Below are 144,179 nucleotides of genomic sequence, written 5' to 3'. Positions count from 1 at the left end.
GAGCCCTGCACATCTCTCTCACCCACAGGCGTCCCCGGGGTGTCCCCAGGGTGTCCCCATCGTGTCCCCAGGTCCCAGGTGCCTCAGAGGCTCTATCTCCTTCTTCTTGTTCAGTCGCTCAGTTGTGTCCAACTCTTTGCAATCCCATGGACTACAGCACGCCAGGCTTCCCTGTCCTTCACCATCTCCCAGAGTTTGCTCAAACTAATGCCCACTGAGTCAGTCATGCCATCTAAACACCTCATCCTCTGCTGCCCTCTTCTCCTTTTACCCTCAGACTTTCCCAGCATCAGGGTCTTTCCCAGTGAGTCAGCTCTTCACAGCATGTGTCCAAAGTACTGGAGTTTCAGCTTCAGCATCAGTCCTTCCAATGAACATTCAGGACTGATTTCCTTTAGGATAGACTGGCTGGATCGCCGTGCAGTCCAAGGGACTCTCAAGAGTCTGTTCCAATACCACAATTCAAAAGCATCAATTCTTCAGGACTCGGCTTTCCTTATGGGCCAACTCTCACATCCATACACGATGACTGGAAAGACCATAGCTTTGACTGTATGGACCTTTGTCAGCAAAGCGGTGTCTCCGCTTTTTAATATGCTGTCTAGGCCTGTCATAGCACTCTGACTATTTACCAGTTAGGAAAACAGCGTCCTGGGAGTTTCTTGGGACAAACTGGTTACAGAGGTGTTGGAAGAGCTGAAATGTGAATCCTGCACAGAAGTCACAGCTAGCATCCCCACACACCGGGGTTGGAAAGGGAACACTGTCAGAACCCGAACCCTGGGCGGTCTGGACGAGGGGAGACCAGGGAGGGGCCGTCCAGCAGGAGGACCGCTGTCAGATCCCAACCAGCTCAGAGCCAGGCGGATGGGACATCCTGGCCTTTCCCTCCCTGCAGTCCTCTGACTGCTCCTGCTGGGCTCCTCCTGGCTGAACCCCACTGGATGGCATGTGGCAAGGGAGCCTGGGACATGTGCTTTGCAAAAGACAGACCACAGCCATCCAGGGCAGGAAGGGAAATCGGACAAATGACCAGCAAGTCCAGCCAGGGCTATAACAGTCGTCCTAACCTTCAGGGGGATATTTCTGGTTTTTGTTTTTGTTTTTTTTTACTTTTGGTTGCTGTTTTGTCCTGACTTTTCTGCTTTAGATGAAGGCATTAGTCGCTCAGTCATACCCGACTTTTTGCAACCCCATTGGATACTGGAGTGGGTTGGCAATCTCAGGCAATCTTCTTGACCCAGGGATCGAACCAGGATCTCCCGCATTGCAGCAGATTTGTTTACAGCCTGAGCCATCAGGGAGCCCTGTTTTGGATGCCCCATGTGCAAAGGAATTGAAGTAAAGCTGGAAAGAATGGATACATTTCCCAGCGCACAGCATTTAGGATCTTAGTTCCCCGACCAGGGACTGAACCTGTGCCCGCTGCGGCGGAAGCACAGAGTCTTACCCAGTGGACCACCAGGGAAGTCCCTGGATACACTGTAAGTAGACTGTGAAGCTCACACTTGGCAGGCCAGTTCACCACTTCTGAATCCCCAAAATGGGTGGGTGTCCTGTAGGTCTCCGCTTCCCTGACTGAGCAACCCCCCAGCCCAGCCCCTCTGGCCAGTGCCCTCTGTCAGCAAGGAGCCAGCGGGGCCAGGCAGGTGTGAGACGTGGGCCAGACACAGACAGGGCCGGGCTGGAGCTGGCAGTGGGGTGGGGAAGGAGGCCTTGTCACCGTCTTCCAAGGCACCGGGAGGCCACTGCTCCCTGTGGGGCTGGGCTTCCAGGAGCAGGAGCAGAGGGCACTGCGGTCTGCCAGGCTGAGCACAGATTAGGAGCTCAATGGCTCTTTGTTTAGGTTCAGCAAAGGCACCCAACTCCATGTGACCTTGACCCAAACCCCGTTCTTAGGACACAACCTGCTTTACGAGACCAGGGAGTCAGGACTGAGAAGGTCAGCGCGAGGCTCTGAGAGGCAAGGGCACCGGGGCAGCCTTGGCCAGCATCCACAGTCTGCCCCTCCTCTCGGGCGTGCTCTCGGCGTCAATGGTTTCATTCGGCCTTGAGCCCAGCCTTGGAAGGAACGGGCGGGACTTTCGGCCCACCTGACAGACAGAGAACCCCCCGGCGCTGCAGAAACACAGGCTCCGGCACAGCGGGTCGGGCTGGACTCGAGGCCAGCGAGCAGCAGCCTCATCTGGTTCTGTGGGATCAAGGAGGACCCGTTACCCCTGGGCCCAGGGCCGCGGTGCAGTTAAGGAACGGCTGTAGGGGGCACTCCTTACATTTGGCCTGGAAAGGGGAGAAGGCACACGTGGGAAGAAGGCGAGGGAGAAACGAAATGGGAAGGGGAAAGAGAACACAGAGGGGAAGAAAGCACCACGGGGCGCAAGGGAGACGGACACACGGACGAGGGGGTCCGCTCCCGCCCCTCACCCCCCGCGCGACAGAGCCCTGCGCGGCTCTGCAGCGCCCGATGCCTCCAGCCTGCCCCCCACAGCAGCGGAAGTTCCGCCTGGGGGGTGTGTTAGTCACTCAGTCGTATCTGACTCTTTGCGATCCCCTGGACAGCAGTCCGCCAGGCTCCTCCGTCCATGGGATTTCCCAGGCAAGGCTACTGGAGTGGGTTGCCATACCCTTTGCCAGGGGATCTTCCCGACCCAGGGATCGAACCTGGATCTCCCGTTTTGCAGGCGGATTCTTTACCGTCTGAGCCACCAGGGAAGCCAACCCCCAGGGAAGCCCCTCCCCCGGGTTTACTCATCCCAAAGAAGACAGAGGCACTGCCCCTGGTTTTTTAATCTGGGGTAGCCCCACCATCATCGGGGGACCTTCTCCCTCCCGCAGGGACCCAGTTTCCCACACTAGGAGTGCTGTTCCTCGCTGTAAAGTGACGTCATGTAAGGTGGGAGCACAGATACGCAGTCACTGTGTATCTGATAGGCAGATACGCAGACGTCGCAGATACGCAGTCGTCGCAGATACAGGCATTGTGTAAGGCGGGAGTCAGAGACGCAGCTGAACTACGTTGCAGCTCCAACACAGTTAAATGCACCTGAACAGCAGACGCCCTCACCTGGGTGGACAGAGGGGCCCGTCACCTTGCTTCCCGGTGGCCAGGGTCCTCTCCTTCCCACCCACAGCCCCGTAGCCAGGATGCTATCGAGAAGTCAAGCCCCCACGGAGGCTGCGCAGGCGTCGCTCACCAGGCACGTCCAGGGCCGGAAGACGAGACCGAGGCCTCTGTCTCTGACCCGGGACAGTCATGCTCCCAGCCACACCGGAGCCCAGCCGTGTCTTTCGCTAAAAGGAGGACGATCGTCTCCTCTAGTCTGAACATCCAGACACACTCACCACACCTAGAAACACAAATCCCATTTTTGCTAATTTTCAACTCCAGGAGTTTTCCAGAAAAGTAGAGCTTTATAACAGAAAAGCTTCCTGGATTTCAGGCAGAGCTATGCCAGCGAATCCAGGCCATCATTCTGATGGCCTTCTGTCCATCTGTCCATCCTAAGGAGCTTCAGTCATGAACCATTCTTTGCGACCCCATGGACTGCAGCCCGCCAGGCTCCTCTGGCCATGGGATTCTCAAAGCAAGAACACTGGAGTGGTTGCCATTTCCTCCTCCAGGGGATCTTCCTGACCCAGGGATTGAATCCCCATCTCTAATGTCTCCTGCACTGACAGGCGGGTTCTTTACCACTAGCACCACCTGGGAAGCCTCGCACCCTGTAAACCAGTAGAACTCGATCCTCGGTCTGCCCACCTCCCCGTCTGCCAACACGGAAATCTGCTCAGGCGCTGCTGCAGCAGCACTCTGCTCGGGGCGTGTAAGAAAATGACGTGTGTTCTTGTATTAAGGTTATCTCTCTGCCCCAGAGGCAGTGCACAAACAAGCTGTCTTTGGAGCAGGGGCCTCCCCTGCGGGGTCTCCCCGTTTCTGAGTGCAGCTCCCCCGGGCCGTGTGCAAAACAGCCACCCCCCTGCGCATCCCACGCTGGCACTTCAGGGACGCCGAGTTATTGATGGGGACAGGTGCTCCTAATTCAACGTAACCCACCCAGCCTTAGTTCCCTTTCCCTGGAAACCTCTTGATTTAGGACTGAAAAGTCCTGGCTCCGCTCAGACGGGCCTGGCGTTGCCGAGGTGGGTTGCTAAATTTAATCGCCAGTTTCCATGCCATGTGATGGTGTGTGACAGGCCAGCTCACCCTCTGCGTTAGCCAAGGGGTTTTAAATAAATGCTTTCTGACGGAAAGGATGATAAAGATCCCTGTTATTCAGCAGGGCGCCTGGGGGGTGAGCTGGTCTGGGTCTCACGACGGAGCAGCTGCGGGGTACAGCACCCAAGCTCTGCCACCGGCTCCGAGAGAGAGGCTGGAGGGCCGGTGGAGAGGGCCCCGCCAGACCAGGGGGCCTCTCCCAGCCCAGTCGGTCCCCGGTCTCTGTGACCTTGGGACGCAAATAGCGCCGCGGCCAGCCTCAGCTTCCCCGTCTGAGAGGAGGAGCGGTTGGCGAAGGATTAGAAGTAGCAGCGGGTGCGTGGGGCTTGGGGGAGGCTGGCTGTAGCAGCAGACACAGCCCTGCTGGAGAGCCCCCTGCCTTTGAGACCAGCAGGAATCAAATGCTGGCGATCAAATGCTATTCCCGCTGATTATCCCCCTGTGAAGCCCTCCCACCACTGGTACCCGCTCAGCCGTCCTTCGAAAGTTGCCCAGTGCGGTCTGAGGGACAATAGCGTCGGCCGCACCCGGGAGCTTAGGAGAAGAGCAGAGTCTCGAGCCCTCTTTCCTGGGGGAGCAGAATGAGAGCCTGATTAATACCCTCCCCAGGGGATGCACATGGATTTTAAGTGTCAAGACGCAGGGGTCTAAAAACAGTAGCTGTCAGGCTTCAGTGAATGTCAGAAGTCTCTGGAAAGCTCACTTAAATTTTGCTCCCCACCCCCACCCCTTGCCTCCAGAATTTCTGATTCACTACATGTGGGGTACAGTTAGATAATCCGGGGTGGGGTGAGATGAGTTTCATTTCTACCAGGCTCCCTGGTGACGATAAGGCTACTGGTCCGAGGACCACAATTTGAGGACCGTGGGCACTGCTTATGGCAGCTGTTCTGTGAGTCCTGACTTCCCAGGTCACTGAGGGCCCATGACATCTCTTTATGCCCTCTGGCCCCTGAAATCTCTGACATTACTGCATTCTTCCCTTAATATGTTTTAATTCCTAACTCTAATCATGTTGGATCTCACGTTTCTTTTAAGAAGTTCCACTCTAGACACATAAAACCAGAGAGCTGTGCTGTGCAAAAGTGGGGGGCTTTCATGAAAAGCCTACTTTTTTCCCCTTACAGTTGATCTAAAACCACATTTTTTCGACTAGAGATACGCCGCTGGTACAGAAGGAGCTTGTTATGACGTGAGTGCCACGAGAGACCATGTGGGTCTACTACAGTACAATTTTTGTTAATTTTTTTTTCACATTGAAAACTTACAGTTTAATTTTTAAACAATCTAATTTGAACCAGAACACTATTTCTGACTCTTCTTCATTTTTTAATCACATGAGCAGTATAATAATATGCACAATTAAAACAATCAAGACTGAAGAATAATAAATTAAAAGCTAAAGTCAGTTATTATGTCTCCGTCATCCACACCTGCTCTTCCACTGTCCTCCCGGATCTAATGAAAGCTGGCAGTTGTGTGTGTGTTCTAGGCCTTTACTTGTGCACACATACATACAGATACATACGTGCATAATCGTGCCATAAATATAGCTCTACAGCTTCCTCTTCTTAGTGTTTCTTGGTGCTGCGCTGTGCTCAGTCGCTCAGTCGTGTCTGACTCTTTGCCACCCCATGAACTCTGGCCCGCCAGGCTCCTCTGTCCATGGAATCCTCCAGGCAAGAATACTGCAGTGGGTTGCATGCTCTTCTCCAGGGGATCTTCCCAACCCAGGAATCAAACCAGGGTCTCCTGCATTGCAGGCAGATTCTTTAAGGATCCTTTCAAATCAATAAATAGAATGTAGCTCATTCTTTCTAAATCTGCAAGACTATGTTCCATGAAATAAATATATCCTCATTTATTTAACCATTCTATTGATGATCAATTATGTCTATTTCCAATGTTTTGCTATTTCCAATAATACTGGGTTCACATTCTCATCGAGACGTGGCCTCCAAAAAGGTGACATCAATTTCACATCACCTAAGCCACTTGGAAAGTATTGATTTCAAAGCTTCTCATCAATGTTGGCTATGATCAGTATTTTACATTTTTACCAATATATTAGGAATATCTCATTATCTAAACTTGCATTTACCTGACTACTATTTGAGATTAAACATCTTAACATAAAATTATTGGCTGTTTTATTTCTTTTTCTGTGGCTTATTTATTCTTATTTTCTCTCCCTATTCTATTGGGTTCAGGAGTTTTTTTGTTTGTTTTTTTTTAGGGGAAGCTGGAGGGAGTGAGTAGGAGCAGTAATCTGTATATTTGTCTTTGTTCCACTGAAAATGCTGAAATAGTCACATCAGAGGAAACCATAAACAAAACGAAGAGACACACTACAGAATAGGAGCAAATATTTGCAAGAAATACAACTGACAAGAGGTTAGTTTACAAAATATACAAAGCTCATACAACTCAATATTCGGGAAAAAATCAAAAAATGGGCAGAAGACCTAAATAGACATCTCTCCAAAAAAGACACAAAAAGTGAACAGGGAAGTGAAAAAATGTTCAATATCACTAATTATTAGAGAAATGCAAATCAGAACTACACTGAAGAATACCCTCACTCTAGTCAGAATGGCCACCATCAGATCATAACACGCTGAAGAGGGTGTGGAGGAAAGGAGCTCTGCCACACTTGGTGGGAAGGTAAAATGCTGCACACATTCTGAGGATCAGTATGGAGGCTCCTGAAAAAGCTAAAAGTAGAGTTACCATATGACCCTGCAATCCCACTCCTGGGCATGTATCCAGAGAAACCTACGATTTGAAACATTACATGCACCCCAGTGTCCACTGCAGTGCTATTTCCAAGAGCCAGGACGCGGAGACAAACTAAGAACTGAGTGTCCACCAACAGACGAATGGGTAAAGAAGGTAAGAAGATGTGGCATGTGTGCATATGCATATGCCGCGGAATATTACTTGGCCATAAAAAAGAATGAAATCACGTCATTTGCAGCAACGGGGATGGACCTAGAGACGATCACCCTAAGTGAAAACAGAGAAGGACAAATACCATATGACGTCACTTATATGTGGAATCTAAAAAAATTAAAAGTACAAATGAACTTATTTACCAAACAGAGACTCACAGAAATAGAAAACAAACTTATGGTTACCAAAGGGGAAAGGGAGGGGAGGGAAAATTTAGGAATTTGGGAATAACAGATACACACTATCATATATAAAACAGATAACCAACAAGGACCTACTGTATAGCACGGGGAACTATACTCAATGTTTTGTAATAACTTGGAAGGGCATCTGAAAAAGAATAGTATATACACATGTTTTTCCCACCTATACACTTGAAACTAACACAGCATTGTAAATCAACTATACTGCAATAAAAAAAAGAAGTTGCAGTGTTTCATCCAAGTCTCTCCCTTGACTTTTCATAACTTTATCTTTTGTCATATGTAAGTTCTAGTTGCCATATAAACTGTAATACCATTCCTGCTGAATGCATGCATTGCTAGACATCCGATTCTTCTAATCTGCCTTCTTCTGAGGGAAACCGTCCAAATTTCTGGACATGAATAAAAGGAAGGTGGGAAAAAAAGCTGTAAATGAAACAGCACCAAAAAAGGGGGCTCTGCACCTCCCATCTTCCTGCCCTCCCCTTGTATCTTTCGGCCTGGTTTTGGTCTGGTGAGAGGTTTGGGAAAATTTGGAGGTCTGTGTGGAAGAGCTGACGTCGGAGGAAGCCGCTGCCAGAAGGCGATTCCACAGGGTCTGTCCTGTTTGTTCAAGCAGAGGCAGTGACAGGCTTTGCTCCAGCTTATCTTTTCAAGGATGTTTGCACTGAGAACAGCCTTGGAAGACAGAGGTGGTGTCTCCCTCCAGAGCTCAGGGTTGGTTTGTCTGCTGTCCAGAGCGAAAAAGATGAAGGCTTCCCCCAGGCAAAGGTTGCAGGTTTGTGTACAGCCCACTATAAAAGCTTGGGGTTTCCCTAAGCCTGGCTCCTCTCCTGTGATGTGCCCTACAGAGGGTGGAGGTGTCATCTGGCCCCGTTTGACCACTCTGTGGAACTGGGACTTGGGGGACAAGCACAGGACAATGATGATACTCCGGCTACTGCTATTACTAAGATGTGTGTGTGGCGGGGGGGCACGCATGAGCTCTTGAGCTCTGTTGCTCAGTCATGTCCAAATCTTTGCAGCCCCATGGACTGTAGCCCACCAGGCTCCTCTGTCTGTGGGATTTTCCAGGCAAGAATACTGGAGTGGGTTGCCATTTCCTACTCCAGAGGATCTTCCCAATCAAGGGATAGAACTCTCGTCCCTTGCGTCTCCTTCATTGGCAGGGGGATTCTTTACCACTGAGCCATCTGGGAATCTCCTTTGTCTCTAATCCAGGCATCTCCTAGGTCTTGTTGGCATCTCTGAAGCTGTCGTAGGCTAACTTGCTACCTTTGCAAGGAGGTAAATCTACAGACCTTCACAGCTCTTGACCGTCGCCATGTAACGAATGATTAAACCACTTCATAATTGTATTCCAGACAAGCTGGTCTGCCTACAATCCTGGTCACCCAATCACGTTCTTTTCTCAAATTAAACAGTCCTCGAATGGTTGAAGAGAGGAGACATGTGTTGTTACAAACATTTGTGTTCTGTATATAATTGCTGCCATTCTAATATTCAAAAAGTTTTCACATAGATGAAGTAGATTTATTCTGTGCAACTCTAGAGAAATGAACATAGGGTACAGAAGAATGCCAGCTTAATTTAGAAAGGGAAAAACAAATTCCAACCACAAGAGCTATCCAAAAACGAGTACAGTTTGAGGAACTCAACTCACTGAGGCCTCAGATGACCACTTATGGGACCTCTACATGGAGAGGAGATTGGACCGGATGATGAAGGAGCTGGAGAAGAGTGTAGTTCCAGGGAACCACCTAAGCAGACTTTCATGCCAAGTGATGGAGAAAGTGAACCGGCAGACCCAGCGGGGACCCAGCTGCACTGGGTGTGAACGTCGTGGGCTTTGTCGCCCAGAAGCGCAGTCGAGTCTAGTTCACCCAGAAGTGAGTTGGTGCCGGAGAACAGGCTCATGCTAGCCACAGTCACCAAGAGCCTGATCCATAAGAGCAGGGAGCCAGCGCCTTCATCTCAAGGCAAAAGACAAATTTCCCAACGACTATGATCGTCTCCCCAGCGCCTAGGTCCCAATGAAACAGAATTAATAGCCAGCCCACCTAACCCGGCGAAAGGGAGTGAATGGCCCTGGGCCTTGCTTCACTTGAGGGGATATGTTAGGTCATCGCATCAGGGCTCAGGGAAATACCTCCTCCTCAGTGAAGAACACACTGTGTTGTGGCCAGAATGTTCTCGCTCACTCAACGCAGTGCCTTTTACCTTGACAGAGCTGGAGGCACTCAACAATGATTCCTCCCTTTCTAGACCCGGAGAGGCTCATCAGCACACCGCCTGTGTTTTTAGCAAGTTTGTGCACTGTAACAAGTTTGCAGAGCATTTGTTGTTAATACCCTTTTAAACTGGCTGCTTTCTAAAGATGCCTAAGGACATACCTTCACTTCAGCAGCAGTAAAAGTACGTGAGACACCTGTAGGTTTAGTTTCCCAGTCTCAGCTCTGCCAGCTACTAGCTATATAACTTGTGCAAAATCACTTAACTCCTACAAGCGTCAGTTTCCTCATTTGTAAAAGATGGCAATACCTACTTATGGTTTAAAATCAACGTCAGGTACTTGAATACTTCGTAAGAGCTAAATATCTAAAAAACTGTAAAGTCATCATCGCAATGGCCTTAGATGATAAGAGCCTACAGGTCATGTTGCAATTGGTGGCTTTCTTGCATCCAGCTCATCCTATCCATGGTGTGAAGGTTTCTTAGCTTCCATGCCAGGGGGTAGGAGGGTCTCCTTAGCCTTTATCTTTCCATCTCAATTAGCACTTTATCTTGCCCTACAGTCAGGTTCCTGTCTTATTTTTGAGACTTAGAGCCGGCTCTGTAACGGTCTTGTCTAGAGGCTTCTTTTTCCTGCACTGCCAAGGGCGAGTGTAGGAAAACCTGGGCTCAGATATTTATTCTCAGCAGAAGCGCTGCCGTGGGAGGGGCCTGGTGCAGCCAACAGTTTCGGTGAGTCCATCCCGGACCTCTCACCCTGAACAGGATGTTTTGTCCAGATGGGCAGCGAGCATGGTGAGGAGACAATGGGACGCGAAGGTTGGCAGCACAGCCCCGTGGGCAGCGGAGTTGGTGGCCGGGCAGCCAAGGCGCCATTGAACTCCATGGACGAGAGAACGGTGAGATCAGCCTTTCAGGTCCCAGATGACAAAAACACCTTCAACCACGCCAGGAAAGCCTCTCAGCCTGCTCACCCTCCCTTGGACCCCCATGTCCTGGCTGGGAGCGGAGACACTCAGGAGTAGGTCAGGAGTGAAAAATGACCTCAGTTAAAACGAGAAGATTTTTAACCCCGAGGAAGACAAAGGGCGTGCCTCTCAGCTTTCCCACATTAGCTCCTTCATTTTCGTTTCTTTCCTTTTTTAATAATTTATTTATTTGGGGCCACGCTGGGTCTTTGTGGCTGCAATGGGCTTTTCTCTAGTTGCGGTGAGGGGGGGCTTCTTCTTGCAGCGGTTTCTCGTGTTGTGCAAGACACTACAGCTTGTGGGCTCAGTAGGTGAGGTTCCCGGGCTCCAGAGCACTGCCTCAACAGTTGTGGTGCAATCGGGCTGAACTGCTCTGCAGCACGTGGGATCTTCCCAGATCAGGGATCGAACCCGTGTCTCCTGCCCTGGGAGGCGGATTCTTCACCACTGAGCCGCCAGGGAGGCCCAGCTCATCCATTCTCAGTGCTGAAAACCGACACCGGCCTGACACAGAAATCTGCTCACTGGGTTGAAATCCGAGGTGTGAAAAGCTCTCGTTGACAAAGGTTTTGCCTCAGCTGCTGCTGCTGAAGAACATGTAAAAACACGTCGTTTAATTTTAGCTTTATAATAAATAAGTTCTCTCCCAAAGTCGCTCGGGAGCACAGGCTGTCACCAGGCCTCCAGGTGTGCTCTGAAATCAGACCCGACCGACAGATCCATCCTGCTGGGACGTGCAGCCAGGCCATCCATCATCTGCTGCAGGCCAGTGGACCAGCGCCACAAGTGCGAGCGTCCCTGCTAAGCCTTTTCCTCGGCCTCTGCTGTGCTACGCGAAGTCAGTGTGTGTGTGTGCCTGCATGTTTGTGTGTGTGTGTGTGTGTGTGTGTGTGTGGCAGGGGGTGCATGTTCACGTGTGTATATTAAACTCTACTGAAAGGTGTCAGGAAAGAGTGATAAATGAAGTGAAGAGATAAAGCAATAAAGATCATAATTCAAAGAGCTGGAGACCCCATTCGATCCCTGGGTTGGGAAGATCCCCTGGAGGAGGGAAAGGCTACCCACTCCAGTATTCTGGCCTGGAGAATCCCACGGACTATACAGTGTCCAAAGAGTGGGACACGACTGAGCGACTTCCACTTTCACTTTGGGGGCAGTGAGCTGGCACTGCTCATTCGTTCAACCAGCCCACCTCAGTGTGCTGCTCCTCGGTACCAGGTGCCACGCTGGGTCCTGGGGTGGGGGTTGCGGGGGGGGGACACAGAGGTGGGACAGGTAGGAAGCCGCTCTGGGGAATTTCTCAGTCTAATGAATACATGAACGGGGCTTCCCTGGTGGTCCAGTGGTTAAGAACCTGCCTGCCAATGCAGGGGACGCGGGACAATCCCACACGCCATAGGGCAGCTAAGCCCGTGTGCCAGAACTACCGACGCCCTCGAGCCAAGAGCCCGCACTCCACGACAAGAGAAGCCACCGCGATGAGGCCCGCGCATCCCAATTAGGGCGGCCCTGCTCGCCACAGCTGGAGAAAATACGAGCACAGCAATGAAACGCCACCACAGCCACAAGTAAATAACACGCAGGCAGTGGTGGCATCGAGTCATGACTCGGGGCAGGCGAAGCCGCTTATTGATAGGGGTCTCTCTGGATGCGAGTTATTGACATGCGTCATCCTCCAGGGGTCTCGGAATCCCCTGAGAAGGGGCTTCTTGAACGAGTCTTTCTTTCCAGGGCTGTTAAATCTCTTACAGCAAAGCAACATGATGCCCACAGAGAAAAAAAGGATGAATTTCTGAAACGTAAGGAGAGGAGAAATATTACTGATATGTCGACTTAAGAAAGGCACCAGGACTTCTCGTTTCTAGCTGTGAAATTTAGAATGCAAACGGAAGCACTGTCCTTGGGAATAAGAACACGCATGAGGCAGGCATGGCCCTGCCCTGTGTTTCTCTTTTCCACCAGTGTATGTTCTGCCATCCTAAGAGGGGGCTCTCTTGCAAACACCGTTTTGCCTGAGTCTCTCTTGGCAACCTCGATCACAGCCTCGCCATGGTAGTCTGGTGAACTGGGCGATCGAAGCCTCCGCTGCCCATGTACTGACTCTCGGGTCGAAGCCTCCGCCGCCCATGTTCTGACTCTCGGGTCGAAGCCTCCGCCGCCCATGTTCTGACTCTCGGGTCGAAGCCTCCGCAGGCCATGTTCTGACTCTCGGGTCGAAGCCTCCGCCGCCCATGTTCTGACTCTCGGGTCGAAGCCTCCGCCGCCCATGTTCTGACTCTCGGGTCGAAGCCTCCGCCGCCCATGTTCTGACTCTCGGGTCGAAGCCTCCGCCGCCCATGTTCTGACTCTCGGGTCGAAGCCTCCGCCGCCCATGTACTGACTCTCGGTTAAGAAAGCAACCCTGAGTCAGATTCATTCCTGCAGTGTTGGAGTCCCGCTGTCCAGAGGGCAGCTGGTGGCCTGGGTGGAAGGAGACCCCCCTCGGGGCTCACGGCTGCCCCCTTGGCTCCAGACTCCCACGCAGCTGGAGGCTCAGCTGCCCCCATCCGCTTCTCTGATTCTCGGGCTGTCGTCTGAACCCCTGCTCCTGTGTGAAGTCCTCAGGCGGGGACGCTGACTTCTATCTGTATTCCCAAAGCTTGGCGCCTTCTAACCAGGAAGAGAAGCGGCTCACCTTACAGACATTTTTTTTCTTGCTTCTCCCAGCGTTTTATTCTACGTGCTTGCACACATACACACCTCACCCTTGGCCCGCTGCATAATATTTTCTTAGTGCATTCCTCTATTTTTTATTCTTGAGTTCTTTTTACTGGTGAATGTATTTAAATCTCCCCATTCACCGTAATATTGTGCAAAGACCATTTTCGCTGAAAATAACAGCACAGAAGGAAAGGAGAACACAGGGTAAAGACCATTTCAACGCCAAGACAAGGGCATTCAACTCAGAATCAGCGAAATTATACAATTGCTATTTCATAGTTCATAGACGCATACATATTTTATTCTTATCTAAACAGTGGAAACACTAAATAAAACTAACCAAATTCTGTTTATTTCACCTCTTGACATGTGCACATTTGATCAAGGTTTTCTAGCTTCCGCTTACTGATAGGAAAGGAAGAATCCAAGGAAAAGGAATTGTGGGTTACCCTGTCTTCTCTTTTTCCTCTATGTTGTCATTTTCAGAATAAGTGGTTGACTAATTCAGAGAAATAACACAAGTGAAGAAGGCTGTGACAGCCTCCTTGGCAGTCGGTATCTATTAGAAATCCTCTGGCGTGGTCCTCCCTGGCAGCTCAGACAGTAAAGAATCTGCCTGCGATGTGGGAGACCTGGGTTTGATCCCTGGGTCACAGAGATCCCCTGGAGAAGGGAATGGCTACCCACTCCAGTATTCCTGCCTGGAGAATTACAGGGACAGAGGAGCCTGGTGGGGCTACTGTCCACGAGGTCGCAGAAAGTCTTGACAGGGACTGAGTGACCCACACTCAAAACGCCACTCTCTGCACTGGAAGCCCGTTCTGGTTCTGCTGGGAAGCATGGTCCCCTTCCCCACTCCCCTCCTCCAGTTTGCTCACTCATGAATGTAACACACTTTCCTGGGCTCACTTTGACTCTTCCTGGGGCTCCCACCTATTGTGAATCCACTGGGATCCTTGCTCATGGGCGTGATGAGGCTACACATGAGTGGAGTGGTCGGGAAGGCCGGATACCACCACCCCAACCCTGCTCACGCATCTGCTCCACTGCCTGACTTCACTCCCAGACCCAGCTTCACGGATAAAATTATTAAGAATTTCAGAATAGCAACGGCCCAGCGTGAAACCTTTAAAGTTTAAATAACTTTAACCTTCTGAACACAGAGCCCTGGGCCCCTTCAGGGTGCATGCCCATCAAGCCAGCCCTAGGCGTACTGAATGGTCACAACCAATTGCATCATACTTCAAGCACCAACTGGATTGAGAACAGGTAAAAGAGAGAGCCTCATTGCTTCAAGACCATAACTTCAAAGAATGCAATACTCTAAAGTCAGGTGTGCTAAGAATATTACGATGTGATTTTAAAAACCATCAGTCAGGACTCAGATGTGCTCTTCAATTCTACAGACATTCACTGTGCTCAGCATGATCTAGAAGCCTCCAGGACAGGGGTGGACGGGTTGGGGGAGTGTTCCTTAAATGAGAAGACACTGTCCCTGACCTCGGGAACACTAGTCCAGCGGGGAGATAGAGAGCTACAGGACCACATTGCCAGACACGTATGACCGCTGCTGTGAATGTAAGAAAAATAAGTACACGGAAGCACAAGTGACGGGGCAGTCGATTCTAATTGAGAGACAGAGGCTTAGAGTCAAAAGTGAAAAAGGTGAAAGCGTGAGTCAGTCAGCCATGTCCGCGTCTTTGCAACCCTACGACTCTTTGCAACCACATGGACTGTAGCCCACCAGGCTGCTCTGTCCATGGGATTCTCCAGGCAAGAACACTGGAGTGGGTAGCCCTTCTCCCGACCCAGGGATTGAACTCCGGTCTCCTGCCTTGCAGGCAGATTCTTTACCATCTAAGCCACCAGGGAAGCCATGGTGAGCTAAAGGTGACATGCAAACTGATCCTTAAAGGTCAAACTGGTCCTTAAAGGTGAGTAGAATATTGACAAAGGAGAGGGGATGGACATTATCTTTGCTTGGATTCCCACACAGAACCTCAGACAAGGGTCAGTGTGCAGGGTGTTTCTTTCGGAAAGTGATCCTAGGAAACAAAAATGAAGAGAATGGCAAGAGGGAGAATCAAGCCAAAGGTGTGTCACTGAGTGGACAAGAGCTTCGGACAGGGGGCGCTCAGTGCCACTGGAAGCCACCGAGGAGCCGCCAAAACACACCTCCACTCCAAGATCATGGGTGAGGGGTTGCTCTCCTGGCTCCCAACCTCCCCTGGTCCAAGGCTGCCCCCGGACTACGCACGAACTCCCCAGCAACTCTAGGTCTGCACATGCCCAAGGGCAGCCAGGCAGGCTCCTCCAGTCATCCCACACTGTGATGGAAGAGAAGCCCGAGGCAGGGAAGATGCCCGTGGAGCAGCTGGCATGAGGTGTGGTCAGGCTACACCTGTGCACTGCTGGTTGCCACAGCAACGCCTGGAACAAGAAGGTGTGGTGTGAGAAGACCATCAGGGAGCGTTCGCACAGCATCCCGCCCGAGCTCCTCAGACCCGAGCCTGCGTCAGGCTGCCCGGAGGGCTTGTGGATGCTGATCGGCGGGCTCCACCCCAGAGTTTCTGGCTCAGTGGATGGAGAGTCGGGGCTGGGAGCTAACATTTCTAGCACGTTCTCTATATGGGCATTAAGGCTCTTAAAGACAGCTGTCCACTCTGTTGAGGGACAAGAGAAGGATGAAGTAGGAGAAAGAGAAGTTGCTAAAAAGAAAAGAAAAGAAAAAAAATATATATATATACACACACACACATATACTCATCTCCAGGAAGAGCAGAAACTGATTTCATCACAAGAATAACACTGGCATGCGTTCTCCGACAATCTACGGAGAACTGCTCATCTATTGATAATCTAATGAGAATTTCAACAGCCAAATGTGAAGAGGGGCTGGTTTTGGTTATCCTGTCTGTGCCTCACCCCCACCTCCATCCAGATGTATCATTCTCTGCCCTTCACTGTGCCTGGGAAGCTCACCTCTCCAGACCAGGTCTCCCAGATCAGAGGGTCACAGGCACCCTTAAGAAGTGAAAAGGTGGGAGCAAAGAGGGTTTTCACCTCCGAGCTTCTCCGGGGCTGCCTCTTGTACATTCCTCATCAGGCTCACGGCCCCTCGCTTGGGCCTCAGGGTGGTCACAGTTCCTCGCTGTTCTTGGTCCCGGGGCTGTACCATCCCCAGTTGATCCCTTAACTCAGCCCAAAGTGCTTAATTAATATTCTTTTCAGTTCAGTCATCTTCTTTCTACCAGGATCCTGATTAATAATGGTGTCTCAGAGCAAAAATAAAAATTAGAGCCCGGTAAAGCTGCAGATACAGATCGGTATTTCTGAGTCTTCTGCCATGAAGAATAACCCTGGTAACACTCAAGGGATACTGAAACTTTAAGACTTAAATGAATAAATGAAATGCAAAATGCAAAAAAAAAAAAAAAAAAAAAGATAAATAGCATGTAAAAATAAACCAAGGTCTTCAAATGTTTGCCCTGATTAAAGACACACCAAAAAAACCCAAGAGAACTTGATAAAGATAGATTTTTCTTTCAAACCTTAAGGAATTTGCCGAAGGCAAGGGAGAGGTCCCAAAAGTGCTAAGTTGTACTGTGTAAAACGTGTCCCCATCTACGCACGCTCTGGGAACATGGACCCCTGGCAGGAGAAAAAATAAGGCGTGATTTAGGCTGTGGACATGAAAGCCTTCTGAAGCATCTTGGGAAACAGGAGATAAGATCAGACCAGAAATTAAATAATCTAAGAACACACTGATAACGCGACGTGTCGCAATCAATTCAAAGTTCACATCTCGCTTGATTTATGCATCCATAATAAAATCAATCAAAAGTTGGTGCCTCTTCAGTGTAACTTTAACTCTATTCCGTGGCCTCTCCAGCCCCAGGCAGGGGTGTTCCTGCTTCTATCTTCAGGGAGCCCGAGCAGGTCGGGGTGGTCTCGGGGAGTCACCATGTAGCTCGGATGTCAAGGGGACTTTCTAAGTGAGGTGCTTAAGCGAGACAGTGCGTATCACAGTGAGGGAGGGTTGGGTTTGAGCCTTAGAGCTCCTCTAAATGGCCCTCTGTTCTTTTTTTCCACTCTGTTTACACTGTGCCCTCTTGTTTCCCAGATTTCCAAGGTTAAAACTGGCTCCCCCATTAAGGTTGTTTGAGTCCTTCAGGCTTTCCCAAGCTTCTCTGCTAATCCGATGTGTGTAGCGCTTTTCTTATAGCTGGTCGTGAATATGGTGGTCGGGGGGCGGGGGGTAGGCGTGGCTTTTCTTCACTACTGCAGAATCATTCCCCGTGTGACCATCTAAGATGTGTTCTGTGTCTTTAATCCTCTTGTTGGTGAGTCATCCCCGTTTATGGGTTACAGTATTTCACTCCAGGTGAGAGGTTGTCACTATCATCCCAAACATAGTTAATGTTTATTGAACACTTACTATGTGCCAGATGGGGTACACTTTCCCCCTTAATCTTACAGTGACCCTGTGAGGTATCCCCCTTTTTACAGATGAAGCAGTTGAGCTCAGGGGATACCTGGAGATTTAAATCCAAGATTTGGGGCAAGCAGCTGGCAGAACGGGGCTGTGAATCCAGCGAGCCCATTAGTTACTCTCAGCCAGCTGTTCTTGGCCCAAGGTGATGGTACCTCCCAGAGGGTGGTGTGGCAATGACTGGAGACACTTCACGTTAGCACAACTGAGCCTGGCATCTAAAGGAGAGCCCAGAGAAGCTTCTAAACGGCCTAGGGTGAACAGGAGTTCACTGACCAAGAGCTGTGCCAAGCTGTGCTGTGCTTAGTTGCTCAGTCGTGTCCAAGTCTTTACAACGCCATGGACAGCAGCCCGCCAGGCTTCCAGCCCCAAACGTCTAGTGCTGCTCTTGAGAGACCTGGCTTTAACCTCTGTGTCCATCGCATTCTAGTCCCTTCTCGTTCGTGTTCAGGTCTTTGCATTCGGCGGGATCTCTTTGTTGGAATAGGTCCTAACGGTGACTCTTTCAGATGCACCCTTGACAAACTAGGGTAAGAAAGCGCTCCTCTCCCCGACCAGGTTCCTTGGTTCACGTTCTCTCCCCTTTCCTGGAACGAAGGTCCGATTAACTGCTCAGCGGAGGGTTCACTCTGTGGGAACAGTGTCAAAGTCACATGTTCTGAGACGGGTTATCTGGTTCCGGGGTTGACTTGGTAAGACGCACCCAGACAGCTCTGCTGCTAAGTCACTTCAGTCGTGTCCGACTCTGTGCGACCCCATAGATGGCAGCCCATCAGGCTCCCCGGTCCCTGGGATTCTCCAGGCAAGGACACTGGAGTGGGTTGCCATTTCCTTCTCCAATGCATGAAAGTGAAAAGTGAAAGGGAAGTTGCTCAGTCATGTCCGACTCCTAGCGACCCCATGGACTGCAGCCCACCAGGCTCCTCCGTCCACGGGATTTTCCAGGCAAGAGTACTGGAGTGGGTTGTGGGCTGCCATTTCCTTCTCCAGGAGATCTTCCCAACCCAGGGATCGAGCCTACATCTCTTGCGTCTCCTGCATTGGCAGCTGGATTATTTACTACTGAGCCATCTGGAAAGCCCCCATAGGAAGGTGAAAGGAGAAAAGAATTATCTTCCCATTTCCCTATATTTTCCCATACTTTGAAATATCATCAATTCTGCAGTAGCTTGAAAAACTGCAGGGGCAGAGCTGAAAAGTTATGCTTTCAAACTTTTTTATTAAAAAAAAAACACCCACCTCTCTGGTGCCTAGAGTAGTTTATTCTGGGCTCATATGCATGTGCCTTTGGGTGCGAGTCCCTGAAATCAGCACCCAGGTCTCGGGATGTGGTTCTTCCTTCCTCCCAGAGCATGGTCCCATTTCTTTGAAGTCAATACATCCTGAAAAAGGAGAAAGTCTTCCTTCCCATTCTGCTTATGAACACAGGGGATGCTGGTAGGTTGTTAAGGAATTATTTGAAAAGACGCCGCCACTGCCCTCCAAAAAACGAGACCCAGAAACAAGTTTGGAAACTTCTAGACGCGAAAAGTGGAAGAAGGTTTGAATAATAAAGGTCACAAACAGGGCTGTTGATGTGATGTAGGAGAAAGCCTGACACAGAAGTATGGGAACAGCCTATAACTTCCAATGTGGCATTAGGCTGCATGTGAAAATCTGATAGCAATGAGTTTTAAGCACTTCGTGTGGGCTTTCCTGGTGGCTCAGATGGTAAAGAATCCGCCTGCAATGCAGGCGACCCAGGTTCGACCCCTGGGTCAGGACTATTTCTTCTTCTCCTGGAGAAGAGAAACGCAACCCACTCCAATATTCTTGCTTGGGAAACCCCATGGGCAGAGCAGCCTGGTGGGCTACAGTCCATGGGGCTGCAAGGAATCGGACACAACTCAGAGACTAACCCTTTTTCCTTTTAAGCGTTTCAGGGGCAGAAACGTCTAGAAAACTGTTTGTGTTCTGGCTGCTAAGTACAAACACCCTGAGTGAGAGAAGCCCGAGGGGACACAGACGACCAGCCCTGACATTCCTCGTTGAACTCCACTTCACTGCAACAGAACGAGGGCACAGACAGCGTTTGCAGGGTGGACACTCCGAGCCTACGTCCCAGTGTGGTCCAAACCTTGATGGTCTCCAGGTTTGCTCTGCAAACCAATCACCTGGGGGCCCAGCCGAAAGGCTGGTTTCAGTGGCTTCGGGGTGCAGCCTGAGACCTACATTTCTGACGAGCTCCCAGGCCACGCCAGGCCTGCTGCTCCTCAGACTTCACCTCCATCTTGCCTCCCACAGAGCCTTCTGCATACACTCAGTTCAATTCAGTCGCTCAGTCATGTCCCACTCTTTGCATCACCATGCACTGCAGCACGCCAGGCCTCCCTGTCCAACACCAACTCCCAGAGTTTACTCAAACTCATGTCCATCAAGTCAGTGATGCCATCCATTCATCTCATCCTCTGTCATCCCCTTCTCCTCCTCTCGCCTTCAATCTTTCCCAGCATCAGGATCCTTTCCAATAAGTCATTTCTTCACATCAGGTGGCTAAAGGATTGGAGTTTCAGCTTCAGCATCAGTCCTTCCAATGAACATTCAGGACTGATTTCCTTTAGGATGGACTGGTTGGATCTCCTTGCAGTCCAAGGGACTGTCAGGAGTCTTTTCCAACACCACAGTTCAAAAGCATCAATTCTTTGGTGCTCAGCTTTCTTTATAGTCCAATTCTCACATCCGTACATGATTACTGGAAAAACCATAGCTTTGACTAGACGGACCTTTGTTGGCAAAGTAATGTCTCTGCTTTTTAACATGATGTCTAGGTTGGTCACAGCTTTTCTTCCAAGGAGCAAGCGTCTTAATTTCACGGCTGCAGTCACCATCTGCAGTGATTTCGGATCCCAAAACAGTAAAGCTTCTCACTGTTTCTGCATACACTACTGTAGCATTAATTACATGCTTCTGGTCTCACGGAGCTGTGAGACAGTTGAGAGCAGATTCCATTCCGTGTTCGTCCTTCCAGCTCTAGGTCTTGGGACACAGGCGGAGCACAGTGTTCATTCGACTGAATACGTTTGGATTTGTGACACTAGATGGACTTCCTTATATGAATGGCTGGTTCACTCAGAGCCCTCCTGACTCCCACTCCCATTGCAGGGGTCCACAACAGCACAGCTCGGTGTGACCACACACAGACGGCCAGCTCAGCCTCTAGAGACAGCTCGAGTCTGCTCTCGCTCAGCACGCACACACGAGGCACACGAGGGTGTACCCACACCCTGCGACCAAGCTTGAGTCAGGAACCAGAGGCTCGGCTCTGTGCGCCGATGACGCCACTCTTCCTCGCCCATTCCTGATGGTGACCGGGGGCCATCCTCTCTCCTCTGCCTTAGGTCACTTCTTCCTTTTCCACATCACGGCGTGGCCATGGGCTACTCCCACGCCCGTATCTTCCTCTGGGACTTTGTGGGGGGAGCGCTGGCTGGACCAGAGAGAATGTCCATGTTCCCTGAGCAAACATCATCATGAGCTCCCCAAGTTCATGACCACCCCTGTCAAGTCACGCGCAAACAAGGCCAGAAGGCCTCAGGACAGACTTGGGAACCCTAGAGCAGATGACCTCGAAAGGCAGGAGGAGTTGCTTCTGGAATGTGGGTGTAGCGGGGGCAGTAGGGGAAAGGGGAGGGCAGGGAAAGGCTGAAAGAGACTTACAGTAATTGGCTTGTTCCCTGAAAAGGAGATTTAGAGGATGTTTATAGTTAGATGTATCCATTTGAAGATTCATGAGGTACATACCCTCAACCAGGGTGGTGATGACTCATTCAACCAGTCCTTCTTAGGTGCCCCATGCTTACTGATACAAGTGCCTGACACTGTCAAGCAGTCTTCTAGGGGACAAGCCACGAGCTGGTGGCCCTATCTTGGTCCAGTTAAACACTAGCTCAGTGTCCAAAAATATACTGAGTTCTGTTCTGCTGATTCTCATACGAACACCAGAGAGGGAGGGTCCATTCACCACACACGAAACAATCAAGCCCTCCTTCCTGGTGTCCCTGCTCCACACCCTCACACGTGGCAACCCCGAAGCCCTGTCCTCCCCATTCCAAGTTCCCAAGTCCCTCAAACCCAGCTCACCCCTCCTTCAGTGCAGAAGCAAGAGGCTGAGGGGACGATTCAAGAAAAAATATCAAACTGCTACCCACACTTGTGCTGCAAACCGGAAAGGGGACCCTTAGAATCCAGCCAGGTCCAAAGACAGGGAGCCCCTTCAGTTACCTTTAAAAAAAGTTTTAAGAGGGCAAAGATAAATCTTCAGGAGGCCATGATATCACCCTGCATCACAGCCGTGATCTGCCTCCCAGGCGAGAGCCAGGTCCAGATGGTGCTCATCAAGGAAGCTGGCGAGAAGGAGCGGCCGTGTTTATTGTGAGAACAGACAAGAGCCTTTGTCATTGTTTATTGACCGTTCCTGACACATCAAATGACCAACGTGTACTTCATCATCTTGTTGGATGGATATTAGTGTAAAAACTCACTCATCAAGTCCTAAAGAACTGCCTCTGCCTGAGGCATTCTGCAAAGACTTAAAGTTGATCATAAATTCAAGCCGACATCTTCATCCCTTCCAGCCCCATGAGCTGGATGCTCTACGTTTGCCAACTGACCCAAGTCTTGCAGGAAGTGGAAAGGCCTTTGTTCAAACCCCCCCACCAACAAATGGCTGCTTTTTCTCACTTGGAGCCACCTCACCACCCAGGATACTAAGAATGGCTAACGTCTGTTGAAAGAGGGCTGCATACTAGGCACCGTTTGTTAGCTCTTTTCCGTGGATTTTTCCGCTCAGTATTCGCAGATGCACGAAGTACGGACGACAGTCATCCCCCTTTGGAGACGAGGAAGTTGAGAGGCAGCAGGATTAAGGGGTTGCCCAAGGTTCCGCTGTTAATACCGGGAGGAGCCAGGCCACCAGCCCTGGAACTGGTACCCACGCCCCCTGGAAGCTCATGGCCCGGGTCACTCAGGAAACGGGGGGCGGGGGGGGGCGCTTCCTGTGTGAAGCTGGTTCACGGCTCTGAGTGAGCCTGCATCCACAGAGCAAACGCCACCAGTTCAGGCAAACAGTTGGTCACCTTCTCAGGGAAAGAACAGCCCTAGGAACATACCAAATACACAGATACTGCGTGGATCTAGAAGCTTCCTGGAGAGTGACTATTAGAAAATAGGAAAGGTCTTAAAACCCAAGACCTGCCATTTCTAAGTTACCCTGCCCTCGGAACCTCTCATGAAAAACTTTAACTCTTAAAGTTGAAAACTTCAACCAGATCTGAAGTTGATTCAACCCCATTTCAAACGTTCATTTTTCTCCCCAACTTTCTGAATGAGTCAAATTTTAAACAAGTAGAGTAACTTGTACTCTAGTAAATGAGTAGAACTTAGCTTTCTTGTTGAACACTGAAGCAAAAGATGAATTATCTAATGGGTGAGAGGTTATCCTAATATTATTGTGACAAAACCCATAAGTCATGGCTATTTTAATTTTTCTAAAATTATATTTTGTTCCTAATACGTAACTCTTCTTTTTCGTTATTTGGGACAGCTTTGCCTGAGACAACTTCGTATATTCAGACAACTAGGTCTCATCCATGAGAGGTCAACATGCACTTTGGAAAAAAAAAAAAACTTTTGAAACACTGAAATAAGGACTTCCTTGGTGGTCCAAGGAGTCTGTCTTCCAACGTGGGGAATGCCACTTCCATCCCCGGTCGGGGAACTGAGACCCCACATGCCACGGGGCAATCAAGCCTGCTCACCGCGACTGGGGAAGCCCGCATGACAGGGTGAAGCAGCCGCCCAGCCAAATAAACAAACAAGATAAAAACACTGAAATGAAGTTGGGTGGGTACTTACCCTCTTATCTATTTTAAAACAGGATTATAATGGGGTGGGAGGTGGGAGGGAGGTTCGAGAAGAAGGGGATATACATACACCTCCGGCTGATTCATGTTGATGTATGGCAGAAACCAGCACAATATCATTAAGCAATTATCTTTCAATCCAAAATAAATTGATTTTTAAAAACAGAATTGTAACAGTAGCTTAAATAATTGAGGCATAAGAACTCACCTAGAATTTACACCAGCCTATCAAGTGAGCTCTTACTTTCCCTCCCAGATTCACACATAACCTTACACATCTACAAACCTGTTCAAACCCCGCTCAACCATGCTGATTGGAACCAGAGTTGTCTTTGTAGAAACTGTCGATCAGGGTCTGTCCCTCTTCCGTCCAGCCACCCTCTGAGCTGGGTTTTTACACACTCGATGTCCTTTATCAGCATCGTTGTATGCACAGTCGCTCAGTCGTGTCCGGCTGTGTGTGACCCCCTGGACTATAGCCCACCAGCCTCCTCTGCCCATGGGATTTCCCAGGCAGGAATACTGGAGTGGGTTGCCATTTCCTTCTCCAGGGAATCTTTCCGACCCAGGGATCGAACCCACATCTCCTGTACTGGCAGGTGGATTCTTTACCACTGAGCCATCAGGGAAGTCCTCTTTATCAACACTAATGGAATCATGAATATTTACATATGTTTTTGACTTCCTCAAAATGCCTTGGCACCCATCATCTCTTTTAATCCTTATAGCTCCATTTTTTCTTTTCTTTTTTGGACAGTTGCTGTACAGTATGTGGGATCTTAGTTCCCCGACCAGGGATCGAATTCACGCTTCCTTCAGTGAAAGCACCAAGTCTTAGCCACTGGACCACCAGGGAATCCTTGCAGTAACTCGTGAGGCATCATTGCTTTCCTAAATGCAAGAAGCAGATTACATGTTGTGCTGTGGCAAACAGGTAGGGCCACAGCAAACCATCTGCAGAGGGCCAGGTAGCAGGCATGTTAGGTTTTGTGGGCACACGGTCTGTCTCAGCTGCAGCCCCTCAGCTCTGCCCCCGCTGTGCCAAGGCAGCTGCGGGCACCACGCACATGAATGGGTGTCTGCATGTTCCCATGAGAATTTACTGATGGATGCTGGAAGGCCTGTCATTGTCACAGGTCACAAAATATGCTTCTTCTTTCGACTCAAGCATTAAAAATGTAAAAGCCACTCTCAGCTCGTAGACACCCAGGTGGTGGGCCAAAATGACGTGCCTGTGGACCATGGTTTGCCAACCCCGGGTCTAGCACAGAGGCTCTTGGAATCAAGAAGGACCTTGAGAGAGCTCTGAGATGTTTAATTGCTTCTCCTCTCGAGAGAGAGTAAAGAATCAAATCCCTCCCAAAGGTCCACCATGCCCTGCTGAGACGAGACCCCAGATACTCTGACTCCTAGTTCAGTGGGCTTCCTACCAGAAGCCACTGCTTCGAATAAAGGCAAATGGGAGACCAATTAAAGAGAGAACTGCAACAAGTGCTCAGCACAGCGCCCGGAGACGAGAACGCCCAGTGCCGGCCACGCGGCCACCGCGGCCCCTGCAGACGGCGCCTGGCATGCGTTCAGAGAGCTTGAGAGACATAACTGGTTGAGCAGAAATCGTTCCAAGAAATAGCACCGTGACTTTTGCTCCGCTGCTGCCTTGCTCTGCTGCAAGTTAACTCTTCCTCTGCCTGAGTTGTGAAACCTGTTCAAGCAAATCGACGGTTGCCATTTTAACTGTTAAGACAGTTTCACTTTTTATGCCCGCTTCACCGGTCCCCAGACAGAATGCCACCCCAGTCAAGGCGGACTGTTCTGCAGGTAACCGCTGACAAAGCGCTCGGCTGCGTACCTGCCAGGACAAAGCAGTTTAGCTCTCTCCCTTCTTCTGTTGCTTGAAACCCATGTTGTGTCGCCTCCGTTCATTAATTTTCTGCTGCTCCAATAAGAACATACCCTCACTCGCTGGGGCGCAGGGCAGCCGCCCCAGAAGCAGCAGCTGAGACAGAATCAGCCGTCCTGAGAGCTGGAGCAGAGACTACCGTGGGAGTTCCGTGTGTGTGTGTGTGTTGGGGAGGTCTGTGCATGTGAGTGTGTATGTGTGTGTATGTGTGTGTATGTGTGTGTGTTGGGGAGGTCTGTGTATATGAGTGTGTGGGGGTGGGTCTGTGTTTGTGTGTAGTCTGTGTCTGTGTCTGAGGGTCTGTGTTTCTCTTTCTGTGTGTCTGTGTGTGTTTGTCTGTGAATGTGTGGCTGTGTTTGTGTTTCTGTGTGTGGGGGGGTCTGTGTGTGTCTGTGTGTATGTGCGTCTGTGTGTGTGTGCATGCGCAGAAACTGGAGACAGGGTTAAACTCTCCAGGGAAAGGGAGCAGAATGACCCGAGAACAATGGAATAGAAAGCTACCTGAGCGCCCGTGGGCAGAGAAAAGGACATTGCGCTTATTTCCTCTTCTCTGAAGCGTTTCCTCCCCCCGCTCCTCCTGGCTTCCTCCTGTCTCTGGGGCCTGGAGGCTCTGAGTCATCCCGTCTGGACAAAGGGCCCTGATGGCCAAGCCTCTCCAGCCCAGCCACCCCCCCCGCCCACACTGGGGACCCGAGCACTTTGTGCCCCTCCACTGTGCACAATCCTCAAGTGCGGCGGTCAAGTGTGGGGGTCTGCCAGCCCCACCGCTGGCCTGGGAGCCCCCAAGACAGGGCTGGGTTCACCTCACCTGTCACTGGGTGCCAGCACCTCACAGAACGTCTGACACACAGGGGCAGAAAGTCTGTTCAGTATCCCTGAGTGAGTGAATGACCCTGATTCCAAACGTGAAAAAGAAAAAAAAAAAATCCACAGAAATATGATGCTTTTAAGTGAAGCTTCACTGCTGGTCACATAAATACCTATTGCCCTGATGGGAGAGCTGGACTGAACCCGGAGACCACTTTGATTTCCAAAGGAGCTGTGGACCCCAAAGAGCCGCTGACCTCCTAAGGGGAGGGGCTGCGGGTTCTTTACACAGCGATGTGCTCAGCTGGCGAGAGTCCTTGGCTCTTCCAGGTCCTAAGACTTCCGGAAGAAGGATCAGCAGGGAATGCTGTGATGTGAACCCAGTTCTTCGGCATCACTTCAACTGAGACTTCCAGAAGTGTCCAAAGAAGCAAAGCAGTAATAAACTGGAATGTCAACAAGCTGTGCCCGCACTTCCCTGGAGGCTCAGTGGTAAAGAATCCGCCTGCCAATGCAGGAGACACGGGTTCGATCCCTGGTCCGGGAAGACTCCAAGTGCCGCGGAGCAACTAAGCCCGTGTGCCCCCAACTACTGAGTCCGTGCTCAGCGACAAGAGAAGCCACTGCAAGAAGAAGCCCAGGCTCCATGCTAAGAGCAGCTCCCAGTCTCTGCAACTGGAGAAAAGGCCACACAGCAATAAAGACCCAGCACAGCCATAAATACAGGTATTAAATAAATAAAGAGAGCTGCCCCCACAATACACCCTCTCTGTTCTACAGCTTCTTCATCCAAAAGAATGAGCAGCGTTAACCGCATTACTGCCACCTTACTCCTAACTGAAATATTACCAGGCAATTTGGCAATTTGCATGTTGCTTTATTTGGCCTTCTTTTTAATACATGTTACACTTTCAACATCTACTTAGCATCTACTATGTGACAGGCACTGAGCTGAGTTCCGTGGGGAAACAGAACAGAACGGTGCTTCTGAGAAGCTCATGGTCCACTGGGAGAAATAGGGAAGTTGAGCTATCCATTTATATTCAACAGACTTTTATTTAAGCATCTATCAAATGCCAGGTGTTAAAAAAGACAGTAGGTTAAATGAATTAATTAGACCAATAATTCAATGGAAAAGGTCAGCAAAGATGTAAATCACTGTCACACATGGTAAGTGGTATAGCAGGTTGGAATACATGGCATTAAGCACGAAAACCTGGCTTTGCGAGGCAGTCAGAGATGCTGCGACAGTCTAAGTTTCTAACTGGACCTTGAATGAATAGGAATCCACAGGAGCAGTGCAAAGGAGGAGGGGCAGGCAAAGGAGAAAACTTATGGACCGAGCGTAGAGGTTAGGTGCAGACCAGGCCCCAAGCATCATGATCTAGAGAACAGCCAAGTATGCAGGCAGTTGGAGGGAAGCCAGCTGGAAAGGGAAGGGGGTACCATGCTAAAAATAAAACGGGTGACATGCCCCTTGGAGCAATGGTGGACCATGGAAGCCAACGAGCCAAGGAAGGGAGCCCACGATCGGATTTAAGCAAAGCTACAGGGGACTGAAAGGAGCAGGAAGGGAAACACCCGAGCCGGCAGTCCCAGGCTGGTGCTTTGACTCCCATGCAAGCGCACGTCTGTCCACACGTCCAGCAGGACCATGCCCCCCAGGAGGCCACTGCAGGGTGGCAGAATCTGCTGAGGATGGAGAAGCCAGTCTTCGTGATGTAGGAACAGCAGACGCGGGACCCAGACGGCGTGTTCTCACTGAGCAGGACGTGGCTCACTGACCCATGCGTCATCAGGGTCTCGCAGAGGAGGGCGGCGGGCTCATGGGAAGGCTCACACTGCAGCTTTCAGAAGGTGAGCCAGCAGGGGCCTGAGAAGGAGCACGTGCGGCGGGCGTGAGTGCAGGGTCTGCCTCAGCTCGGGTCCTCTCCGCGGGGTGGCCGAGACCTCCCCCACGTAGCAACCCTTCGCAACTTTCAAAGCACCGTCCCCCTTCCTCGAACACACAGCTGGCTTCTGGAGTAGATACTGAGAGGGACGGCCTGCCGAAATGACTCACGGCTCGAGAGTGTGCTGGAAAGAGGGGTCACGCTAGAAGAAGACAAAGGGACATCACAGCCGCTCAAGAAAGAAAGGGCCATTCAAGGCCGACAGGTGTGTGACATCTGCAACTCAGCGGTTTATTCACAACCACTTAGTCCCAAAGCATTCCCACTTGCCCATCAAATAAAATCTAAAAACAAATGAATTCCACAAGCCTTATCAGAGCCACACAGAGACGCAAACCGATCGTGGTGGTTTAGAAAGTCAGGATTTGTATTTTATATTCAGTCCTATTTCTAAATTGGGAAAGGTTTCCATATCATTATTGTACTCACTATAGGCTCCACTGTTTTTCGAAACTACTGTACCATAAAACACAGGTTATGAGTGTTAAAATAATAAAAGCAATAATGCAAACACCAGGTCACCAGGCATTCATCCAAAAGTCAAGCATGGTAAAGCACTTTGGTCAAAAGATTACAATGTAACTGAAGCCGTGTAATATATTATACTGAATATAAATTATTAATGTAATTTAATTTAAAGTGTTAGCTAAATGCTTACTAGAGTATTTTAAAAGAAAAACAATCTTGAGACATGCAAAAGCAAGTTGGTAAAATATTATAAAATATGATAGGGAATAATTTGGTCTTAGCTCTGGGTACACTAATACTTAACTGACAATTGGTCTTCTGGGATTTTTTTGGTTGTTTCATTCTACATCAAAGAAAAGCAAAGCCCACAATTCTTGCCATATGGTAAGGAACATTTTCTAGATTATTCATTTCTACTTGCCTTAACACCTCGCTGTTTCTACAACCAATACCTTCTCCTCAATGCCCACTGTGGCTTCGTCTCAAATACCCAGCTCTAGTGGGGAAATTCAGTATCTTGGACTGGACTCGGTCCGAGATTGAGCCATATAGTTATAATCGGAATCTTACTGAGTCAACAAATATGAATACTTCTACAATTTTCTATACACATTGACAGGTGGCTTTTAGCAAGAATTACACCTAATCATGGGGCCTTCCCTGGTGGCTCAGTGGTCAAGAATCTGCCTGCCAACGCAGGAGACATGGGTTTGCTTCCTGGGTTGGGACGATCCCCTGGAGGAGGAAATGGCAACCCACGCCAGTGTTCTTGCCTGGAGAATCCCATGGACAGAAGAGCCTGGTGGGCTGGTGTCACAAAGAGTTGGACACGACTGAGCACACACACACACACCCATGACTCACTGCAAAGATGGGTGTGATTGGCCTTCTCTTTAAATCCCAGCACTGCTTCTAGGCCAATAAATGACCCTCTCCCCCACACGCCATCCATGTTCGTCGGCTCAGGCTGCCATAACAAAGGAGCCCAGACCCGGGTAAACAACAGAAGTGTACCCGCCCAGTTCTGGAGGCTGGAAGGCCAAGATCAAGGTGCCAGCAGAGCTGGCTCCTTTGGAGGCCTCTCTCCTCCGCTTACAGATGCCGCCTCCTCCCCAAGCCCTCACAGGGCCGTCCTTCTGTGTGTGTCTGGGTCCTGAGTCCCACTTTTTATAAGGACACCAGTCCCATTGGACTAGGGCCCAGCTTCATGACCTCCTTTTACCTAAACAACCTCCTTAAAGACCCCACCTCCTCCAAGTACAGACACATTCTGAGATCCTGAGGGCTAGGGCTTCCCCGCATGAATTTCAGCCCCTCACACCACCCACAAATGTAACACTTATGAAGGCATCTCCAGCACACCCAGTGTGGCCACCACCCAGACGTCACCCACACCTGCCCAGCGCCCACGCTTTGCCCCTGCCTGTAGCCTCTCTGCGGGCCATCTCCCCCAACTCCTGGTCTCGGTTCTCACCAGGACCTTCAGGGACCCAGTTCTTCTATCCACTTGGCAGCCCTCCAGCCCCTCCTGATTCACTGCCTCCTCGTCCGTTCTAGAACCCATAGGACAGCCTGTGCCCCCATCACAGCGTCGGTGCCCAGGCAGGAAGGTCGGGCCCAGCGACACTGTTGATGACGTGCAGCGTCCATTCCGACCCGTCCGGGTTTGCCAGGGCCCGGGACAAGCCTTCATTCTGCAAGTGTCTGTCACTTCCTCCACCTCCTGTTTCTCCCCCCAGGTCTACCTCTTTCTCCGAGAACCTTCCCCCACCCACTCGGCCAGAGAAGAGAAACCTGGCTCTGAACTCTCCCTCTGGCCACAGATGATGATGAGACCAGTGGCAGATGCTGCCTGCAGACCCTCTTGAGGCAGATCTGTTGCGGAATGTCGGGGCTCTGCCGGAGGGGCCACACTGAGTCAGGGGCCCCCACCCCGGGCACCACGGCGGCCCCCAGCCCGCATCAGGCCCCGTGACAGCAGCGAGGCCTTGCAAAGGCTCGGCCTACGGGGAGAGGAATGAAGCAGGCATGCCCGGGAGACGAGAGGGCGGAGGCCGGGGTGTGAAGCGGCGAGGAGGACTTCCCGGCTCCCATGACGTCAGCCTGCCGTCCTCGCCGGCTTCCGGACCCTGACACGGTCCAACAGGCCCTTCTTCACCCGGGCTGAGTCGCTTCTTGTTTCTTGCCACCGAACCATCCTTGACTAAGACACCTTACGACACAGCTGCTGGCCCGCCCCCCGCCGCCCACTCCCTCACTCTTTCCTTCTCCCGGAGTCTGTTTTCCCGTTTCTATTGAGACAGCCACGCTGCACACACAGGGCCTGAATTTTCACTTGAACAAACGCTGGCCTGGCCTGGTCCCAAAGAGGACAAGCAGCAACCCCGTGACTTAGCCACACAACAGGTGAGCTGGGCCGTGCCAGCATTCACACCGACTTGCCTCGGACCTGCTGGGCTGACTGTGAGAGCCTCCTGACAACAAGCCGGACTGCCTGGGCCGGAATTCCTGGACGTTTGCAGCAGCCGTGGCCTGAGAGCCGCGGGAGGTGCTGGGCAGCCAGGGCGGAGCTGTGTGGGGGGAGACGGGCCGGGGGTAGGCTGTGTTCAAGGGAACATTCTTCATCCCAAATCACTCAGAACTTCAGCGGAGAGATTAATGGTTGCCGTGGCAACTGATCAGCCCGGGAGGCTTCTCATAGCTCCTCAGAACGAGTGTGTTAGTCGCTCGGTCGTGCCTGACTCTCGATGACCCCCATGGACTGTGGCCCGCCAGGTTCCCCTGTCCATGGGGATCCTCCAGGCAGGAATACTGGAGTGAGTTGCCATTTCCATCTCCAGGCCACCTTCCCGACCCAGGGCTCAAACCCGTGTCTTCTGTGTCTCCTGCAGTGGCAGGCAGGTGCTTTACCACTTGCGCCGCCTGGAAAGCGCCCTCAGGATGAGGGGACCCTCTCCAACATGTCAAGATCTGCCATGGGCCAAAGTTGTCTGTTGCGCTTTGGCCAAAAATAAACTTTCTTTTGCACATTTTATGGGACTTTCTGGAAAATCTTCTCTCCCGAGGAAACTCCACTTTTCTCTCTTGGTGCTTATCTGACACTACACTACTCTGCTATTCCCTCAAATAAGAAGTTCCTACCGCTTTGGGGACATTTCTCTCGCTAGCGCTGTAGTTCGGGGGGCACGGATCTGTTTCAGTTACTTCTCTTCACTCAGCCTTCCTCCCCTGGTGCCCCTCCCTCTCCTCCAGCCCTCACTCACTCCCAGATGAGACCCTGGGCGTCACAGGGTTCGAAGATCCGAACGCATCCTTTTAGGAGCACCTCCCAACGAAAGGATGCCCTCTGGCAAGCATTCCGCTCTAACAAGTGGCAGGTCCCCCTCCTCTGTGGACAACACCCAGCTGTGGGAACCACGGGTCACGAGACCTGGTGAACGCGGGGCACGGCCTTCCCTGCAGCCTGCTCTTCGAGGGACCCCCTCTGCAACAGAGACTGCCCCTCCACATGAGAAAGGGCACAGACGTCTGCGTTCTTTTTGTTCATTTGCTGCTTCTGCTTGGTTTTCCGGTTGATTTGCCGAAGCGGTAGTGACTGTATTACACAGACCCAACTCCTACAAGCACGTGTTTCCATCAGTGTGAGTAAGAGATAAAGCGAAGGACTTCCCGATGGTCCAGTGGTTAAGAACCCACCTTCCAGGACAGGGGAGGCAGGTTCAGTCCTGCTCCAAGAACTGAGAGCCCACATGCAGCCAGGAAGCTCAGCCTGCACTCCGTGACTGGAGAAGCCCAAGCACCGTGGCTGAGACCCAACACAGCCAGATACACAAAGACTTCCTAAAAGAAGTAAATCAGTAATTATGGGCACATGATCAGAACTGCACCTATCATGCTTGTTTTCGACTTGATGACTACAGAGACTGGCACCACGGGAGGAGGAGAAAAGGCTGAGGGGCGGGGGTCACAGACACCCTTGGCTTAAGGGGCCCCAGACCGGCACCACCGTGGCCCTGTCCTTACCGCTGGTGGCCGTGAACTCGGCTGTGATTTATTTTGCTGATGTATGAATGCATGGATTTTTTGTTCCATCTTGTATGCCATATAGGCATTCCTCCGTGATATGCAGAATTGCTTTTGTCAGCTTTGATTAAATAGCCCATGGTTTTATGTTTCCAATAAGAAAATATATCTGTGAAATACCTTTATTATTGAAAATCCTGCAATAAAAAACAATCATGGTGCCTATAGAAGTTTCTAGCTATATTTTCAACTATAAAGCAATTATTTTTTAATTTGGTTTTTTGATAAGCGAAAGCTTCTTAGAAATGCCAAGTATGATCTTAATAGAAAATAGAGTGTACGGTGAAATATCAGTTAACCAGAACACCTTTTCTGGTTAAGCAAGCATTAGATACAGCAGAAGCACAGGGGACTCGGCATGGGGAGGGCACCTGCCATCCATCAGGGCGCCACTGCCTGAGGGAAGTGTTCCTTGCAGAGATTCTGGTCCTTCTGTTCTAACTCTCTGTGAACCAAGTCACCACCAGGAACAGCCCACCAGGAGGAAAGGCCCTGGATTCAGATGCTCAAGCCACGTTCCTTCAGTGTGAAATCACTACTAATTTCACCAACATAGAAAGATGACTCCCATATATTGTTAACTAAAGCATCCGTTTAGGAAACAGTAAGAATTCCATTTTGTAAACGGTACACCCCAGGATTGGGTTGGGGAAAGGGGCTGGGTGGCAGGGGCAGACTTAGGAGAAAGCACAGGCAGATGGTTGCAATGATACAAAAACGAAAGTGGTCTGGACCAGCACATGGAAGAGAGGGCTAAGTGCAAAAACTAGTTGCATTTTGATTCGCTGGATTGCAGGTCACTGAGGTTTTCATGGAGGTTACCTTAAAAGCATTATTCGGGCTCAAGCGCAGCCCTCATTCACTGGAACTGGATTCTAGCCATTGCTGTATAACAGGAACTGGCCAGTCCGTTTTATCAGTCAGGAGAGGCTGGGCTATATACATACCAAGCATCGCCGCCACCTCTGTTGGTAAACAGCAAGCTTATTTCCCTCTCCCTCTACTGCCCAGGGACTTCCCCGGTGGCTCAGGCGGTAAAGTGTCTGCCTACAACGCGGGAGACCTGGGTTCGATCCCTGGGTTGGGAAGATCTCCTGGATAAGGAAATTGCACCCACTCCAGTATTCTTGCCTGGAAAATCCCATGGACGGAGGAACCTAGTAGGCTACAGTCCATGGGGTCGCAAAGAGTCAGACACAACTGAGCAACATTTACGTTTTATTTACTACTTCCCAGAGCAGCAGAGAAGGCGATGGCACCCCACTCCAGTACTCTTGCCTGGAAAATCCCATGGACGGAGGAGCCTGGTAGGCTGCAGTCTGTGGTGTCGCGAAGAGTCGGACACGACTGAGTGACATTTACTTTTTATGTACTACTGCCTAGCGCAGGTGGGCTCAGTATAGTCTCTGGAACAGACTGACAGAGGCTTCACGCAACACATGCTTCCACAGCCACCACCAAGGCCAGGAGGAAATGTGGTGAGTTAGATCACTTCTGCTCACATGTAATTGGCAAAGCAATACTTGTTTCCTTAGTCGGTTTGGTTAGCAGGAGTCACTGCCCCAGATAACATTTAACTGACAAAATCCAGTTTCGGAACCGAAGAATTTGACATCTCCATTAAGAAAATGCCCCTAGAAAGACTCAGACAGATCTACTCTGATAGATAGAAAGCATATATATGTGAATACACACGCATAGGTGTGCTTGTAGAAAATACAGACGATGGAGTTAAATGTTTATGGAGCCTGGAGGGAGCCTGCAGGAGAATTTTCTGAGTAAATACTTCACAGAGGCAGAGCTGAGCACAAGAAACGTGGCTTTGAAACCAGATCGTCTTGCCTGTTACTCTCTCTGAGACTTGCCAAGGTAAGTTCTCAGCCACTCAGCCTCAGGGTCCTCATATGTGAAGTAGATACAAAATCTACCACGCGGCTCTCGTAAAATAAAGTACCCAGGGACATAATAGGGAGTCAGCGAATGTTAGTTGCTGTTTATTTTGCTTTGTTCAGTAAAAAACAAACAAACAAAAAACTTTGTGATTATTTGTTTTGTCTTTTTTTTCCTCTAGGTCACACCCTATGGCACGTGGGATCTTAGTTCCCTGACCGAAGATCGAAACCCCTGCCCCCTACAGCGGAAGCACAGAGTCTTAACCACTGGACCACCAGCGAAGTCCCTGCCACAGATGAACATCCCTACTGATCGACATTTCTGATTGAAAGGGTACGGATCACTAAGCATTTCATTTAAAATGTACATTAGCATTAAAGGCCACTTCTCTCGTTTTCTTTTACTAGATGATTCTGGCTGTGCTCTCCCAGAGGAAATGACTCGATTGAAATGTTGGGAGAGCAAGTCTGCCTTCATCCACGAAGCCTTGGAATCGTGAGTGACTATTTGTTTATACTCTGAAGCCTTTCACTTTGGAATGTGAGTGCTGAACCTGAAGATCAGCCAGCAACCTGCTGATTTTCTGCTCTAAGTGTCCAAGGTGCTACAAGATGTTGTACTGTCTTATACCTGCAGGTAATATCTTCATTCCATTTCAATCCGTCCTTTTGTGCCTGTTAACACCCATTCGTTCTTTCACACAAGCTGGTCCTACAGGCCCTGATCGCCCCCTCCCCTACGATTTTTTTAAACAAAATGTTTCAATTGCCCATTGCAGTTTCAACCCGCTCCCTGCCTTGTGGGTGGTTAAGGATGTGATATTCACCTGTAGGAAGATGGATTCCTCGATTCTTGAGATGATACAGGAGAAGCAGATCCGAATGAAAATCCCTTCTGCTCTGGGTCTCTCACAGTCTTGGAGATGCTCGCTTCAGGTCCTGGAGATGCGCACCTGAATCCAGAAGGAGCATCTGTCTCAGTCAAGACTCACAGGGATCCGCCTGGAGCCACGGTCGACAGGCCAGCCCCTTCCTCCTGCCAGCTTACAGGACAGCCCAGACTTTCTCTGCAAGTGGTACATGGCTAATCTTAGTCTCCGATGTTTTTGTTGAGAAGCAGAACATGTCTTACGTGCATATTTAGTTTATGAGAGAGATAGCAGCAAACATCTCTTTTCTGCCCTCAAGTAGTAGAATTATGACTATGTTTTTATTTCCGTCCAAAAATTCACATAACATTAAAAGGGAAATGCAACATAGTAATTGAAACAAATTGGAAATTTCTATGGCCATAACAGTTATGAGTTCAAATTTCATGTGAGCACATGGAAATAGTTAGTGAGCATACGTTGGCAGCATCCAAATCACACCTAATAAAATGGCCACAGCGAGAAAAGCAACATAAGATCATTTACTTATCCTACCCAATTCGCTGCTTTACTTCAATCCGTTACTATTCCCAGTCAACCAGACGCAGCCAGCCTGCTCACCCTGAATTGCTGACAATGGCTGCTGGGGCTGTCTGTTTGCTTGTTGGTACTGTTTCCTTTGGCTGGTCAGAAACTTAGCAGGTGTGAAACAGAGCCCTGTTCCCTTTGCAAAGCTTGTTGATCATCTGGGCCGAGCTAAGAAAGATTCGAAGGATAGAGAGCAGTTGCACTCAGCTAAGCAGTGCTCCTGTCTGCACCCCGGATTAAGTCTGCGGGGTTGCAGGGGTGGGAGGAGGCATGGGCCAGCTGCTCCCTTAAGGAATCAGAGAAATGCCCTGGCTCTCTGTGCTGTGCGATGACCCCCTGGAGCAAGGGTAAGGCTCACGACCTCTCAGCGGGGCCTAGGCTCCTCTCGCTCCTCGGTCCTCAGGCTGCATCCATGACAACCTGGGCTTGTCACCGTTCTCTGTAAAAACCAGATGTTCCATCTGCATGTGGGCACATACACGGAAGTGCCCACTGACGATGCCCTCACTTCACAGACACCATGCGATGGAAAAGAGTGAACGGTCTGGGGGACCAGTGACATCGTACAGTTCTATCACGACAAGAGACCCGAGCCTCTAATCTGTCATCTCTAAACCAGGGGGAGTAATACCCATCCTGCCCACCACGCGCGGGAGGCGTGAGGATCCAATCCAAGGAGAACGAGAGGAAATGAGCACAGGTTCGGGGAACGGCCCTATCTCACCCAGATGTTATCCAGGAATACTGTGGCCTGGCACGTGCAGTGAGCTTCAGATGACTGTTTAGCTGAATCCACTACAAACACAGAAAAGATCTCCTTGGTTGGGGGGCGGGGGGCGGTGCGGTGACGATGCTTTGATGAAGCAAAGTAACTGGACGACAGGATACCGGCCTCAGGGCCCCGCTTCTTGGGATCATCCTGACCAAGAGCCAGAAACTCCATCTGTGCAAGCTCACAGCGGGGTGTCCCTGGCGGTCCAGTGGTTAGGACTCTACTCTTCCCCTGCAGGGGGCATGCGTTCCACCCCAGGTCAGGGAACTAAGATCTCCCATGAAGCACAAAAGTGACCACGAAAAAAAATAAGAAAAGAAAACAAGCTTACTAGGCAGGGTGGCTGGGCACCCCGCCCGCTGCCCCCCCGCCCCCCGCCGACTGCTCCGCCCCCTCCCATTCTTTTCCCCACTCCCACTCTCCCCCCACTCGCTGCCCCTCCCAACACTTGCACAGAAGCCGTCAGGACCACAGCCCCTCCCCACCCTCTGCTTAGAGCTAAGCGGGGAACCTGGATCTCCTCAACAGACTCTGACAAGGGGCCCACAACTGAGGGGGATGGCCAGCAGGAGAGAGGAAAGGGCTCAGAAGCTCCCCCAAGTCGCCAAAGCCGAGCTGGGGAAGATTCTCCTCAACAGACTCTGACAAGGGGCCCACAACTGAGGGGGATGGCCAGCAGGAGAGAGGAAAGGGCTCAGAAGCTCCCCCAAGTCACCGAAGCCGAGCTGGGGAAGATTCTCCTCAACAGACTCTGACAAGGGGCCCACAACTGAGGGGGATGGCCAGCAGGAGAGAGGAAAGGGCTCAGAAGCTCCCCCAAGTCGCCAAAGCCGAGCTGGGGAAGACTCCCCGTGTCTCCTTCCAGCCACATGTCCCAGATGGCCTTATGGGCACGTCCCTGCACGTAGGGCAGTCTGGATTCCTCATGAGCCGACCACCCATGCGTCAAGCCCAACAGATAGGTGGGCAGGCGCGGGGGGCACATGGCCTGGACAGCCTCCTCGCCCACCTGTCCTTTGTTAAACCTCCAGCACCCAGAAGAATCTGAAGCCTCGGCCTCTGGGCTGTGGGGACAGTAAGCTCATTTCAACCCTGCTGTTCCTCGGCCAAGAGTGCTTGGCCCTCGGTAATAGACGACCTTTTGTTTCCTTGAGGGTCGGTTAGTGGCATCGCAAGAGTCCAAGGGTTGGACACAACTTAGCGACTAAACCACCACCAGGCTTCCCTGGTGGCTCAGATGGTAAAGAATCTGCCTGCAATGCAGGAGACCCGGATTCGATCTCTGTGTCAGGAAGATCCCCTGGGGAAGGGAACGGCTACCCACTCTGCTATTCTTGCCTGGAGAATCCCATGGCTGAGGAGCCTGGAGGGCTGTAGCCCATGGGGTCGTACAGAGAGTCGGACATGACTGAATGACTAATAAGATAGGATTCAGGTCCCTGTGCCCCACTGTAAAATGCAGGCAGCTCACCACCAGCCAAGAGCTGGTGCGAATTAACGCTGACCCCGGGTGAAACGATGGACCCAAATCTCTGAAACCTCGGCCCTCAGAGGGAAGGAAGCTTCACCCGGAGAAGATGACACACAAAATGGGTCCCTGCCCAGAAGAGCTTACACAGTAACACGTCCACGGGCAGGAGAAAAACATGTTTTCCCCATGCGGCATGTTGCTGAGATCTTGCTCTTAATGGCATAAATCTTTGTAAATCCTCCAGATTGAAAGATGAAGCAAGGGAAGCAAGCGGGTGAGGCAGGAGGCATTTCAGGCTGCCTGTGGGTAACGCGACAAGCCTCAGGGCGGGAGGGACCATGGAGGAGGGCCCATGAGGGGCAGCTGCTGCTGGTGCTGCTGCAGAACCCCCGCTTCTGCCAGCCCCTCTGAGAGCCACCAGGCTGTCCAGCCTGGCCTGGCCCACCTCCGGGCACCTCCCTTTCTCAAGAAGAGCTGCCAGCCCTCTGATGAGCCGGGGGCTTGGGTCAGCATTCTTCCTGGCACCTAACCCCAAACCAGGCACACGGAATCCGTGCACGATAAATACAGATTGTGAGAACAGATCAATTCATTAACACACCTGCAGCATACAGCCCTCCCCGGGGAACTTTCATTCCAGGACAGACATGAGATGCATCCCTTGATCACTTCTAGATGTGAGTGTCTTAATTATGTCACATGCCCAGCATGTGATCACAGAGTTATGGTTCCATTCAAGCTGAAAGGAATCTTAGATATCAGCTAGTCTGACCATTTCCTCTTCCACATGAGACATCTGATTGATTCTATCAAGCGGGGGAATATCTTAATTACTTGGGAAAACAAAACCTTAGTAACCTGAAGGCAGATCATTTCCCCCGGGGCTAGCATAAGGACCACAAACATCTGGCCAGACCTGTTGATGGTTTTCATTAGGAGGGTTTCTCTGGGTGTTTACACTGGAAATCCTACAAGGTCAGGGAGTATATTCTGGGTGAGAAAGAAATCAGCTTTTTTTTTTTTTTTTTTTAAGGTTATAAGGATATACCTAGCAGTAGTAGTGAAGGTCACTCAGTTGTGTCTGGCTCTTTGCAACCCCATGGACTATACAGTCCGTGGACCTCTCTAGGCCAGAATACTGGAGTGGGTAGCCTTTCCCTTCTCCAGGGGATCTACCCAGCTCAGGGATTGAACCCAGGTCTCCCGCACTGCAGGCGGATTCTTTACCAGCTGAGCCACCAGGGACGCCCAAGGATACACCTACCAGCGAGCACATCTTTAAAAATTCTTCTAGGACTTTCCTTGATGGTCCAGTGGTTGAGACTCCACACTTCCAACACAGAGGGCGAGGGCTCAATCCCTGGTAGAGGAACTAAGATCCCACATGCCCCCACGGCACAGCCAAAAGGAAAATTTTTAAAAATTCTTCTAAATTTAACATTTACTGAATAACCATTACCTGTAAGGTGCTCCAATATGTACCCTGTGTGTGTGCAACATCACTCCAGTCGTGTCCGACTCTTCACAACCCCAGTGACTGTGCAGCCCGCCAGGCTCCTCCGTCCATGGGATTCTCTAGGCAAGGACGCTGGAGCAGGTTCAGGAGATATGCTCCCTGGCATCGAACCCACCTCTCTTACATCTCCTGTGTTGGCAGGCACCAACTAGCGCCACCTGGGAAGCCCCTAGCAGGAGCCAAAGGTAAATTCAGTATCCCTGCCCGCAGAGGCTCCTGATTTTGTGAGACCCGACAAACACATACAAATGGTCCCGACAAAGCCGGATGCGGGGGAGACTGAAGCGCCCACTCCAGCAGGGAAACGAGGTTCAGAGAGAAAGCAGCCTGGAGGCCTTGGGCCCGGCAGACGGACAGGCAGGACGCGACCAGGCCGTGAAGGGGGACGGAGGGGCTCCGGGCAGACGGACAGAGCAAGCACCGGCCACAGGAAGGACTCGGCGTGGGCTACACCAGGGATGCACGGGAATAGTTTTTATTTTGTACCAAGGGTGTGTCAGGCACTTTTAAAAAATAGAATCATTCAAGAATCACAGCGCCCAGTGAATCAGGCGCCTTCATTTTCCAAAGACGGAAGCGGAACCTTGGAAAGATTAATAACGAGTTGAGTGAGGGTCAAGATGCCATAACGCACACGGGGCAAAGCCGGACAGAAAGCCCCGAGGGGCTGGCTCCAGGGTCCCACTTTACCCAGTCCACGAGGCCGCCTCTCGGGGCAGAGGGAGACCGCAAACCACGTCTCAGGGCTGGTCCCGGGGACCGGGGAGGAAGCAGGGCCACTAGAGAAAGAGGAAGAGGAGAGAGGAGGGAGCGAGGGAGCACAGAGCGAGGGCTGTGGCCCCGCTTGCTTCTAAGGTGGAGATGATAGTGAGCGTCAGGGTCGGAACAAGCAGGCGACGGCCAGGAGCAGCAGCAACTGAGCAAGATCACAGGACGGGGACCGAGGGGGAGGCCTGGGCTAGGAAAGAGTAAGGGCCATCCCTTCCCCAAGACAGGAGGAGAGGGAAGGAGGAGGCGGAAGGGAGGGCGGAAGCGAGAAAGAGAGGGTCCGAGCAGCGCCGGGAGCTGCCCTTCTCAGCCAGCCCCGGGGGCACGTCCACTCCCAGCCAGGAGGCGAGCAGGGTCAGCGCGGGCCTGAGCAGAGTGGAAACGATGTGGAGCAGCTGTCGTGGGAATCTGATAGGGAGCTAAAAATGGGGCTCAGGAAGACGGCCACGGGCGCGGCAGAGCCCGACGGCAGGACTGCAGGGCGTCCGATTACTGCGGGCGCCCCTATCCCTTCAACAGAACCAAGCAGAGGGGGGTCGGGAGGGGACGAGAGGGCAGAAAGACGTGGCAGAAGGTCACGAGGGAAAGGGAATCCAAAACTTTTGAGGACTTTGCCAAAACAGCTAACATGGGCTCCAAAACACCACGGGGAGGGAGGCAACATGCGGCCAGGAGGGTCCAAGACGCACAAAGCTGGGAGGGCTCAGGGGCCACTGGGAGGACGCAGAACAGGCTTGGTGGGCAGGCGGGAACAGGGCGATGGAAGGACAGCTCTAGAGGGCATTTCAGAGATGACGAGCTCACAGGAGGCAAGATAAGGCCCGGGTGTGGCCGTGTGCGAGGACAGAGCCCTGATGGAGGAGGGGAGGAGAGGAGGGTGGCGTGGGCAGGACTGGAGCTTGTGCAGACAGCACCTGCTGAATGCACAGCAAGGGAGGCCAGGCTAAACACAGAGCCAGAAAGAGCTGACATTACTAGGGATGCACAGTTCCATTTCTCCTGAAACAGGGTCACAAGCAGAGCTGTTCCCCACCCAGCCCACGCCTAGAATGAAAAGGCAAGTAAAACAGGCTTCCTAGAGTTCTCCCCAAGAGGCTGGGACCTGGGAGGAGAGAAGGGAAGCCAGGCTGAGTGAACGGTATAAATGGAGGAACGGTCCACGGGCGTCGGGGGTGGGAGAGCCTCAGATGTAGGGATCGTCTACTTCTCTGACCTTCTGCCTTAAACAAAGCCGACCCACTCCTCTCTCCTGTGTCCAGAGCTCAAGATAAAAGGGGCTCTGATCATCCCACCCACTAACCACAGCACAAGCTCCAGACACACTCCGCGGCTGGCTTCTTCGTCAGCTGCTCCAGGCCTGTGGGGAGCATCTCCCACTCAGCCTAAGTTCACCCTTTAGAATTGTTGTTGTTCAGCCACAAGGTCATGTCTGACCCTTTGCAACCCCATGGACTGCAGCAGGCCAGGCTGCCCTGTCCTCTATCTCCTGGAGTTTACTCAAGCTCATGTCCATTGAGTCGGTGATGCCATCCAACCATCTCATCCTCTGTTGTCCCCTTCTCTTCCTGCCTTCAGTCTTTCCCAGCATCAGGGTCTTTTCTAATGAGGTCGGCTCTTCAAATCAGGTGCCCAAAATACTGACGCTTCAGCTTCAACATCAGTCCTTCCGATGAATATTCAGGGTTGATTTCCTTTAGGATGGATGGGTTGGATCTCCTTGCAGTCCAAGGGACTCTCAAGAGTCTTCTCCAACACCACAGTTCAAAAGCATCAATTGTTTGGCGCTCAGCCTTCTTTACAGTCCAACTCTCACATCCATACCTGACTACAGGAAAAACCATAGCTTTGACTAGATGGACCTTTGTCAGCAAAGTCCTCTGCTTTTGACCTGGAAACCGGTTGTGCTCACCTGATTTGACCCTGGTCCTCTCTTGAGCACAGCTTTAGACTCACTATGGCAAGAACCTTTAGCCGCACCACCCTTGCCTGCTTCAAGAGAACATTTACTAAACGTTTGGCAGTGCTTAGCGCCTGCAGGGCGCGGGCTGAAGAAGCCTGTGGGAGCCATTCAGTTCCTGCGTGACTCCTCTTATAACACTTCCACCCAACAATGTCCCGCTGCTGCTTGAGCACATGGAGCCAGGAAGCCCACTCCGCGTGACACCGTCTGTCTCGCCACTGGGTGGCTCTATTGAAAAGTTTCCATTCCCGAATCTTTCTTTCCTTCATAGCCAAGTACCTGGATTTTTGTTTTTTAATATTTATTGATTTTGCATTTATTTATTCGGCTGCACCAGGTCTTGGTCGCCGTTTAGTTGCAGCATGTGAACTCTTAGTTGTGGCATGTGAGACATAGTTCCCTGACCAGGGCTCAAACCCCAGGCCCCCTGTGTTGGGAGTGTGGGGTCTTAGCCGCTGGACCACCTGAGAAGTCCTGTTCCTTCACAGTCATGTAAAACAAGCCACATTCCTTTTCCATCTGATAACAACCTGAAGACAAGGAGCACATCTCAGCGGAGCCTCCTGCTTCCAGGAGAAATAGCAGCAATTCCGGACACCTCTTCTCCTAAGACTCGGCTCCGGCCAGCTTCCTGCCTGTGTGCCCCGCGGGACCAACAACAACACTGCGAGGGGTCTGCCGGGGGCAGCCAGCTCTCCAGCGCCAGCCGCGCGGTGACCTGCTGAGACACCTCTGCAGACTTGTGTGCAGTGTTGGGACCCTTATCCCCACCGCACACCTGGAAACTGACACAGAGGAGCAGTAAGCAACGGAGCCAAGAGTCAAGTCCAGGCAACTGGATGCACCCACACCCCTGTGCCAGCCGCTCTCAAACTTGGCAGCCACTGGAACCACCCTGGGAAGTTCTAAAAACTACTGAGACGGGGATCCACCCCAGAAGCTGACCTTACTGGACACCCCAACGTTCCAAAGGTGTCCGGGTGACGGCAACGCGCAGGCGAGGTGGATGCCGACTCTGGCGTGAGAGCACAGCACCCCCGGGGCAGTCTGGCTGGTGCTGGCAGGGCTGGACTAGAGAGAGGGGAGCAGTGGAAATTTCCAAGCTTCCCCGGTGGAGGACAACTCAGGGACAGGCCCAGACGTGGGTGACGAGAGCCAGCCTTGCAGGGAGGCTAAGTGAACACTCAGCTGGGGCGAGTTCAGAGGCACTGCAAGGCCCTCATTCTCAACAACGACAGCAAAAAACAAGAGCAACAAGACGGAGACCCACTCCTGATGGGACTCGCAGCCTCGAGGGCTTCCTCCGGGAAGGACTCCTGCGGGTGACGAGGCCCACGTTGGGCCCAGAGCCACCGTCTCCTCAAAGGAGCCGCTCCCTGTCAGCTGCCAACTTCCTGACTTCCCTCAAAGCCAAGGATGGATGGAGATCTTAGCCTCTTCACCGGTTTGTGAATCCCTCAGGAAAGCGGCCGGCTGCCAGCTCCACAGGCCGAGGAAAGACTGGACACTTTCTCTAACCGCTTCCGAGGGTCCCTGACACTTCCATCCATCAGACGTCCGTCTGCAATGGGCTCTCCGACTGCACCCCTTTCCCTGCCCTGGCATTGTCTGTGGCCCCTAAACTCAGGTTGCGTATGTGCGTGCCAAGTTGCTTCCATCGTGTCCGACTCTTTGCGACCCCACAGACTGCAGCCCGCCAGGCTTCTCTATCCATGGGGACTCTCCAGGCAAGAGTACTGGAGTGGCTTGCCGCGTCCTCCTCCAGGGAGTCTTCCCGACCCAGGGATCGAACCCACTCTCTTAAGTCTCCTGCTTTGGCAGGCAGGCTCTTTACCACTAGCACCACCTGGATGTTTCGTTCAAGCAGGAGGGTGCCTCGTCGGTTAGAGACTGCCCATCGGGTGTTGGTTCCCTGGCTGTTGCTGGAAGCTCCCACATCCGTCTGTTCCTTGGACTTGCTCTTCCCTGGACCACAGCACAGCGCCAGGACACAGGACGGTGGTGACCCTGAGATGCCCACCGGGAATGGGGGCCCTTTCCCTCCACCACCTCCCCTCCTCCCAGAGCCCGCCCCACGCGCCCGGGGCGGGGACTCCCCCACCCCCAAGGCCATTCATATTTAATGCAAACATCTGGATGCAAATTGACTCACTTTTGTTTTACTCCCTTTCCTCTCAGACCCTCTCTAACGTAAACTGCCTTTCCTCCTAGACAGACAGGCGCTTCCCTCAGCTAGAAATGCACAAAGCAAAGACGGCACCATGCGCAGCTTGGAGCAGATCCTACAGCTCCAAACTCCGAATTTTTAGAATCTTTCCAAACGGGAGTGCGCCTCGGGGGCATTTACCCTCTGTGGAGGTCACAGTGACTCGTAGGAGTCTCAACCCAGGAGACGAATTTTGTAAACGGGGATAGGATATTAGTAGCCTGTAAGCCCCTAAATATAATCTGTTCCCAAACCTGTAAATCCTCTTTTTCTAAAGATGAGAAAAAGTGGATGGTTTGGCAGACAACTTTGTTCCCGTCCCTCCACAGTCTATGAACCTGGCCATTTCTTGGTCTGTGTCGCCAAGACTGAGGCTCTGAGGATTTAAAGAAAAGGGGAGTGGGAGAAAAGAGACCAAGAAAGGCAAATGCTGATATATTTATATATCTATTTGTTTGGGATGGCAAAAGAATTGGTAGGTGCCTGAGGAATAAAAAAAATTGAACAGATATGGGATATTTATTCATGAGCTACTCACATTTCAGGTAAGGACCGTGAGGCTAATGTAGAGTTCATTCACTATAAAAGGTATAGAAAATAGAGGGGCTAACTAGGGCTGCATTTTTGCAAAGAAAAGAGTAATGACCAAGAAGCCGTCCCAGGCAAATGTCTGTTTACTGCTGACTGCATTTCTTGCCTCTTTGTAAGTGTGTGTACATACACATGCACACGCAAATTCAGGAGCTATGAGCATAGATCCTCTCTTGTGTGAATGCTGTGTGTGTGTGTGTGTGTGTGTGTGTGTAAACAATGTCAGTAACTGGGGCCAGAGAACAATTCTGTTGACCTGTTTCTTCCTAAATCCTCACAAAACATCTGCAAGGACAAAGACACCATAAATCTTTAAGAATTGCTTGTGCAATAACAACACTAGTTCAGAAAGACACGTACACACCTACGTATACGCCTATGTACACACCTATGTTCACTGTCCTGCAGCATTTACAATAGCCAAGATATGGAGATACGTAAATACCCGTCAAAGGCTGAATGGATAAAGAAGATGTGCTAAGTATCTTACAATGGACTCCTACTCAGCCATAAAAAAGATGTAATCTTGCCACAGGCAGCCACATGGAGGGACCTTCAGCGTACTATGCCAAGTGGAATAAGTCAGATGGAGAAAGATACATACCATACAATGTTACTATATGTGGAATCTAAAAAACTAATCAACAAAAAAAAAGCTCAAAACAAATAAACAAAAAAACCCGCAACATGTATTATGCCTGAAAGGAGGATGTATACTGGTATCAATAGTTACAGAAGGCAGGCAGTGGCTACCAGAGAAGGAGAGAGAGAAAGGACAGAATGGATGGAGGGGGTCAACTGTACATGACAGATAAGGGCAGTGCAGGGGAAATGAAATGATGCCCGAAGGAAGGATGCATAATGACATCAACGAGCATGGATGACACTTCCCTCCACAGGAGGTGCCTTCTACAGCAAGACTTGGCTCGAGTGGTACCCAGCTCGTGCTGCGGGACTCACAGAAACCAAGAGCAAACGCTAACCTTGCATAAGGGTCTCTTTTTGCTACAGTTTAGTGGAATCACAGTAGATCACTATGTTATTTGAAAACTACACAAGCAAAGCCTTGTATCACCTCCATAGAGTTGTTAAGAAGAATCCATGATGCTGAAAAGACTCATGGAGAATTTTAACTCTCTCACATGGAAGCTAGTGTGAGAAATACAAGATGATGATCACAGACGGAGAAGCTCTATACAGTCAACAAAAACAAGACCAGGAGCTGACTGTGGCTCAGATCATGAACTCCTTATTATCAAATTCAGACTTAAATTGAAGAAAGGGAAAATCGCTAGACCATTCAGGTATGACCTAAATCAAATCCCTTATGATTATACAGTGGAAGTGAGAAATAGATTTAAGGGCCTAGATCTGATAGACAGAGTGCCTGATGAACTATGGAATGAGGTTCGTGACATTGTACAGGAGACAGGGATCAAGACCATCCCCATGGAAAAGAAATACAAAAAAGCAAAATGGCTGTCTGGGGAGGCCTTACAAATAGCTGTGAAAAGAAGAGAAGCGAAAAGCAAAGGAGAAAAGGAAGGATAGAAGCATCTGAATGCAGAGTTCCAAAGAATAGCAAGAAGAGATAAGAAAGCCTTCTTCAGTGATCAATGTAAAGAAATAGAGGAAAACAACAGAATGGGAAAGACTAGAGATCTCTTCAAGAAAATCAGAGATACCAAGGGAACATTTCATGCAAAGATGGGCTCGATAAAGGACAGAAATGGTATGGACCTAACAGAAGCAGAAGATATTAAGAAGAGGTGGCAAGAATACACAGAAGAACTGTACAAAAAAGATCTTCATGACCCAGATAGTCATGATGATGTGATCACTAATCTAGAGCCAGACATCCTGGAATGTGAAGTCAAGTGGGCCTTGGAAAGCATCACTACGAACAAAGCTAGTGGAGGTGATGGAATTCCAGTGGAGCTCTTTCAAATCCTGAAAGATGATGCTGTGAAAGTGCTGCACTCAATATGCCAGCAAGTTTGGAAAACTCAGCAGTGGCCACAGGACTGGAAAAGGTCAGTTTTCATTCCAATTCCAAAGAAAGGAAATGCAAAAGGACACTCAAACTACCGCACAATTGCACTCATCTCACACGCTAGTAAAGTAATGCTCAAAATTCTCCAAGCCAGGCTTCAGCAATACGTGAACCACGAACTCCCTGACGTTCAAGCTGGTTTTAGAAAAGGCAGAGGAACCAGAGATCAAATTGCCAACATCCGCTGGATCATCGAAAAAGCAAGAGAGTTCCAGAAAAACATCTATTTCTGCTTTATTGACTATGCCAAAGCCTTTGACTGTGTGGATTACAATAAACTGTGGAAAATTCTGAAAGAGATGGGAATACCAGACCACCTAACCTGCCTCTTGAGAAATCTGTAAGCAGGTCAGGAAGCAACAGTTAGAACTAGACATGGAACAACAGACTGGTTCCAAATAGGAAAAGGAGGACATCAAGGCTGTATATTGTCACCCTGATTATTTAACTTCTATGCAGAGCACATCGTGAGAAACGCTGGACTGGAAGAAACACAAGCTGCAATCAAGATTGCCGGGAGAAATATCAATAACCTCAGATATGCAGATGACACCACCCTTATGGCAGAAAGTGAAGAAGAACTAAAAAGCCTCTTGATGAAAGTGAAAGAGGAGAGGGAAAAAGTTGGCTTAAAGCTCAACATTCAGAAAACGAAGGTCATGGCATCCGGTCCCATCACTTCATGGGAAATAGATGGGGAAACAGTAGAAACAGTGTCAGACTTTATTTTGGGGGGCTCCAAAATCACTGCAGATGGTGACTGCAGCCATGAAATTAAAAGACGCTTACTCCTTGGAAGAAAAGTGATGACCAACCTAGATAGCATATTCAAAAGCAGTGACATTACTCTGCCGACTAAGGTACGTCTAGTCAAGGCTATGGTTTTTCCTGTGGTCATGTATGGATGTGAGAGTGGGACTGTGAAGAAAGCTGAGCGCTGAAGAATTGATGCGTTTGAACTGTGGTGTTGGAGAAGACTCTTGAGAGTCCCTTGGACTGCAAGGAGATCCAACCAGTCCATTCTGAAGGAGATCAGCCCTGGGATTTCTTTGGAAGGAATGATGCTAAAGCTGAAGCTCCAGTACTTTGGCCACCTCATGTGAAGAGTTGACTCATTGGAAAAGACTCTGATGCTGGGAGAGATTGGGAGTAGGAGGAGAAGGGGACGACCAAGGATGAGATGGCTGGATGGCATCACGGACTCGATGGACGTGAGTCTGAGTGAACTCCAGGAGATGGTGATGAACAGGGAGGCCTGGCGTGCTGCGATTCATGGGGTCGAAAAGAGTCAGACACGACTGAGCAACTGAACTGAACTGAGGAAAAGAAAGGATGGCCATCACACGCAGTTTGAAAAATCCTTCTAAATGTGATGTATCAGAAACATTAAAGCTATCATTTTGGGCATATTTACTCTAAGAGGTAAAATTCAGCCAGTTCTTTTGGGCTGATGGAGAGGCCCAGAGGATACTGGATTCTCAGCTGCAGGTATATCTGAATCTAGATGTGTAATTTGTATATTTATCAACAGAAAATACAAGTTTTAGAACAGCGGTCCCCAACTATTTGGGCACCAGGGACAAGTTTCATGGAAGAAAATTTTTCCATCGACCTGGTTGGGGTGGGGGAGGGTGAATGGTTTCAAGATGATTCACTTGCATTACATGTATCGTGTGCTTTATTTCTGTTATTATTACATCAGCTCCACCTCAGATCATCAGGCGTTAGATCTCGGAGGTTGGGGGCCCCTGCTTCAGCAGGTTAAAGCAAACACTGTTTTAAAGCCTGACTACCCAGTCGGTGGTGAGCACCAGCAACAGCAGCATCTCCTGGGACTCTGTTCAAAATGAGGAATCTCGGATCCCACCCAGACCTAAAGACTCAGAATCTGCATTTTTTTTTTTTTCAAGATCCCCAGGGGATTCATACAGAAAGTTTGAAGATTTTTTTGCAGTGTATCGGCCAAAAATTCACCCCAGGGGACTTCCCTGGCAGTCCAGTGGCTAAGACTCCATGCTCCCAAAGCAGGAAGTCCAGATTTGAACTCTGGTCAAGGAACTAGGATCCTACATCCCACAACTATGACCCCATGTGTCACAATTAAGACCTGGAGCCGCCAAAATTAATGAATATTGGAAGAAAAAAAAAAAAAAACCTCACCCCAAACCCATCACGGGGTATTGGAAAAAAGCCTCAGAGTCAACGAGGGTATTAGAGGTTGGATGAGCAGTTGACAAAAGCCAAGTGGCTTTTCCAGCTAACCTCCTAAAAGAAGTCGTGAGTCCCGTTTCTCGTACGGTGTTCCATCCTAACACTTCCAGCTACTCTGCACTAGCTTCTGTGATAAGTTCTTTCAGAAGCTTGCTTTTTCTCCCAAATTAGGCGATGTGACACTTGGCCACTGTTTCTTGCTTCCCTGGTGACTCAGATGGTAAAGAATCTGCCTGCAGTACGGGCAACCCAGGTTAGATTCCTGGGTCAGAAGATCCCCTGGAGGAGGCCATGGCAACCCACTCCAGTACTCTTGCCTGGGAAAATCCCATGGACAGAGGAGCCTGGTGGACTGCAGTCCATGGGGTTGGAAACAGACACAAGTGAGCAACTAACATTTATGAACATATACTGAACATACATGCCTCTAAGTTCGTTCTGTACAGACACATCTACACTTTTTGAGAACCGTGTACTTGGCAGGCTTCCCTTTTGCCATTTGTTATCTGTACCTCACTGGCGTGTGTTAACACGGCCACTGACACTCCTTTTCAGGGCTGGATACCAACACATCCCAGCTGCTGGGCTGGACCCCTTCCCTGTTCAGGGCATTTCTAATCCTCACTGTTATCAACAGAGGTGTTGCGGATCTTTCTGTGCACATCACTGATTTCCCCCTTTCAAGGTCATGTCTGACTCTTTTGTGACCCTGTGGACTGTAGCCTGCCAAGCTCCTCTGTCTGTGGGATTTCCCAGCAAGAACACTGGAGTGGGTTGTCATTAAGACCCAGTTCCTGACCTTGAGGATCTTTCAGGAGTTGTGGGATGCAAAGATGGCAACACCCAGGGTCACAGAGCTGGGCAGGTGCCGGGCAGAGGTGCCCCGACGTGCTGGGCTCTCCCTCCCAGAGCAATGCCCTCCCCTGGCTGCCCTGCTCACAGCTCGGGGGCTGGCCTTCATGAACTGTCTCTTGGGGTCCCGTGCCTCCTCACTTCCTAGATGGCTGACTGGTGGGGGACTCCAGGAGGAAGTGGGCAAAGGGAGGGCAGGAAGGAGGAGTCTGTCCCTGGAGGCCACAGGCTGTCAGTTCACATGCTCCTGACCAAAGCTTCTGTCTGGCGTCTTCTCCCGGCTCCCGGAGCCCCGTGTCCATCTTGCCCCTCCAGGCTCAGAGCCGGCCATGGTTTCTCCATTCTCGCCCAGGCTGCTTCACCTTCCACTGCTGATTTCCCGTAATCCTGCCTGCCCTCTCTCAACAGTCTGTCGTTCTCCTCAATGAGCTATTTAGGATGCGCCTGCTGTTTGCTGCCAGGAGGCTGAGGGGTGTTCCCGAGGGCTGGGGGCAAGGGACGGGGACAGGGGATTCTAACCAATGGGGGTGGCGTGTGACAATCTAGCCAGAAGTGTCTGCTGAGCTGCAACCCAGAAGGCAAGGACATGTGACCCAGGCATGAGGCGGGGGGTGGGGGAGTGATGGATGGGGAGGCATGTTTTTTTAAACGATTATTTAGAATTTTTTGGCTTAAGATAATCGCCCCTTTGTAAAAGGTGACAGCATCCAATGATAACTGGGGAGATTGCTGCATGTCTTGCGCAGTTTCACGCAGCCTCTTACTCACAGATGCCTATCAAAGAGGAGACAAGGAAGCGAGCTCCAGGTCCTTAAGCAGGAGCCCTAAGCCGCAGGGATGGCACTGGGCCACCCACAGCACCTGCCCACTCCGTTCATCAGCGAGCCTGCGACCTCAGCCGCAGGTCACAGCCAGACTCTAGTATCGGCCTGCCCCACAGGTTCCTGGAGTTTTCTTACCCGACACGCGAGGAGGGAATCTTCCTGACCTCCATGCTCAACCCCACCCTTGCCTCCCAGGCTCACCTTGACATTTTGACTGATGACAGCTGGTAATCAGCTCCTCACCCTGCCCGTGCTCCCCAGTCTCTACGAAAGCTCCCCCAGCTCCCTTAGGAGGGACACACTCTCCTCCACCCTGAGGTCTGGCTGTGCTCCGCCCCGCATCTCCCAAGCTGGCACCCTCCAGGGCCCCCAGAGGGTACACCGGGTTTGACACCCATGGCCAACTGTAAATTTTCATTATCAGCTGAAAGCAACCATTTTAAAAGTTTTTAAGGGGAGAAGTTTATTTGTAAAGGGGAAGGCAATATTAATACTGAAGAAAAACCATCATTTGATAAAATTCAGGAGTCAATTCTAATTTTTTTAAATATGGTAAAAACCTATATATCAAAAAAAAACACAACAAACATGATATTAAACGATGAAATACTAAAGTTATTCCATTAAAATCTGGACTGTGACACAGATGCCTCCTTTTCCAAAATTATTCAATCTACTTTTACAAGTTCTCACTAAATCAGTAAGACGAGAAAATTAGCTAAAGAGTATAAATACTAGGAAAAAAATGGATATAAGTATATATGACTGTACACCTAGAAAACTAGAGATTCTATTTTTAAAACCTATTCTAAATATTGAGAGAATTTGACGAGGTAGCAACATAAAACAAACGTACAAGATTCAAAAGCTCTTATCCATGCTAGCAATAACTAGTTCTAAAAGGAATGGAGGGAAGTCCCCGGTGGTCCAGGGGTTAAGAATCCACCTTCCAATGCAGGAGATGGGGGTTTGATTCCTAGTCAGGGAACGAAGACTTCCCATAAGCCTCATGGTACAGTAATAAGTAAGTAAGTAAATGAAAGGAAATGGAGTTGCAAGATGTTAATACACAAAAGTCAGCAGTTTTCCTTTTCTTTTTAATTGGCTGCTCAGCTTGCAGGATCTTAGCTCCCTGACCAGGGATGGCACCTTCACCCCACGCAATGGAAGCACAGAGTCTTATGTGAGAATCACCACTAGGAAATTCCCAATAGTCTTCCAATATACGGTATTGGCAATGAACAAATGTAATATGACACTAAAAACATGGTGCAATTTACATTAGTACCCCTCTCAAAAAGATATACTTAGGTAAATCAGATGAAAAATCTACAAGATCTATAGGGAAAGCTATAAAACTCAGCTGAAAATATCAAAATAGGACTAAATAAACGGAAAGATATTTTATGTTCATGGATAAGAAGAATCAATATTGCTAAGATGTCGGCTTGTCCCAACTCGATCTATAGATTCAATGCAATTCCAAACAAAACCCCAGTGAGTTACGCTGTGGGTATCAACAAACCGATTCTAAAGCTCTCACAGAGAAGTCAAACCCCCAGAACAGCCAGCACAAAAAGTGAGGAGAGCCAGGCCGGAAGGCTGACACTACCTGATGTCAAGACTTACTACAAAGCTGCAGTAATTGAGAGAGTGCGGCACTGACCACAGGAGAGGAACTAATGGGAGAAGGAGCAGTATAGAGAGCCCAGAAACAGCCACAGAAATATAGGCACGCGACCTTTGACAAAGGAGCAAAGGCGATATAATGGCGCAAAGATAGTCTTTTCAACACATGGTGCTGGAACAATTGGACGTCCACATGTAGAAAATAAGCAAACAAATAATGGAGACACAGACCTTGTGCCCTTCACAAAAATTAACTCAAAATGGATCCCAGACTTAAATGTAAGACACACAACTATGAAACTCCTAAAAGACAACATGGGGGGAAACCTACATGATCTTGGGTGTGGCAACGATACAACACCAAAGACACATCCATGAAAGGAAGAATTGATAAGCTGAACTTCATTAGAATTAAAAACTTCTGCTCCACAAAAGCAATGTCAAGAGAATGATAAGATAAGCCACAGACTGGGAGAAAATATTTGCAAAAGACATATCTGATAAAGGACTGTTTCCAAAATAAAGAACTCATAACTCAACAGTAAGAAAATAAACAACCTGATTCAAAAGGGGGACACCTCACCAAGGGAAATATACACACGGCAAACAAGCACAGGAAAACGTGCTCTGCATCACATCCTCAGGGAAGCACAAATGAAAACATCAGAGAGACGCCACTACACCCCTACTAGAGCAGTCAAAACCCGGAACACCGACACCACCAACTGCTGATGGGCACAGGGAGCAAGAGGAACTCTCGTTCATTACTGACGGGAACGCAAAATGGTACAGCTACTTTGGAAAACACTTTGGCGGTTTCCTACAAAAGGAAACATATTCTTTCCATTCAACCCAGAAGTCACACTCCATGGTGTTACCCAAAGGAGAGAAAAACCTAGGTGCACACAGGAGGCTATATGAGGTGGTTTCTATCACCTTTATCCATGACTGCCAAGGCAGGGAAGAAACCAAGATATCCTTTGGTGTGTAAATGGATAAACTGTGATAGATTCAGATGATGGAATATCACTCAGCACCAAAAGGAAAGGAGGGCTTCCCTGATGGCTCAGACAGTAAAGTGTCTGCCTGCAAGGTGGAAGACCTGGGTTCGATCCCTGGGTCAGGAAGATCTCCTGGAGGAAGAAATGGTGACCCACTCCAGTATTCTTGCCTGGAAAGTCTCATGGATGGAGGAGCCTGGTAGGCTTACAGTCCATGGGGCTACAAAAAGTCAGACATGACTGAGTGACTTGTCATCACTTGTCAAAAGGAAATGAGCTATCATGCCATGAAAAGATATTGGAGGAACTTAAATACATATTGCTAAGTGAAAGAAGCTGACCTGAATACCCGACACTGCCTGATTCCAACCATACGGCATCCTGGAAAACACAGAACTATAGTGACAACACTTTGGCCACCTGATGTGAAGAGCCAGCTCATTTGAAAAGACCCTGATGCTAGGATAAATTGAGGGCATGAAGAGAAGAGGGCAACAGAGGATGAGATGATTGGCTGGCATCACTGCCTAAACAGACACAAACTTCAGCAAACTCCAGGAGATGGTAAAGGACAGGGAAGCCGGTGTGCTGCGGTCCACGAGGCCGCAAAAAGTCAGACACGACTTGGTGACTGAACAACAACAATGGAGATGTAAAAAAGACTAGTGGTTCGCCCAAGTGAGGGAGGGACGAACCGGTGGAGCATGGCATTTAAGGGCAGTGAAAATACTCTGTATGATACCCTAATGACAGATGCATGTCATTACATCACCAGCCAAGCCCACTAACAATCCCCAGGAAATAAAAAACAGACTCTAGTAATAAAGTCTAACCTTTTCTTTCCCTCCATGTTGGTGTGGCTTCACTTCTCACAGCGGGCTGCATGCAGTGAAATGGCGGCGCCAACATCTCAGCGGCACACAACACCGCGATTCAAGATGGCTGCCGAGGGCAGGCTGGAGCCCGCGCAGTGGACATGCGCCTGCGTCTGCGCCTGCGCCTCAGGAGCCCCACCCCACCCCGCTGACAAGTCCTGTCTGCAGCCTGGCGGGAAAGTGAGTGCTCTGGAGCCCTGGCTTGAACCTCCCTATCCTCTGATGAGAGGAGGACGTTTTCCTTTGCCCTGAACCAGACTGGGTCTTGTCCTGTTGGTGTGAGTGACACTGGGCACGAAGGCCTTTGTTGGAGCCCAACTCGAAAGGGTGGCTGAGAGTTTGTACATTTGTCTAAATCCATAGAATATACTCGCCACTGGAAAAGAATCCGCCTGCCAATGCAGGAGACACAAGAAACAGGGGGAGAGAAGGGTATGACTCCTGGGTTGGGAAGACCCCCTGGAGGAGGAAACACTCCAGTATTCTTGCCTGGAAAAATCCCATGGACAGAGGAGCCTGGTGGGCTACCGGCTATTGGGGTTGCAGAGAGTTGGACCCGACTGAGCACATGTGTGCACAGAGAACGCACAATAGCAAGCTCAGCGAACCCTAACGTAAACCATGGACTCTGGGTGATTATGATGTGACAGTGTGTATCCATCGATTGTAACAGATGTACCGCTCAGTTAGGCAGTGTTGACAATGGAAGAGGTTATGCACAGGTGGGGGTAGGGGGACCACCGTAAATCTCTGAACCTTCCACTGAATTTTGTTGTGAACCCAGAACAGCCTTAAAAATATTGTCTTAACAATTAAAAAAAGAACAAATAATCTTATTCATAACAGAGGAGAAAACAAAATACCTGTGAATTAATATAACAAGAAATACAAAACTTTAAGCTATAGAATTTTATTAAAGGACTGAAAACAAAATGATCCTGGTTGGGAAAACATCCTCAAAGGTAATATAGTGATTTATTAAGAATTCTAATCCAAACGCCAAGAAAATGTCTGCATGCTGGATAAGTAATCTTAATATTCCTATAGGAGAATAAATGTGCAAAAATTGCCAAAAACGTTTTAAAACAAAACTGGTGAGAGAGCTGCCTTTCCGTGTATTAAAACTAATTTTTTAAAGCATAATACACTCTACAGATTTGGCACAGGAACACACATAGGGGGCAAAGAAAGAGAGCAGAGAGCCCAGAAGCAGAAGAAAATGGGTACAGGAACCTAGAGTGTGATACAGGAAGCACATCAGTTCAAGGGTGGGGGAGATGAATTATTTCATAAATAATGTTGGGATGACTAAGAAGCATCTGAAAAAAGTTCAAACGCCCTGTTACCATACCACATTAAAAAATAAATTTCAAGAGAAATTGAGTTTCAAGAGTAATTGAGTTTTAGTGTCAAAAATAAACAAAGAAAAATTTAGAAGAAAACACTGGGGAAAATCTTTGCTTAAAACAGAGAAAGTCTTAAGCCAAACAAAAGTCTCAGAAGCAGGGCATTCCTAGTGACTCAGTGGTAAAGAATCTGCCTGCCAATGTGGGAGACACGGGTTCTATGCCTGGTCCAGGAAGATCCCACATGCCACAGCGCACCTCAGCCCATGCACAACAGCTACTGAGCCTGCCTCTGGGGCCCGAGAACTGCAGCCAGTGAGCCCACACACGGAAACTCCCGAAGGCCACGTGCCCTAAGGGGCCCAGGTACTGCAACGAAGAGCAGCCCCTCTCATAGCGGCCACAGAAGAGCCCAAGCGCAACAGTGGAGGCCGAGCGCAGCCGAAAAGAAATGAACAAAACTGTGTGTAAAAAAGGCCTCAGACGCTGAAAAAGAAAGACCGAGAGATTCAGCTACGTGACAATTTCGCTATGGTGTCGTGGTATCATCCTGACAAAAGACACCATGAAGTCAAAAAATAAACCACAGGCTGGAGGAAAATACTTGTATCATTATGACAGCCTCGGGGTGACTATCCCTAACCATTTTAATCCTGTAAATTAGCAATGAAAGGAGAAACAACCCCAAAAGTATACAAACAATACCATATAGATAGGCAATTGACACCAGAGGAAATGTGAATGGCCAGTACGTTTATGGAAAAAAATGTTCAGACTCCCTAGTGATCTGAAATTAAAATGAGGTATCTTTTGACAAAGTTGACAGAATCCAACCTCTGTGAGAATGTGGAGAAATGGTCACTCTCTGGCGATGGTGTGATTTGTTGTATTTTTTGCAAATTAGAGTGTTTCAGTAAAAACTAACATTGGGCATACTTAGTAATCCCACTTTATCTTTTCTACAGAAGTAAAAGCTTCCATGCTCATATACATGGGGTTTTTGGTTGAAGCATTCTTTATAATAGTAAAAAACTAGACTTCATTGGAAAGACTATCCACAGAACTGAACAAAGTATAGCCAAGTTTTGTGTACAATATTTGCACGGGTGCTAAGTTGTTACTTTAGTCCTGTCTGACTCTTTGTGACGCTATGGACTGTAACCCACCAGGCTCCTCTATCCATGGGATTCTCCAGGCAAGAATACTGGAGTGCGTTGCCATGCCCTCCTCCAGGGGATCTTCCCGACCCAGGGATCGAACCTGTGTCTCTTATGTCTCCTATGTTGGCAGGCGGTTCTTTACCACTAGCACCATCTGCAACTCAAATGATTTAGCTCTTGATATACTGATCTGGGAAGACAGCCATGCTATTTTGTTAAGAGAAACGGAAAAACGAATTGCAAAATAATAGGTATAATATGACACCTCTTCTTTAATATAAAACAATATGACATATGATTTGCATTTCTATGCAGTAGGAAATCCAAAGTTCACATCCAGTTCTGCAGAGATGGAGAAGAAAGGAAGGGAAAAGATTAAATGTTTGGTTTTTTTTTAATGCTGAACTATACTGTTTAAAATTGTTTTGATCCACATGCGGCGCTTTTATAATTTAAAAAAAAAATCATAGCAGGCCAAGAGAATTGTGAAGGCCAGGTAGAAGGAGGACTGCCTGGGAGGGGGGCAGTGAGTGCCGTGGGCCGCTTCCAGGCTTCGGATTCAGGGGGCGTCCAGACTTGCCATCCTGCCTGGTGTCATAGTCAGTGCCCTGTGGGGTCCCTCAGCACCAGGCCACCAGCCCTGACTCACCAGGGCAGCGCCCGAGAGCCTGTTTTTCATGCAAGGTCATCATCTTCACTCCCAAGGTCACCCTGTGGACACAGGGCCTTGGGCCTCCGGGTCTCCCTTTTCCTTAATGTTCCTCTTTAAAGAAAAAGTCAGCTCTTATAAATGACTCCAACAAACTCAAACTCGTGTTATGAAATTCCTCTTAAGAAATAAATAATTGAAATGTTGAGACTCAGTGACATTTGCTTACTCAAAGCTGCGTGTTGGTGAATGGCCTTCGGCGTACCCTTGACTTCCGTTTCTGAGGAATCGCAGGTCAACCTGCCACAAACGTGGCTCCTCGTAAACGAAGGCAAGAGGTCAGAACTCACAACCGCGCTCGTTTTTCTAAAACACTAATTTTTTTTTTCCCCTCCGTGTTGCAATTTACTTCATCCCTGTGATTATTCACTTGTTGGATTTAAGAAGGGAAATCTGAGACTCACACAAAGAGAGGAGCCTTTTATGGAGACTTCCATCTGGGGAACAGATTTATGAGGTTTTCTGAGATCCAGAATAACTTTACTGTGATGAAGCACCAGGCAAGGCCACCCCACCCAGCTCCACGCCAGCCCCCACCCCAACCCCCTACCCTGAACGTGTGGGGCTTGGGGAAAATGAATGCAGAAAGATGCCCAGATGGAAGGATTCAGGAGGCATTACGGTCGAGACCTGAATAAAGCCGTCCTTTCTATGTAGAGTGAGTGAAATAGAACTAAGCTATTCTTTAAGGGCTGATCCGGTTTTTTTTCTAATGACTTCTCAACCACGTGGCTGCTCGATCTGAAATACAGGGAAGGAAGTGACAGGGCGCTGTGGCGGGGCAGCTGCCCGTCTCGAGCAAACATGTGCAGGATGTCAGAAGGAACAGCAGTGCCAGGAGCCAGCATCGCGCCCGCCTGGGTCATCCCCCTGCAAACCACACACTGGCCAGTAACAGAAGAGCAACGGCTTGGCGGGACCCGACATGGAATTACAAGTGGCCGATTTCACAGCAAGATTCAAAGCAGGAAGCGAAGTAGCTTTGCCGCAAGTTTATTGTCAGAAACAGCTTTCCAGTCTTTTGGGGGGATTTTGGCTTCACAATATCGTACTGAAAGGGGACCCCAAAGTGCTCTTCTGGGAGAAACTAGAAAGCCTATTAACCCTGCCTGCTAAAGATGGCAAGCAAAGTGAAGTGAAAGTCACTCAGTCGTGTCTGACTCTTTGTGACCCGCCAGAACACTGCAGTGGGTAGCCATTCCCTTCTCCAGGGGATTTTCCCAACCCGGGGATTGAACTCAGGTCTCCCACATTGCAGGTGGATTCTTTACCAGCTGAGCCACCAGGAAAGCCCAAAGATGACAAAGAATAGGAGAAAACGCAGACAAAACTGAAACCAGGGCCTCAAACAGGAACAACAGAAGCCTGGGAATTCCCTGGCAGTCTAGTGGTTAGGACTATGCGTTCTCACTGCCGAGGGCCTGGGTTCAAACCCCAGCTAGGGAACTAGGATCCCACAAGCCACGTGGCACAGCCAAAAAACAGAAACAAACAAAAGAGAAACAGCAGAGGCCTGATCCCTAAGCCGTAAGTGCTGATAGCAGTACTATTCCCAGCAGCCAGAGGGTGGGATCAACCTGAGCTGTCCATCCACTGGTGAGTCGACAGAGAAAAGGAGATGGATGCATACAGCGGAAAGCAAGTCAGCCCGAAAAAGGAAGGGGGTTCCGACACACACCACACCACGGATGAACCCAGAGGACATCATGGTCGGTGAACTAAGTCATCCCCAAAGGGCCAACAGGGTATTACTCCACCGACACGAGGCCCCTCCAGGTAATCAGACCCACAGAGACAGAAAGGAGGGTGCCTGCCAGGGCGTGGGAGGAGGGAGGCTGAGGAGTGACTGTTTACTGGGGACAGAGATTCAGTTTGAGAAGATGGAAAAGCTCTGGAGATGGACAGGGGTGATGGTTCTGCAACAACTGAATCTACTCAATCCCTCTGAACTGTACACTAAAAAATGGTCGAAATGGTAAATGTAATGTTATGCATATTTTAGCAGCAGAGAAAAGCAAACAAAGCTACCCAAATTTAACAAGCATGATTTGAAAATCTTCCACACTAAGGACACGTGTGCAAGCAAAGCCACACATTGAAAAAACAGGATTAATAATCCAGTTCAGGTTTGGCTCACAAACATCTCACTGAAAATGAAAGTACGTCCACTCAACTCTTGCAATATTTTCGCCCAAAGTTTGGAAGTTCCTAAACAGTACATGTTCCCCCAAATCTGAATTGCTTCCCTGCTCATTTCATTTCCCAGTTCTCATCCTGTTTGCTTGTGACCAGAGGTATGTTTGCCAACCATTGATTCACATGTTTTCAGGGCAGCACGCTCGCTCTGTATCAGATGTAACCTTGACCCCAAGCTCCTTCTGAAGACCTGAATCCAGTCTCCCTTCGGACGAAGGGGCTGGCCTGGTGAAGACAGGCTTCCTTAGGGTGGGAGACAGGGGCACGCTAGGCAACAGCAAGTTAAAAATAAATCCAGTGCTCTTTAAGTTTCAGTTCATGAAACAGCACACGGCAGTGAATGCTGGTGGGAAATGCTAGATCAGCGTGCGTTTCAATCCTGACTCTGCCCTGAAACTCATTCTGTGGTCTTGGGCAACAGCAAGTTTCTGAACCTTGTCCTCTGACTGCCAGTGGGGGAAATCATTGTAATTTCAGAGGGCAGAGTTCTCAACAGGAGGGGCCAGGGGGAGGGAGAGAGAGTCCTGCTGAGGGTGGCAGGACAGATCGTAGGTGGTACCATGCCCAGCAGTTATAATGTACTCCACACCAAAGACGGTCATTGTAATCAGAGCTCTGAGAGCATCTGATAAGGCCAGGCGCTGAAGGCATCAGGCAGAACACCTAATAAGTAGTCAGTGTTAATAATATCAGCTCCCTTCAGCTCTCTAAGCAAAAGGCTTTTGCAAAGTTCCTTCTGGTCCGAGTCTGTCCTTTCGCATCCCTTCAAATCTTCCCTTCAAAATGACATGGTTGTTTTTTGTTCAGGCGCTCAGTCATGTCCAACTGTTTGTGACCCCCTGGACTGCAGCGCAACAGGGTCCTCTGTCCTCCACTATCTCCTGGAGTTTGCTCAGACTCATGTCCACTGAGTCAGTGACGTCATCCAACCATCTCATCCTCTGTCACGTCCATCTCCTCTTGCCCTCAATCTTTCCTGGCATCAGGGTCTTTTCCAGTGAGTCGGCTCTTCACTTCAGGTGGCCAAAGTATTGGAACTTCAGCTTCAGCATCAGTCCTTCCAATGAATATTCCGGGTTGATTTCCTTTAGGATGGACTGACTTGACTTCCTTGCAGGCCAAGGGACTCTCAAGAGCCTTCTCCAGCCCCACAGTTTGACAGCCTCAGATCGGCATACAGTGTACATGAAACATGGGGCTTAGCCTTCACCATGCAGGCTTTCACTCATCATGCAGGTGGCATTTCTCGAGCATCGTCTGTGCGCAGGAAGCTGGGTCTGGTGGAGGCAGCAGAAACCAGACCAGGAACAGAGGACTTGCTTCACAGGAGGTGGGCAGCCCCAGGTGTACAGACCGCCCAGGCCATGGAGGCGGGCTCCCTCGCTGAGGGCTGAGATGACCGCAGGTCTGAGGGCAGGAAGCTGGGGGGCTTGTCTGCTGACCCTCGTAGTTGTCATGCACAGTCCTCTGTTCTCCTGGGTGGCTCGAAAGCAAACCAGACTGGCAGGGCTAGCCCAAGTCACTAGGGCAGAGCCCAGATATCATTCTTGCCTCGTTTTAAATCCAGAACTGAGCTCGGGCCTTGCAGACAGGCAACTTTGCACAATGGCGACAAACAGAAGCATAAACATTAGCGGATTTAAATATTGGCTGAACCGTCTAACAGTGGGGTAACCTCAGTTGAGAACTTCACCTCTCTGGGCCACCATTTCCTCATCTATGAAATAGGAAGGAAAAAAAAAAATATTTGCCCTTTTGTGAAGATTAACTAGGGCAGAGCCCATAACACAAGACTGGTTGCTGTTAAGTCGCATCTGACTTCGAGACCCCATGGACTGCAGCACATCAGGCTGCCCTGTCCCTTACCATCTCCAGGAGTTTGCTCAAGTTCATATGCATTGAATCAGTGATGCCATCCAACCATCTCATCCTCTGAACACAAGGGTTAGCACATGGTAACTGCTCAATAAATAATAATGAATAAGCTCACAGCCTGGAGCAAGACCCAGGCTTTCTGCTTGCAGTAATAATCCCCAAATTCATTAGCTTTTGCTACATGACAGGTGCTGTGCTAAAAGTCTTGCATATATATGGGGACTTCCCTGGTAGCCCAGTGGCTAAGACTCTGCACTCCCAACACAGGAGGCCCAGGTTTGATCCCTAGTCAGGGAACTAGATCCCGCACGCCGAAACTAAGAGTTTACAGGCTGCAACTAAAGATCCCACACGCCACACTGAGGATGGAAGATTCCACACACCACAGCTAAGACCTGGCCCAGCCAGATTAATAAACTTTTTTTATTTTTTAACTCTTACATATAGAACAAGTATCTCAAATTTCATTCTAATTTTATTTTTTCCTAGATGGAAAAAGCAAAGCTTGGAAAAATGAAACATCCTGAGTATGACCACAGAGCCAGGATTCGAAGCCCAGCTGAAGTGCTGGAAACCACTACTGCACCTCACATAAGGCAACGTGATAATCCCACTCACCCAGCGAGTGTGTCAGGATGAGGCCCACTCACCTCCCTACGAGTAGGGGTCCACCAGGGTCCACCATGGCACAGTCTGTGTGAAGAAACAGATGATGCTAAGTGAAGCCTTCTGCAAAGGCACGGGTCCTGCTCAGAAAACCGCAGTCTAGCAGGAAAGGCAGGCACAGCGCATAGAACTAATCACCTTAGAAATGTGTTTGCAGTGTTACTCAGCCATCACGAAGAATGAAATAATGTCATTTGCAGCAACATGGATGGACCCAGAGATGATCGTACTAAGGGAACTAAGTCAGAAAAGCACATGTTATACAATATCACTTATATGTGGAATCTAAACTACAATACAAACCAATACAATCTATGAACCGAAAACAGACTCACAGACATAGAGAACAGCCTTGTAGTTGCCAAAGGGGCGGGGGTGGGGAGCAAAGGATGGAGAACTTGGGGTACACAGAGGTGAACTGTTATATACAGGAAGGATAAACAGCAAGGTCCTACTATACAGCACAGGGAACTCTAGTCAACACGGAAAAGAATATGAAAAAGAATATATTAATATATATGTGTAGCTGAGTCACTTTGCTGTATGGAAGAAATCAACGCAACATTGTAAATCAACTAAACTTTAATAAAATGTTTTTAAGAAGCAAAAGCCAAATTGAAGTAATGAAGACTATGTTGGGAATTTCCTGGCGGTCCAGTGGTTAGGGCTCAGTGCTTTCACTGCCAGGGGCCTAGGTTCAATCCCTGGGGAACTAAGATCCTGCAAGCCACTCGGCACAGCCAAAAAAAAAGAAAAATGTTCACAGATTAAGTGATTTTGCCAGTGCTTAGGAGTTTACAAATGAGTACTGAAAGCTCTTCGTTTGAAAACACGTCCCGACCATGTGTGTGGTGTACAAAGTCCCCTTTCCACATGGACACAGTGTTTCCCTGGTTCTCTGCACGTGGGTCCATCTGTGCTCGTCCACCATGGCCTTGGCCAGTCCATCATGGCCCCAGTCCTCCAAGCCAAGCCTGACTTCCATGTCCAGGATCAGGACCAACCCCAGGAAGTAGGGTTTACGGACCATCAACTCAACCCACAGGTACTTTTCATCTTCCTTGAACTCATCCAGCGCTGCCCACTCTTTCACCCACCTGTGGTCTCGTGGGTTGCTCCAGACATCACAGCCCTGCCCAACACTTCAGGCCCAGAAAATGCAATCTCTCATTCCCCTCATCTGGAAATCCTGCAACTTCTGGGAATGTGCTTAGGATCCCAGTTCTTCTCAAATCCCCCAGAACGGGGGGTCAGCTTTGCAAGGTCTGGGGCTTGCCCTCTGAGGGCCACCACAACCCCCAGGGAGCTCAGGCACCTGCTCTGAGTCATCTTTCTCCCCCTGCCACCTTGACCTTGGCCGACTGGACCCCAAAGTGGCCACCTAGGGACTAGCTTGAGATGGACACTGTGACCCCAACTCCAGGCCCATCCTCAAACTAGACCTTTACTGCTAAGGATTTTGGAATATAATGCACACAGATGGTCACAGGAAGCAGGGAGTCGGACAAGTAATGGCAGAAAAGGAGTCTCCAGGCAGCAAGAAGAAGAGCAAAGAAGCGGCGGGACAAGAGGGAAGAGAGAGGAAGTTCCGCAGTGGCGGGTACCACCATTTCTAGGGGGAGAAGAGCTGGTTGCCAGGGTAACACTCAACCTTGAACATCCTTCACATCCCTGAGAGGCCTGTGCCAGCATCGCCCACCTCCCCTCTTTCTCTGGGTGTCCCCCCACCAAACCCCATCACTTGCAGCAACTGACCTTGGTCTCTACACTTCACCTTCTGAAATAGCCCAGCTGACTCAGCTAGCAGCCTCCAGGGACTGCAGTCCATCCATGAGCCCTCACGTTCCACTGAGCCACATACCCAGGCCTGTCCTCAGAGCCGGCTCCCAGGACCAGCTCAGGCCCCAGAGCAGGAAGACCTGAGCTCTGTGCTGTCCTCTGAGGCCAGTGACAGTACCTGACCTGCAGCCATTTCTCATCCATGAGCTGATGAAAGTGGCTCCGCACTCAAAGGCCCACCAGACATCGCTGCCTGGGACCACCCCCTGCTCCTCTGCCTGCCCTTCTCTGACCTCCTTCCCCTGCCTGTACAGTCAGGACCATAAGACCTACGTCATGTAGGCCAGATCACGCAAAACAAGTGGGTCGACATGAAACCCTCTGTCAACGTTGAGCCTTACCAACCAAAGCAGCGGGCTTCCCAGGTGGCTCAGTGGTAGAGAGTCCACCTTCCAATGCAGGAGTCGCAGGAGACCTGGGTGCAATCCCTGGTTCATGAAGATCCCCTGGAGGAGGACATGGCAACCCGCCCCAGGACTCTTGCTTGGAAAATTCCATGCAGAAGAGCCTGGCAGGTTAGGGTCCACGGGGTCACAAAGAGTCAGCCACGACTGAGCACGCAACCAAAGCAGGCTCCTGCAGCGGGGGCACCCCAGGAGTGAGCTACAAACGCAGAGCCTTAGGCCCCGCCCAGCCCTACTAACCAGAATCTGCGTTTCAGCAAGACCCGCAGGGGATCCGTCTGCAGTCAGAGACTGAGAAGCGTAATTGAAAGAACTAGGAAAATGCGCCTTACTACCCGCAAGTCCCCACCAGCCTTCCTCCTCCCCACCCCCAGGAGAGGCACTGCCCCCTTTCTGAAGTCTAGAGCTGGTGTTCCTAACCAGCTGGCTCATCAGAATCCCTTGGGCCAAACTCCAGGCCAATTAGGTTAGACTGTCTTGGGAAAAGGCCCAGCATCAGTGTATTTTTCATTCCCCAGGTGCCTCTGATGCGGACCCCGGGGAAGCACACCCTACCCGCCAACCGCACTGCCGCTCCGTATCCTGGATTCTGTCGTCCCCTGGGGATTTTGCCCCCATACCACGTGCCCCGTCTCTCTCTCCAGAGTGGACCCTCGCTGCCGCTCTGCTCACTCCCTGCCTCCGCTTTATCCACTGAGCCGCCTTCCCGTCTCCACCCCGCAGCTTGCTGTTCGCTTGGGCTCCCATCACTGTGCCCTGTGGCCCTCCCTTGACCAGAGTCCAAGAAATATTCACGGACGCGAGATTTTAAGCTTGTGCCCCTGTGCTCAGTTGCTCAGTGATGTCCAACTCTCTGTGGCCCCATGGACTGTAGCCCGCCCAGTTCCTCCGTCCATGGGTTTTTCAGACAAGAATACTGGAGCGGGTATCCATTTCCTTCTCCAGGAGATCTTCCCCACCCAGGGATCAGACCTTCATCTCCTGTTTCCTTCTGGCACTGGCAGGCAGATTCTTTACCACTGAGCAGCCTGGTGAGTGCATTTTTAACCTTGCGCGTGGACGGAGCCCTCTTCTGGAGGCCAACCTCCCCTTGATCGCGCCCTTTCCCCAGCTATCGCCCTCCGTTCCTCTGGAGCCAGCGACGAGCCAGCCTCCACATCCTTGTTAGGGGATGCTGCCCTCGCCGAGCCAGCTCACCTCTGCCACCGCCTCTGCGGCCACACTCCAGCCTTCAGACCCTCGGCCAGGCCAGAGGACTCTGCAAAATGTGGTTCGTTGTTAAGAGTTCACTGCTTTGGGGTAAACAAGGGAGGATTCTTCAAAGGGCCTCCAGTTTCCAGGGAACAATAGATCAAGGAGGAGCCCAAAGAAGGCAGAGTGGTTTGGGTCCCACCTGGGGAACGCCTGCCCTGGACTGAGGCTCTGAAGACAGCTTTCTCCTCCCGTGGAAGTGAGCTGGGAGGGACTTCCGCCTGGACCGGAAGCAGGAGCCAGACGGGACCCGGAGGACACACACGGGCGGACCTCGCAGACTCCGCAGGCTGGGTTCCAGACCGCGCAATAAACCGGGTGTCCCGAAAGGGCAAGTCACACGCGGGCTTTGGTTTCCCAGGCGTGTGAGTGATGTCTGCACTCCACTTGTGGTCTATAAAGTGCACAAGAGCATAATGTCTAGAAAACCAGTGTACATACTTTAATTGAAAATACTTTATTCCCCGGTGATCCAGTGATTAAGTCCTCACCTTCCAATGCAAGGGGTACTGGTTGGAAAGCAGAAGCAACATTGTTACAAATTCAATAAAGACTTTAAAAATATTTTAATCCTAAAAAAAAAGTTAACCATCATCTGACATCACAGGGTTGATACAAACCTTCAATTAAAAAAAAGTAATCACAGTATCTGCAAAGTGAAATAAAGTAAGCCTTTATTTCTTAACGAAACATGGATAGAAGCCCCATGGCTCCATCCCGTAGATGAACAAAGGCATCAGAAGCTCATTGGTCTAGGAGTCAGTTAGGGACACTGCGAGGGCTCTGTGATAGTCTCCTCCCTGCCACGTACGCCCATCGCCTGCAGGAACTGCCGGACTGGAAGATAAGCCATTGCTCACGACTTAACCTTCAGTCACTTTACTCACCAAGGACGTCATCAGTGCCACCTCCCTGCAAGGAGAGAGGAACACAAAAGGTCACTAGAGAAACACATGAGATCGTGACAGAGCCCCTGACCCAAGGACCCCCAAAGTCTAGAGGGGAAGAACAGACCATAAACAGATCACTACAGTGATTGCTGTCGTTCAGTTGCTACATCGTGTCCAACTCTTTGCGATCTCATGGACTGCAGCTCGCCAGGCCCCTCTGTTCTCCACTGTCTCCTGGAGCTGGCTCAAATTCACGTCCATTGAGTCAGTGATGCCATCTAACCATCATGCGCTCTAACCTACAAAGTGCGGCCAGTGGTTTGACATAAAAAGGTAAGTAAGTAACCAACCTCTGGGACACAGGGGAGGGACCTACCCAGCGGCCAGGAGATAAAGTGAGGTTTTTGATCCTGAGGCCGCCAAAGCCCCAAGGACAAAAGCAGGGACTCACAAGAACTGCTGAACCCTTTCATCATTTTTTTTTCTTTCCATTCCCCGTACATTAATTTACTGCAATGAGGAAATCAAAGACTACAGTTTTTAAGGTTTTTTGTCAAAACTCTGAAATGGTTGTACTGTTCCCACCTGCAACTGTGAGAACGTCGTCTTCCACAGTCCCGCCTCCTCCTCTGACTCATCCTCCTCCTCCTCTGACTCCTCCGTGAACCTTTTCCTAGTTGCTGCATAGGAAATGGACAGCTCACCTTCTTACACTGCAGGGTAGGTCACAAGTGTGACTGAAAATCCAGTTTCCTACAGAGACATGTTAAATGTGGCTAAGCTGCCTCACCCAAGCAGCTGAAACCCAGAGCAGACGCAGGGTGTGGATGGTACCTTCCCAGATTCAGGGCTCTGGGAGGTATGTGGTGCTTCTGGAAACAGCACATCCCAGCGGAGAGACCAGAACCCAGTCAAATTCCTCCTCTGCCAGCACTGCACTGGGACCCTGGGAAGCTTAGCTCACTTTCTGAGATTCTGCTTCCTTGGCATCACAAGTTGGAGTTTCCAGGATGTAGATGCTGAGATGGAGCTTGGCTTGCGGAGCATTTATTAGGCTCCCCAGGTGGTGCAGTGATAGAGAATCCACCTGCTAACACGCTAGACCCTGGATCCACCCCTGGGGCGGGATGACCCCCTGGAGAAGGAAATGGCAAGCCACTCCAGTGCTCTTGCTTGGGAAATCCCACGGACAGAAGAGCCTGGTGGGCTACAGTCCGTGGGGTCGCCAAGACTCAGACATGACTGAACATGCGTGCTGAACACCAACACCTGCAGAGAGGGGGTGAAACAGTCAAGTTCGGGCAGAAAGAGAAGCTGAACTTAGACAAAGGCTGAGCTGGTCCCATGGGGATTTGGGGAGCATATGTTGGTCCATCAGGGCTGGGGCTTGATGGCCAGGCTTTTGTCCTGCTGGGATCCACTCGTGTACACAGCCCAGGGTACACATGGGCTTCTGAACAAGAAGCTGATAGCTGCAGGCTCTGATGACTGCATTCCTCATGGCAAGAGCTACAAGCCTTTCTTTGGAGGCCCTGTCTGTAAGAGGATGATGATGGTAGGACCTACCCTGTGCTGTGGTGACCTTGAGATAAGCCCGGCATTCAGCACACAGCACACCTGGGACAGAGTGGCACCTGGTGCCCTAGGACACATGTGCTGTGATTGCCAGTGGCATCACAAGCAGAGCAAGATGGGAGGAAAGTGGTTCCCTTTCTTTAACTCATTCAGCACATACAAAAGGACCAGCCCACGTGTGAGGCGCTGCTCTGAGACCGGAAGTGCTGGTCTAAATTTCCATGTGGTTAACAGGTGGCCAGGGCCACCCTCATCAAGAAGAGGACATTTGAGCCAAGACTCGAAGGAGGCCCGAGTTGGGTGGGGGGGCTGTGCGTGCCCTTTGGAGAGAGTGTGCCTAGTGTTCAAGACCAGGGGACAGAAACAGCATGAGCAAGAGGAGGGCAGAGCTGAGGTCAGAGAGGTGATGAGACCACTTCCAGGTGGGGTTTTGTGCCGAACGAAATCACACTCAGATGAAGTCAGATCTCACTACCAACTCAGAGGTTCAGAAATGCAGGTGACACAGCCCAGTGATAAACAACACCCTGGGCTTTAATCAGCAAAACGAAGACCGTGGGAAACTCTGTAGGAAAAATGGCCTGTTTTCTTCAAAAACAAGGAAAAATTGAAAAATGGCAAGGAAGAAAAGGAAAAGGGGAGCTATAGATTAAATGCCAACACTCTGGCCTCCTGATGAGAAGAGCTGACTCTTTGGAAAAGGCCCTGATGATGGGAAAGATTGAGGGCAGGAGGAGAAGGCGGTAACAGAAGATGAGATGGTTGGATGGCATCACTGAGTCTGGACATGAGTTTGAATAAACTCTGGGAGATAGTGAAGGATGGAAAGTGTGGCATGCTGCAGCCCATGAGGTTTCAGAGAGTCAGACACAACTTAACAACTGAACAACAAGAAATAGGTTAAAGAAGACAGGCATGTAAGTCAACCCTGCAATGTAAACCTTATTTGGATCCCAGTTCAAGCAAGGAAACTGTCTTGTCATCAGCATCATCAAAAGCCCCATCTTATAACTGAGAAACGTCAGTGCTGAGCAGAAAAGTACTGATAATAAGTAATTACCCTGGAATCCAACCAGTCCACCCTAAAGGAGATAGGTCCTGGGTATTCATCGGAAGGACTGATGTTGAAGCTGAAACTCCAATACTTTGGCCACCTGACGCAAAGAGCTGACTCATTTGAAAAGACCCTGATGCTGGGAAAGATTGAGGAGGGGAGGAGAAGGGGACGACAGAGGATGAGATGGTTGAATGGCATCACTGAGTCAATGGACATGAGTTTGGGTGAACTCCAGGTGTTGGTGATGGACAGGGAGGCCTGGCATGCTGCAGTGCATGGGGTCGCAAAGAGTCCGACACGGCTGAGTGACTGAACTGAACTGAGCTGAACCCTGGAATGATTTAAGTGGCCACATGATCTAGGAAAAGGGGATGATGCACCTGGAATCCGCTGGGAGCTCAGGGCGGCCTCCATTCCCAGAGCTGCAGACAAGTATTCAGATAGTAACTCTGCTTCACTTTCCCAAATTCCTGTCTGAGGTGAGCAAGAAGGCGCAGCCGCAGGCTACTCTGGTCAGTACGGCCAGCAGGCCCGGGAACATTCCTGATCTGGCCTGTCTCGCCTCCCTTCCTTGTTTTGTGTGAGAATCGAGAACTCATCCGCTCAGCCTCCAGCCGTGTACGGGGCATGAGACATGGTCATCGCTCCCTACCGTCCTCTCCCGGCTCTGAGGAAACGCTCTGTCGTCTGCTCAGGGCTGGGATGGGGAAGTCCCAGCTCGGCCTCTAACTAGACCTGAAGACTGACTCTCCTCCTGACCCCTTTATGCTTTTCCTTTCCTTGAAAGAAGGTTCACTCTCTGTCTCCCCTGCAAGCCGAATGCTCTGTGTGATTTCCTTAAACGTTGTAGGTAGGAAGGCAGTCTCTGAATTAGATGGTTTCTACTGGGCATCCCCGATGGGTCAAGTGGTAGAGAATCCACCTGCAACGCAGGAGATGCGGTTTCGATCCCTGGGTCAGGAAGATCCTGGAGAAGGAAATGGCAAAACCCACTCCAGTTTTCTTGCCTGGAGAATCCCGTGGGCAGAGGAGCAGGCTACAGTCCATGGGGTCGCAAAGAGTCACACACATACACACACACACACACACGCGCACACACACACACACACATGCACGCACGCACGCACGCACACACACACACACACATGCACATTGAACTTGCAATGCCCTTCCATCTGAAGCCAAGTTTGGATTTTAAGAGAATACAAAAATGTACCAAATGTTACCTTTTTAAAAATTTTGTAACATATGCTTTTTCCTTTTTAAATTAATTTGATTTTACTTTGTGTTATTTAAACCTAAATTCAAGCTGATAGAGAAGTATATCTAATAATGTGGATGATCATTGTTATTCCTAGAGCTTACCATCAGTGAGATCTTGCAGTCTCAGAAGATGCTGGAATATCACTCTGCTTTCTTTAAATCCTTAAGGTGGTTAATCTGGAACTATATATTTGGTGGCTCAGACAGTAAAGCGTCTGTCTACAATGCGGGAAACCCGGGTTCAATCCCTGGGTCGGGAATTTCCTCTGGAGAAGGAAATGGCAATCCACTCCAGTACTATTGCCTGGAAAATTCCATGGACAGAGAAGCTTGGTAGGCTACAGTCCATGGGGTCACAAAGAGTCGGACACGACTGAGCAACTTCACTTTCACATACCTACAACTGCTCTGTTGTTGAACAGGTAGCCACAAATGGCTAGCAGCTATTGAATATTTGAAATACAGATGGTCAAAACTGTGATGTGCTGTAACTGCGAAAGGCACATTGAGTCTCCAACATTTTGCAAGAAAAAAATGTAAATTGCTTCAATAATTTTAAATGTATTACATGTTAAATGACAACATTTTATGTATATTTGGTTAAATAAAATGTCATTAAATTTTTAAAAATGCAATAGATAACTGATACTGGATAAACTCTAATTTTCATCCATCAGAGGGAAAAAAGAGAGAGACTATAGAAATTTAGCTCCAATTCCAATTATGCTGCCTTAAGACATCTACAGAAGAGCAGGAATTGGCGAGAATGTGCTTCATCCAAAAGCTCATTAAAGGCACATAGCTTCCCTTTAGGAATCTGCTGGTTGGACCTCAGGGTTTAAAAAGTGAGTTTATTTTGCTCAGCCACTAACTGTAATTTGCATTTGGCATTAGCCTGTTAGAATGAGTAACTTCCCGCTTTCTTGCACCAAGCACATGGCTCACATTTTAACATGAAAGTTCTTTTCTCCACTGTCCATACCATTCTTCAAAATGGTAGAGAGAAATGGGAAGGAAATCAGGCATGGAAAAAAGAAAAACCCTGTGAAGAGACTGTCTCCGTGTCCAGAGTGGAGAGTTCCTTTCATGCCTGCAAAACGAACATGGGAGCCAGCCCAAGAAATAGAACATCCTGAACAATTAGAAAATTCTGCATGCCTCTCCCCTCCAGGTAATGCCCGTCTGAACCTCAGTATTTCTTGGGGTCAAAAAAAAAGCCCAAGTGGAAGAGAGAAAATCTAGGTCAGCTGCAGCAGAAGGAAGCCTGGCCAGAAAACAAGTCCACTGGGACAGAGAGAGTTATTCAATCTGCAAGTCTGAACAAGACCCGAGTTCTTCAAAAGGGGGTGCAGCATGCTGGAGACAGCAGTGGGGTGCCCTGGGGAATCTCAATCACCTTTTCTGAAAGGACAGCAAGGGATCCAGAGAGTTTCTGAGATGATGCACATTTCTCACACAAAACACAAACTTCTTGCTGCAAATCCACAGCTTTTCCAAGTATATCAAAAATTAATTAGAAAAGTTGTACCTGGCCCCTTCTCTTTCTATTGGGGATGTTTTATTAACCTGAAGTTTCTGAACATACTAGTCTCTGCATAAATAAAATAGGAGAAAGTCTATATAAAAGCAAAGAGAAAGTATTTTTACGGGAATAAACCAGATACAGATTCTGGGCTGCATACTTAACTGTTAAGGACACCCAGACACGCAGCAGAAGCACTGACCATTGCCACATCAACCAGACTAAACGCCTCTAACAGCCCCTGTCCTGGACTCTTTATGTTATCCAGAAAGAGCCCAGTGTTCTCACGATCACCGTCTCATTCCTATACACAGCATCCCCTGACCTTCCACTTTGTAACTATAAAAAAGTTGGGTGCCAAAAGACTAACTGATTTGCCCCAGGTCACAGGGTCATTAGCCAGGACCTACACGCCAGGCGAGCAGACAGAGCTCACGGGAAGCCAGCCACACCTCGCTGGGCACAAAAATCATATTTTAGTGTTTCAGCAACCATTTTGAACACGATCTTTCACCCCCAAACCACATTATAATAGAGTTGTCGCTTCTGTTCCAAGAAGGCTCTTTGAAGGTGCAGAGTTCAACAAGCTCTTCCTTCACCCAAACAGGTTTGCCCAGCCTTCCCCATCCAACAGGTGGGAGGAAGTGGAGGCTGGGAACCAGGACCTTCAAACACAGCCAACTCGAAACAGAGTCCAGCCAGCACCGCCGCAAGTTTCCCCACCCCGGGTGTATGACTTATTCCCACTGGGTATGTAAGGCAGGCCCTTTGTGCTTGGTGTAAACGGCAACGAGCCAATGAGGCCCCTGAGACGCGTCCTCCACGTGCCCTAACACTGGCCCCTCGCTACAGGGCCCTTCAGGATCGCGCCCCAGTTCTCAGCCCCAGCTGTCCTGAGCTGATGCCAGTCAGGGAGTGTGCCTCCCACCTCCGGGCCTGAGCAGATGTCCAGCCCACTCATCCTCCATGTTATCTGCTGCTTCTTGCAGGAAGCCTTCCTGGCCTCCCTAGACCATACTTTTCCATAGTGCCCTGTCTCACTCCTAGTGTGGACTTTAAGACAGCGCCATACACGGTCGTGTGGGATGAAAGTGCTAGGCACTTAGTCATATCTGACTCTTTGTGACCCCATGAGGCTCCCCGTCCATGGGATTCTCCAGGCAAGAATACTGGAGTGGGAAGCCATTCCCTTCTCCAGGGGATCTTCTCGACTCCCAGGATCTTCTCGACTCCCAGGATCTTCTCGACTCCCAGGGTCAAACCTGGGTCTCCCCCATTGCAGGTGGAGTCTTTCTTTACAGTCTGAGCCACCAGGGAAGACTGTTAATTTGTCTGTATCCCTGACCTAGACCGTGAACTCCATGAGAGCAGGGACCAGGTCTGCCTTTGTTTTTATACTCCCAGCACCTAGCATAGTGCCTGGTTTTGAATAAATCATTGATTGAATATTTGCAATCAACAAGCATGCATGGCTTACTGTTAGGGCAGGCTTGCTATTAGACTCTGAGGATGAAAAGATGAAGAAGTTATATCTTCTGTCTTCAAGTCAATTATAATCTTTTAATCTGTGATGCTTGTTATCTTTATTTTACAAAAACACAAATACCAGACTTCCCTGGTGGTCCAGTGGCTAAGACTCTGTCCTCCCAAACCAGGGGACCTGGGTTCCACCCCCAGTCAGAAAACTAGATCCCACATGCTGCAACCTGATACGGTGCAGCCAAATAAATAAATATATACACACACACACACACAGAAGAAGGAAATGCCAACCCACTCCAGTATTCTTGCCAGGAGAACCCCATGGACAGAGGAGCCTGGCAGCCAACAGTCCATGGGGTTGCAAACAGTCGGACATGACTTAATTAAACAACAGCAGCAACAATTATATAGCACAGGGAGCTATATTCACTACTCTGTGATAAACCATAAGAGAAAAGAATAATATATGTATATATGTATGTATCTGAATCGCTTGGCTGTACAGCAGAAATTAACGCATATAAATCAACCATATTTCAATAACTTTAAAAAAGAAAGCACACACATACACACACCACTACCCAGTGGGTAACTGAGGAGAGGGGACCCAGGGAGCCCTGGGGCTGGTCACAACCCCAACGAGGACCTCCTTCCCTTTGGTATCAGGGATGTTCCTGAAATGGTTAGACTCAGATCGGCTTTAAACTGCTGCTTCTTGAGAACTAACAATTAGATGGGAATATTCTAGGCCACAAAGTAGCATCATGCCTTGAGGCCAGCTGGATGGCCAGCTCTGCAGAATAAGGAGATTCCAAATGCTCATCCGAATAGGGACAAAAGTGGAGAGAGAGAGAGATGAGAGGTACACTCTGTTTTCCTTTCTTTGCAGCTGTCCGTTCCAAAACGAACTGAAAATAACATGCAGCCTCCACCCCTGCCACTTCAGCCATGGGAAAGCGAGCAGCCCTAACATCCTTGACCCTTCCTCAGTGGTTTTCTAAACTTGCCCCCACCCACCGCCTTATCCTGAGGCCCTACTCAGTCGCTCCCAAAGTATGGTCCAGGGACCAGGATCAACAGCATCACCTGAGATCTTGTGAGAAAGGCAAATTATCTGGGCCCTCCCTGGACACACTGAACCAGAAACGCTGCCGGGGGTGGGGGCCGGGGGTGCAGGCCATCTGTGTTCTAACTGCCATCCCACCCCCGCGTGAGTGTGATGGGGGTCTCACATTTGAGAGCCACCGCCTGGTTCTCTGTCTCCAGGGCGCTGGCTGCTCGCGGATTCTCTTGTTTGTTTATTTGGATGCCTAATCTATCTCTTGTCCTCTCTCCCTGGAGTGGACACGGCGGGACAACTGGGAACTTGCCAGTCTTGCTTGGAGCTGTGCATCTTCCAAGGCTGAGAACAGGCTGTCACGTCAAGGAGCTCAGTAAATATTTGTCAAGCAAACAAACAAACCTTCCTCTTTCTGCTTGTTTTCCCCCCAATTTCCCGGGAACTGGCCATGAACAATCCTGGAAGGAGTTAAGCCACCCTCGTGAGTCATGTGGACCAAGTCTGCTATCTGTCGGCTGGCGATAAGCCTCCAAGGACAGGAGCTGTGACCCCACCCGGCCCCCTTCAGCACTCTTTCCCCCAAATCTCCAGAACTCGCTCACAGCCACCAGAATTCACTTTTCCAAATGGCAGAGTCGAGACGTTGCGGGCCCAGCGACGGGGCGCGGGCTGGCCAAGGAAAGCCCTTCTACAGGGGAATCGACCCTCGGCAGCGCCTGCAACACTGGTGGTGGGTGAGTGCCGCCCGGCACAGCACCCCAGGGTGGCCCCCGACCTCTGTGCACGTGGCCTCCCTCCCCTCCCACCCATCTAGGGAAGGGAACCCAGCCACTCACTACCGGGCATAAAATCCACCTACAGCTTTCACGGCAGAATTGTCGAGAAGGTCCCCTGTTAGGTCAAAGTGGCATGAAGGCCAGACCTTGGAGAAAGAGGCAAGGAAACAGCCTCATGAGAGGAAGGTACCAGCTGCCCCCTACTCATGGGGCACTGCTGTACATGCAGTGAAGTGGGTTTTCCTCATCCGAGGCTCAGAGAAGAGCCCTCGCAAGGCCTCTGAGCCATCAGCCATGGACCTTGACCTCTCACCCAGCTCTGACCCAAAGCCGTTCCTTTTTTTTAAAACTAGCTATTTTGTACTGGGTTATAGCCCGTTAACAACGTTATGATAGTTTCAGGTGAACCGCAAAGGGAGTCAGCCACACTTAAGCGCTGTGCTGTGCTCGGTCGCTCAGTCGTGTCTGACTCTCCTGCAACCCCCTGGACTGTAGCCCACCAGGCTCCTCTGTCCATGGGATTTCCCAGGCAAGAAGACTGGAGCAGGTTGCCATTTCCTTCTCCAGGGAATCTTCCCGACCCAGGGATCAAACCCGAGTCTCCTGCTTTTTTTTTCTTTACCTCTGGGCCACCGGGAAGTCATTAATGTACATGTATCCATTCTCCCCTAAAAACCCCTCCCATCCAGGCTGCCACATAACAGAGCAGAGGCCCCTGTGCCAAGCCTTTCTGGAAATTCACAAACACACCGTGGCTCTTAGGCCCCTCCCCAACATGGGTCAGGCCAATGGCAGCGTTTTACTCAAACACCTGGAAGCAGGAAAGGAGAAAATGAATCTCAGGAGAGGGAAGCTGAGCGAGCTGAAGGGCCAGGTTAAGAGGACTCTGGGCTCCCAGCTTCCCCAGCCTCCAGCCCTGGGTCACCACACCCCACTTCCTGGGTTTGCCTGGGGCCCGCCTGGACGGTTAATATTAACCCAGGGGGATGAGCACCCTTGAGGGTTCACGGGGCCTCCAAGGCAGGTGGGATGCTGACTCATCGCCTCTGCGGCAGCCACGTTTCTCCACAGCTCCTGGCAGGCTGGTGGGCTGGCTCCATGCTGAGTAAAGGAGGGGGCGGTGGGGGGGGGGGGTGCCTGGTTTTGCGTCTCAATCAGAGGGAGCGAGAAGGAAGTTCCCGAAGCGTCCCTTGATTGGCCCCCTGTGGCCCCCTCTGCCTTCTGCATCTCCAAAGGTTTATCCAATTTTCCCCAATCGTGTCAGCTCCCACACAAGGGAGGTGGGTGCTGTGGAAGGAAGATTTATAAAAAGCTCCCTGGCACAAACTAGGAAGGATTAACGTCTCCTGGATTGTAACGTGTCTGCAGAAGGCTGAGTCCCTCCAGCTAGCTCCTGCGGGTTCCAGAAGCGAAGTCCAGTCTGCTCAGCCCCCACCCTCAGCCCTAGCCCAGCCTGCCCTGGGGAAAGGACCCGAGGCTGGCTTTACACCAGGTGCGTCAGCGGATCTCTGACAAGGATGGAGAAGCTGGGCACCAGGCACCTTTCTTACTGCTCCCGTGCACCTCCCACTGCAAACTGAATTAAATAAAATGAAAAGGCTGTGTGCGCTTGAGGTTATGGAAACTGACAACTTTATAAACTCGGCACATGTGGAAATAACAGGAGAGCGTGGGGGACCTATCGATGTAAAATCACATTATTCTGAATGGAAGCACTCACGCCCAAGGCGGAGGGTCTGCCCTCCTGCTTCTCCAGATGCCTTTAAAGCCCCCCAGATCACGGCCAGGCTGACAGCTCTGGGGACACTGGCATGAACACACCCATCTTCTCAGCTCTGACACTCCCGCCCCAAAGGAGCTTTGAAACCTCACTTCTAAGAAGGCCACTCTCCACCCTGACCTGTCAGTCGTGGGGGATGGGCACGTGGCCAGGGTAAGGACAGTGGGGGGCGGTGGAGGGAGGCACGAAGGCAGCACACAGCCAGAACGAATCCAGCTCAGGCCTCAGCCCTGAAACAGAGGCTGAGACTCCACTGCTCCTGCTGAGTGAAACACACCCAGGTGCAGCCTGTGGGTGCAAGCTGATCTCGCCTTCTGATTCATGCCGTTATTAAATCAGCAAGTTGGACAAGAAGCAAAATCAGCCAGGGCCCAGCACTCGGGCAAAAGCTAAAGAGTGCATGGCAGACTGGATGGGAGGGGAGTCTGGGGGATCCATGTAGGTGTGTAGCTGAATCCCTTTGCTGTGCACCTGAAACCATCACCACGGCTAACCAGCTCCGCGCGTGTGTGCACACTCAGTCCTGCAGTCGGGTCTGACTCTTTGCAACCGCACGGGCTTTAGCCCACCAGGCTCCTCCGTCCATGGGATTCTCCAGGCAAGAGTACTGGAATGGCTTGCCATTCCCTCCTCCAGGGGATCTTGCTGACCAGGGATTGAACCCATGTCTCCTGAGTGCCTTACATGGGCAGGTGGATTCTTTACTACTAAGCCACCTGGGAAACCAATTAATCAGACATACTCAAATATAAAATTAAAAATGCTTTTTTAAAAAAATAAAACCAAAAAAAATATTTTTAACCTGAAGAGTGCGTGACCCAGAACACATGGACAGACTGGATGGGTAAGTAGAAGGGGTGAGTGGCCCAGACAAGGCTGCGAGTCCCTCCAGAGCCCAGAGGCCCTGATGGCAGAAGCCTCGCTCCTTCTGGGCCACACTCGCCTCTCCGGGGAGACGCCGCTTCCCTCTGCATCACACTATTTCCATGCGCCAAAGCCAGCCAGTGGGGCACTGACACCTCTCACCAGCTCGGAGCACGCCGCTGACACCTGGCCTGCAGGCGGGTGAGCTGAACGGGGGGCCTGGGGCCTGCCCTTTCTGCCATGACCCCTGTTGCAACAGTGGGTCAAAGTTTAAAAGCAGCTAGGTGAAAACATCAGTCACACGCGGCCCGTCTCCCAGCAGACAAGCCCAGCAGGAGAGAAAACAGTCTACAGCACCCCTGTCCTCCCAGCAGCTTAGCTTAGGAAATCCTCGAACCAGACTTCCCGGTGCTGAGCCCCAGTTACAACAGGATTCATGGGATTTTAATGTTTTTTCCAAAATAAACAGTGAGCTAGTGCTTTATTTTTTAACACATTGCTTCAACATCCAGCTAAATTTTTTTATTGAAGTATACTTGATTTAAAATGATATGTTAATTTCTGCTATACAGCAAAGTGATTGTTACATACATATATATTTTTAATATTCTTTTCCATTATGGTTTATCACAGGATATTGAATATAGTTTTCTGTGCTGTGCAGTAGGACCTTGCTGTTTATCCATTTCCAGCTGATTTTTGTTTGTTTTTATTCAATTTATTTAAATAGTAGCCCCCCTCCAAAAAAAAGTGTTTGCCCATTTCTCATTTTTAGTAAAATAAACCACCGGTCTGCCAAGGGGTGTTTTCAGAGATAAGGTCACAGAGGTTCTCCTTTAAGGCTGCTCATGGATCAGGGCTCAGGGTCACCAAACAAATCCTGTTGGATCAATGAGTCACCCCGAGCGCCGGGTGCCGGCAGGAAGGACATGGGTGTCAGGCTTTTCTGAGGGGACCTGAACTTTGTCCCCCAGTCAAAATGTTCAGCTGAGCCCAGAATCATCAGCTAAGCCTCCCACAGCCCTCAGAGGAGGAGTTGTAACTGGGTTTAACTGGTTGAGAAAAAAGAGCAAGAGGCTACAGAAATGGCGCCCCAGACTTAATGAGCTTACAGTGGAGTTTCCCAGAAAAGTTAACAGAAATACAGAGTGGTCAGACTTGAAAGGTCTCCAGGATGGTCATCACTTAAGTGCAACATGGGTGCTTTGGATTTTAAAAGGCAGAAACAGGAGAAAATTCTAATGGCCTGTGGGTTTGGGACGGGCTCGTGAGAGACAGGACTGCGTAGTAATGGGAACGAGCTGCCACTCTCCAGACCCATCCCACCCACCTCACGCTTCCTCTTTCCACAGCCCCCGGCCCCCGGGCCATCTCACCCACAGTTTCCACAACTGACACCCACAAATCTCTGTCTTTGGCCCAGGCCTTTGGGATCTGTTCCCAAGCACAGCACGGCCCCCACAACGAAGAATCATCTGGTCCAAAATGCCAACAATTCCGGAAACCTTGTTGAGACACAGCTCCACCAACCCTCCCTCTCTCTGCTCCCCAAAAGCTCCTCTTTTCTCCACGAAAGACAGAGAAGCAGTCTCTCTCCATGAGGGGCAAGAGTCCTCAGTAGCATCTATCACAGCTTACTTTCCGTGTCTCTCCAGGCTTCTGGAGGCCAAGGCATCTGTCTCCTCCTTATACCCCTGGAACATGGTGCACAGTGAGGTCTCGGGGACTGATGTGCAAAGAGAAAAGAGTGAGCCTGACTCTGGCCAGAAAACATTATTACATTGAGAATAATACTGCTGCCGCCGCCACCCTCCTCACCAACTCACAGCATCTCCTATTTGCACGACAATTAGTGGCGTTTCATATATAAAGAGCACAACGTGCCCAGTATCACAGAGGACACGGAGTTTTACGTGGATTGTTTTTCTGCTTTAGCTTACACAATAAAGACTGCTGCCAAGCCAGCACATCAAGGTCAAAAGAGTGTTTCAAATGCCAACAATAGCTCTTAACCAATCACACATGCACAAAAAAATCTACCCACTCTCAGTACATGTTCTGCCTTGTGCAAAGTGAGGAAATAAAGCATCAGCCAGAATAAAAATTCTTGGAGAAATTGTTTTAAAAAAAAGAGAGAGAGAGAATGCCAGGAGCTATCACCCTCTCTCTTGGCGAGGATGAGATGGTGACGATCACCAACTCAATGGACATGGGTTTGAGCAAACTCCAGGGAAACCTGGTGTCCGGCCGTCCACGGGGTCACAGAGAGTCAGACACGACTGAGCGACTGAACAACAGCAGCAGCAACTCTTGGCCACAAAGCAGAGAAGACTTAGTATAAAACGTGTGGAAAGAAAAAGGTGAAACCTCCCTAAACTTCCTCAGCTCAGCTGACTTACTCGTCCGGATTCCAGGAGGCTAATGAACGTCAGCGGTAGGAAAGCGAGTATGTAACAAAGTGAGAAAAACATTTTAAAAATCTGCTTTGGTCTCACCCAGCTCAACCGAGTGGCTCTTTTGTACCTCCCGAAAGGATGCTCAGGATGCATATGCCCAGGCATTCTCACCACGGACCCGTGGATTCTCACCACGGACCCGGGCATTCTCACCACGGACCCGGGCATTCTCACCATGGACCCGGACATTCTCACCACGGACCCGTCCTGCCAGAAAGCTCTTTATCTGGGAGCGTGACAATCACCCAGCCAGAGAAATAAGACCCACAATGAGGCAGTAGAAACATTAAAGCCAAATGTGAAATGGACATAAGAAAAATAGATTCAACACCAAAGAAACTAATGCAGATCATGGACCTCCTGCTTTGTTACGTGTGGATTTCTGTTCTGTTTGCAAAGGGATCAGGAGGTCCATGCCAAACACGTGCAGGTGGAGAAGCTCAGGGTCCCTGCTGACCCCTGGCAGCTCATGTAGGAGCCACACTGCAGGGCCGGGTGTGGGGCCACCTGCTGCCCCCAGCCACTCTTGGGGGTGCAGCTCCATCTCAGGAATCTGCCCAGGTGCTGAGGTCACACGTACATCCCCTGAGTTTATTCACTAGAAGAGAAGGTCACTTTCAGTAGATGATGAGGAGTTTGGTTTATCTTGACCAAATATTTTTATGTATTGAACTCCTCAGCTCAAAGCTGTTGCCCTTCCCACCCAGCTGGATGGGAAAAGATGAAGAAAACACATCTTTACATGGTGAATAATGACCCATGTGCCACTGTGCTTTGTAGAATGTGTATCTGTGTTTATTATAGCTTTAATAGAGCATCGGAAGGTATCCAGTAAATCAGTACACCCGTAACAAAGATGCTGCCATCCCTGGCAAGAGTGTAAGATGGTGCAGTCACTGTGGGACACAGATCAGCAGTTCCTCAAAAAGTTACACACAGAATTCCCATACGATCCAGCCACCCCACTTTTAGGCAGGTGCCCAAAGCAGTCACCTGTCAGTGAGGGCGATGGTTACAATGGTTTGGGTGGGGAGGATCAGAGTTACTAAGGGTTTGGTGGCTTGGTCTCAGTGAAAGGAGTAGCTTCAAGCAGATGCCACTTGTCCTTTCTCTTTCTTTATCTTGGCAAAATATATGTATGTGAAATTTACCATGTTAACTCTTTAAGCATCCATTTCAGTGACTTTAGGTACATTCGCCTCGTCTTGCCACTTGTCCCCAGAGCTTTGCATCTTCTCCAGCAGGCTCGTCAGACATTAACTCTCCACCCCATTCCCTTTACCCCTGGGAACCACCGTTCTGCTCGTCTCTGTGAATCTGACTGTGCTGGACACTTCACAGAAGCGGTCAAAGGCAGTATCCGTCCCTTTGTATCTGGCTTATTCATAGAACATACTGTCTTTAAGGTTCATCCATGGTGCAGCCTGTGTCTGAATTTCTTTCCTTTTTTAGGCCAAATAATTTTCCTTTGAATGCGTATACCTCATTTTGTTTATCCATTCATCTGTGGATGGATACTTGGGTTATTTCCTCCTTTAGGCTGCTGTGCTAAATGCTGCTATGAATGTTGATGTACAAATCTCTATTTGAATATATCTCATAAATGAAAGAGAAAAGACCAGAACAGCCCTTATTTTCCCTCCCTGGGTTAGTAATCCAAAGAGTGTCAGTATAAGCCAAAGTACCTGGCTTATAAGGATGCTTGAGTAACTGGCACCCTTACTGATGGGACAAAAACAAAGCTGATCCTTTCAGCGCTCCAAGGCCCTCCTGGGTGAAGGTAGGAGACGCTCCCTCTGAACTGTGTCTTCTACAGTTCTTACTCTAATTAAGAGGGAGACCCAGGTGTTGGTGTCAGTGGGAGAGGATAGGAATTAGTACGGAGCAAAAAAAGGGGTGGGGGAAAGGCACAAAAAGTCCCATCAACCACCTGGAGCAGCAAATCGGACTGTAACCAGAGTGTCCGTGACTCACTAGTCCACGGAGTCGGGGTTGCCGGCAGGAGGGAGGGAATTTGTGTTTCTAAAACTTATTGCCACCAAATTGTAGCCTCTTTCTTATCTCACCTTGTAGCTCAGTTGGTAAAGAATCTGCATGCAATGCAGGAGACCCGGGTTCGATTCCTGGGTCGGGAAGATCCCCTGGAGGAGGACAGCGCAACCCATTCCAGTATTCTTGCCCGGAGAACCGCATGGACAGAGGAGCCTGAAGGGCTGTAGTCCATGGGGTCACAAGAATCAGACATAACTTAGTGACTAAACCACCACCACCATCTTAAACCAGCAGTGTACAGCATTTATCACAGCTGCAAAAAAAAAAAAAAATTACATCAGCCCTAGAAGCTCTAACAACATGCCAGAGGGGAAGGGGGAGGGATTTGGGGTCAAATCTTAAGGCGCTTCCTCTGAAGAATAGCAGTTGTTCTGTGGTCAGACTTTCCACCTGCTTCATAGATGGCAAGGCAGCAGGCAGACGAGGCACAAGCTCACTCTCAGTGCTTCATGATGCAAAAATATGAGCACTTGAAAAAACAAGTTTCTACACACTTCTTGATAATGCTTTCCTATCTCCTTCAACAAGAAGTTTGAAGTTAAAAAGATACACAGAAAAACGTCCTGTGAGATTTAAATGGCTGGGTAAACACTGGTTTTTCTCTGTACTGGTCAGCTTGGAATGCCATAACAAAAAACCACAGACTGGGGGCTTAAACAACAGATGTTTATGTTCTGACAGGTCTGGAAGCCCAAGCTCAAGGTCCCAGCAGGGTTGGTTCCCAGGGAGGCCTCTCTTCCAGCCTTGCAGACAGCCACCTTTTCGCTCATTCCTCACACAGCCCTGCTTCTGCATTCATGCAGAGGCAAGAGAGAGTCCTCTTCTTACAAGGATACCGGTGCTATCTCATTAGGGCTGCCTTGTGACCTCAGTCAACCCTAGTTACTTCCTCAAAGGCCGTATGTCCAAATGCAGCCATGTAGGGGGTCCAGGCTTCAACATATGAACAGGGAAGAGGGGAGGGACACAATTCAGACCATAATAATTTGCTGGCCTGTTTGCAAAGAAATCTACAGTTTTCCAAGCACTCTCATGAACATACTCATCTTTAATCCTCTGGATAAATTTGCAGATGGACCAGACAGGTGTTACCCCCACTGAACAGAGGAGGGGCCTGAAGGTCGGGCGGTCCATGACTCGCCCAGGGACTGACAAGGGGGAGAGTTAGGGCTCAGATCCAGGGCTGAGAGACTTCAGGGTCTTTAGCAAAAATAAATGATTCAGTGGTTCAGTTAAAAAGAATATATTTTTAGCACTTGCTATGACACTTCATGGGGCAAGTCCAAAAATTGAGAGGCCCCACACAAGTTGAATAGCATCATCAACTCAATGGAGGTGAATTTGAGCAAACTCCAGGAGACAGTGACGGACAGGGAAGCCCGCAGTCCATGGCGTCGCAAAGAGCTGGACATGGCCTAGCAACACAGGGCGAAGGGCACGGGGTCTGAAGAGCCAGATACCTGCACATATGTCCACTTGTGTCCAGGACGTGTGTCCAGCCTCCCCTGACACTCCCTTCACCTTTCTGGACCTGGTTTAGGTAACCTCTTGTCCCCTAAAGCCTTGTAGCCCACGAAGAACTTCTCTGGGATTCTGGTCTCCATCACTCTTTTGAAAACGAATACCTTTCTGCCTGGAAAGTGATTTCGGCTTCCATGTATTTACACCCTTTTTCCAGCCGAAGCCATTCCCACCTCTATACAAGACCAATTGTGCCCTGCAGCAGGCCCAGATTTTTTTTTTTTAAGTTTTCCCTGAATCTCAGATATCTGCCAAGAATTACTTCACTGATAACAGCCTGAATCTCAGTGACATTACAATGCCCTTCTCCCAAGGCTGAAAAAAGCATGAACTATGAATCTCCCGGTCCTCGAGTCAGATGCTCCATTCTCCATCATCCAGGGCTTGCATGCCTGCAGGAAAAGTGCTATGAACATTCCTTGCCTTGATTTTTGCTTTCTTCTAGGAGATTTTCCAGAATAAAGAGTTCCTGCTGGCTGGCACTTCTTGGGTGTGGGGAGAGGGAGAAAATGTCCCTCCCCAAGTGTAGTGTTGCGTGGTTACAGATATCCAGAAACAGAGAACCGAAGGTTTGGTGATCCGACGTGTGTGTTAGTCACTGAGTTGTGTCCACCCTTTTTGCGACCGCGTGGACTGTAGCCCGCCAGGCTCCTCTGTCCATAGGCTTCTCCAGGCAAGAATTCTGGAGTGAGTAGCCATTCCCTTCTCCAGGGGATCTGCCCAACCCAGGGATCAAAACTGGGTCTCCTGCATTGCAAGAGGATTCCTCACCCTCTGAGCTACCAGGGAAGCCTTTAGTGACCTGACCATGTGTTAAATTTCAAGTGAACACCTGGGCTTGCCAGGGAGGTAGGCCCTGTGTGCTTGCCCTCAGTCTGGCCAATACCAGCCCTAAAGCATTGAAAAAACAGACACACAACTAGCTAATACCAGAGATGGGCATGCTCTGTAAAATCTGGACTCTGGAAGTTATTCTCTTTGGGGCTGGTAAACACATATTGAGAGTTACAATATCGTGGCTTCATCAGGTAAACTAAATATTAATATAAGAGTCTTGCGTGTGTGTTCACTCACTCAGTTGTGTCCAGCTGTGTGTGGCCCCATGGACCAGGCTCCTCTGTCCATGGGCTTCTCCAGGCAAGAACACTGGAGTGGGTTGCCATGCCCTCCTCCGGGGGACCTTCCCAGCCCAGGGACTGAACCCACGTTCCTTGCATCTCCTGCATAGCAGGTGGATTCTTTACCACTTATTTCAAGACTGTCATAACAGAGCCTCAGACCCAAGTCAGGGCCCTTCTAAGCTGGGGACCAGCGCAACAACACAGATTGCACGCGCGTGAGTCTGCTTCATTTCAACTCCCTGAATTGTGAAACTTTCCTCTGTAAAGTGAAAATGGTAGTCCTTACTTCCTAATGTTCTCGCGAGGATGAAATGATAAATACGTGTGTGATAAGCCTGACACACAGTGAGAGCTCTGGGCCTGCGAGATTTCTTTCCTGGCTGCTCACCTCCTTTTGCTCTCAGAATTCATAGTGATCCCCACTCCGCAGGCTCTACTGCAGGCAATCAACAAGTCCTTAGAAAAAGTCAGGGGTAGTCCCGGCTTGTCTGATAAAATTGGTTTCAGACTAGGCACTCATTAAATGATATGCTTCAGACGCTCTCAGCAAATAGAGCTGCAAAAACAGGAAATAAGGCAAAGTTGAAAGCAGCTTTCCTTCCCAAGGAGCCAACTTCCATGTGCCGTGTGGGCCCACACTCTGCTGCTAGCGCTTGTGTGTCTTGCTATAAATAACATATTCCACCAGGAACCCTCAGTCGGTACAGAAACGAAGAGTCTGAAAAGATCAGACAGATGCTGTGTGTCCCGAATTTGTCAGCTCTGTCTATTGCATGTTCATTCAATCCCTGTGCAACTGGGGCCATTGTGATGAAAGAATTAAAGAAAACTGTTCTTTTTATTCCCCTTCTCTCTTCTTTTAAAGAAAGTTTATCACATTTAAATAATCTTTACACTTTGTTTTCAACACTTAGGATAACTGGAACTAATTTTTGCACATGGTGAAGCAAGGGTCTAAACTGCTTTTTCTTTTCCATAAAGATATCCTGCAGACTCAGCACCATATATTAAAAGTACAGTCCTCTCTCACTGCACTTCAGGAATTCTATTTTTTTTTTAGAGTGTCATTTGAATCATGGGTTTGATGTGCATGCCCAAGATGAGATAAAATAAATGGATAATTATAAGATATCATCTTGACAGATACAGGATCCAAAGGGTTGATGATCGTGTATGTGTGTATCTGAGTGTGTATGTGTGCACAGGCTCAAGTTAATAAGTCTCCAAAATGCTATTAATTTCTCCAAATTTATTTTAAAAGCTTAGATTGGCTGACAAAAGGAACTATTTGCTTTGATCGGGACTTGCCCCTGAAAGTCTTCAATTATAATTATATCATCACTTTTATTTTTTTCAGATCAGATTTTAAGTATGAAAGGATAGATTGATTTAATATAGAAAACGCGAGCTGAAAAATACTCATCATACTTGTCATAAATTTGAATTAGAAGTACCAGTTATGAACTCATGATACTTTTATTTTTATCTTAAAAATGTATATATTGCCTTATATTATGTAATATATAACACATAATATTATACTATATATAATTATACTATATTATATAAATGTGATATATATATACACCTGTGTGTGTGTGTGTATATATATATATATATATATATATATATATATATATATATCCTAGCTCTGTTCCCTGAAGAGACCTAAAAGAAATGTCCAAATGAGTAGCAATCAACATTATTAGTGGCCAGATCATGGTCCTGAAATGCTAGTTCTCACTAAAAGAAACCAGGGCTTCTTGGAAGAATGACCGATTCTGGTCTGAGGCACAATGTAGAAAATAAGCCTGAAACTTCGGTCACACCAGACAGTGAGGAAACAGACCACAAAGATCCTATCAAAAGGACTCAGGAACCAAACTGAAGAGGCTCCTACCAGCAAAAGGTAAAGGAATTGGAGCTTCAAAAATAACTGCAATTGTTTGAAACTCACCAAATACATTTTAATTCATGGGGTCATGGTGATACAGACACATTTTAAAGCTAGTGCATCATCTTCAGAGAATGACAAGGTCAAAAGGAACCAACTCATGATCTTGAAAACTAATGAATAAAAGGAAGAAACCAAAATCACACACTTATCCTGCCTTTCTATTATGAGCTGAACAACTGGGCAACCCAAAAGTAGGTGAGGCGAAGAGTATCTTTTTAAAATTTTTGAAACTAGAAAACTTTTTTAAAATAGTAAAATTAGAAGATCATCATTTTGCAACCCCCAAACAATTAATGCATTTAGACAACAATTGCCAATGGCTGCAATCATCACACAAATAGATACGCCGTGCATCCCAATTAAGAGCACCTCATAGGTGATGTATGTTATAACGCATCTCAGAGGAGGCCTGCTGTCTCAGATTTTCTCGTGATTAGAATGCAAAGTCTGATCACTTGGTTAAGGCGGTGAGTGCGTGAGATTTTGGTCTGGAAAAGCTACAACTGGAAGACTTCCGTGACGGTCCAGTGGCTAAGACTCCCGAGGCAGCAGCCTGGGTTCCGTCACCGGTCAGGGAACGAGATCCCACGTGCCCCAACTAAAGATCCCATGTGCCTTAACTAAGACTCGGCCCAGTCAAATAAACAAGTTTCTTTTCTTTTCTTTTTAAGTTAAAATTGAAGAAAGAGGAGAAAGTCACCCAGAACCCCGTGTGGAAAGAGGCAGAGTGCGCACAAGGAGGCGTCCAGGTTTCAGGGGCAACTTGGCAGAAGTTCTAGCCACAACACCCCGTCCTCAGCATTGGAGCAGTTCATTCTCCCTTGGAACAGTCAGGCACTGCAGTCGACATAATTCAGCCATTGTTTCCAAGGACAAAACTCTCCTGGACATTTTCTGAGCAACCTAATTGCCATTACTCGATTTCCCCCCAAGAATAGTTTCTGTTGTTTGTGACTGAAAGACCCTGACGGATACAGGATCCAAAAGGTTGACGATCATGTGTGTGTGTATCTGAGTGTGTATGTGTGCACAGGCTTAAGTTAATGAGTCTCCAAAATGCTATTAATTTCTCCAAATTTATTTTAAAAGCTTAGATTGGTTGACAAAAGGAACTGTTTGCTTTGATCAGGGTTTGCCCCTGAAAGTCTTCAAGATAAACAGAAGCCTGGCTTGCATAGAACTCTGTGTATTTGAGAACTGTTGGGAGTGTATGTACAGTCTTCTTTGGTTTTATATAAACCTGCCAAGAGAGCGACAATGACAAGCCTTTCTCAGAAAATTCTTAAAGAAGCAATTAAGTCTGAAAGCACACTCCACATTCATGTTTATTCAGCACTCACATGTCTTTTCTGAAGCACGCTCTCTTGTGCTTCCTAAGGTTATTTTGCAGATATATTGTGCTAAACTGTAAGTGTTCAAAAATATTCACTGTCTCTGCCTCGGGGAGATTTCTATTTCCTCTTCCAAATCTCATCAGGCTTGGTCATGTGACCCAATTTGGCCAACTGAATTCAGTTCAGTTCAGTCGCTCAGTCGTGTCCGACTCTTTGCGACCCCATGAATCGCAGCACACCAGGCCTCCCTGTCCATCACCAACTCCCAGAGTTCACTCAGACTCACATCCATCGAGTCAGTGATGCCATCCAGCCATCTCATCCTCGGTCGTCCCCTTCTCCTCCTTCCCCCAATCCCTCCATGCATCAGGGTCTTTTCTAATGAGTCAACTCTTCACATCAGGTGGCAAAGTATTGGAGTTTCAGCTTCAGCATCAGTCCTTTCAATGAACACCCAGGTCTGATCTCCTTTAGGATGGATTGGTTGGATCTCCTTGCAGTCCAAGGGACTCTCAAGAATCTTCTTCAACACCACAGTTCAAAAGCATCAGTTCTTTGGCACTCAGCTTTCTTTATAGTCCAGCTCTCACATCCATACATGACTACTGGAAAAACCAGAGCCTTGACTAGATGGACCTTTGTTGGCAAAGTAAAGTCTCTGCTTTTGAATATGCTATCTAGGTTGGTCATAACTTTCCTTCTAAGGAGTAAGTGTCTTTTAATTTCATGGCTGCAGTCACCATCTGCAGTGATTCTGGAGCCCAGAAAAATAAAGTCTGACACTGTTTCCACTGTTTCCCCATCTATTTCCCATGAAGTGATGGGACCAAATGCCGTGGTCTTAGTTTTCTGAATGTTGAGCTTTAAGCCAACTTTTTCACTCTCCTCTTTCACTTTCATCAAGAGGCTCCTTTGTTCCTCTTCACTTTCTGCCATAAGGGTGGTGTCATCTGCATATCTGAGGTTATTGATATTTCTCCCGGTAATCTTGATTCCAGCTTATGCTTCTTCCAGTCCAGAGTTTCTCATGATGTACTATGCATATAAGTTAAACAAGCAGGGAGACAATATACAACCTTGAAGTACTCCTTTTCCTATTTGGAACCAGTCTGTTGTTCCATGTCCAGTTCTAACTGTTGCTTCCTGACCTGCATACAGGTTTCTCAAGAGGCAGATCAGGTGTTCTGGTATTCCCATCTCTTTCAGAATTTTCCAGTTTATTGTGATCCGCATAGTCAAAGGCTTTGGCATAGTCAATAAAGCAGAAATAGATATTTTTCTGGAACTCTCTTGCTTTGTCCATGATCCGGCGAATGTTGCCAATTTGATCTCTGGTTCCTCTGCCGTGTGAGGCCATCCAAGACGGACGGGTCATGGTGGAGAGGTCTGACAGAATGGCCAGCTTAAGGTGAGAGGTTAAGTCATGGCCAACATGAAGAGCCAGCAGACTCCAGGAGATAATGAAGGGAAAGCTGATGCGCTACAGTCCACGGGTCACAAAGCGTCGGACACAGCCTAGCAATTGAACAAGGGCCAGTTAGGGTTCTTCCAAGCTGTCTCCCCTCTGTCCTGGTGGAACCACGGAGGTTTCCCCATCAGCTTGAGTCCCAAGAAAAGAGAATTTGGATCAGAGCCATAGCTCACCCATGATGGACATGAATAAGTAGGAAGAAAAGTGCTAAGCCGCTGGGATCGGGAGCCCTTTTGACCAAAATGTAGCTTCACTTGACTATTAATTCCATGTTATTGATCATAGCTACTGTTTTCTAGGGGCTTCCCCGGTGACTTCGTGATAAAGAATCCGCCTGTAATGCAGGAGACGCAGGCTTGAATCCTGGGTCAGGAAGATCCCTTGGAGGAGGACATGGCAACCCACTCCAGTATTCTTGCCTGGAGAATCCCAGAGACAGAGGAGCCTGGCCAGCTACAGTCCATGGGGTCACAAAGAGCTGGACACGACTGAGGGGCTAAACAAGAACAACTGTTTTCTAAACACTGTTCACAAGCCAAGCAGTCGCATCCTTCCATCACCATGAACTAGGTTCTCACCTCTTCACCTGACAGGTAGGGAGACCACCCCATAGAGGGCAAGGGACTGACACGTGCTCAAGCCAGCCCTGAGACCTGGACCCGGCCAGCTGTTTTGTTTTGTTTTTTGAAGTCTCTTTGAATTCCAATCTTGTGTTAGTTTCAAGTGTACAGCAAAGTGATTCAGTGATTCAGTTATACATATATATATATATAGATGTATACAATTCTTTTCCTTTATAGGTTATTACAAGATATGGTATATAGTTAGCTCCCTATGCTATATAATAGGTCCTTGTTGGTTATTTATTTTTTATATAGAAGTATGCATATGTTAATCCCCAAATCCTAATTAATCTCCCCCACACTTTCCCCTTTGGCAATCACCAGTCTATTCTCCATGACTGTGAATCTGTTCCTGTTTCATGGATAAATTCATTTGTATCATATTTAGATTCCACGTGTAAGGGATATCATATGGTATTTGTTTTTCTATCCCTGGCTTGCTTCACTCAGCATGATGATCTTGAAACCCATCCATGTTGCTGCCAGTGACACTATTTTGTCCCTTGTATGGCTGAGCAGCATTCCATGATATATATGTGTATATATATATATACCCCACATCTTCTTTATCTATTCTTTATCCATTCATCTTTCAGTGGACATTTGACTCGCTTCCATGTCTTAGCTAGCGTAAATAGAGCTGCTATGTACATTGGGGTGCATGTATCTTTTTGAATTGCAGTTTTCTACAGATACATGTCCAGGAGTGGGAGTGCAGGATCGTATGGTAGCTATATTTCTAGACTTTTTAAGGACTCTCCACAGTGGCTGCGCCATTTTCCATTCCCATCAACAGTGCGGGAGGGTTCCCTTTTCTCCACACCCTCTCCAGCATTTATTGTCTGTAGACTTTTTGATGATGGCCATTCCGGCTGGTGGGAGGTACTACCTCCGTGTAATTTTGATTTGCATTTCTCTAATAGTTAGTGATGTTGAGGCTTTTTTTCATGTGTCTGTTGACCATCTGTATTTCTTCTTCAGAGAAACTGGACCAAGCTGGTTTAACGCCAGAGGCTCCTGCTCTTAAAACTACGTTCTGCCAAACTGAGAAAGTCCTGACACACACAGCATTTCTGATACCACCCCCGTGCTCACAGAAGCCCGCAACAAATATCCACCGCCCCTGCCTGGAGGACAATGACTAAATGGTACTTCCTGAATGTCTGAATCAATGAATGATATATATGGGACACCCACTGACAAATCACATTTTAAAACTTGTGTAGGGTCTCTCAGAACACATACAAACTGTGTAGACTGCAACTTCCCAAAACTATGTCCTGAAAGAGCAGAATGGACCAAATACCAGCTTTAGAAGGAGTGTTGGATATGGGCTGTGCAGCTGCCAGAGGCCCAGAGCCAGAGGCTAAGGGCCTACATCCTGGTCTCTTCCCCTGCTGCGTGATGCTGGCCATCCCTTAACCTCTCTGAGCCTATTTCATCAGGTAAAAAAGTTACTAACAAAACTGGTCTTCAGTGTCAATTGAAATAACCCATGTAAATCGCTTTAGATTCTCTGGGCTGAAATGTCCAAGCACAGGGCCAGGCTGGACAGAAATGCGTCAGTGCAGGAGAGGTCAGTCCAGTAACCTCCAGATTTTAGTGGCAGTGCACTTGAGGATAACGGGATTTTTGAGTTACTGAAGTTTCTCTTTTACACATTATATAAAACACATAGACATTTTTAAAATTTATTGAAACTTCCTGATTTTTAAAAAACAAAAAAATCAACCCTGAATAGTCATTGAAAGGATGATGCTGAAACTGAAGCTCTAATACTTTGGCTACCTGACGCAAAGAGCCGACTCATTGGAAAAGACCCTGATACTGGGGAAAATTGAGGGCAGGAGGAGAAGGGGATGACAGAGGATGAGATGGTTGGATGGCATCACTGACTCAGCGGACATGAGTTTGAGCAAACTCTGGGAGATGGTGAGGGACAGGGAGGCCTGGCGTGCTGCGGTCCATGGGGTCGCAAAAAGTAGGACATGACATACTGAATGAACAACAACAGCAATAAAATATTAAAAGATTAAGGAATTGCTAAATGGAGACATTTCATAAGCAGTCTAAAATTCAGGGACTTCCCTGGTGGTCCAGTGGCTAAGACTTTGAGCTCCCAGTGCAGGGGACCCTGATTCGATTCCTGGTCAGGGAACTAGATCCCACATACTACAGCTAAAGATCTCTCGTGCCACAGTTGAAGATGGAAGGTCCCACGCCCTGCAACGAAGACCCAGCAAAGCCCAATAAGTAAACAAATAAATGTTTTTGAAAATTAATTTTAAACATAAAATAAAATTCAGAACGTCTTATAGATGGACATGGTGCAGCTCATTCTCTCCCTGCTGTCATGAAGACGCATGGGATCCATTTGTAAACATAAGAGCTCTATACACCCACATGTAAATTTGCAATGAGGGCAAAGAGTGTGCTGAAGGCAGCCTAGAAGGATTGGGACAGGACTCGGCTGTGTGCTCTGGGTTGCTGAATTCCAGTTTTGGAAAGATCCTCAAGGGAAAGAAAGGAACTGACGCTTCCTGTGTGTCCTCTGAATGTCAGAAACTACATCAGTTATCCCTCATTTTCATCGCAACTCTGCAAGGTCTGAAGTTTCAGAAGACTGTATAACCTGGACAGGTCACACGGCCAGTAAGCAACAGAAACAACTCAAATCCTTATCTGTCTGACCCCAAGGTTCAGTCTCTTCCCACTGGACCAGCAGCGGACAAATGACAGTCCACGGCCAGCTCCAGCTGACCGCCTTTATTTTTATCCCACCTGTGAGTCAAGAATAACTTTTACATTTTTAAACAGTCAAAAATAAATAAATAAAGAAGATAGTTTGTGACATGTGAATATGGTGCGAAATTCACATTTCAGTGTCCATAAATAAATGTTTACTGGAACATAGCCACACCTGTTTATTTACATATTGTCTACAGCTGCTTTTGTGCATGTTGCTGTTGGCAGAGTTGGGTGGCTGGGCGGGAAATCATACAGCCACCAGAGTGTACACGACTTTTTACCTGGTCCCTTTCAGAAAAACACTGTCCCACCTCTGCTCTAGACCATGCAGCCTTGAAGGTGACCAAGGCCTCTGCCCCTAGATGAGGAGACACAAGTCCGTAAAGATTGAATAGATTTGCCCCAAATTAATCAGATTGGGAGCGACACCAGACCAGCAAGCGAGAAGCACCAGGTGGCCCACAAGGCAGGTTGAGAAGGAAGGTCAGCACTGGTCTGGCCACGCGTCTGGCTGCGATGGAGAAGGGGAGCAGGCGGGGTATGGGAGCAGGGAAGCCAGCAGGCATGGGGGCCCTGGAGTGCACACTGGAAACGGAGTCCCATCTGGAGGAAATGACAAGGAGGCAAGGTATTCAGAGAAGACCGTCTCATCCACAGCCCGGACGCTGGGCTCAAGCACAGGGTCAAGGTGGAGGGACCCACCAAGGAGGCCGGGAGAAGTCACAAGCAGAACCTTATCTTTCACTCAGTGAAGTAGATATTAAATATAATAAAAACTTTTTTTAAAAAAAACAGGACTTGCTGGCAAGGAAACATTTCTGAAGTATCACAAAGTGAAAAAGGTTTACAAAGCTATTTATATGGCCTGGTCTTAACTTTACTTTCTGAATATACATTTATACATGTTTACATAAATTAAATGATTTGAAATGATATATACCAATACACCAAGGTAAAATGGTAGTTATGACAATGCCATCACAGGTGTTTTCTCTTTGTATCTGGGTATTTTCTGATCTTTCTGTAGAAAACTTTTATTGCTGTTCTAGCAATAAATAAAGTCATTTTGTAGTATCGGTCTGGGAATAGCAGATCAATAGAACAGAATAGAAAACTGAAAAGAAGATTCAATAGATAAAAGAATCAGATGTGTGATAAATGTGGAATTTGGAATCAAGGGGGAAAGATGGGTAATTCCGTACCCAATTAGTTCAATTGGCTAAAAGTTTGGAAGATAAAGTTGAGCTCTAAATACATGTAGATATGGTACAAATGAGGAATGTTTACAACATATTAGTGAGAAAAAAGGTTACAAAGTATGATTTTTCAAAAGAGGCTACATATGTATATGCATGTATATAAATCTTGTATGGGTAGATGCTGGGAAAGATTGAGGGCAGGAGGAGAGGAAGGTGACAGAGGATGAGATGGTTGGATGGCATCATCAACTCAAGTCTGAGTCTGAGCAAACTCCAGGAGATAGTGAAGGACAGGGAAGCCTGGTGTGCTGCTGTTCACGGGGTCACAAACAGTCGGACACAACTGAGCAACTGAACAACATGCATGAATAGATAGACAGATGACAGAGACAGATGAAAAATACAGATATCAGCTCAGTTCAGTAGCTCAGTCACGTACGACTCTTTGTGACCCAATGGACTGCAGCACACCAGGCTTCCCTGTCCATCACCAACTCCCAGAGCTTACTCAAACTCATGTCCATAGAGTTGGTGATGCCAGATATATATACAGTATATATCCATACAAGAAACATAAAGAGAGATTCACATCAAACTTGCAACCATGGTTACTTCTACCAAGTGAGAGAGAAAAGAGGATGCTTTCACATGCTACACATTACACACATTATCTATTTGAATTTTTGTCTTGAGAATGTAATATGTGCAAAACTATAAAAATAAAAATGAAAGCCCTATAATCTCTAAAATAAACAGAGCCTAGAAGATTCTTCAGTGTGTCACCATGGAAGTGACTAGAACAGCCCTCGAAATCCGTTAGGTTGGTAAGGTTCAAGTTTGACCTGAAGCTAGCCAATGGTAGGGTGCCAGGATCAATTTCCTGATTTTGACAGTGAACCATATTATGTAAGATGCTGTCACTGGGGGAATCTGGGTGATGGGTCCAGGGGAACCTCTATTTTGGTAACTTCTGGCTCATCTATAAATTAAAAGCTTTAAAATTTTTTAGGTTGAATTCTACGAGTATGTCTATCCCGGACTGTTTTTGACCTACAAAAATGGTAATCTCATATAGCTAACTATATAATTGAAGAAAAGGCTTAACCTAATCAATTGCATGTGAACCGGTGTGAGGAATTTCGGTAACAGTAGAATGGTCTGCACAGGAATGAGGATTCAGTGGTTCCATGGGGCAGGGGTGGTCCTGGGGCATCCTGGGGGTACCAGTCCACTTCATTCCGACCCACCTCCACCAGGCAACATCTGCATCCTGATGTCCAGAAAGGTACACACCTCTTGATTTGCAGCTTTCCACCCGGCTCCCTTCTCAGTTTCCATCTCACGAAGCCATCAGGATAGTTCAGCGGGGACAGATGGAGTTACAAAGCCAAGGGTGGCCCCTGAGCCTGTGACGGTCACCTGCCAGGCCAGCCCTGTGAGGCCCTGACTGCAGAGCGGTCTCGCCACTCCCTCTGAGACGGGGCTCCCCAGTGACCAGCTCAAGTCAAAGATGCGGCCAGGAGAGTGGGGTTCAGAGGGGCCAAGCACAAGAAGAGGAGCCTTGTGGCAACTGCTGCACAGGATCAAGGGCCCCTGGGGCTCTGAGCCACCAGGGAAGCCCAAACAGAGGTTAAAAACTAACAAAATAAGTTAAAAATAGAAACCGTATTAAAACTGCAATATCTGGAACATCAGGAACACTTCCAAGAGAGTAGAGAAAAGGTGATGGCTTGTCACTGAAATTAAATGATTTCAGGTAATACAAGGTGTCCTGGCCTGGACGCCAAGACAAGCGGGCTGCAAAGCAGTCAGCTGGAGAGATGTGGGCGGTCGCCTGCCAAGCTGCAGTTTTGTGCTCCATGAGCTGGAGGGGCCGCCCAGGCTGGAGCAAGGGCTGCCCCACCAGTGGTACCACATCCCGGACTACAGCCCGCATCTCTCTTCGCCTGGAGCTCTCCACTCTGTCTGTATCTCTCTGAGCTTCTAGGCCCCATCTCTTGAACTCTTGAGATTTCCAACCTAGTCTTTTCCCCTCTAACTACATGCTTTGAAATCTAACCTTCCCTCAAAACCCCTGACCCACCTAGAGATCAGTAAGTCACCCCGTAATCTTTCCCGAAGGCCTGGTGGCTGGGCAGCCTGTAATTTCCTCGCCTCGCATCGCCAGCCCCACAGAGCCCAGGACTGTTCTCGGCAGGCACAATTGCTGGTGTTTAGCAGACTCTGGACCTGCTCGTCTCAGCAAACGGTTTTCTATGCTCACGGTCCACAGAGTGCCGCCTGGACCTCTCACGCTGAAACCAACTTTGGGCAGAGGTCCAGGTTTGCAGAAAGTCAGAACCAAAGTTTGGTGGCTCCACCCCAAAACCCAGCAAGGAATCTCCAGGGAGGGCACCACACATCTGAAAATGGAAAAGACACCAAAATTTCAACCATTCCCCTTCTTTCCCCCACCCCGTCCCTCCCCACAACTGGCTCCTCTTTTCTGCTCCCAAATAGCATAAGAAGCCCTTTTCTTTCCACGAGGGCAGTCTGAAGACGGTTAACTCAGATTGCTAGTTAGTGCTAACCACAGCGAGGGAAAATGTCAGATATTAATGCTGCTGTTTTTATATGGCAGGGTGAGCATTCGGGGATAAGAATAAACTCTTATTGACAGGGTCAAACACCACAATATGTACATATCACTAAAGTGTGTTTGCAAAATAGGCAATAATGGCTCTAAATAGACTGTCTCGGAATGACTAATAAATAATAAGCACCTTGCCTTCAAAATTAACAAGGGAGAAGAAGCGTATTATTTAGAGCACTGTAGTGAGAAGTGGCTTTCACCGGGGGGCCGGGGCCACAGCAGGAGGGGCCCAGACCCTATCCCTGTCCTCACCTTCCTTCCCACACAGCAGGTCATGTGGCGCGGAGACAAGACCAGAGCTGCCCAAAGAGGTGATGTCAGAGAGCCTCAGAGGCTGGCCCTGGAGAGCACCTCCCTCTTCCTTGAGCTGCAGCGTCCCTGGTCCTCCACTGACCATCACTGGCCCAGGTTCACGCGAGGTAAAGAAAGAAGTGCCCACAGAACCATCCCGTCCAAGGACACTCAGCCTCTGGGGTTGGGATGGATACACAGCCCTAGAGTGCAAGAGTCCAGCACCTCAGCCCCTCTTCTCTGTGACCTGGGATGACACCAGAGCGCGTGGGAAACCCGTTCCTCTGTCTTAGACGTGGTAGCAGCCCTTCAGAGCCTTACCACAGGGATTAAAGGAGATAAGTAAGAGACCTGGGTCAATGTAAAATGATATTCCATGAAACGCAGGAAGCAATAATATGAGTAAGAAAGGCTGTGTTCCTTTTACTTTATTTTTGCTATTTGTTGTTCAGTCGCCAAGTCGGGTCCAACTCTGTGACTCCGTGGACTGCAGCACACCCGGCCTCCCTGTCCTTCACTACCTACCTGAGTTTGCTCAAGTTCATGTCCCCTGGACCAGTGATGCCATCCAACCATCTCATCCTCTGTGGCCCTCTTTTCCTTGTGCCTTCAATCTTTCCCAGCATCAGGATCCCCATATTCCTTTTAAAATGACACTGTTATGATGCTAATAAAACCTATCAGAAACAGCTACTCTCAAAGTTAATAAGCACTGCCCTCTTTGCAGGACTGCATAGTTACCCCTGGACTGATATGAACACCAAATATGTATATTTATTCTTAGAGGTTGTCTGGTTTCCAAGTCCTTTGAATACAGCTGTCTGAACTGATGCTCAGTAAGGAAACCAGTGGAGAAACCCAAACTCAAGGAAGCCAGCAGCTTCCCCAGGGTCACCAAGGTAACGGACACTATGGTTGGACTTTCAGCGCTCCGTTGCTCTGTCGACAAAACCACGGTGACTCTGGAAAGAAGCCAGCACGTCTGGGCAGACCAGCATCAGTCGGTGGTTGTCCACTGTGGACAAAGATTCATCAGGACAAGGCCTGTTGCTGGGCTTGCTTGTAACATCACATGGAGAGTTCCCAAGGGTGGGGCTGAGTGCCCAGGCTCCCCCACACACAGCAGGGACCTCAGACCAGTCATTCGAGTGGGAGCTGCTCCATCTTCACTTTATTCTCAGGGCTACAGGAAGGCAGGTTAGACCCAGATCCCGGGATATCCCAGAGCTCACATCCTCCCCCTGGCTGTCACCACCTCATGTAAATCCGCAAAAACCCCTGAGCCCTTTCCAGATTCTGATCCCACATCCCGATCAGATGCAATGAGGAGGGGAAAGAAATCAGTCAAGTAGCCAGATATGTTATTTGTTTGATACCAAGAGTAGGCACATGTGAAATTGCTCAGTTGAATGTATAAACTCAGTTTTTAATCAGAATATTTTTTCACTGGAAAGACAGCCATAGAGACATAAAAGAAGTCTTTCTGCTCCCCTGTTTCCTCGTGTTAAAACTAGAGTTATTTTTGGAAGGCATTTTGGCATTATTCATCAAGTGCTTTAAAAATGTTTACACCCTTTAGCCAAGTAATTCCCTTTCTAAGAAACATGAGCAGAAACTCAGACAAAGACACACATAGAGATACCGACGCTTACAGCTGGGAAGAGTTAGCCATAAACGTTCGTGTTCATCACTAAAGGAGAGTGTGAACTATGATGGCTTCTTGGCAATGCGTTTACCAATGAACTTTATTTTTCCCTTTGTCTCAGTATTTTCCAAAACTCTCTATAATAAGAAACAACCGAAATATCCATTGACAGGTGAATGGATAGAAAAAATGTGGGACATACACACAATAGAATAGGGTCCTCCTTAGGAAGGAAGGAAATTCTGATACAGGCTACAGTGTGGATGAATCTTAAAGATGTAGGCAAAGTGAGCTAAATCAGTCACAGAAAGACAAATGCCGTGTGACTCCACTTATATGAGGGCCCTTGAATAATCAAGTTCAAAGAGACAGAATGGAGAGAGGTGGGTGCCAGAGGTTTGGGGGAGCAGATGGGGAGTTAGCGTTTCGTGGGGACAAGAGTTTCAGTTTGGGAAGATGAGAGAGTTCTGGAGATGACGGTGGGGACGGTTGCACACAATGTGAAGAAGGGAGAGGCTCTTATTTAGGCGGAAAGAATGAAGTCGAATCATTTCCTTTTGATGAGTCGCTTTACATTTTGTACGAAGTATGAACCAAAGAGAGACAGCAAAGACACAAAGGAAATTCCATATTTACACTCAGGGTTAAAGTTACAAGTATAAGATACACTTGCCTTTGTAAAAAAAAAAAAAAAATCTGTCTTGCATAACGACAAGAAAGAGAAATTGAGGATCGTGTCACGTTGCCCGGGAGTTTTCTGGATGGCCACGCTTGTTCCCTTGAGATGAGTGATGAGAGCTGGCAAAATAGCGCCCTCCTTTCCAGTCCCACCGTCTTCAAACGGAGGCCGCAGCAGAGGCACCACTGCGCTCATCCCCAGGCCTTCCTAAGTCCACCCGGCCGAGAAGCTGCTGTTGAAAACCCAGCTGAAGGGCTTCCCTGGGGGGCCAGTGGGTGAGATTCAGGGGATGTGGGTTCAGTCCCTGGGTGGGGAACTAAGAGTCCACACCCCTCGGGACAACTAAACCCAAGCGTCCCTACAGGGAAGCCTTTGGGCCCAGCACAGTCAAAACAAAAAGCAGTAACAAACTGACGAGCAGCCGGAGAGCTGTGGCCACGTTGTTCAGCCACGTTCAGCAGGCATAAACCAACCGGAAACTGTAGCACGGTCCCACTCATATTCACATAGTGATCGAGTACCAGGTATTGAGCTCTCTGGTGTTAGTCCCTCAGTCGTGACCCAGTGGACTGTTGCCCGCCAGGCTCCTCTGTCTGTGGAATTCTCCAGGCAGGCATACTGGAGCGGGCAGGCATTCCTTCTCCAGGGGATCTTCCCGTACCAAGGGGTCAAAACTGGGTCTCCCACATCGCAGGCAGACTCTCACCACCTGAGCCACCAGGGAAGCCCAAGATACGATGTCGGCAAAATACAGACAACATGAAACTGACTTTCTTGACCATTTCTAAGGGCACAGCCCAGTGGCATTAAGTGCATTCATACTGTTGAGCAGTCCTCACCGCCTTCCACCTCCAGAGCTTTTTCATCTTCACCATTAAACCCTCCCTTCCTCCCACTCCCAGCCTTGTCTCTGCGGATCTCACTGATTTGGAACCCTCATGTAAGTAGAATCGCAGCGTTTGTCCTTTTGTGACTGGCTTAGTTACTTAGCATAATGTCCTCAAGGGTCATCCACGTGGTAGCAGGTGTCAGAATTTCCTTCCTTTTTAAGGCTGAATCGTCTCCTACTGCATTTGTGTAGCCCTTTCTGTTTATCCGTTTATCCATTGACGGACACTTGGATCGCTTCCACCTTTTGGCTGTTGTGAATAAGGCTGCGATGAACTCAGGTACACAAACATTGGATGCAGATTTAGGAACTGCTGAGCTGTTTGTGTTCAGGAAAATTAAGTAGGTGACTTCTGTCTCATTGGCGCCAAGAAATCACTCATTTCATGGAATCAGAAAATGGCAAAGCAGGAAACTGTTATAAAACCATCATTTATCTCTGTCCATTGATGAGGAAAGGGACATAAAGTGACTTAACTAGAATGGTTTGAGAAATGTTCACTTCCTACATGTAGGGAGGGGGGAACCCCTCTCCCAGGCAAAAATATCCACCCAACTTGTCATACCACATACCTCAAATTCCTGACACTGGAGATTTACTGACTTAGATGAAGGTACTGGTCCTTTTACCAGGAATCTCCTAATAAAATAAAAAGAGCTCTGAGGGAAAGTCATTATTGACCCATACGCCTTGTCTTGAAAGACTGGTTTTCCACAGAACAATAGACTTAGAGTCAGGTTCGCAGGGAAGAGAGTCCTCCCTATGGGAGAGTCGATGCAGAAGGTGCGAGGCAGTGTGACGAGGGGTTTTAAGCATAGATGTTCCACAAGGAGACAGTCATCTCCCGAGTAGCTTCAGGCACCCAGCACCAGCCAGAGCCAGCGCTGAGAGTCTGGAGACCCGGAAGTGGGAAGTGAGAAGAGACCAGCTAAAGCCCAGCTCGGGCAACAGGCCAATTTTCTCTCTGACTAGCTTGTTCCTAAATAGTATACTTCAAACCAAAGTACAGGTCTTCTTTAGATGACTTGGGGGCCGTGAGTAAGTTCTGGATAACAACAAAATACTTCGTTAGGTTTCCTCAGCTATATACAGAAAGATTTTTGTCTGTTTGTTTTTCTTTCAAGAAGAATGGAAAATACTCACATGGGTCACGAACTGAGGGACTCATTTCTCTTCAACAGGTTTCATCCTCTCCAGTGGTCAGACACATTTCACGATGGAGTTGAGGTCATTCTGTCAGTCAAAGGAGGTGTTTGAAGACCAGGAGAGCCCCAGCGTAACACACCCCACGGGCACAAGCAGCCGAGCGCTCCTCAGTCAGAAAGTGCTTTCCACAAACACGGTAACCGTATTGGTCCCGTAATAAGAAGGGTGGGTTCTTACAGGGAGTGTTATTTCTGCATCCAATTCCAAAGTCATGAGGTGGCTCTACGGGATCTCTGGAAGAACAAGGGGTTAGAAAAGAGGACTATGGGAGCCCAGGGAAAACCAACACCTACCGATGAACTTGACAAGAAGCACAGGCAAGCTACAGAGACTTTTGCAATCCTCTTTCAGAGGACACCAGAAACCCTCTTATTTGTTAAAATGACAGAAACAACTAATTGGGCCCTGGCATATGTGAATGTACTGTTTTATATGCAGAAAATTGAAAGGATATGGAAATTGAGTCCTTAAACAGAGCCAGGACATCCCTGGTGGTCGGGTGGCTAAGACTCCAGGCTTCCACAATAAGGGGTATGGGTTCAAACCCTGGTCAGGGAAGTTCCGCATGACACGTGGTGCAGCCAAACAAAAAAATTTTTAATAAAAGAGAGTCAGATACTAGTAATTAGGGACATTTGTACTCATTAGGTACATAGGTTGTGAAACTAGGAATCTACCACGCTCTGATGAAAATCCAGAAAATAGTATTTCCACATTCCTGCTATGGTGATGTATATAGTATCTGATAAGTAAAGTCCACACTAACAAAATCGATTCACATCAAATTAGCCTAAGCCTTAGAAATAAAACAGTGACATTAATCCAGTCCCCGTGGTGGTAATGTTTGCTTGATTTGCTTCACGGGCAAGTTAATTGAGTCCCCATCTGCTTTATTCGCTCACGTTTCCCAGGAGGCCAAGCTCACGATATGTCTTAAAGTGGTTCCCAGAGGCTTCCTTATCCTCTGTGTCACACAGCCTAAGAGGCACGCTGGCCAGTTTTCAGCCAATCCCGCTCTGACAGAGCCAGAGAACAATCCTTTCTCCAGGTCCTATAGCAGCGCTGGTGGCCACTGAGGACCAAGATATGATGACCAGAGCTGCTGGTAAAAGCGCGAGAAGGCTGGGCTTTACTTTTCCATTAAAAACTATATCTACAAAACAGATTCCTATGTGCTTTCTTGTTATAAAACACTATACAAAAGAAAGCACAGGCTACTTCTCTTATCAGTGCAGTATAGATTCTTCTAGCAGCTTCTCTAAGCATTTCTACGCCTCTCCTGTACCGTTCTACAACGAATGTGTTCTGTTTAACAGGCATGGCTCAGATCTTAGGTCTGCCGTAAATTCCCTGTAAGCTTTTGAGCAAACATGCGAGATGGGGGTTTGGCCCCCACAGCGTCCCTGCATCCTGGTCTCTTAGTCTAGCCCCTCTCGTTTGAGTTAAAATTCATATCAAAGTAAAGGAACTGTCTGTCTCTACAAAAGGTTGCACCGGGACGGGTGGGCTCTGGCCAGACCAGAAACCAGGCTGGAGAGCAGAGAGCCAGTGGAGGTGGCAGGCGAGAGAAAGTGCCTCCAGGAAGCCAGAGGGCGACAGTGCTGACCACCCTGAAAAGCCAAGGGCTCAGGACCAATCGGGATGGGGACGGGGCGTGATATGCGGGCTGGCCTCAAGAGCTGGAGTCCAGGAGGGGGTGCGCTGGAAGGAGGCCATGGGAGGGAGGGCACAGTGAGTGGAGAGAAAGCAGAAAAGTGAGGCAGAAGAGGCAGCCTTGAGGGAAAGCCTCCTGGGCGCATGCTGGGGGCGTGAGAGCAGCAGGGCCCCCAGGGTCCCACAGTGGGCAGAAGCTGGCACAGCTGCAGAGACAGGCTTGGCGGGCACGGACGGGACAACCCACTTCATGGAAAAGACAACGGTCGACCTTTCCTCCTGGTGACTATGGTGCGTCCATGAAGAAGGGTGTCTAGGTGAGAAAGTCAGTTCCTAACACCCCCCTTCCTTTGGGTCGTCAAACTTGTTTAACTTCTCGCTCGGCTCTGTGCCCCCTAAGGGAAGCCCACTGGTCTTTGTCACCCTGTAGCACTTTACAGGGTATTCAAAAGGCTATCAGCTTTGGGAAAACAGCCAGCTCCAGCTTTCGTAGCCAACCCAGAGTTCCAGCTGCAGCAGAGACCAGATCAGCAGAGGCGCTGAGGTCAGTCCAGGCTCCCTGAGGGCCACCTGCTCAGGGAAGGTGAGGCTGCTGAGAGAAGCGTCTAGAACGGTCAGAGAGGCGGTGTCTGTCCAAGATGCCCTGGGAACAATTGAGACACAGGAAGGAGGAAGAAACAAATGAGGAAAGATGGAGCAAAGCTATGCACCTGAGCCCAAAACAGGGAATTCAGGGCCATCTCATGGAGAGCATTTATAACAATATGCATGCATGCGCACAAAGTCGCTTCAGTCATGTCCAACTCCTGACTCTTTGTGACCCTGTGGACTGTGGCCTGCCAGGCCCCTCTGTCCATAGGGATTCTCCAGGCAAGAATACTGGAGTGGGCTGCCATGCTCTTCTCCAAGGGATCTTCCCAACCCAGGGATCGAACCCACATTTCTTAGTTTCATTCGTCTCCTGCATTAGCAGGTGGATTGTTTATCACTAGTGCCACCTGGGAAGCCCTATAAAAATGTAAATGGAGCTTACGCCTCAGGGAGGAAGGGACAAGGGGACAAAATCCCTAAACTTAGCAGTCAGTAAAAGCCACATGAAAGCACCTGGAGACACCATGACTCCTTCTCGGTGTGGGAGCAAATACGAAACCAGGGGATTACATTAGGGTCTCACGTGGCATGATGCAGGCTCTACTCTGGAAGAAGCTTCCACGAGTATCCCTGGAAGGATCTGGGCTCGAGGTTGACCAGGTGGCGCATCTGATCAGCCAGGCTGATTTGCTGGCCGAGAGCAGTGAGGACGTCCATTTCAACCAAGGTCAGAACAGAAGTCAAGAACAAAGGTGGACCGAAGATTTTTGTCCAGGAAAAGCAGATTCTGCCAGGGATGGGGGCTGGCGCCTCTGCCCAATCTGCCCCCAAAGCAACAGGAATACAAGCCTCTCAAAAACCAGACATACAGCGATGTCCCTTGTGGTCCAGTAGGTAGGACTCCACATATCCACTGCAGGGGGCAAGGTTCGATCCCTGGTTGGGGAACTAAGACCCTGCATGCCGTGGAACGAGGTCAAAAAAACACACAAATACACAGATGGATGGGAGGGGCAATGTTGGATGTGTTTTCAATGTAAAACGACGATCATGAAGTCACCTGTGCCGACAGCACTTTTGGAAGTGCCTTGGGGAGTCCACCAAGCGAAGGTCTTCTGGAGTGGGAGCACATGGAGACCGGGGGACCGCGTCTGGGGGACACCCCGTCCCTGCAGGCACTCAGCAGAAGCCCCGCGGGAGGGCCTTGCGGGTCTCAGGCTCAGTCTGTCTCCGGGGTGCTGTGGCCTGTAGCCAACACTAGATACATAATAATGTTTTATTCTATGCTTTTTCTCTCTCAAGGCTCCGGTCTGCCACCCATTTTCCCCCCTGCTGTTGTCACAGACAGATTCACAATCTGAATTCCTTCCAGCTTTCTGAGGCGAGGCCTGTGGCTCTCATCTTGAACAAGGAAGTGCGACTTGGCATCAGACCCTTTTTTGAAGAGTTGGAGCTAAGAATTGGTGGAGGAGGGGTGAGGAGAAGGGCTCCGCAAGTTCAGAAATGAGAAGGACGGTGGAAGGAGAAGCACAAAGGGACATTCATTTAACTGGATTTCCTTTTCTTTATTTCCTGTTTCCACACACTCTGCTTTATCGTATTTCCTCTTAGCAGTAAGAACCAAATATCTCCCAGCTCATGTTATTTAACTAATTTTACCACGTCAATCTTAGCACCACACTTATAAAATGGTAATAAGGGTAATGCCTAAGGGTACCATTTAAAAAGAAGAAGAAGAAAAGCTAAATGTTAGTGATACTAACTCTGAAATAGTGTTTGGCACTTAAACTCCAAGCATTTGACTTTTCAAGTTTTCATGATTACTTCACCAAAATCGGGTGGCATAAAAACTGCTTTTGCGTAAAACAGTTTTTGGTTTTTCTTTTTCTAATTCCTTTGTAATTGGAAGATAATTGGTGTGCAACGTTGTGTTGGTTTCTGCCATGCAGCAACGTGACAGGCACACATATATTCCCCTCCATCTTGAACCTCCCTCCCACCTCTTCATCCCACAACCCCTCTAGGTTGTCACGGAGCACCGGGTTGAGCTCCCTGTTGTCTAAAATGGTTTTGCAGACAGTGATTGTTAAGCAATTGCATTGTTACATTTCGTGCCATTCAATTTCACTGAAAGGCAGATTGATAAAAATCAGCCTGGCCAGTTTCTGGACACTATCCTCTCTGCCATGGGACAGGCCTCCAGGGCAGTCTGTACCTTTTGACCCGTCCCACCCAGAGGCCCTCCAGCTACCTGCCTCCTCCAGGAAGATTCACTGGGACAGACACATGGGGAAATGACATGCCCAAGGTGCAGAAGGGGCCTTTGCTTTGGGAGAATAGCTGTAGAGCCTTGGGGAACAGCATGCTGTCCTGGAGTCATGAGGAGAAAGGACTTTTCCTTCTTTCAACATCCAACAAATACTGTGTGCAGGACAGACCGTGCTGAGCAAGGAACTCTGCCGCAACTGGGAACACCATGATGAGCCATCCTGGGCCTCCAGGCTCCCTGGGCAGGGAAGTATCAGGCAGGAAGGCAGTTACAACCCAATGTAGAAGCTACTGAACCCAAAAGAAGTCCAGACTCCATGTGAGCAAATCAGAGCAGAGCCTATACCAGGATAGGGTAGAGCAGGAATCAGGGAAGACTGCCTGGAGGAGGTGAACTTTGGCACCTCCATCCATTCAACTGAAATTGAGTACACTGCTCTGAGAGCTGAGATAGAGCAGAGGACCCAAGACTTGAGATCCTCCTCTCTAGAAACTCACATCCCTCTAGGGGGTAGAGGATTGTGCCAGAGAGTTCCCTTGTGGCCAGAGAGGCCTGAGGAAGCTGAGACCTGATGATCAGATGGAGGGAAGGGCTTCTCAGGCAGAGGAAATGGCCTGTAGCAACAAGCATCAGGTGCTTCTGGGGATGCAAAGAAGAGCGCAGAATGGGGCAAGGTGCAGCATGAAGGGACCGAGGCCAGAGACAAGAACCAGATCACACAAAACTCCACAGACGAAGGTCACGAGTTTGGATTTTACCGTAGTCATCATGGAAAGTGAAGGTGACGTGATCAGATCTGCGTTTTAAAGTGACCATCTCAGCTGCCTGGTGAGGAGGCAAGGAGTGTGTGCAAAGGCCCTGGCAGAGGCGGCTCCTGCGAGGGGTGCGAGGGCCCCTGTGCAGCCAGGGCCAGAGCTGCAGACTGGGCCCCACCACCAAGGTTCCCACGGCCACTGGAGGCCTCCAGGGAGGGCTGATGCCACCCAGCCTGACTCAGCCCACTCAAAGAGCTTTGGATGGGTGGGTGGGACTAAGTCATGGATTCCCACACAGCAAGGACCATGCATGTGGAATAAATTCTATCTTCAAAGACTGAAAATACACAACCTTTCAGAGTCACTAAAATTCATGAGTTCTCACTTCCTCACACGTGAAGCAGGAGTTTCCTCATTCTCTGGGCTTCACTGGGTAAAGAAGGGAAGTAGTGACCCACTATGGAGTTAACGCCATCGTTTTATTGTTGTTGTTCAATATTTATTTACTTATTTGGCTGCGCTGGGTCTTAGCTGTGGCACCCAGGATCTTTTAGTTCTGGCATGTGGGATCTAGTCCCCTGAACAGGGACTGAACCTCTGCCCCCTGCATTGGGAGCGCAGAGTCCTAGCCGCTGGGCCACCAGCGAAGTCCCTGTTGTTATTTTATTTGCATTTCACGCTGATCACTCGCCGTCACGTGGGCATCTTGGCCTCATGAAGTCAGACTGCTCACGGTCTTCCCCAAGCCATCTCCTTCTAAAGTTCTCCATGACGGCATTCACCCAGACTGCATCTCCCATCATTCCCAACTCTTCCCTGGTTAATTAAGCCCCTCCTGTGTTATTTCCTTGGTGTCCTTGGCATCTCTCCCCTCCTCCCCGTCTCCACGACCACTGTCCAAATTATAGCTCTCACTCATCTCCGCTATGGCAGATGACTGACCACCAGTCTGCGCCTCCATTCTATTTCTTTATTCTCTCTTTGGGCTCATTTCAGGTCCCAGCCTCCACTTGTAAGCTAAACCCATGCTGCTCAAAGTAAAAAGAGCCACTGGATTAGAGTTTTCTCAACTTCCCAAAATATGAAGCCAATGAAAATGTGGAATTGAAGAAAGAGCAACAGGCAAAGCAGGAATCTTTCCTATTATAAACCTGAGGGTAAAATCTAAACAAAAATCATCTCCAGGGTAGACGATTCCCACTTGACTTACTGAGCACTTGAAATGCGAGTGCGTGCTGAGGACTGATGCTGAAGCTGAAGCTCCAATACTTTGGCCAACCTTATGTGAAGAGTCAACACATGGGAAAAGACCCTGATGCTGGGAAAGACTGAGGGCAGAAGGAGAAGGAGAAGGTGGCAACAGAGAGTGACATTGTTGGACATGAGTTTGAGCAATGCTGGGAGATAGTAACGGACAGGGAACCTGGCATGCTGCAGTCCATGGGGGTCGAAGAGTCGGACATGACTGAGTGACTGAACACAAGCATAAAATTTACCCTTAAAAGATTTTATACAAGAAAAAGGATGTAAATAATTTTTGCATAGAGAGAACATTGAAATGCTAATACTCCAGATACTTGGGTTAAGTAATACATATTCTTAAAATTAATTTTATTTGTTTCATCGTGCCTGTTTTTAATGTGGCAACAAGACAAATTTACAATTCAGCTTGTATTTTGACTACCATTATATTTCAATTAAACTGTGGTGGCCTAAAATAATTGGAGATCTGTGGCAATAAAACTTAATGTCATTGTTAAGAAATGATTCCTAGGACAGCAATGGAAGGCAGCAATGAAAAGAAAAAGGGCCCAATGGAAAAAAATGGCAAAAGATTTGGATGTATATTTCTCCAAACAAGATGCACAATAGCCAACACTTAATATCATTACTTACTGGGGAAACGCAAATCAAAATCAATAAAACACCACTTCATACCCACCAGGATGGCCATAATTTTTCTTACGGGAAAATTGTAAGTGTTGGAGAGGATGTGAAGAAATAGGAACGCTATGTGCTATCGGTGAAAACGCACGACGGTGCAGGCACTGTGGGAGACAGTTCAGCAGCTCCTTGAAATGCTACACAGGGCGTTATCACGTGACCCAGCAATTCTACTCATAGAGAGATGAAAACATATTCACAGAGAAGGTTGTGTAAGATAGATTCTCTGGAGGTCCAGTGGTTAGGATTCCATGCTTTGCTGCAAGAGGCACAGGTTCAATCCCTGGTTAGGGAACTAAGATCCCACAGGTAGTGTGGTGCAGCCAAAAAAAATTTTTTTAAGTTGAACAAGGATATTCACAGCAGTGTCATTCATTATAGCCAATTAGTAGAAACAACCAAATATCCCTCAACTGTTGAATGGATGAACAAAGCATGACATATCCAAACAATAGAACATTCAGTTCAGTTCTGTTCAGTTGCTCAGTCGTGTCCAACTCTTTGTGACCCCATGAATTGCAGCACACCAGGCCTCCCTGTCCATCACCAACTCCCAGAGTTCACTCAGACTCACGTCCATCGAGTCCGTGATGCCATCCAGCCATCTCATCCTCTGTAGTCCCCTTCTCCTCCTGCCCCCAATCCCTCCCAGCATCAGAGTCTTTTCCAGTGAGTCAACTCTTCACATGAGGTGGCCAAAGTACTGGAGCTTCAGCTTCAGCATCATTCCTTCCAAAGAAATCCCAGGGTTGATCTCCTTCAGAATGGACTGGTTGGATCTCCTTGCAGTCCAAGGGACTCTCAAGAGTCTTCTCCAACACCACAGTTCGAAAGCATCAATTCTTCGGCGCTCTGCCTTCTTCACAGTCCAACTCTCACATCCATACATGACCACTGGAAAAACCATAGCCTTGACCAGATGGACTTTTGTTGGCAAAGTAATGTGTCTGCTTTTGAATATGCTATCTAGGTTGGTCATAACTTTCCTTCCAAGGAGTGTCTGTTAATTTCATGGCTGCAGTCACCATCTGCAGTGATTCTGGAGCCCCAAAAAATAAGGTCTGACACTGTTTCCACTGTTTCCCCATCTATTTCCCATGAAGTGATGGGACCGGGTGCCATGATCTTCATTTCTGAATGTTGAGCTTTAAGCCAACTTTTTCACTCTCCTCTTTCATCTTCATCAAGAGGCTTTTTAGTTCCTCTCCACTTCCTGCCATAAGGGTGTTGTCGTCATCACATGGTTATAAATAAAAATGAAGTACTAATCGTACTACAACGTGGATGAACCTTGGAAACGTTGTGTTCAGTGAAAGAAACTCATCACAAAAGACCGCAGACTTATCATTCTTTTTATATGAAATGTCCAGAAAGGGCACATCTAGAAACAAAAAGTAGATCTGTGTTTGCCTAGGGCTGGAGGAGTTTGGGGGAAAAGAGGGCTGACAGATAATGGGTCCAGAGTTTCTTTGAGGAATGATAAAAATGTTTTAGAATTGATTGTGGTGGATTCTAGAACAGTTTTAGATTACAGTCGCATCTTCTGGGAAGGGGAACTTGACAGCTGGGGGCAAGAGTGTTCCTGTGTGTGTTCAGTTCAGTTCAGTCGCTCAGTCGTGTCCGACTCTTTGCGACCCCATGAATTGCAGCATGCCAGGCCTCCCTCCATCACCAACTCCCAGAGTTCACTCAGATTCACGTTCATCGAGTCCGTGATGCCATCCAGCCATCTCATCCTCTGTCATCCCCTTCTCCTCCTGCCCCCAATCCCTCCCAGCATCAGAGTCTTTTCCAATGAGTCAACTCTTTGCATGAGGTGGCCAAAGTACTGCAGTTTCAGCTTTAGCATCATTACCTGTGTGTGTAATATATATACATATATATATATTACAATATGTCCTCTGTGCTTATTGGGTTTTGTACCATACCTATAATAACCTTTTCACAAACATTTAAGTGAAATAATATTTTCAAAGAAATTACATGAGGAATAACAAAAGGGCCATAACTACAAAAGATCAAATGTGTTGAAGAACGTCACAGAAACATCTATACCAATACACAAGCAAATCTAAAGGAAAAGGGTAATGTTTAAGAAAATAGACATGTCAAAAAGCTGACTTGTAAAAAAGGTAGAAAACCAGACCATGCTAGACAAGAAATTTAAAAGTTAGCAAAAAATAAACCTCAAAGCCCTCCACTTCCAAAAAAGAGCATCAAAGGCAGATAGGATTATAAGTGAGTTTTTCCCATCCTCCAAAGACAGATAATTCTTATTTATAGATGTTTCTAGACATAGGAAGATAGACAAGGCTTTCTCACTCATCTCGTGGGGATAAACATCACTGTCCTAAGAAACGGCTGAGGAGCAAAAGGAAGGAAGAGGAGAGGAGGGTTTGTCTGACCCACACCACTGGCTCTATCTCTGAGTGTTTACTGGCTGAATTTGCTGCCAAAATCCAAAAACTGCGATATTTTTAAGGCATCCCCTGGCAATCCAGTGGTTAGAATTCAGTGCTTTCACAGCTGAGGGCCCTAGTTCAATCCCTAGTTAGGGAACTAAGATCTCAGAAGCCACGTGATCTGGCCAAAAAATAAAACTAAAAACTCGGATATTTTTTCATAAAAGTCAGACTGAAATAAGACACATGTAACAACTGTGAGAAAGAACTAAGAGGGTCGTTATGTGTTTAATTCTTATAAATCAGTAATGATGGTGATGATTATAACTAACGTTTATCGAGCACTTATCACTTACCAGGATCTTTCTATACTTTTTTCTCCACAGAAGAAAAAAACGATACAATAAAAAGCAAAGGATATCAATAGGCAAGGATAGCTATCCAAAAAGACTCACCTTCCATAACAACGTGTTGTTGTTAAGTCGCTAAGTCATGTCCAACTCTTCAAAGACCCGGTGGACTGTAGTCCAGTGGGCTCCTCAGCCCATGGGATTTCCCAGGCAAGAATACTGGAGCGGGCAGCCATCTCCTCCGCCAGGGGAGCCTCCCCGCCCAGGAATCAAGCCCACATCTCCTGCGTCTCCTGCACTGGCAGGCGGGCTCTTTGCCACTGAACCACCAGGGAAGCTGATACGGCAGTTAAAACCTGAAACAAAAACGGGATGCGTACCTGTCAGATGAACAAAACTTGAAAATCAGTAACAGCGAGTGAGAGTCCGGGGAAATATTTTTATTCTCCCCTGGAGGGAATATTAAACTGGTGTGACCCTTGGGGGAACAGTTATTAAAAACATCACCATGCATACCTGTGAGCCGCAGGAACTCCGTCTCCTAGAGAGAACGTGTTCAAACAGTCACAGTACTAGTTTTCTATGGCTGCATAACGAATCACCACAAACTTAGCCGCTTAAAACAACACAAAACACAAAATTGTTATCTCACAATTTCTGAGGGTCAAGAGTCAAGCACGTTTTAGTTGGGTCCCCTGCCCAGGATCTCCCAAGACTGGAGTCAAGGGGAGGGATGTTGGCAGAATTCATTCCCTGGCGGCTGTATGAGCGGAGACTCTGATCTCCTGCTGGCTGTCGTTCTCAGCCCTTCGGTCCCTCAGTCTTCCAATCTCCCCTGTTTACACCAGGCTCGCCCAGCAGAATCTGAGTCCATTAAGCAAATCCGCAGGGGTTTCACCCCATTTTATGCATGGGTTTCTGCATCTGCTTTCTGCATCCATTTTATGCGTCTACCCCATTTCGTGCATGGGCGAGAGAAGCAGGGGTGGGCACCTTGGGGCAATCTCAGAATTCCACCGGTCCCAGGTGGTGCCAGTGGTAAAGAACCCGCCTGCCGATGCAGAAGACGCCAGAGATGCAGGTTCGATCCCTGGGTTGGGAAGATCTCCTGGAGTAGGGAATGCCAACCCACTCCAGTATTCTTGCCTGGAAAATTCCATGAACATAGGATCCTGGTGGGCTACAGTCCACAGGGCCACAAAGAGTTGGACATAACTGAACACCCACAGACACACATCGGTGGTCAAGAACGTTCCTGCCAGTAGAGTTTGTAAAAATAAAAAATTAGAAGCAACTCAGAAAGAGTCACAATGAGTAGAACACAACTGAGAAACTGAACAGAAGTAAACCATGAATGGTTACAAAGACTACACATTCACACACTATGGAAACTGGAAGGCATTGTGAGTTCAATGAGATAAATCGACGTGACATAATAACTTAAAAAAAAAAGGCAGGTTACAGAGCAATACATACAATAGGACCCCATTATGCATAAATAAAGGGCTCTTCTGACAGCTCAGCTGGTAAAGAGTCCGCCTGCAATACAGGACACCCTGGTTCTATGCCTGGATTGAGAAGATCCGCTGGAGACGGATAGGTTACCCCCTCCAGTATTCTTGGGCTTCCCTTGTGGCTCAGCTGGTAAAGAACCCTGGGAGACCTGGGTTTGATCCCTGGGTTGGGAAGATCCCCTGGAGAAGGGAAAGGCTGCCCACTCCAATGCTCTGGCCTGGAGAATTTCATAGACTGTGTAGTCCATGAGGTCGAAAAGAGTTGGACACAACTGAGTGCCTTTCACTTCACTTCATGTATAAATAAATAAATACTCAATTCCTACCTCCACCCTTGTTCTCTTCAATTCTCTATTTCACTGCCTGAGGGCTTTTCAAAATTCAAATCTGATTCTGTAACCAGCCCTGCAGCCACTCTGCCCCCAGCCTAACATCTGACCTCGAAATCCCATAATTCTTAGGAAAAAGCCTAAACAAATCCCTGTGGTTGTTGTGTGTGCTCAGTCATGTCCAGCTCTTGGCGACTCCATAGACTGTAGCCCACCAGGCTCCTCTGTCCATGGGATTCTCCAGGAAAGAATACTGGAGTGTGTTGCCATTTCCTTCTCCAGGGGAACTTCCTGATCAGGGAGCTCAGGTCTCTGTCCTGCATTTGCAGGCAGATTCTTTACCACTGAGCCACCTGGGAAGGCCCTGATGGGTGAACTCACGTGTTATGGATCTGCCCCTCCCCTCTCTTCACACACCCACCTCAGGTACCCTGGGGGTTGACCTGGGCCCAAAGGCCCACTGCAACAGGTGGGTGCTCTTCCCATGCCGCTGTGCAAGAGCCAGAGCCCTGAGCAGCAGGGAGGGAGGGAGACCCTGTCAGGAGGAAGAAGGTGGTCAGCAGCACGTGTGGCGACAGGAAGCCCTGCGCACAGGAGTCCATGCCAAGGACAGGGCATCTCACAGAGGGGAGACTCTGTCCTGAGGAAGAGGTTGTCCTAAGCCAGGACTCTGCATTGCTGCCCATCTGCACCGCTGGCCGGACGCCACTCCCCTCCCCACCTTTGTAAACGTCGTCTCAGCAGCTGAAGAGGCGTTGCCGTGCTCAGTCGCTCAGCTGTGTCTGACTGTTTGTGACCCCGTGGACTGTAGCCCGCCAAGGCTCCTCTGTCCATGGGATTCTCTCGACAAGAATCCTGGAGTGGGTTGCAGAGCCTTCCTCCAGGGGATCTTCCTGACCCAGGAATCAAACTCTTGTCTCCTCTGTCTCTTGCATTGCAGGCAGATTGAAATGGCATTCTGCATACTCAAACAGGTGACCTTGAGGAAGGTCTTCTGAGGGCAAGTCCAATCAAGGAGCCTTGTTTTCCCAAGATGGTCCAGAGGGAGATGAAACCTGAGCCAGCTGGAGAGAGGACCAAGGTCAGAGCTCACATCTGAATTGCTATCCCAAGGGCCAGGCTGGAATGCCGAGAGCAAGAAGTCAGTGGAAGCAGACAGCTCAGAAGGACACGTGTGGACATAGCCGGCGTGCTGGAGCTGTCCTATTATGTGGTGCCCGATGCTCAGAGGGGTGGCCCCGTGAGGGCCTGGTGCCGTGTCGGATTCAAGCCTTCGCCGATCCTCAGCTGGAAGCCTCTCTCTTCTCTTCCAACCCCAGGTCAAGACTTATGAAGCCACTGATGTCCTGCTCTGTTTGTCCTATAAGATTTCACGTGGTTCAATCAAACAGACCAAGAGTTTCTGACAGCAGAGCCATCTGTTGTTTTCATACGTCTCTGCAAGTCTCAACCAGTCCATCCCGAAGGACAGTTCAGTTTCAGCTCAGTCACTCAGTCGTGTCCGACTCTTTGCGACCCCATGAATCACAGCACGCCAGGCCTCCCTGTCCATCACCAACTCCCAGAGTTCACTCAGACTCACGTCCATCGAGTCAATGATGCCATCCAGCCATCTCATCCTCTGTCATCCCCTTCTCCTCCTGCCCCCAATCCCTCCCAGCATCAGAGTCTTTTCCAATGAGTCAACTCTTTGCATGAGGTGGCCAAAGTATTGGAGCTTCAGCTTCAGCATCATTCCTTCCAAAGAAATCCCAGGGTTGATCTCCTTCAGAATGGACTGGCTGGATCTCCTTGCAGTCCAAGGGACTCTCAAGAGTCTTCTCCAACACCACAGTTCAAAAGCATCAATTCTTCGGTGCTCAGCTTTCTTCACAGTCCAACTCTCACATCCATACATGACCACTGGAAAAACCATAGCCTTGACTAGACGGACCTTAGTCGGCAAAGTAATGTCTCTGCTTTTGAATATACTATCTAGGTTGGTCATCACTTTTCTTCCAAGGAGTAAGCGTCTTTTAATTTCATGGCTGCAATCACCATCTGCAGTGATTTGTAGATTAAATATATACAAACCAAAGTAGTTGTTGGTTTTTTTAAACATAAATTTAATTTTACTTTGACAAGCAATTCAGTAAGTCATTTCTTAGAAACTAATTCTAAAGTCCCAAAATAAAACTCGTGATGGGGGAATGTAGTGGGGGCACACACATGCCGTCAGGCACATCCCCAGATGTCAAGAACATATTGAGCAACACACAGGTAGCTAACATGACAAGTCCAACTCACGTCTATACAGTTCTAAGGTCAGTGATCAATCCCTCCAGTAAGGAAATTCTTGTCCAATGCATTTCATTCATATGGAGTAAATGAACACACCCTGCAAAAGACGAGTTTGTCCAGGGGAAAACAAAGTTTACAGAGAAGAAATCATGGACAAGTAACAAAATGCCTTCTTAAGGATTCTGATAGTATGATATGTTTTTTTTTTTTTTTTGCTTTTGTGAAAACGATCCATTCCCATGTAAACCGTGTGCAGTCCCTGTGACCTGTGTCGAGTGTCGTTCCTTATCTGTCCTGTATGCTCCAGTTCCGTTTTATGTGGTTTCCCTCCTCGTTCTCTGGTGCTCGGGAACTACAAGCTGAGATTGTGTTTCTGCAAAGAAGTTTCCTTTCGGGGAAACACAGTCTAACCCGCAGTGCACACGGAGGTGCTTGAGCAATACTGATGAGTTTACACACCAGGGCCTTGCCTCTGAGGCAGTCCACATTTGGGGATATGCTAATGCTGAAAACGTGTCCCCTCGCAGCAGGCAGCTCTCCTGTGCTCCGAATGGGCTGTCTGCAAAGGGGGAGAAACCCTGAATTCGAAGCCCTCTCGGTCAAGGTTGTCTGAGCCCTTTCCCCCCGCCCCCTCCTGGCTCCGTATCCTCTTCCTCCTTGGCTTCTGGAATCTAAGAAATGAAGAGCCACAGGCTGGGGCAGGACCTAAAGGAAATGATCAAGTTCGGGGAGAAAAACCAGGGACTGAGAAGGCGCCCTGAGAACTGGAGAGACCGGCCCCCTCTGGTAAGCAGAGGCGGTCCAAGGCAAAGGGAGGAGGTCAAGGTCGTTGCTAGAGCCACACCATCTCTTGGTGCCAAGCACGTGCTTGGCAGAGCCTCCCGCCCACATGGTGGGCCCTGGCTCACGTGTTCCTCTCTACTGTGATGTGGTGTGATGCAGTGAACTCAGGTTCACCTGACTTCTGGAATCTAGACCCAGAACTTACACAATGAAAGGACGGCAAAAACTAGGAAAACACAGTGAAAATTACTCAGTGGGACTCTCAACATAAAGACTCCTCCCAAACAAGTGCATTCAAGTTTCCAGAACATCAGCCCTCACTTTTACTGCCTTTCTGGCTCAGAAGGGCGTGTGCAGCGCCCACGGGCGGCATCCCGAACAGCCAGGCTACACCGATTGCAAAAGAGAAGTCATGCTGAGTGATAAAGGCGACAGAGAGGGCAAAGAGCAGTCCAGCACTTTAAAAGCAAGAAAACAAACCTCTGTTCCCACCCCCCCACCCCACCCCCGTGCCACCATCTCTAAATTTCCTTAGTGAAATGCCGTTGGAATTAGGGTTAAAGAAAGCCACTCGAGTTTTTCCTCTTGTTCAGTTCATTTGCCGCCTGGGAACTTATCTGAAGTTTCTATCTTATCTGCAGGGGGATAAGAGAATTTAAGGCCTGTGTTAAAGTAACTGGGGTTAGGTAGGAAGCTGGACTCCATTCCTACAAAATAAAGTAGCTACGTTATTTTCTCTAATTTTTTTTTTTTTTTTTTTGCTACATTATTGTCCAAAAAATTCCCTTTGGAAAAATTAGAAGAAAAAAACCCCAATGCTTTGGAAAATAATGAGGCATGAGAAAGAGCATCAGGAGGGGGAAAGGTTGCAGGTGAGTTGCTGTGGGAGCCAGGCTCTCTCGCACCGGACACAGCGTCTGGGGGAGAGAGGTGCTCAGGGACTCCTGGGCCTCACTTAAATAAATCTCCTGATTTCCACCATCAGCTTGGGGACTTGTAATGTTGTTCTATTCTCAGATAAAAATTTTCCTTAACTGGCTTCAGTGAAGGAAAAATATTGGTGGAGGTGGCTCAGTGATAAACCAGAAACCAACGTGACAAATTTCACTGAAATGGGGAATTGTCCTAATTTGTGACTTCTTCCTCAGAAGCCGATATCCACCAAAAAAGATCCCCTTCTCCTGTCTCTCTTGATCTAAATAGTTCAGGAGAACAGGCCCAATCCTTTCACGGTTACTCTCCATGACTCGTGTGCTGGTCCACTCTGTGTTCACGAAGTTTTCACAAGTGTCGGGCAGAATCTAAGAGAATCCATCTCTTTCCCCGCCTCACTCGGGTGTACATGTGTAGGCAAGGAGTCTCCATGATCTCATGGAAGCGGTTCCACCAACACAGTGTCACAATCTAAGGCTGACAGTAAGAATCTTTCTGCAAAATATCAAGAAAATAGCGTGCACCTACACACACTCACACTCACACACACACACACACACACTCACACACACACTCACACACACACTCTCACACACACACACACTCACACACACACACTCACACACACACACACACACACACACACACCACCTTAAACTATCAGACTGTTCCTAGCAAGTTTTCTACTTCAGAGAAATTAAATATATATTATATATGTATCCCCTTCTCCATTCCCTTCTTCAGGGGATCACTTCTTCAGGGGATCTTCCCAACCCAGGAATCGAACCTAGGTCTTCTGCTTTGCAGGCAGATTCTTTACTGTGTGAGACACCTTGGAAGCCCATATACATGTTTAATTGTTTGGGATGGCTGATTTAGAATATGTAAATGAAGAAACATGGGTTCTCAGGCGGCATGGGTAATAAGGAATCTTTTGATTTGCCTACTTCCCTGCCCCAATAAACAGAGGCTGGGACGGTACGATAACTGCTCGTACTTACTGAGCACGTGTCACATGCCGAATTCCCAGTGGACGACCTCATTCAGGCTCATGGTAATCCCAGGAGGTAGGTGCCATTAGTACTCCCTCCGTCTAGTCAAGGCTGTGGTTTTTCCTGTGGTCATGTATGGATGTGAGAGGTGGACTGTGAAGGAAGCTGAGCACCAAAGAATGGATGCTTTTGAACTGTGGTGTTGGAGAAGACTCTTGAGAGTCCCTTGGACTGCAAGGAGATCCAACCAGTCCATTCTAAAGGAGATCAGTCCTGGGTGTTCAGTGGAAGGACTGATGCTGAAGCTGAAACTCCAATATTTTGGCCACCTGATGTGAAGAGTTGACTCATTGGAAAAGACTCTGATGCTGGGAAGGACTGGGGGCAGGAGGAGAAGGGGACGACAGAGGATGAGATGGCTGGATGGCATCACTGACTCGATGGACATTGGTTTGGATGGACTCCAGGAGTTGGTGATGGACAGGGAGGCCTGGTGTGCTGCAATTCATGGGGTCGCAAAGAGTCAGACATGACTGAGCAACTGAACTGGAGTGCCGTACATCAACATGAATCAGCCATAGGCATACACGTGCCCCCTCCCTCTGGAACCTCCCTCCCTTCTCCCACCAGAGTCCTGCTTCTGCTCCTTGCTACCACCTTGTTCTAAGACACTGAGTAAAATGGCAGAAGGTCTGAGGATGTTTGGCCAAACAATGCTCTGCCACCATTTTCTCCTCTTCCGTTTGGATTTTCCAGAAACCTCTGGCTTCCCGGACTCATAAACTGCTGGGGAAGGAAAAAAGGCAGTCTGTGCAAAGGGACATTACAAAGTAGAAAGGGCTGTGTCAGAGGCTGGCCACCCGTCAGAAGGTGAAGTGGAAGGAATTCTCCAGTGGTCCAGTGGCTGGGACTCTGCGCTTTCCCTTCCAAGGGCCCAGATTCGATCCCTGGCTGGGGATTAGGATCCCTGAGGTCTGGCTGGGGAATTAGGATCCCTGAGGTTTGGCAAAAAAGAAAGAAAAGTGAAGTCAAGGTCGTCAAGCTTTTCAGGGAAGCTGAGCAATAGGACTGGGGGTCCTACTGACTTTCCAGCTGCCCAGCCATGACAGAAGCTGCCCCTGCGCTGTGTAAACTGAGGCGGCTACTAAGTGCACAGGCTCGTGCATGACAGATTGACCTACACAGTCTAAGATTTATTCGGCACCCAATGTGTACGAGGCTCAGCCCTAAACATCACTCACCTCACCTCTGTCTTTCAGGAGCCGGTGATCTGAGGACACGTGGGACAAATAATCGTGAAAGTGTGAGTCACTCAGTCGTGTCTGACTCTTTGGTGCTCCATGGAATGTAGCCTATCAGGCTCCTCTGTCCATGGGATTCTCCAGGCAGGAACACTGGAGTGGGTTTCCATTTCTTTCTCCAGGGGATCTTCCCAACCTGGGGATCAAACCTGAGTCTCAGGCATTGCAGGCAGATTCTTTACCATCTGAGCTGCCAGGAATTCCAAAACATACATCAGAGAATAAAAACAAGAACCAGCTGTTATTAAAAGCTGGGGGTGGCGAGGAGAGAAAGCAACGGTGGAGGGGGGTGGAGTTAGACCAGGAATCCGACAGTCTGGGGGCAGCAGGGACAGAGCTCCCAGGACACGGTGGCCCCCGTCACACACACGTCTGAGAGACGGAGCCCCGCTGCCGCCTCGGCTGTGCGTCTTCTGCTCTCCTGGGAGGATCTCAGCCTTCCTCCAGCCGGAGGCAGTAACGCAGTGCGGGGTGCTTGGGGAGAACCGGGCTGAATCCGTGGATGGGGGAGTCTTGTCTCCGCGCATTGATTCCAAACCGTTTCATGTATTCAAGAATAGGTCCACATTATATGGTGATCTTTTGCTTGTCTCTAGCTAGTTTCACTTTTTCTATGTCATAGTTAGTGCTCCCATTTCATTTAGTGCATATTTTTAAATTCTTCCATCTCTTCTTTAATTTTTCTGACGTTCTTTCTCAAACTTTTATCAAGTGTAGTAGAAAAGATTTTGTATCCATATATATAGATCTCCATATATATATACATATACTATATATATATAGTATGTATAATACATATATTTTAGGAAACTTATGACTTTTGCCCAACTAAAAAATTTGACATTTTTGCTTCTACTTGTTTAATTTAGCATGAATAGAATGCTAGATTTCTAATTTAAAAAAAAATAGATATGCAACAAGCAACAAAGGTTTGCTGTATAGCACAGGGAACCAGAGTCAATGTCTTGTACTAACCTATAATGGAGATAATCTGGAAATAACCCACGTGTATGTGTATAGCTGAATCACCTGAAACACTGTAAGTCAACTGCACTTCAGCCAAATATGCATCTCAAGAAAAAATAGATAAATCTTAGAATGAGAAACGAATATGTAAAAATAACAATAATAATAAAGACCCAAAGGACTGTCCCATATAGTGGTTTCAGCCGTCTCTTCACTGCAGTCCTCCTCACTAAAGAGGATGCCCATGCCCTTTCCCTCTGGGGGTGCGTTTCCACCTGGCTTTTTTGACATAAATACAACTGCTTCTTGGTGTGCTCTCCCATGTCGCGCTATGTCTCTGATAACAACCTTTGTGCCTGTTTTTACAAGTCAGAAAAATAAGTAAATAAGTCCCCGAATTATTTGCTATTCTTCGTTTCTAAGCTGCTGCTGCTGCTGCTGCTGCTGCTAAGTCACTTCAGTCGTGTCCGACTCTGTGCGACCCCAGAGATGGCAGCCCACCAGGCTCCCCCGTCCCTGGGATTCTCCAGGCAAGAACACTGGAGTGGGTTGCCATTTCCTTCTCCAACGCATGAAAGTGAAAAGTGAAAGTGAAGTCGCTCAGTTGTGTCTGACTCTTAGTGACCCCATGGATTGCAGCCCACCAGGCTCCTCTGTCCATGGGATTTTCCAGGCAAGAGTACTGGAGTAGGGTGGCATTGCCTTCTCCATCGCTTCCAAGAGGGGAGGCTAATTTCCCTCCCATCACAGGCAACTGTATTAAGTCACTTCTGATGTCAGCAGTGTGGCCAGTGTGGCTGAAATCAGGGTCCCTCTGAGGTTAGGACACACACAGGTCTTTCTCCTGAGTCACTCCCTCTGGAGAAATCCCTCCCTGTCACAGGCTCTCAGAAAGGCATACAGAGGAGCTTCTGGGATGGAGTCAGGGAGCACCAGAGGCCTCCTGCCAACAGCCACAAGACGGATCCATCCTGGAGGAAGAGCTTCAGCCTCGTCAAGTCTTCAAATGACTGGGGGCACCTTGACTTCAGCTTCCCAGGAGAACCACCCTGCAGAGCTGCTCCCCAATTCCTGACCCGCAAAACCTGTAACATAATAAATGTTCATTGTCTTAAGCCAGTAAGTTGTGGGCTCACTTGTTACACAGCAGTTAATACCCGATACAGGCCTCTCCCCATCATTGGCAAAGGTCTGAAGATACACGATAGTTTGGAGAGAGTTCTCTGCCTGCCCTCATAAGGCGCAGTCTAATAAACAGCACAGACAAAAAAAGAAAAAAAAAAGCTAGTAGAGAGGGAAACAGGCTCTGATAGAAAGAATGAGGCATCAGCGAGGGGGAGAAGCAGGGGAGCACAGAGGAGGCCCACCTAGCCCGTTCTAGGAGGTCAAAGCCAAGTGGTAACCAGGCTGCACGTCTATGAAAGATAAGCAGGAAGTATCCAGGTGTGTTAGCAGGCGGGGGCTGCTGTTACAAAGGACGCAGATGGGGGAGGGGGCTTAAACAACAGAAATCTACTATTCATCAGGTCTGGAGGCTGGAAGCCTAAGACCAAGGTGACCCCAGAGGGGGTTCCTTCTGAGGCAGTGATGGAAGGACCCACTCCGGGCTCCTCTCCTTGGCTTACAGACACATCTCCTCCCTGGGCGTCCTCTCCTGCCTTCTCTCCGTGTGCGCCTCGTATGCAAACTTCTCCCTCTCGTAACGACACGAGTCATATTGGATTTGTTGTTGTGGTTGAGTCACTCAGTCCCGTCCGACTCTTTTGTGACCCCCATGGATGGTAGCTTGCCAAGTTCCTCTGTCCATGGGATTCTCCAGGCAAGAATGCTAGAGTGGGTTGCCATTTCCTACTCCAGGGGATCTTCCCAACCCAGGGATCGAACCCAGGTCTCCTGCATTGGCAAGTGGATTCTTAAAACCTGAGTCACTAGGGTAGTCCCAGAGTGGATTAGGGCCCACCCAAACGACCTCACTTTAGTGTGATTACCTCTGTAAAGATCCGATCTCCAATCAGGTCACACTCTGAGGTGCTGGGGGGTAGCACTTCAACATATGGATGGCGGGGGGCGGTGGAGTACATAGCTGGATCCCCTAACACCAGGTGGAGGCATCAGGCACATGGATCGGCATGCACAAAAGACTAGGCAGGCAAAGCGGAGCCCCTTACATTGGACAATCATGACTGTAAAGTGAGGGAGAACAGCTGGGGCCAGGTCATAGAAGGTCTTTCCAGCCCTGTCCAAGCATTTACCTTCGGTCCCGAGAGCGCTAGCAGCCACTGGAGGGCCTTGAGAAGGGGGGTCGCATCACAAGATCTGCATTCTGGAAACTTGACTCCAGCTGCCCGACTGAGCATCGGTTGGCAGGAAGAGGGGTTTACGCAGGAAGACCACTAGCCCCTGAGCCAGCACATGTCGATGGCGCATGAGCTAATGGGATGGTGATGGGACAGTGCAAAGGAAAAGCCTGGAGGAAGAGGAAGCAGCAACAGAACCTGCTGAAGGAAGAGCTGTTGTGGGGGAAGAAAGGGGAAGAATCAAAGATGCTGCCATGTCCCCTGGCTCAGACTGAAGGATGGCCAGTGGTGGCCTTCTCAGAGGAGGATGCAAGAAGGCTCGGGATACAGAGGACACGCTTGGTGTTGGGCCTTCCGAGTTGGAAGTTACTGAGAACCACACAGATTGGATGGGTAGCTGTTCCAACGCCTTAGGAAAAAATGATCCAGTCTGGAGATAGAGACCTGAAGCCATTCCCATCAAGCTGATCACTGAGGCCCCGGGAAATGAACGAGCTTTGAAAGCCACAGCGCCTGAACCAGACAGTGTGTCCTTGGACAGCACCCACCCTGAAGAGCAAGCAAACTGCCCGGAGAGAGGGGAAGAGGACGGGGAAACCGAGAGAAGAGATTCATTCTGAAGACAGCATCAGCAGCCGATTACGCCGCAGGTCAGATAAGAACTGGGCCCTGTCCTCGAACACAGCAGAAGGACAGGGCTGATGACCCTGGCAACACATCCGAGTCAGGCACGCTCATCTGGGTCTAGTACCCAGTCATCCTCGTCGTCTTAGGTGCTGGATTGGCCAGCAAGTAAGTGCATTCAGGTTTTTCAGTAAGATGGTATGGAACACTGGAAAGAACTTTGTGGCCAACCCAAGATTTTTTTCTTTATAAACAGATAAAGGGAGAGCACTCAGCCACTGATAGCACGTCAGAAGTCCCTTTCTAAGCAGGTTCCCCATTGCTGGATTGGCAGAAAGGTCTGAAGTTTCCCTAAGACCAACAAGAGCTCCCTGAGACACTGCTGAGCTGGGACGGCCCCAGAGGGGCCAGTTTTGAAGACCCCAATATGCTGCGGGGCACAGCACCCGCCCAGAACACAGGGAGATGGGGGGCAGGCATCATCCGCGTGCTGCCCCGGGTGCAGGCGGGCTCCGGTCCTGAAGGACTCCCTGGGAGCTTCCCTTTCTCTGCGCCACACATCCTCATCCTCGCACCTAAAGCTGAAATCAGCTAGTGACCCTGCACTCAGAACTGAGCCTCCCGGGTCTCTGCTCCTTTCTTCTGGAAAATCAGGATGAGGTTACAGCTCGGCACAAAGGGCAGAGTGGGGATTAGATGAGATTCCATAGCACAGTGCTTGGCATACAGTAAGAGCCAGGGAAAGTTTTTTTATATATATATTTTAATATATTGATTTATTAATTTGGCTGCACCGGGTCTTCATTGCAGCATGTTGGATCTTGAGTTGCCATATGTGGGCTCTAGTTCCCTGACCAGGGTTCAAATGCAGGCCCTCTGCAATGGGAGTGTGGAGTCTTCGCCACTGGACTGCCAGGGAAGTCCTGAAATATTTCTGTTATAATAGGTAATGATACCATGCTACTGACACGATGAATATTCGAATCATATTAGAATACTATTAATAGTATTAGCCTCTAGCACTAATCATCTTTTTCCTCGCACTGTCACTTGGGAGTCTGTGTGTCCTTCTCAACCCAGCCCATCACTACCTGCGACCGCAAGCCCACTGCCCTGCCCCCAGCCCAGCTCTGAGAGCCCAGCTCAGTCTTAATTCCAGCGTCTAGGGTGCCTGGCACATGGTGGTAAGTAAATAAAGCTTGTGGAATGAGTTAATAAATTCCAAGTGTATCTACCAACATGTACTTATGAGAGCAGGGAAACACTGTCTCCAGGAATGGGAAAAGCCATCTGTGACAAACCACGGAAAGGCTGCTGCCTCTGAAGAGGAAGAGACCGGAGCTCTGACCCTGTTCTGGATGGCAGGCTTGGAGAGCCACCCTGCAACGAAGTTCAGAAAATGAGCCACCGGTCCGCACAGCAGGAAGAAGAGATAAGAGCCCTGTGGGCTTTGCTGGTCTTTCGCCCTGGCAGGGGAACTCCCTGCAGAGGCACCAACACCAGCAACAGAGCCGAAACAGACAAAGGCATGTCTCTCGGTAAATGCTGCAGGCTGCCAACTGCCATCACCTGCCATCGGGAGGCAGACAGGGCGAGGGGCTGGGCACAAGTGACAATTTGGGAGTGACAGTCGCTCAGTCGTGTCCAGCTTTTCCAGGCCCCATGGACTATATGTGAGTCCTAGAAGTCAGAGTGGAGAAGGAAATCGCAACCCACTCCAGCGTTCTTGCCTGGAGAATCCCAGGGATGGGGGAGCCTGGTGGGCTGCCGTCTCTGGGGTCGCACAGAGTCGGACACGACTGAAGCAACTTAGCATGGACTATATAGTCCACAGAATTCTCTAGGCCAGAATACTGGAGGGGGTAGCTTTTCCCTTCTCCAGGGGATCTTCCCAACCCAGGGATGGAACCCAGGTATGCTGCATCACAGGTGGGTTCTTTACCAGCTGAGCAGCGGGTTCTTTCCCTTACAAGGGAAGCCCAAGAATACTGGAGTGGATAGCCTATCCCTTCTCCAGTGGATCTGCCCGACCCAGGGATCAAACCAGGGTCTCCTGCATTGGAGGCAGATTCTTTACCAACTGAGCTATTAGGGAAGTCCACAATTTGTGAATACCACCCAACAAAGAAGGGCTTCCCAGGTGGCGCTGGTGGTAAAGAATTCACCTGCAGTGCAGGAGACACAAGAGACGTGGGTTCGATTCCTTGGTCAGGAAGGTCCCCTGGAGAAGGAAATGGCAACCCACTCCAGCATTCTTGCCTGGAAAATCCAGGCAGAGGGGCGCGGTGGCTACAGTCCATGGGGTCGCACAGAGTCAGACACAACTGAGCACACCGCAGCAAATCACCCAACAAACCAACCCCCAACATAATCCAGCAAAACACAACAGATTACGAGACATTTCAGACCAGCAGGAGACAAAACACAGAGCCCCCTGAGGAGGAAGTGACGTATGCACTGTAGCCAAACAGTGAGGTCAACACTCTGAAAGGGGAAAAGAAAACCAAGTGCAAAGGGCCAGCCAAAATTTCTTAAAAGAACTTGGAAGGTTGTGCCTGAGCAAGGTGCACTTAGCAGCCTCCCAGCCATTTCCTCCAAAACCTCTCTCGCCTACACTTGTGGGCCAGCAGGATTCTGGAAAGAGCAAAGAGACACTGAAGTCTCCTTCCCTTTAGACACAGTGCTTCCTGCAGAGGACAGGACTGGGGGTGAAGGGGGAAGAGGAGGGGAGGGGGCGTCACGGAGTAGAGAGGTGGACCGTCAGGAAGATGACCCCAGACTGAATGCCATTTATTCGGTGACTGCCTAGAGGAGACCATAAAGATGTAATCTTTCAGGTAGTGATGCTCTGTGGCCCGAGGACCTCTTGATCCCAGTTATCTCCAAGAAGCATAAACATGAATTAGGTGCTCCCAACGCCCCTGGGGGAATTCCACTTCCACCCTTCATTTAACTGAGAAACTGAGGTACAGAGAAATGAAGGAAATGGCCTCAGAGATACCAGAGTGAGTCAGCAGCGGGACCAGGAAGCCCAGGCTGCGACTCCCCGCTTCCTGGTTTCCTCTATAAATATGAGAGCACATTCTCACCCACAGGCAGCTTTCCAGGAGCTCCGGCGTGGAGAGTCAGGTCTTTCTCGGGGGAGGGGCAAGATACCTGACCTCAGGCCCCCAGGTCTAAAGTTTCTTTTGAGATAGGGCTTCCCCCTTCCTTCAGCTGCATCGTTGCACAGCCTGGAAAACCAATGTACTGAGATGCCCCGACTCCCTGCTCCTTAAGTGAGCGCACCCCCCATCACTACGCTAAAGCAGGGTCTCTAGCCGAATCAGCCACACTCTGTCCCCGGGAACTCGACCTTGCCCCTGTGTGCCAACCACTTCTTCTGTGCACCGTGCTTTGTGAAACGCCAGCACACGCTTCAGAAAAAAACTGTGTCCTTCTTAACGGCCACCAGAAGGCTTGTTTGAGGATCTGTCCCTCTAAAGCAAAAAAGGAGAGAAAGAATAAGCGAGGGCTGGCTGTAAACTGCTTATTATCAGCTTCCGAAGCTGAGTGGAAGTTTAACCAACTTCAAGGAAAGTACACACAGTTCTGAGCCCCGAACTGTTTGAGGACTTTCCACTTTTTTTTTCAGGCGCTGGAGCTGGATTCTGGAGCAAAGGGCAGCGGTGATTATTCTAGAAGTTATGTCATAGATGGTGTAACATTACCTCTGCCCACTGGGATCTTATCGGCCATGTGCGTCGGCTCTGTTTTGAGACCCATTGGAGCCTGCTACTTTGGACATGGGTAGTGTTAACAAGTCAGCACACGGTTGACAAGAGTTGAACCTGCCTCCTCCCGGCAAGAGCAATAGTCAGATCAGACTCTCAACACCTGAATTCACGGATTGAAATGCTGCTTTTGCTTCAACGTGAAAGACATCAGCACAGTGTAAAATGCAACTGTAAACCAAGTCCAGGGGGAAAAACACACAGACACATCTTCTGACTTCAATCTCTTTGTATTCGGGCAAGAGGACAAACAGTATTAAAAGCATTGAGCTCCTTCCACAGGGCAGGGCTGGGAGCTGGAATCCCAGGCAGGCAGGCAGGCGTGGCAGGCCACGGGGGGATGCAAGAAACCAGCTCAGAGTCTTAGTCTCCTGGATGGGAGACCCTGGCCTCTCCCTTGGCCACTGGCAAGCAGCCAGTTCTCAGGGCCTGACCTGATGCCATATTCTCAGCTATTTCCATAAGGGATGCAGCCATTCAGCTGGTTGAGGGATGCTAGCAGCTTTGGAAGTCAGGGTTCTGGTCTCATTGTCCAGTGCCTCCACCCCACCCCACCCAACCTCCAGGGCCAGTGCAGGCCCTGCTACCCGACACTTAGCACTTGCTGTCTGCAAGGCTGTCTCACTGCTTCCTTGGACCTAGAAACCTAGGACCACGGTTTCTGGTCTTGCTAAGACCAGAACTTCCTCCCGACTCCCAGATGTGAGTGGCCTCCTCTTATTTCTGTACCGAAGGAGTGGTGACAATGTGTCCACGGAACTGTTGTGGTTTAGTCCCTAAGTCGTGTTTGACTCTTTATAACCCCAGGGACTGTAGCCCACAGGCTCTTCTGTCCATGGGATTTCCTGGGCAAGAATACTGGAGTGGGTTGCCATTTCCTTCTCTAATACAGCGCATGGGAGACATTATAGATGCCAGCTCATCCTGCCTGCAAAGGGTTTTTGTCTTTCTAGTACAAAAACTGTAGTGCTAGAGAAGATTGAGAGGCCTTTAGACTGAAAGGAGATCAAACCAGTCCATCCTAAAGGAAATCAACCCTGACTGCTCATTGGAGGAACTGATGCTGAAGCTCCAATACTTTGGCCACCTGATGAGAAGAGCTGACTCTTTGGAAAAGACCCTGATGCTGGGAAAGATTGAAGGCAAGAGGAGAAGGGGACGACAGAGGATGAGATGGTTAGTAGCACCACCAACTCAATGGATATAAATTTGTGCAAACTCTGGGAGACAGTGGAGGACAGGAAAGCCTAGCATGCTGCAGCCCACGGGGTTGCAGAGTTGGACACAACTTAGCAGCTGAACAACAACAGCAATACAAGAAGGGGAAGAGTTTTTCTCTGGCAGACAATCCTATTGGATTTAAAGTAGGGTGGTTAGAAAGGTTTCATCTCCATCTGTCTCAAAATTAGAGGTACACTGAAAAAGACCCAAGTCCTCCCCCGATGGTAAAACAGTGTGGGGTCCTGAGAAGAGTTTAGAAGGTGAGCGTGTGAGTTGCATACCCAGACACCCAAGAGAGCCTCGGGATGAAGTACAGCCAGGAAGATGGCCCATTTTTTTAGCCACCATATGTGTCGAACAGTGTGACCTTTCGGCTTCCACGGACCATTACTGTTAATAGCTTTTATGTGTCAATTCTCCCAATTAACTTCTACTTAGACAAATAATAATCTCCCCTTCTTCAGGAAATCGAGGGCTCATTTGCCTCAAAAATAATTTCCCTCTCCCTTAAGAGAGTAAGACCTAAATAAGTCTTTCAAAATCTTCCCCCTTTTAAGTGACTATTTCTAGAAGTGAAAAGTTAGAAAGGCCAGAATAATTAGGTTAAGTCATAACTAGCCCAGAGCCATCTGTGCATAGAATGTGGGGATGATCTTGGTAACAGTTAAGCCACTTACCAACCTACTATTCGCTGGGCAGGGATGAAGGAAGAAGTGACTAATGATGGATGGTCCAAGCAAACAGCTGTCGTTATTCTGGTTCAGTTTACAGCAATTCCTGCCCTTCTGAAGATAAGAAGAGGCAGGTGCTCAAGGCTTTAGACTGGAGAGCTGGTAAGGAGGCCCCATGTGAGTTTCAACTCTTCCCTGAGGAGGAAAGTGAGTCATCTGAGCTGGTTAAGGGTTTGGAGTCACAGAGCAAGGTTCAAATCTTAATTCTGTCACTTAGATAAACTACTTACCTCTTCCAGTGTCAAATTCCTCATCTGCAAAATGGAAAAATAAGAATATCTGCCTGGTAGGATTGTTGTGATTGCCATAACAGACCAGGTGCAGCGAAAGGGCTTAGGGAGTGGCAAATAATCACGGGAGAATGAATGAAATGAAGAGGATTTGCTAATAAATGAGACTCTCCCAGCTAATCTCACCACCAATTATGATTGGGGAGCTTGGTGTATCATCCTTTGCCCTGGAACCCTACTCGGCAACGATGCCATCTGCTTGCTTGTTGTAATAATTCGAGAATTAAAAGGAAAGAAAGAAAGAGGAAGGGAGGGAGAGATGGAAGGAGGGAGAGAAGGAGGGAGGGTGGGAAAGCGATAAACAGCAAGTAAAGAAAAAAGCATAGTGTTAGTTGTTCAGTTGTGTCCAACTCTTTTGTGACCTCACGGACTGCAGCCCACCAGGATCCTCTGTCCATGTTTCTCCAGGCAAAAATACTGGGGTGGGTTGCCATTCCCTTTTCCAGGGGATCTTCCTGACCCAGGGACTGAACCCCGGGTCTCCTGCATTACAAGAAGATTCTTTACCATCTGAGCCACCAGGGAAGCCCAAGTAAAGTAATGTAGATAATAAAATTTGACTCTGTATTAAGAGCCTTCCGAGACACTCTGGACAACATTTGTGTTTCTGACCATTTCCAGGCCTATAAAGAGTTCTTGTAGAAAGCTATACCTTGGAAAATTCAGATCCAGGAGTTCGCACAGATTGTGAAACCATTTCTTGGCTTTAGACACTAAAGTGAGTCTATTCAGCTCAGTTCAGTCCCTCAGTCGTGTCCGACTCTTTGGGACCCCATGAATCGCAGCACGCCAGGCCTCCCTGTCCATCACCACCTCCTGGAGTTCACTCAAACTCATGTCCATCGAGTCGGTGATGCCATCCAGCCATCTCATCCTCTGTCATCCCCTTTTCCTCCTGCCCCCAATCCTTCCAAGCATCAGGGTCTTTTCCAGTGAGTCAACTCTTCGCATCAGGTGGCCAAAGTACTGGAGTTTCAGCTTCAGCATCATTCCTTCCAATGAACACCCAGGTCTGATCTCCTTTAGGATAGACTGGTTGGATCTCCTTGCAGTCCAAGGGACTCTCAAGAGTCTTCTCCAACACCACAGTTCAAAAGCATCAATTCTTTGGTGCTCAGCTTTCTTCACAGTCCAACTCTCACATCCATACATGACCACTGGAAAAACCATAGCCTTGACTAGACGGACCTTTGTTGGCAAAGTAATGTCTCTGCTTTTGAATGTGCTATCTAGGTTGGTCATAACTTTCCTTCCAAGGAGTAAGTGTCTGTTAATTTCATGGCTGCAATCACCATCTGCAGTGATTTTAGAGCTCAAAAAAATAAAGTCTGACACTGTTTCCACTGTTTCCCCATCTATTTCCCATGAAGTGATGGGACCAGATGCCATGATCTTCGTTTTCTGAATGTTGAGCTTTAAGCCAACTTTTTCACTCTCCTTTTTCACCTTCATCAAGAGGCTTTTTAGTTCTTCACTTTCTGCCATAAGGGTGGTGTCATCTGCATATCTGAGGTTATTGATATTTCTCCCGGCAATCTTGATTCCAGCTTGTGTTTCTTCCAGTCCAGCATTTCTCATGATGTACTCTGCATATAAGTTAAATAAGCAGGGTGACAATATACAGCCTTGACATACTCCTTTTCCTATTTGGAAACAGTCTGTTGTTCCATGTCCAGTTCTAACTGTTGCTTCCTGACCTGCGTACAGGTTTCTCAAGAGGCAGGTCAGGTGGTCTGGTATTCCCATCTCTTTCAGAATTTTCCACAGTTTATTGTGATCCACACAGTCAAAGGCTTTGGCATAGTCAATAAAACAGAAATAGATGTTTTTCTGGAACTCTCTTGCTTTTTCGATGATCCAGCGGATGTTGGCAATTGGATCTCTGGTTCCTCTGCCTTTTCTAAAACTAGCTTGAACATCTGGAAGTTCATGGTTCATGTATTGCTGAAGCCTGGCTTGGAGAATTTTGAGCATTACTTTACTAGAGTGTGAGATGAGTGCAATTGTGCAGTAGTTTGAGCATTCTTTGGCATTGCCTTTCTTCGGGATTGGAAAGTGAGTCTATTAGGTAGGTATAAAAAAGTGGTAGGTATATAAAAGACAGTATGCCTAGAACTTCCAGTTCTGATACTAAAGGACGAAACAACTCAGATCAGTGCACTGACTTATCCTCGGCACCATTTCTTCTCTGTGTCATGTACTATGTAATTCAACAACAACAAAAGTGTATTTTGTGTTACATAGAAAAAGGCTAGAGAGGGAATTTGCTTTACAAAACTGACAGCCTCTCACCGAGAGAGCTGGCTCTTCTTTCTAGCCTCCTTCCAAATATAAAATAGTTTTATTTTTAATACTCAGCAGTTTAAAAGATACATAAGAACAAATTCATACTTTATTTTCAGGAAAACTTTAAATTTTCAGTTTATTAGTTAATGACAAACATGTGCTTTGGCCACCTGATGCCAAGGCCCGACTCATTGGAAAAGACCCTGGTGTTGGGAAAGATGGAAGGCAAAAGGAGAAGAGGGCGGCAGAGGCTGAGATAGTTGGATAGCATCACCAACTCAATGGACATGAATTTGAGCAAACTCTGGGAGATGATGGAGGGCAGAGGAGCCTGGTGTGTTGTAGTCCACAGGGTTGCAAAGTGTCGGACACAGCGACTGAACAGCTTTTCAATGCCGATCATTTCCTTAGTCTATGGAAAACGCCTGATGCACAGAAAGCAGCCCCTGCAAGGACTCAGTGACCCTGTGGGCATTTTCAGACACCAGCTGGGGACCACTGATTTAGAGCAGAAAGCAGGATGGGATGCTCCACAAGTCGTTAGAGTGTTTTCTGTCATTCAAACAAGACGAATACTCCAATTTAAAAAAAAAAAGTTTTTAAATAATAATTTGAGCAAGATGAGATGAAACTACTTTCCCCTAAACCTCTGAGCACAGGAAGACAGTCGTTCTGAAATTAGTTTCATTTCTTTGTGCTTGGAAATTCTACCCACGTTAGAGTATTTTCACTTCAGTTCAGTTCATTTCAGTCGCTCAGTCGTGTCTGACTCTTTGCGACCCCATGAATTGCAGCACACCAGGCCTCCCTGTCCATCACCAACTCCCGGAGTCCACCCAAACCCATGTCCATCAAGTCAATGATGCCATCCAGCCATCTCATCTTTCTGTTGTCCCCTTCTCCTCCTGCCCCCAATCCCTCCCAGCATCAGGGTCTTTTCCAATGAGTCAACTCTTTGCATGAGGTGGCCAAAGTACTGGAGTTTCAGCATTAGCATCGGTCCTTCCAATGAACACCCAGGACTGATCTCCTTTAGGATGGACTGGTTGGATCTCCTTGCTGTCCAAGGGACTCTCAAGAGTCTTCTCCAACACCACAGTTCAAAAGCATCAATTCTTCAACGCTCAGCTTTCTTCAGAGTCCAACTCTCACATTCATACATGACCACTGGTAGAGTTTTTTAGCTCTCTACAAAATAGGAAGTATTGCCAATAAAATATTTATTGAATGATAGTGATCTTGCCTCTGTGGCATCCACCCCTTTTAGATTCACCACATTCCTTGTGTTGGCTTTGTGATATTCTGATAATTTTCAGAAAACAGGTATACCTTATTGAATAGAATGGGAAAAAAGCCTGAAGTCACTCAGTATAGAACACAAACTGCACTACCACATGTGTTTTAAATACATTATGCACACAATTAAGAACACAATATTGTAAACCAGCTCTATAAATCTTATAATAAAACAGTAACACATCAATGCTTCTTAGCCGCAAAGAGGCCCTTAATAATACTATAGATTCTGTGATCTTAGGCTTTGGGACTGACTTAATACTCCCTGGGAAGAACGTCAAACGGCTGAGACATATCAGAGCACATCACTTTCTGAGTACCTAAAATGAAAAGGAAAAACGTCTTCTTGCAAGGCAGAAGCAGCTCAGCATATGCCCAGTTTCAGCATTTCTGAAAATTCTTCGGATTTTTACTACCATTTAGAAATGCTAAGAACATTTAATTTTTCGACAGGGCTTCAGGCCTTGTTCTGTGAAGAACACAACTGAGATCCTTTGCCTTTCAACTTCAAGCCTAAACTAATCAGAAAAATAAATCTTCTGTAAATTATAAGGTGCTAGCCTATGCAAATGCCAGCAATTCATACTTCTCCCTAACCTTGATTCCACTGTTAGGAAAATAACTTCATGAAACTTACAAGAAGGCATTTCAACTTTAGGAAGAGATTTTTTTTTTTCTTGAGAGTAGAGGTTGCTGGGGGTGGGGGTCGGACTAATACAAATTTTTCTTTTATAGAGACTCAGAAAAGTCTTTTTATTTTGGAAAATTTGGAAGACACACAGAAGTGGCATTTATATTACTATATATTACTATTATATTACTATATATTACTATTTCCCAGTTTCAGCACATGGATTTAGAGTTTTCATTTTCTCTCCTCCCCTACTCCCCCCCAAAACTGATTATTTTAATCCTAGGCATTATATAATTTCAGTGCAAATATTTCACAATATACACCTAAGACATGAGAACTCCTTTTTTGAAATAGCACAATCACAAATCCACTCATGGTTAAACAAGTAACAATAATCCTTTAATAGTCTCTAATATGTAATCAGCCAGTGTTCAAATTTCCCCAAATGTCCCATATTAACTTTTTATCAGATATATCTTCAACTTTTAAGGATGGTGACTGTTTTTAGGGAACTCACATAGCTGAAATCCCCTTGCAGTTCCGCTTAGAAATATTTCTTTAAATAAGTGCTTAGTCATGGGGTATTTTATCACAGATTCAACAATCACCCTGGGCCTTTATTGAGATGGGCCCACACATCGTTGGATAGTAGACACAGGCTCCAAGAAGACTTTTCTTACCACTTCTTACTGTAGGGCAGCACTTTATAGTGCAAAGAGCTGGAAGTCAGGAGACCTTGATTCTAATCTTAATTCGGTCATTACATAACTGAGCAAATCCATTTTTCTTCTCTCTCTCAGTTTCTAAGCCTGTGGAATGAGTGGGTTAGCCTATATAATCTGTACATTTCTTTTTGGCTCTTAAGGTTCAAAATACTTGATTTTATTTATTTCAAATACTCTATCTTCACGAGGGTGTTTGCAAGGATGAGAGCATGTCTATTACAGGAGAGAGTGTGATATCATAAGATCACTCAAATCCTTACTTTAGTTTCCTTAAGCCCTTAACCTTTCTAAGCCTCAATGCTATACTGTATTACAGTTATTTTATTAATACTTATCCATCTCTCCCACCAGATGTAAACTTCCACAGAAAGGCAATTTCTCATATTCATCTTTCTGTCATCAAAGCCTAGTGTCTAGAACTTAGTACATGCTTGTTATATAAATGAATGGTTGAGTTTGTAATCTGAGGGTGACTGACTGCTCCATCTACCTTGCAGGATTATTGTATGGTGAATACCCTAATATATGAAAACGAATGTTTTGTTACATACTAAAAAATGTTAAACACTGTTGTTTACATTAGAAACATTCCAAGTAGAATATTTAGCTACTTATGACAATCCAACCTTGCCTCTAACCTTTATTAAGGGATGAATGACAAGCATTTTTTTTTTTCTTTCCTATACTAAATTTCATCTCTTTGGAAATTTTTTATGCCTCTTTCTTTTTTAAAACTAAAATTACACTTTTAGGTATTCATCACTATTTTTTATTTTTTCCATAATGATCTTTCGGGGGAATTTTTTGGAGTAATTGACTAGTAGCTTAGGCCAGTCTGATATAAACAAGTACAAGCCAAAATAATGCAGGAGATAATGTAACAGTAACTGTATATATCAGAGACATAAATTTGCCTTAAATTTTTTTGTTATTTGGCTGTGCTGGGTCTTAGTCGTGGGGTGAGAACTCTTAGTTGTGGCTGGTGGGATCTAGTTCCCTGAGCAGGGATCGAACCTGGGTCCCCTACATTGGGAACTCAAGAGTCTTACCCACTGGCCCACCAGGGAAGTCCCAAGAGACATGAATTTTTTGATGAACTAAATGTTCACTGAATTAATTCCCTAAAGATGATCCTGATTCAGTTCCTACTACAGCTGAGTGGGAAGAGCTTTGCCTGATTTCCTTAAATGGGCTCTTCCTTGTTAGGTCACTAAGCTTAGTTTATCATTTACAGATTCCTGATTACCCCCAAGCACAGTTTTGAAATGTGAACATTTCCCTTCACTGTGTTCCAATCTGGGACAACCCCTAGAGCAGCATTTCCTGAAAGGAATATAAGTCCTCAGCAGTGATGCTCACAAAACTAGCGACTGCACACACCCATTTAGGAAACTGTGATGCGTAACCTCCTTGCGGTGATTCACAAACACCTCAGCACACACAAGAACTCCAAGAGGCCTTGCTATGAAGCTGTTTGTTGCATTTCTTGGTTACAAATAAACTTGTTTAACTCAGCATTTCTCAAACTTCCTAATTTTATGTCCCACTAAAAAAAAAAAGAAAAACAGTGCCAGTCAAACTAGGACTCAAGGATGCCATCAAATAGGACATTAAAGATGTCAAAAGTTGAGAACATGTGCATCGTGCACTGGACGAAGGACTTCCCTCGTGGTCCAGGGGTTAAGACTCTGCAATTCCACTGCAGGAGGAGCAGGTTCAACTCCTGGTCAGGGAACTACGATCCCACATGCCTCTCCGAACAGGCAAGAAATACAAAATAAATGAAAAAGAAGTAAAAGAACTAAATATATTGAATCTAAAAGAAAGAAAGATAATTGGCCCTGCTGTGACCTGGGGGCTAAACCAACCTCGAACAGAAAACGTTTGAGAAAAATAATTCCAGAAAGTTCGAAAAAGCAAAACTTAAGTTTGCTGAAGGCCAACAACTATCTACAGAACGTTTATTGTATTTATAACTATTTATATTACATTAGGGTTATTAAGTAATCTAGAGGCGATCTGAAGCACAGGGGAGGATGTGCATAGATTCTATGTAAATTCGACACCATCTTCCATGAGTCTTGAGCATCCCTGATTTTGGTATCTGCAGGGGTTCCTGGAACCAACCTCCCTGACACCAAGGGACCACTGTACCAGTCACTCGGGTTTTTGGTTTTTTTTTTTTTTGATGCAAAACAGACTTTGTTCACTTAAAGAGCAACTTCCGGGTCCACCTCAGAATCTAACTGTCCATCTGTCCTCAGTGAGCATGTGAAGCTCTTTAAATTCAGATGGCGTGTAATTAAATCATTCAGCTGGTCGACAGGTAATTGACTTTCACTTGAAGCCACCCCTTTGCCTCTCAGAGAGCCCCACACCCTGATATGACTCAAGTTCTTAACACCACCATTAAAAGCCTTGGCGCTTTCCAAGCAACAGGCTTGGGCGTAAAGCACAGTAAGTCTACAGTGAGTCAGATGAACTTTGCGAGTCTTGCGGGGACGCTGGAGGATTCTAAACCTGCTCCTAGCGGAAGGGTGCGGCGGCTGGGGCTCTCCAGGCGCCCCTGCAGGAGTGGAAGGGCCTGGCCCCGGTCAGGCGGTCAGCCGTCTACATCCTTCCCCACCTCGCCAATCCGCTCCCAGAGGGGCTGCAGGCCGGGCTTCGGCGCGTCCCATCCCAGACTGGCCCAGGCGTTCCGTCCAGGTGCCCAAGTTGAGCCCCTCCGAATGTCTGAACTAGACTGCTCCATCTTTCCAAACACGAAGCTGGCGCTCTCGCCGGGTCTCCGGGCTGGTGGGACCCGGCTAGGGCCTCGAGCCGTCTTTTGGGAGCGGAACAAACAGCCGCTGACCCCGGAGGTCCGGGTGGCCTTCGCCCTCGCCTTGCCGCCCATCTCGCAGCCCCCTCCCCTCCCGGGTTGGGGTGGTGGGGCATCTCCACCGCCGGCCTCGCTCCGAGCGGGACGGACGCTTGGCCACCCTTCCCCCGGGCGCCGTATCCGCCGCCGAGATGCGGGCAGCCCCGGACGGCCCGGCCCTCTCCTCTGTATCCAGCCGGCAGTCTCCATGGCTCCGCCGTCATCCTCCGCCCCCTTCCCCGCGCGGGGTCCAGTGGGGGCGGTGGGGTGGGGTACGTGCGCGGGCACCCGGCGGTGCCCCCTTGTCTTACCCCCAGGGCAGCCGGGCCTCTCCGGCAGCCCAGGCCGGCCCCCGCCCGCTCGCCCGCACCCCGATCTGCGCCCCGCGGGGCCGGGCGCGGGGGGCCCCGGCGCCGCGCAGCCCCCAGCCCGGCCGGCGGCGCGGGGGAGGGGCGCGGCGCACGCAGAGTTGCTGAGTCGCTTAGCACGCTCAGAAGTTGCAGCTGAGACGACAGCTTCCCGCCCCTTCCTGGACTTGGCGGCCCGGAACGCACACCCAACCCGTCACCACCCGCCACCTGCCCTCGCCCCCACCGCCCCGGCCAGGACTCGCAGCACCCCCTCCCCGCGCCCGCGCGGAGCCCAGGTTTCCAGTGGAGTCGGGCTGGGGGCGGGGGCACCCCATCTCGCCGCTCCGCCCGGGAGAGAGGGGCACGTGGAGGGGGGTCGGGGGCGGGCAGGAGCCCCTCCTGCAGATCGCTGCGCCGGGCCAGCGCGCTTTTGCACTTTGCAAAGCTGAGCAGCTGGGCAGGGGTCGCCCAACGGCCCCCCAGGCCCTCCTGGGGCGAAGCGGGTTTGGCAGAACGAGAACCGGGCAGCGTTCCTATCCCTTCCCGCTGGGGGTGGGGGTGCGGGCGGGGGAGTTGCCCGGGCCGGCGGGAAGGGCTCCGCTAGGGGCTGAGGTCGCCAACAGGTGCTCTGGAGCCCATGTGACGGGGGAGGGGCCGCGCGGGGGAAGCCGGGGTGGGGGTGGGGCGCGGGGGGAGGCGGGCACCCTCCCCCCCACCCCCTCTCCCCTCTCCCTTCCTCCCGGTCCCCTGTAGAGCCGGACTGCGGGTGCCCCCGCCGCCGGTGGCCTAGGGATTGCTGCTCCAGGGTGGCTCTCCGGCGCGCCGGTGCCCTCGCGGCCTGCCCGGGAGGAGGAGGGAGGGGAGAGGGAGGGAGGGATGCGAAAGTGGGTCAGGAATGTAACTGGACGCTGCGCACCCCCACACACCGTGCCCCCCCCCCCCCATGCGGGCCGCGCCAGCCTTGGAAAGCGAGTCTTTCGCTGTTGTGGTTCCCCGGCATTGCCGGTGGACGGTTACCAGGGGATCCCGAGGGGTGTGCTCTGTGACCCTGGGGGAAGAAAAACCCGGTTGCCTCAGTAACGGAGTTGGGCTTGGATGCGATGGTGCAGCGGATGTTTTAGGTGAGCCTGACCGTGAGGAGGCTGCACTTGCCTGAGGGAGTGGACTCGCTTGTCTTACTACTGAACCAAGACGTGGAAGGAAAGCTGGAGAGGATGGTGGGTTCTTTGCCCTGCTTCGTGTTTGTGGTTTTACCGTCTCAAGAGAACATAAATTTAGCGGTTTTGCTTTCGAGTTTGCCGTCTCCCAAACACAGGCCCGGGCTGCCATAAATTCACTCAAGTTCTTAACAAACGCTCACTTAGTTGCTACAAAGGTTTGAAGTTGATATCTTGGACTTGGAAGGGGCAGGGGACACTGACAGTTCTGTATTTGGGGAAGGTCTGAGAAATAAACATGAAAAGGCCTTTATTAAAACTCCTCAAAGCAGAAGAAGTGAGAGCGAGCAGTCCAGTGAAGTTTCCTCCAGAGCTCAGGGGCTCCTCACACCCCAAGCACGTGATCAGGGGATGGAGGACCCAGATTTTAAAGTGATGGGCTTTGCATGCTGGTAACACAAGCAGAGTCAAGAGGAAATGATAGTAAATGATGAGACTGCAGAGATGAAGCTTAGTGGTGTGGAGTTTGCAGCCCAAAGTCTTCTTGAGCACCCTTCCAGGGAGTTGTTGCATTTTTTTCCCTTCCGCCGGTTTTGTCCCGGGGACCTCAATTACAGAGTGCAGGGTAGGGCTGAAGCAGAGCCCAAAGAGCCAGGAAGCTTCAGACTCCCAACAAATGGCTAGAGTTTTATTCAGAAGCCCAAAGAGTGGGTTACCCTTTAAAGAGATCTTAAGGGCTATCTGAAAAGTTGACTTAGCAACCAATGTAAATTTCTGTTTCCCAGGGAACTAGTGATAAAGAAACCTAAAAATTGTGACGCAGTTTGCATTAAAGAATCCTTATTCATAGGAAGCAAAAACTGATCAGTTGAATTTCTGTAAATTGAATCACACATTTATGTATAAAAAGGGTTATTTTTTAGTGAAAACTTATGGAGATCTAACCATCCCTACTCTATTTTTCTTTTATATTTTTTTTTAACTTCACTGAGTTTTCTTATCAGTAAAATGGGATTAAGATAATAATAGGTGGTTTGCTCTGGGGTGACAGACAGGATTTTTTCCATTGCTTTCTAGGGAGAGGATCTTCAGTTCCAAGGACGAAAGTCTTTATTTTCACTTATGATGTTTTCCTGAACTGTAGAACAGCTGAAGTTGGAAAGGAACCAATTCCATATGCTAAATAGTCTTGCGTTCTGGAAACTTGAAAAAATATGATCTTAGATCTTGTCACCCTGTTAGCATGATTTCCTTCTGTGTGAGATAATGAGACTTTCAAATCTTGGTGCAAACCGGCGTTGTTGCTATGGAACTGCATTGAAATTTTAAGTAGAAAATGAAGTAGCCAACTTCCTCTTTTCTCCCACCCCTTCTCCCCCACCCCCTTCAATTTCTTCTGCATTCATTAAACGTTTCTGTACGGGGTGATCTTCATTTTAGCTATAACTCAGGTTTATAAAGCAAGTTGAATTAATGAATGTCAGTTAAGAAAGCAGTAACAATAGAGTCCTCAATATTGTGTCTTGGATAGTTAAGATATTTGTTAAGTAATTTGGCGGGGGGCACTTTTCAAGAAATTGCCTATGTGTAAGCAGATTTTCACATAGATTATTTTGGACAATGCATTGTAGCAAATGTACCCGCAAAATGTTTTCTTTTTTTTTTTTCAGTGAACATATGCTTTAAACATTTTAGCTACCTACTTTGTTTAGAAGCATGTTAATTTAAGGCCTGTGGAGATAACAGACAGGCATATCCATGTTCCTAAAAAGACTCAAGTCTAATATGTCCTATTAGGGGTGACAGCTAGATGACAAATATAAGTAGTGTAACTATTTAGGGGTTAAATTAAAACACCAGTAAAAAATTATGTGCCTATAGGGGTAAGAAGAGATGACAGATTCACAGATGAAAGTTAAGTGAGTTGAGAAGTGCAATAATGAGAGACTTAAAAAATTTTTTTTCTTCTGTTTATTCTCTACATGTTAGTGGTGAATGGATCTCACTTGTTCATAAGAATGAGGGTTTGCTCATTTTCAGGGAGATGCAGCCAGACAGCTAGTGTACAACTGACTGTCGATGAGAAGTCAGTGGTTAAGTGCTAGGGAGGGGCAGAGAGCAGAGGGTGAGAGGGAAGGTAAAAAGGAGCAGACACACCCTTACTTAGCAGAGTCTCAGATGTGCCAGGGTGCTGGGTGTGCCCTGGGAGGGTCACTGTGAGGTGGCAGCCATCAGGAAGTGCTCCCAAGGGAGTGGGTAGAACTTGAACTTGGGCCTTACAGGATGTGTACGATTTTTATAGCTAGAGAGAGAAAGGCATTCCTAGTGGGAGAAGGGAGATAAAGCACGAGGCAGGAGGTTGCAAGGTACACTGGGGGAATTTGACTAGATTAGCTTTGCTGCGCGGAGAAGGCAATGGCACCCCACTCCAGGACTCTTGCCTGGAAAATGCCATGGACAGAGGAGCCTGGTAGGCTGCAGTCCATGGGGTCGCTACTAGTCAGACACAACTGAGTGACTTTCACTTTTCACTTTCATGCATTGGAGAAGGAAATGGCAACGCACTCCAGTGTTCTTGCCTGGAGAATCCCAGGGACGGGGGAGCCTGGTGGGCCGCCGTCTATGGGGTCGCACAGAGTCGGACATGACTGAAGCGACTTAGCAGCAGCAGCAGCAGCAGCAGCAGCAGCTTTGCTGCTGGAGGTTGATGGAGTATGAAATTGTCACTGGAATGATAGGTTAGTATTGTTAGTTCCTCAGTCGTGTCCGACTCTTTGTGACCCAGTGGATTGTAGCTTGCCAGGCTCCTCTGTCCATGGAATTCTCCAAGCAAGAATACTGGAGTGGGTTGCCATTCCCCTTTCCAGGGGATCTTCCTGACCCAGAGATCAAACCCAGATCTCTCACACTATGGGCAGATTCTTTACTGTCTGAGCCACCAGGGAAGCCCCAGTAGGATACGATAGGTTAAGGCCTTTGAATGCCTGGGCCAGGTTTGGTGTTAGGATTGTATCTGCAGGTAGAGGGGAATTGTAACCGGATTTTGAGCAAGGGAAATACATGGTCAGAGTCATCACTGGGGGAAGATTAATCTTGTGAGTTCGGCTACAGTGGGAATTTAAGGACCATGAGGGTCCAGTGCCACGGGGACATGTGGGCCTGGAGAACAATTGTGTCCTCTGGGCCAGGTAGTAAGGGCGGTGCTTTGTGAGTCGTAAAAGGAACAGTGACAGTATTTTGTAGTGTTTGGATGTGAACTTGAAGCATCCAAGGATTTAAATCTAGATGCCTTGGCAGGTCGTACTGTCAACCGAAATTAGAACAGGAAGCCAGTGTTTCAGGTAATTGAAGGGTTGATTGCATAAGCAGAGTTCGAGGCCGTGATTGCCAGCTGGGTTTAGGTGACTTAGGCAGGGTGGATGGGTCTCGGCTGAAGGTAGTGGTGTGAGACATCTACATAGAGGTAGGTGATTATTGGTCCTGAGTTTGAACTTGGTGGCAAAGGAAACATTTTAGGGAACATTCACCATTAGAACTTACTATATATATTGAGTTGGCCAAAAAGGTTTTCACATGCCCTCTTTATGGAAAAACCCAAATGAACTTTTTGGCCAACCCAAAATATATGCACATACGTATGTATACATTTCAAAATTCTCCTGGGAATTCCTGAGTGGTCCAGTGATTAGGACTCTGTTAGGGGCACAAACAAGTTCGATCCCTGGGAGAACTAAAATCCTACAAGCCATGCAGCCCCCCAAAAAATTCTCCTTCCTTGTAAAGCACAAGGAGGTAGTCATTCCTGAGGCTTTTGGTTAGAGCCAGTCTACCAAATCAGCATTGTTGTAACCCAAGTGCCTTAGCCAGCAGCTCCCAAACCTGGCTCAACAGATTCAGGGGTCCCAGCCCAGCCCAGTTCAGTCGCTAAGTCGTGTCTGACTCTTTGTGGCCCCATGGACTGTAGCATGCCAGGCTTCCCTGTCCATCACCAACTCCTGGAGCTTCCTCAAACCCATGGCCATCGAGTCGGTGATGCCATCCAACCATCTCATTCTCTGTCATCCCCTTCTCCTTCTGCCTTCAGTCTTTCCCAGCATCAGGGGCTTACTTCACAGGCACCCAATCAGAATCTTCTGGGCCAGCAGGCTGCGTTTTCTGCAGGGTCATAAGCCACTGTGATGTGGCTTCATCTCGGGGAACCAGTGCCAGGGCCGGTGTGTTCTTCAGTCTGAGACCTCCAGTCTCAGAGACTGCTGTCTCTCTCCAGGAGAGCAGGAGTTCTTTCTTTCCATGGGTTGGTTTCAACCTGTTCTTGTGCTTTGGTATCTGATGGACAACCATTGATAGACAGTACTGGAGGTTTTTGATATCTACAGGACCTGCTGC

The 144,179-nt window shown here is 48.7% G+C and overlaps 1 non-coding gene across 1 annotated transcript; it reads left to right on the top strand.

The window, feature by feature from the left end:
• The first annotated feature begins 59,536 nt into the window (after positions 1–59,536).
• TRNAE-CUC (transfer RNA glutamic acid (anticodon CUC)) lies at positions 59,537–59,609 on the top strand. Its single transcript has one exon. It is a non-coding gene; the product is annotated as a tRNA-Glu (tRNA).
• The last annotated feature ends 84,570 nt before the right edge of the window (positions 59,610–144,179 follow it).

This window comes from Capricornis sumatraensis, chromosome 22 (assembly GCF_032405125.1).
Source record: "Capricornis sumatraensis isolate serow.1 chromosome 22, serow.2, whole genome shotgun sequence".
NCBI lineage: Eukaryota > Metazoa > Chordata > Mammalia > Artiodactyla > Bovidae > Capricornis > Capricornis sumatraensis.
This window is presented reverse-complemented; position numbering and strand designations above follow the sequence as displayed.